The sequence below is a fragment of the Dreissena polymorpha genome, chromosome 10 (assembly GCF_020536995.1).
Source record: "Dreissena polymorpha isolate Duluth1 chromosome 10, UMN_Dpol_1.0, whole genome shotgun sequence".
In the NCBI taxonomy this organism is placed as follows: Eukaryota; Metazoa; Mollusca; class Bivalvia; order Myida; family Dreissenidae; genus Dreissena; species Dreissena polymorpha.
The window spans coordinates 76,794,748-76,921,649 of NC_068364.1; the positions used below are offsets into that span (position 1 = coordinate 76,794,748).

General features: G+C 35.1%; 3 protein-coding genes across 15 annotated transcripts; 1 reads left to right on the forward strand and 2 right to left on the reverse strand.

Moving 5' to 3' along the window:
• Window positions 1–16,643: 16,643 nt before the first annotated feature.
• On the forward strand, window positions 16,644–24,733 carry LOC127849255 (uncharacterized). Its single transcript, XM_052381974.1, has 3 exons — window positions 16,644–16,846; window positions 22,032–23,352; window positions 24,609–24,733. The coding sequence occupies exons 2-3, from the start codon at window positions 22,032–22,034 to the stop codon at window positions 24,731–24,733; spliced, it is 1,446 nt and encodes a 481-aa protein (XP_052237934.1). The 5' UTR covers window positions 16,644–16,846.
• Window positions 24,734–55,353: 30,620 nt separating this feature from the next.
• LOC127846896 (uncharacterized) lies at window positions 55,354–81,092 on the reverse strand. 13 transcript variants are annotated; one of them, XR_008033702.1, is made up of 12 exons: window positions 81,053–81,092; window positions 80,380–80,437; window positions 76,912–77,042; window positions 73,468–75,106; window positions 72,871–72,944; window positions 70,350–70,438; window positions 67,830–67,893; window positions 66,322–66,454; window positions 65,606–65,699; window positions 62,481–62,599; window positions 56,741–56,990; window positions 55,354–56,436 (listed from the first exon to the last, which is right to left on the reverse strand). XR_008033702.1 is itself a non-coding variant. In XM_052378316.1 (7 exons), exons 3-6 carry the CDS (start codon window positions 66,417–66,419, stop codon window positions 56,922–56,924), a joined length of 336 nt encoding a protein of 111 aa, XP_052234276.1. In that variant the 5' UTR covers window positions 66,420–66,454; window positions 66,752–66,805; window positions 67,830–68,059; the 3' UTR covers window positions 55,354–56,436; window positions 56,741–56,921. The 13 variants fall into 13 exon arrangements, 1 of the variants encoding a protein (XP_052234276.1); XR_008033695.1 differs by having other exon boundaries at window positions 76,243–77,042; XR_008033696.1 differs by having other exon boundaries at window positions 73,468–73,668; window positions 74,574–77,042.
• Window positions 81,091–111,279, reverse strand: LOC127849256 (uncharacterized). The gene is made up of 4 exons (XM_052381975.1): window positions 110,482–111,279; window positions 83,359–84,341; window positions 81,147–81,414; window positions 81,091–81,100 (listed from the first exon to the last, which is right to left on the reverse strand). The coding sequence occupies exons 1-4, from the start codon at window positions 110,955–110,957 to the stop codon at window positions 81,091–81,093; spliced, it is 1,737 nt and encodes a 578-aa protein (XP_052237935.1). The 5' UTR covers window positions 110,958–111,279.
• Window positions 111,280–126,902: the final 15,623 nt, after the last annotated feature.

Genomic DNA, 126,902 nt, shown 5'->3' on the forward strand with positions numbered 1-126,902 from the left:
ATTTGTGTTGGGGGACTGAGGGCCTGAGGGAGACCAGAACCAATCTAGACTAAGGGCTATAGCCACATGACCACTATACTCAGGTGACTGCAAAGTCAGTTAGGACTGTGAACAAATACAATTATCAACTACATCTTTAATTGACCAGCTTTAAATTAAAATTTAATTTTGAGACAATCCAGAATAATTCACTGCATGCCACATCCCAGGCTGCATATGTTTTGAACTTTTGAGGTTTGACCTCCGAGCATTTCCTTTTCCTTAAACATAGCCAGCCGCCTTCTTATTACCATTAGGCAAAGCAATTGTTTTTTAAAATTTCTCATTGAAAGGTAGTCATTTGGAAGCAATTCCATATTTTCACAACAATTCATGCATTTTGAACTTTTACTTCAGTATTTAGCATTGACTAAAAATTAGCCATGTGCATGGGACGAACATACTTCAAGAATGCACTTGTCCTGCAGAATGAGTGCCTTACAATTTTCACTTATCCTGCGAACAAATGCACTTGTTCTTCAAATAGGTGTGAAATACACATTGCAAGGGGCTAATATACAGTTTTCTATATCACTGCTGATGTTGTTTACTAACATGCTGTCTCATAAAGGTTTACATATTTCCCAATGATTTCAGTGCATGAATGCACTAAATCAATGACAGATGGACATGGTGATTCTTATATTCAACCTTACCTTCTGAAAGTGGGGGTATCCTTATGGTCTTTAACAATAACAATTACAATTGTCTTAAATCAAATAATTAAATGTGTGAATGTTTGATTTGATCGTCTATCTTCTATCAGTTTGAAATATCATACAACTTTGCATTCCACAATAAAGATTTGCACCACCAAATCTATCAAGATGTTCAAAATCACCGTATAATGAGCATTTGGCTTCTTATCAAATCACAGACAATGTGCTATACATGATATGGCGTGCAATCACACAAGTATTATTCACAACATTTATGTCAGAATATCTAGTTCAATATCTAGAACAAGTCCAATTATGCAGCAGGTCATTAAAAATTATATCAACTTCCAACCCAATCCATTCATTACCTTTATGTGAATAAATGTTTTATCAAACAATGCCAATTAGGATAGGGATAACCCTTGACCAGCCTTTTGAATTGTTGTAACGATAGTATCTCAAAAAAGCGTGTGCTTAATTAAATCTGTTTTATCATAAAGCTTTTGGGTATTTTATGAGGTCATTTTTTACACAATGAAATTCACTGCAGAGGGTATTTATTTTATCTCAAATCTTTCAGTTCCTATTGAGGTCTACATATTTGTTTCTATTAGCGTAATTGGTTGTCATACTTAAGAACTTGCTCATGGCGTACCATTTGTACTGCTTCCATTGTTTCAAAAGAAATGGTCAAAGTGCAACAGTTTTCTGCAACTGTGTGCCAAAGATATATCAAAGAGAAGTATGTTAATAGACCTCTGGGGGTGCTTTTGTTAGCTTACAACTGGTTTCACATTCCACAATAAAATCATTATAACAGTATTGTTAGCTTACAACTGGTTTCACATTCCACAATAAAATCATTATAACAGTTTCATGAAATATGGTCTATTCTTTTTAAACACTTCGTAACTGTATACCATTTATTGATTACTTTTTGTATAGTTCCCTGAAAAATAGCAAGTATTTCATGCCAAATATCTGAGTGTTACCCCTTTTGGTTTTAAAGATATTTTTCAGGTTTTTCTCTATAAGTATTTTGTACATTTTGTTGACTGTACAAAAATATATGAGAGTATTATACTTGGATTGACATCTAGAAACATATACCTTTTGGGGATAAAAACTTCACTGCGACATGGCCTATACAAAATGTTTGACATATAAACTGATAGTTAGTCAAGTCTTCAAGTTCTTTTATGAAATTATTTTAACAGTCCATGTCCCAATTTGTCCCTGTGACCCAACATGAAAACTTATTTACATAGTTATAAAACAGCTCTTTGACTAATAATGTGTCATGCCGACCACTAAATCATATGTCAAAGCATCTCGACATGTTGTGATTTTGGCGGAACATACTGCCACGTCGCCATAAATAGTGATATTAAGTAGATGTCATCATTATTATTGTTTTATATTATTGTCAGTTATACATTTGAAAGTTATTAAAAAGTTCGAACCTGGATTGCCCTTCTCTTCACATTTACAACCAAACTACAATTATAATACGATCGCCGAAAATACATATCAAAGCCCTTTGACCTTAATGTTTATAAACATCCTTAAGTTCCATCCAAGTAACTACAGTACAGCCAACGCGGCACAAACATAATCCGAGGCTACGCCATGGCCAGATTATTAGAACGCGGCGACCGAATCTTGTGTTGACGCGGCGTATCGCCGTGGCACTCGGCATCGATCCGCGCAACGACGCCGAGTCTGTATTAACCTCGCGTACTTTTCGCGGAGTAAATCCGCCGCATACGTCCGCTGCATACGTACGCGGCGGATGGAGTGAAAAGATATCCACCTACATGTACATACATGTATGTGTAGTGTAGAAACCAAGATTTATGCTGGTTTCATAATTATTATTTTCACGTTTTAATAAGCGAGATGACACGTTATGCGCTTTAACAAATTATTGTTGAATTAATTACGCGCAACTGTTAATGTTTCGTTCCATTATCACATTATCATTATTAAATTTGTAATCCGAAACACACTTCCGAATTTTAATGCTAACGCGACCTTTGGCAAATTCTAGCTTCAAATAAACAATGCTAAAATATCCTTTGTTTCATAAAAAGCGCACGAAAATTATGCTGACATGTAGAACGTCGTTTGGAAAGTGTGGGTGTATTTTGTGTTATATAAATACATGAACATCACGTCAGGCCTAAATCGCGTTTTCAGTGGGAAAAAAACGCCCCGATTAGAGGTTATTTCATCATCTCTTTAAATAGTAACAAATGCCAAAATGTATTTGATACTTAAGGAAATATGGAGAATGTTTGTCTATCATAAATATTTACCAGCATTTGCTTTAAAACTGGAATATACGTGATTATCGGGTAATTAGTAGCGATATTAACTGTATAATATGAAAAAAATCAAACGTGTTTATATACGCATATTCAAACAATAGTTATAATAAGCTGATAATTAACAAAACAACAAATACGTCTTCACCGTCTTGATTTTTGATGTGGCTTCAAGCTGCTAATTTTCTCAGCTTAAATATAATAGCAAAATCAACATGCAATTAATTTATAAATCCACCATATGCTGGAGCCTTGACCACTTGTATGTGCGAAAACATAAATACGTGACCTTGTTTATGTGTGAAATACATACACTACAGGCGGGAAACAAACTTAATTGGCCAGACACATTAAATTTGCTTACATGTATATGCTAATAAAATCCGCGCACAATAAATTTATTATGATTTTAATTATTATTATAATTGTTCTTTCAAAATTTGTTAACTACCTGTAACTAATAATTTTAAAAAGATTTTTTATTTCATGATGCACATCGACTCGGCATAATGTCGCGGATCGAAGCATGCCTCGGCGGACAGATGCGAAGCTTCGCTGCGAAATGCGACTTGCCGCCGCATACTGACGCTGCTTCAACGACTGACGCGGCATCGACTCGTTACGGCTTGCCGCTGCGGATCGCGAAATACATTTGTTCCGCGTTGGCTGTACTGTACCATACTCATTTTGCGGTTTTGTTTATAACGTGGGTTCCCAGCTTGGCCCACATCAACCACGTAATATTAGAGTTCCAGTTTATCAATATCTGAGTTTTTTCGTCTGAAGATTGTTCTATTGCACAACTTTTTAATATGCATTTGACCTTTGACCTTTGATTTTCTAATGAAAATTTTCATGCAACAATACTATATCAAAACTATTTTTAATCTTATATAAATGTGTACAATTTACACACTGGTATCCTTTAATTGTCCTTTCCAGGATGGTTTTTAACTTTGACCAATCAGAAACAGTATATTAAAATACCGAAGGTAAACAGCCAATGAGCAGAAGGGTACTGAAACGCAGCATGTAAACTCTTTCTTTAAGTAGATTCATGTTCATGAATGTGAGCTTGAAATGGAGCTAATCCATTAAACAAATTTGCCATGATATCCTAAGAACAACCTCAGAGTATATTTCATGATAATTGGGAAAATAATACATGTATGACTTCTATTTAGTGTTTGTAATGTTTTGCGAAAGCTATACAAGGAAAACTGACCACCCCTCTGGCAGCAATGTTTTCCAATAGACCAGAACCATTTTCAAATTTAACATTTAAACAGAATGATGTTATGAGCAAGATTCAAGAGGCAAACCATGTTAACACAGGAGTGGTCACAAATTAACTTTTCCTTGACCTGATGACAAAGTTTTGTTTACCCCAATACACCCATGTTCAAACATGGCAAAGATATCATTAATATGATTGTTCTGACCAATTATAATTGGACATGAAATGAAGCCTCTAGAGTATCAGCATCAAAATTAAAGACAACAGACAACGCACACCGGATGACAAAATCCCCCTTTTGAGCTACAAAGGACTTAACCATTTCAGTGCGGGAACGGAATTTTGAAGGCCTTTGCAAACAGTTTGGATCCAGATAAGATGCCACAGAACATGGCGTCTCATCAGGATCCAAACTGTTTGCTATTCTGATAGTATTCTTTGAAAAAAATCGAAGAAAATGCTATTTTTAGAAATTCAGCAGACGACATTTTAGCAGAAGACAAATTACCCAGCATGCAAAGGGTTAAGTAAGGTACATCTGTGCTGGAATGAGAGTGCTGATAACATGTTTGTTTTCATCCTTATTTTTGAGAATAGAGCGATGTTGTTAAAATAAAAGCTGAAAATGGAATTTGTGTTTGTTTGCTCACATATAAAATACAAATGAGAATTGAAGTGTCGTCTTTTTTATAACCTCTTACATTCAATAAACTTTTACGAATAAAATCAGAAAACAGATACACATGAAAGTTATCAAGTTACGTCATTCACACTCACAGACTCTGATATAATTGTAAATATGAACCAATTTAGAATAACTCTAGCATATAGTGCTGCAACAATATACTGGTATATCGGTATATATCGCAATACGCAATACGCATATTGTATTGCGAGACAATTTTCGTCATACCGATACGAAAATTTTACAAACATGCACCTACATTTCGTTCAGAAAAGCCATCCAAAATAATGATATCAAGGTAAACAAAACAAAGCGGTAAATTTGTTAAAATAAATTGTTACGTAAAAATGGCATTCTAAAAAGTCTATTTTACAGAGTAGCGTTGTTACATGGGAGCATTCATTCTATGCTTTTAAACGAATTATCGTTGAATTAATTACGCACAACTAAATGTATCGTTAGATTCTGAAATGAGCATTATTAAATTTGTTATCCGAATTTCAGAAACACGCTTCCGAAATGTAATGCTAACGGTACAATAAAAAACAGTGCTTTATTTTTTTTCTCAATAAAAAGAGCGCGAAAATTATACAGACATGTAGAACGTCGATTGCAAAGTGTGGGTGTATTTGTGTTGTATAAAACGGGAACATCACGTCAGGCGATTTACGCGTGTTCAGTGGGAAAAAAAACGCCCGATTGGAAGTTATTTCATCACATCTTTAAACAGTAACAAATGCCAAAATGTATTTGATATTTAAGAAAATTGGTGAATGTTTGTGTTTTGTGTTATTCTTGAGCATTTTTATAGTAAACATTTACCAGAATTTGCTTTAAAACTGGAATATACTGGATTATCGGTTAATTGGCGAGTTATAATTCTGGTACAAGTAAGCCTACCCCCGGGGGTAGGGGGGGGGCACGGGGGATGGTTTGGGTGGAATCTATTGTGGTATGTCAAGTAAGAGTAGTTTTGTCAAAGTATCAATCAAATCTAATCATAAATAAAGAAGTAATGGCAATTTTAGCAAAATTTAATAATTTGACCTTGAAAGTCAAGGTCATTCAAAGGTCATGGTAAAATTCTACTTGCCAGGTACATTAACCTCATGACAGCATGAAAGTATTTGAAGTTTGAAAGCAATAGCCTTGACACTTAAGAAGTCAAGTGGATCGAAACACAAAATTTAACCATATATTCAAAGTTACTAAGTCAAAAAAGGGCCATAATTCCGTAAAAATGACAACCAGAGTTATGCAACTTGTCCTTTTACTGTACCCTTATGCTAGTTTGCGAGTGTTCCAAGTATGAAAGCAATATCTATGATACTTTAGGGGTAAAGTGGACCAAAACACAAAACTTAACCAAATTTTCAATTTTCTAAGTATAAAGGGCCCATAATTCCGTCCAAATGCCAGTCAGAGTTACATAACTTTGCCTGCACAGTCCCCTTATGATAGTTAATAAGTGTTGTAAGTATGAAAGCAATAGCTTTGATACTGTAGGAATAAAGTGGACCTAAACACAAAACTTAACAAAATTTTCAATTTTCTAAGTATAAAAAGGGCACATAATTCTGTCAAAATGCCAGTCAGAGTTACATTACTTTGCCTGCACAGTCCCCTTATAATAGTTAGTAAGTGTTGCAAGTATGAAAGCAATAGCTTTGATACTTAAGGAAATACTTAAGGAAATAAATGGACCTAAACACAAAACTTAACCAAAATTTTCAATTTTCTAAGTATAAAAAGGGCGCATAATTCTGTCAAAATGCACGCCAGAGTTATCTAACTTTGCCTTCCCAGACCCCTCATGATAGTAAGTAAGTGTACCAAGTTTGAATGCAATAGCATTGATACTTTCTGAGAAAAGTGGACCTAAACGCAAAACTCAACCAAAATTTTCAATTTTCTAAGTATAAAAAGGGCACATAATTCTGTCAAAATGCATGCCAGAGTTATCTAACTTTGCCTACCCAATCCCCTTATGATAGTAAGTAAGTATACCAAGTTTGAATGCAATAGCATTGATACTTTCTGAGAAAAGTGGACCTAAACGCAAAACTTAACCGGATGCCAACGCCGACGCCGACGCAGACGCCGACGCCAAGGTGATGACAATAGCTCAATTTTTTTTTCAAAAAATAGATGAGCTAAAAAGGTTATAATACAGATAATTTCTAAGTCCTAGGCCAATAACTTGGCCAAAAATCAATGGACCTGAACACATTTCAAACTTCATCTGAAGGTCATCTAGGTAGACTCGCACACCAAAAATCAGCTCAATATCTTAAAGTGTTGCGTAAAAAAACATCTGGAAAATGGAAGGCCTAATGAACAGACGGGCAAATGGACAGAAAGAGCGACTGATATGCCTCCCTACCGGAGGCATACAAAATGGATTTAAACACAAATGTTAAATTAAATTGACACATTTTCCATAATTTTTGCCATAAATAGTACATTTTTACACATAAACTAGCGCTAAACTTTACACAAGTCATTTGCTGTCATCATCAGATGCTTATTGATAAAATAAGTAACTTTCACATGTTTTACTAAGGATGTTTGCTTTTTAAATTAGAAACAAAAAGGCTGAATTTTAGAAAATATTGTGACGTCAGATGATTGTACACAGTAGATGTCACACGAATGTAATTTAGCGCCTACATTGAAAGAACTTTAGTCAAAATTAAACATTTCTTTATAAATACACGATAAGATTAATGTTTATAGGTAACAGATTTGTAAATCGCATGGACAACATAATAATATAGTCCAATACAATCAAATAGCTTTAAATCCAATTAGATAAACTTTTTTATTCTTGAAATTACACAATATTGTTGTCAAATAAAATACACAAAATAGTATAGCACACAGGGAGTGAATAAATCATTATGTTTAGTTAATTTACTTTCCAGTCAGCCTTCAAAATGAACAATTAAAAAAATGTTTGAAAACTTTCATCTGGGAATTTAGGTTCTCATTTAGGAAAGATGATTATATACTTTTTGACATAGGAAATTTGGTCCAATTTCAGCCCAAAATTTGACAAAATACACTGTTTAAACAAAGCTAGCCAGTCTTATTTTATCTGTTATTTCAATCAAACAAGGAATTCATCAACAAATTGGTTTGCACCTTAAATAAAAGACAACTAAATGGTACAATGGTCAAGGTAAACGCGTTTACCTGATACTGCAAGACTTGTGGTTAACATCTATTCAGGTGAATTATATTAACCTCAATAACAACTACAAAAAACAGGAAGGTTTTAATGTGATTATGACAATGCTTAACATGAAAGAGATCTAAACATGTGATCCTACCAATTCATTGTACCTTAATAGAATCCTACACCAAACATCTTTTGACATAACCTGCTTTTACAGGTATCGATATGACAGCGTTTGTGCAATTCTATAAGAAGCATCAAGATATTCATGCACATTTCCTCAAACAACATTTGTTTGTGATGCTAAAATGGTCAAATGATATGCTTGAAAAAAATCAGAACATTGGCGTTAATGTTTTGATCAACTTGAGTCCCAAACCAATTTAATCCTGATAAAATAGGGTTTGAAAACAACTTTTTGTAATTTATCTTTTTTCTAGTTATTACAATTATTCAAGATTATTTTCTTGTAAGTAAATTCATTTAATTTTATTTTCTTATTCTTCTTAAAATGTACAGTCAAAACTGAGAACAGCGGTCAGTCAAGGGAAATGACCAAAATGACCGTTGTTGACGAGTGATCGCTATTCTTGGATCACCACTTTTTAGATGGTTGATCAGTTGGTAGTAATAAATATGTTGCTACGTCGTTACCCCACCCAGTCGTTCGCACACAGTTTAAAACAAAGGCTCATTGCCGATTACTATGCATAATAACATGAATAATTTTTATTAAATTATCCAGAATAATGTCTTATAAATTTATTAAATTTCATTACTATTTTTAAACTAAATCTATGACTTTGTGCAAGATAGAATTGTTGTTTATTCATGCATCTCGTTCATTCAGTAAATCCGACAGTTTGTATTACATTCATTGGGATGTATTTATAAATAAAGATTGACAAGTGTCATGATGTCACGTCCGAACAATTATAAAAGTGGATTTGCTGTCATAAAACAAAAGTTCGGTGTAACTGTATCATTCTTCTTCAAAGAAAAAAAACTTGTTAAAATATTTAGTTTGTTATAAAAGTTGCGAATTAAATATATTTTCCTGAATTATCACAAATCCTTTTATTGTCTTCTTAAAACAACACTGCCAAGCTTATAGTGTTGTCTTTATCACCTTATCGGCGATAATGATCTATTGACTTTGTCACGCACTAATGCTTTGGTGTTATGAATGCAGCCGATAATTGCTACTAATACACATTTTTATTGTTATTGCACCTGTTTCATTTGTGTTTTTCATTTTCGCGACTCGAAATGACTGCGCGTGACCGTTGTTTTCAGTTAAAAAATGACTTACATAGGGATATATACTGGCCGTTGGCCGCTATGGACAAGTGACCGTTATTATCAAGTGTAATATAGAGTGATTTTTGTCGGGGGGAATCCTGACTGACCATTGTCTGCGATTGACCATTATTCTCAAGTGTATTATAGTGATTTTCGTGGGGGGGGGATCCTGACTGACCATTGTCTGCAATTGACCGTTAATCTCAAGTGACCGTTAAGTCACTTTTGACTAAACTTATGTTTTGAAAAATTATTAATATGTCAGCCTTCAAGACGCTTCTTTATTTATAGAAAACATTATGATCTCTCAGCATGGCTATTTTTAACTTCATCAAAATAGTGTACAAAACGACCCCAGAGATCCAGAATAGGCAGTAACCGTGCAACAAGTGCACACATATTTGGAAAATATGAAAGAATGTAAAAAGGTGGATGTACATTTAAGACAAGCGTTTGAATGTTTGTATATGTTAAATACAGAAACAGAAATAATTATGGTTTGACAAGTATGCCATATTAAAAGACTGCATAATACTGTTAATATTGTGATACTCTAGCCTTATCCTGTGAAACCTCAATGTATATAACTAGACCTATACAGTATAAATTAACCCTCACAATGTATCAAGTGAGTACAAAATAAGTATTGATGCAAAGCATCAAAGGGCGTCAGGAATTTTAGAGTAAAAGGCACTAAATGAAGTTACATGGACCTATTTTTTTCTATTGTAAATATTAATATATTGGTTGATTATTTTAAACATAATAGAAAAAGATACTGGTATAACCATTATCTATGATTTTGTGTTATAACCCCCAAATAACCATTATCTATGATGTTGTGTTATAACCCCCCCAAGTAACCATTATCTATGATTTTGTGTTGTAACCCCCAAATATTTCATAGTTCATTTTTTTTACATTGGTTTCCTTTTTTTTAATGGCATCCGTGTGCAGTTTTCATTAATGGAACAGAACTGTGTAAGTTTTAAAAAAATCTGCTTCATCTTGTAAGCGTAATTTCATATTTTTCTCAACTTCAAGGGGAGATGATTCTGAACTTATTCTTGCGTTTCTCATTTATGATAGTGGTTGAGTACTCATTGATATGAAAACACTGTAAAAGTTTAAATGCGTTTACGAACCCCCCCCCCCTCTCACACATATATTTCATGGGCATAATAAAAACAAACAAGAGGGCCATGATGGCCCTGTATCGCTCCACTGCTGAAAAAAAGGCTAAAAACAAATATTCTCGTCATGTGCAAATACTTAAATATAGGCCCTATTTAAGCACATAATATACACTTTTGTGACCTCCTTTGCTGGGTAAAATTTAACCCCAGGGGCATAATTAGAGCAAACTTTGTAGAGGACTACTATATCTCACTCCATACAAAATGTGGTAGCCCTAGGTCTTAGAGTTAAGGACATTAATATTTTTAAAGTTTTCACAAAATAAGCAAGATATAAGCATATATAATGTACAATCTTGATAATGACTTGATAATTGCTAAGAACAACTTAATATTGACTACAATGAAGAATTGTCTAAAATTACAATTTTAACACAAACTGAACAATAGTTTACACACAGTATCAAATTTATTCTTAATTGGGTAAGGTCTGACACTTTTCCAGTTTGTTTAACTTCTTTCCTGTGGCTTCAATGAAGATGTCAAACAATTCTACATGAAATGACAGGAAACACACATTTGACACCAGACAATGACTGACCAAAAAAGCATTTGAACCTCAGCTGAACACGCAATCTGTGATTGGGCTGCATGCCACTGAGGCGGCGGCTTTTATTGATATCAATGTACGTGTAATCTTACCTGACACGTCTTGGCAATTCTTGACATGACAACTATCCGATGCACAGTCACCTCCACCCAAACAGGAGGGAGGTCAGAAAACTGTTCAGGTCCAATGTATGGCTTGAGTTCTATTTCTGCTGCTCACTAGACAACCACTGTCACTTCAAATGCAACAGGAGGGAGGTCAATACATGTCCGGGGTTTGGCTTGAATTCCGTTTCTGCTGCTCACTAGATAACTATCCCAACCACTGTCACTTCCACAGGAGGGAGCCAGTATAGTGTCAAGTGTTCAGCTTGAGTAACATTCCTGCTGCTCACACTACAACTGTTCCAATATCTGTCACTTCCACCCAGATAGGGGGAAAGTCCGTGAAAGTCCAAGTTGGACTCAAGTTCTATTTCTCTTGCGTAAAATGCTTAAGCCCCTTGCTTGCCAAAGTGTCCTCAGTACATCAACTGTGTATTCAAAACTGAAAAATAATAAGTTCATTAATTATTTCCCAAAAAGGTAAAGACAACGCTGTGAATATATATTATTAATGCCTTAATACCTGTTCAGCTATCACACACCTTATCAAATTATGTATAAAAAACATCTATTTTAAATCAACTAACCAACATTCTACCTGATTTTGTTCGGGAGGGTGCCAGGAGTGCTTTTAACATAGCCACTTATATCATATATTTCATTTTTTTATTAAAGGGATCTTTTCACGCTTTGGTAAAATGACAAAATTGAAAAAAGTTGTTTCAGATTCGCAAATTTTCGTTTTAGTTATGATATTTGTGAGGAAACAGTAAAACTGAACATTTACCATGGTCTAATTTAGCCATTATATGCATCTTTTGACGATTTTAAAACCTAAAAATTATAAAGCGTTGCAACGCGAAACGATTGAATAATTTGGAGAGTTCTGTTTTTGTCGTTAAAGTTTGTGAAACTACGAAGATTGCTTATATAAGGTATAAAATACATTAAGTTTGTGTACTCGGCGGAATAGCTCAGTAGGATAAAGCGTTTTTACTTCAGGACTCTGGCAGGACTCCAGGGGTCATTGGTTCGAAACCTGGTCCGGGCAAAGTTCTTTTCCTTTTTTTAATTTTATTCTTGATTTTTTACTGGAGCTTTTACGATCCAATGTTTACATTTATCGATATAAAGCATTTAATGAATAAGTTAAAAAAATGCCAAAATCTGTGAAAAGGCCCCTTTAAAGGCTTATTATATATTATTGTAAAACTGAAATCAAATCATATTTATCTCAATCACACATGCTATGTCTGTTTTTTTTTCAATGGACATCAAGGATAAAGGATGTAGAAGGAAAGGAAAATGTAAAATTGCGATGTTTTTAGAATGAAAAAAAATGAACATAAATGCTGAATAACTAGAAAGACAGTTGGCAAGAAAAAAATTACGCTGAATAAAAATCAGTGAATTGAGTTGTCAAACATTTACATAGCGTGCTTTGCATAATCACCCTTTATAAGCTATCCAAAGTAAGGCAGCACATCTGATTCGCTGAGTTTTATTAAAATAATATTTTTCAGATTAGGAACATAAATAAAATGCTAAAAGTTAAGAAAGACAGTTGGAAAGAAAGTAAAAAAAAATTGCTGATTAAAAATCAGTGAAATTGAGTTGTTGAACATTTAATTGATGCAAAAAAGTGCAATATAATTTCTACTTTAAAATGATTGATGTGTTATGTTGGATCAAGTTTGGATTTGAATGAGATTGGTTCCAGAAAAATATGTTGTGTTTTGTTTCTTATTGAAACAAAATGCTACCAATGTTGGTCTGTTGAATGCCAGTAATTTATGTTCATACAAGGGAAATAATGCGTGTTGCATTGACACGAGTCTTTCATCACAACAAAGCATGGAAGAAGACACAGGTAGAAATACGATACATAAAAACCAATTCAAATTGAAACGCATATCAGATTGTTTGACTACTATTCATGAATAAGACCTAGTATGCCCATAAAATAAGAAATTCTATTTATTTTAATTGTAGATTAATTTAACTATAAATTAATATTGGCAAAAATACATGGTTAAATTTATAAACTTTTGAACAATTATAATGAGACGCAGGTTTTTTTTTGGCCCGATTTTATAGCCGAAATTCCGCTATGTTCCCAATCTCAAAAAGTATACTTTTTTCCCAAAATGTGGCAAAAAATTCCCAATTTAAAAAAAAAAAAATTTTTTTTTTTTTTTTTTTTTTTTTTAGAAATAAGTCTTATGCGTATTTTATCTCAATTTCAATTCAATTACATCTAAGAAAGTATTATATGATTTTGTTCTTTTAATTTGAATGATTATAAAGAGTTATATCAAATTTAGTATTTCACTAATCAGTGGACTTTTCATGTGGAAAAAAAGGCTAATGAATTTATTTTCTCAATTTCATTAAAATGCCGATAAAATTCCCAATTCCAAAGCCATGGGCTATCTTCCCAAAAAGTGGGAAAAAAAACCCTGAGACAATTAAACATATATAATGCAGATAATTCTTAGCATACACATTTTAATTAAATTGATATAATAAATATTGTTCAGAAATTCAATCAAATAGATATTATAAATTTAACAATCTCTTAATTGCACACTGTTTTGCCATGCAAGGGCTTCTTGTAAATTAGACGTATTTTTTCTGATAATAAGACAGGAATAAATTATATTTCAACACTAATAAAACATATGTTAATTTTATTATAATCATAAGTGGTGTGGATAGTGTTTATTTTCATCAGCGATCGATAGTGTGACTGTCAGAGGTGCATTTAATCAATTATTAAACAAAGCCCTAAAAAGCGGAATACATTACTATTTCTAAATATTGTGGTTAATTGTTTTTTACATTGAATGAATTTTCGTTTCGTTTAGATTGAATGACAATACAAATACAATTAAGAATACAAACGGAAAAAAACTGCATATTAATAATGCAAATTGAACTGTCTTTGCATGTATATTGAAATCTCTTTACTAGTAATAAGGAGTGATAAAAATCTAGCATTTTATCATAAATGCATATATTTAATTTATTGAAAGAAAGTATTTTTACATAGAAAATATTTGAGGTGGTACGCAAACTTTAACATAGGTTTATCAATAATAAGCATATTCTAAGTGGAAAAAGGGCCATAATTCTTACAAAATGCTTGTTACAGTTGTCTACTCTTGTTTAAAGATTGGGGTCATGTTGGTAAAAAAGTATGCAAAACATGAAAGCAATATTTCAAGGGACATAGAAAATATTTGAGGTGGTACGCAATCTTTAACATAGGTTTATCAATAATATTCTAAGTGGAAAAGGGCCATAATTCTTACAAAATACTTGTTAAAGTTGTCTGCTCTTGTTTTTAAGATTGGGGTCATGTTGGTTAAAATAAATGCAAAATATGAAAGCAATATGTCAAGGGACATACAAAATAGTGGAGGTGGTACGCAAACTTGAACATATATTTATCAATAATATGCATATTCTAAGTGGAAAAAGGGCCATAATTCTTATAAAATGCTTGTCACAGTTGTCTGCTCTTGTTTAAAGATTGGTGTCAAGTTGGAAAAGAAGTATTCAAAATATGAAAGCAATATGTCAAGGGACATAAAAAATATTTGAGGTGGTACGCAATCTTTAACATAGAGTTATCAATTATATGCATATTCTAAATGTAAAAAGGGCCATAATTCTTATAAAATGCTTGTTACAGTTGCCGGCTCTTGTTTATAGATTGGGGTCATGTTGGTAAAGAAGTATGCAAAATATCAAAGCAATATGTCAAGGGACATAGAAAATATTTGATGTGGTATGCAATCTTTAACATAGATTTATCAATAATAAATTATATGCATATTATAAGTGGTGGGCCATAATTCTTACAAAATGCTGGATACAGTAGTCTGCTCTTGTTTAAAGATTGGGGTCATGTTGGTAAAGAAGTATGCACAATATATAAGAGCAATATGTCAAGGGAAATAGAAAATATTTGAGGTGGTACGCAATCTTTAACATAGATTTATCAATAATATGCATATTCTAAGTGAAAAAAGGGCCATAATTCTTGTAAAATGCTTGATACAGTTTTTTGCTCTTGCTTAAACATTGGGGGCATGTTGGTAAAGAAGTATGCAAAATATGAAAGCAATATGTCAAGGGACATAGAAAATATTTGAGGTGGAACACAAACTTTAACATAGAGTTATCAATAATATGCATATTCTAAGTGGAAAAAGGACCATAATTCTTACAAAATGCTTGATAGAGTTGTCTGCTCTTGTTTATAGGTTGGGGACATATTGGTTAAGAAGTATGCAAACTAAAAAAGCAATATGCCAAGGGACATAGATAAAATATTTGAAGTGGTATGCAAACTTTAACATTCCAATGCTCACACTTATGCTCACACTAACACTTACGCTGATGACAGGGTAAGAAAGATAGCTCCACTATATCACTATTTCAAATATAATAGTGATATGTCGAGTTCAAAAGTCATTGTGTGAAAAAATGTTAGTTAGAGCCTTTTTGCTTTTATCCCTCGAAGTGTTCTGACTAAGTTTCATTAAGATTGCACTAAAATATGTTGTAACGTAATGTACATATAATATATATAATAATAGAATTTATCTCATAGAACCTTCGGGTAGGGTATACATATAATATATATAATAATAGAAAAAAATCATTTGAAAGAGTGAGTTGTGTAACGTCATAGAACTTTCGGGTAGGGTATACATATAATATATATAATCATAGAATTTATCTCATTGTACATTATTGTGTTGTTATTGTCGTGTTATTGTTGTATAAACAAACTAATTTAGGAAATAGAACCTTCGGGTAGGGTGTAATGAAATTTGAAATTGATTATGTAGATGTGTAATGTAATGGGTTATAATGAATATGTTACTTTATGAAAAGTCAATAGAAATATTTCAGCGAGATGTAACTAACAGAAAACATGGGGGTCGTGACTCGCAAAATGCATATAGGCAATTAGTAAATCCATTAAGCAAGATTCGTGACTCGTAAAATGCATATAAATGGTTGGTAAATACGTTAAGCGAGAGGACTGACGTTCCGATGCGTGTTCCAGGTGTGAATACACCTGTGAACACAAATTGGCTTGTCAAATTACATAGGGGCCCGCGATTACAGGCGGTGTAAAATCTGTAGGGATCATACATCATCTGTCTATATACGTCAAGATACACACATTGACGTCCATTACTTGTTGACAGGCGTGGGTCACGAATTAAGCGAATACACAACGGGATCAGTATAAATAATCCTCAAAATAGGCAGAGGGGGCCTCGCTTTCTCTTAGGAATTATTCACGTTATGTTATTTACTTTGACTTTGAAACTATTATAGTACAATTTTGGTGTTAGGGAATAGAGTAAAATAAAAGAAATATTTTAGACATCAGAGACTTGTTTTATCTTCACTAAAGTACATCCGATTACGTGACACGTGTTTAACTGGTGCGCGGTGACACAGGATCAACCAGAAGTACCACTTCTTTCACGGGCCAGAGGGAAGAAGACGTGCCGGACCTCCACAACGAACGGGCAAATATTCGGTGAGTGACTGACTTATTTTCCTATGGTTAATTATCTAAGATGGCAGATCAAGCAATTCCACAATTCTTTCAAAATTTAAGCGAACAAATTAGAGGAGTAACAAATGCTATCGGAACTCAAAGCGTCTCACAAGTAATTCAAACTTATGACGGAAATCCTAAAGAATACAAAAATTGGATCAAAAACATAGAGAAATATGGGGTACTTTCACGTTTGGCGGGGGATCAATTGAAGTTAGTAGCTTACCAATCTAGTAGGGGACTTGTTAGCGATTACATTCAGAGGTATTTGACTGATTTTCCTGATGAGTCATGGGCAACCTTAAAAAATGAACTTAAGATAAGATTCGCAGAAATCCAGGACCCTCATTATGCTCTCGCTCTCTTAAAAACACTCAAACAAAAACCCGACGAAAATGTCCAATTATTCGCGGAACGACTTCTGTCTTTATCTAGTGAAGCGTATGAAAATGTTGAGGATAACCTCGAGATGATCGAAAGTCAGTTAATTGGAACTTTCATTGACGGCCTGAGACATGATTATTTACGCCTTAAATTAATGCGAGAAAATCCAACTACTTTAGCGTTAGCAGTCAATTCCGCATTAGCCGAACAAAATGTAAGAGCAAGATTCGAATTAAGGTCACATTTGAGTCATAATCAAGTTCAAACACCACTTAATAGACCTGTTCCCATGGAAATCGATCATTTGAGACCATCAAACACTTGCAGGTATTGCAAGAGACAGGGTCATGTTATACAAGACTGTAGACGTAGGAAAAACGAAATAAATGCATACGCGGTAGGTCAAAACAATTACGCACGTAAGAACGAATATGACAAAAATTGGAAAGACAAAATAGACTGTTGGAATTGTGGAAAATTGGGACACTTCAGTAGAGAATGTACTCAAAGAAAACCATACCTTAATCAAAAAAACTAGGAACGTCGTACCAAAAAGGGGTCTATGGTAACGACGGAAACGTAAAGACGTATAATATTGCTTTGTGTGGAAACCCAAATTCTTGCCTCATTTCAATAGGAAATTGTAAATTTAGGAGCTTGATAGATTCTGGTGCAGAACTTTCTGTAATTAGTAAAAGAGCTTATGATCTATTAAAACACAAACCACCACTTAAAATGACAAAAATTAATCTAAAAGCGGTCGATGGTAACTCGCTATACATTCGCGGGAATGTAAAATTAAAATTTAAAATAGGGAGTATATATATTGAACATACATTTTTTGTCGTTGAAAACATTAATAGGAACGTAATACTAGGGAGAGATTTTTTACAAGACAACGGTGTCCGTGTATACTTTGATCTAGGATGTTTAAGAATAAAAGATTGTTATGTACCTCTGGAAGAAGATGTACACCTTTCGGTAATAGCGAGGCTAACTAGGCATACCGTTCTTAAACCACAAACTGCATATAGACTCCTTGCCAGGACGAAAAAAAACAGCTTACGCTCAAATCAAAATTATGACTTTACTGGAATAAGTAATTCTTTCTTTGATAACGAACCCGGTTTAACAATCGTTAACTCAGTAGTCAAGACAACGCGTGATCGTAAATTCCCTATTCTAATTATAAACAATACCCATAAAACGATTAGACTAAGACGTAATTGTCCCATAGGCCAACTTCAATCTATCCAAGATAATGAAATATGTTCTATCGAAAGCGTTATCAAAAACAATACACCCAAATCAGGTTTGTCTAAAGATGAGATTCTATCAGATTTACATGTCGCTGGAGATCAAAAAGAAAATATTCTTCCAATACTCTTAAAACACAGAACTCTCTTCGCAAGACATAATTTAGAACTAACACAAACTACAGCAATGGAATTTAACATCGATACAGGGGACCATCCTCCCATTAAATTAAGACCGTATCGAACACCATTAAACAATAAGGTATTCATAGATAAAGCTATTGACGAAATGTTAGTGGCAAACATAATAAGCCCATCGCGAAGTTCGTGGAGTTTCCCTATTGTTTTAGTAGACAAAAAGAAAAATAACCTTGATTCAAATAAAGATCAAAAAGAAGAGAAAAGATTTTGCGTCGATTTCAGACAGCTTAACAAAATTACAAAACCAATTGCATATCCATTACCATTAATCGATGATATATTGGCGTTATTAGGGAAAAGTAAATATTTCACCAGTTTAGATTTAATATCGGGTTATTGGCAAATACCTATAAAAGAAGAAGACAGAGAAAAAACGGCTTTTGCTTCAGGGTTTAGGGGTCTATTTCACTTTAACGTTATGCCATTCGGTGCGTCTGGGGCGGGATCGATATTTCAAGAATTAGCTAATAAAGTACTTAAGGGTTGTGAAGGATTCGCCGTAGCATATTTGGATGATATTCTAATATTTTCACCTGACTTACAATCTCATTTATCACACGTAGATACAGTACTGCAAAGTCTCAGTAAGCATAACCTAAAGCTTAAACTATCAAAATGTCAATTCTTACAAATGGAGACTAGATACCTAGGCTTCATTATAGATGAAAACGGTATAAGACCAGATCCGTTAAAAGTAGAAGCGATCCGACAATTCCCTAGACCAAAGTGCGTACGCGATGTACGATCTATCTTAGGTGCAGCGGGATTTTATAGGAGATTCTGTCCGTCGTATTCAGAAGTAGTAGAGCCTCTCATTAATCTCACGAGAAAGAATGTCCCATTTACATGGTCAAAACAATGTGAAGATAGTTTCTTACAATTAAAAGACTCGTTCACGCAAATTCCTTACCTTTCCTATCCGGACCCGAATAAAGGTTATATTCTGTATACAGATGCTTCAGATAAATGCATTGGATCTTGTTTAACTCAAAAATGCGGGGATAATGAAACCGGAGATTATGTAGGGGAAAAACCGATATTCTTTCTATCCCACCGATTAAACCCAACGCAATGTAAATATAGTACTATTGAGAAAGAATGTTACAGCATATTTTACAGTCTAAATAAATTACACCATTATTTACACAACGCCGAATTTGTTATCAAAACGGATCATCGCCCGTTAAAATTCCTTCTTGAATCTCCGATGCAAAACAAGAAAGTACAATTATGGGCCTTAAGTATAGCAGGTTACAATTGCAAAATTGAGTATATATCGGGAAAAAAGAACATAATTGCCGACTTTCTAAGCCGACCACCGAATACCAAAATAACGAATGACCGAGACGAACAAACGGAAATAGAATTAGATATTAACGATAAACATTATACGATTAGTTCGGAAATAAATAGACAAAACCAGGCGCGCGAAATTAATGTAATTGACTCTACGCATATCGATCACAGACAAGTAATTGATAATAGCACGATCCCACAAACGGTTATGAATAACGAGACAATCGAACCCGATAAAATAAACGATTGTAACATGGAAATTGAACAAGGAAAAGACCCACACATATCTGAGATTAAAACGAGATTAAAATTAGGGAAACTAAACAAACACGAAGATGGAAAATTCATTATGGTTGATGAGATATTATACTATATATCGAGCGTCGATGAAGAACCTACCTTTAGGCTTTTTGTACCTAAACACCTGACAGGTTTAATTATTAATCAATATCATGACGAAAATGGACACGGTGGTTCTCAAAGACTTTTTCATACCATAAAAGAGAAATATTATTGGCCTAAAATGTTCAAAGAATTGCATGATTACGTGTCGAAATGTATTGTCTGTCAAACTAGAAACTTGAAAACAATTAAAGCTCCCGTATCATCAGAAACCGCAATACCACCATTCCCTTTCTCGGTCGTTTCCATAGATATATGCGGACCATACCCAACAACGCTTTCCGGAAATAGATATATAATATGTTTCGTGGATCAATTTTCAGGATATATAGAGGCTTTTCCGTCGCCGGATAAGTCATCCGATAGCGTAATACACCTGTTAGTAAACGAGATTTATTGTCGTCATTCATGTCCCATAAGGATAATTACCGATAATGGTAAAGAGTTTACTAGTACGGCGTTTACAGAAACATTAAAATCCCTGAATATCCAACATGTCAAAACGTCCACATATCACCCAGAAGCTAACGGTAAAAATGAACGCTCTCACTCGACTATGAACAATATACTATCAAAACGCGTTCAAGAAAACGTACAACAATGGGATTTACATTTAAACATGTCTTTGGCAGCTATGCGATTTTCCCATTCAGAAACATCAAAACATTCGCCTTTCTTTTTAGTATTTAACAGAGACCCCATCCTACCAATAGACAATTTGTTAAAACCTAGGCGTAAATATCACGGCGAAGATTATCATAAAATAATATTAGAAGAACAACACAAATCATTTAAAAAGGTGTGTGCACAAATTCAAAAATCTAAAGATAAACAAGCCGAATATGCGAATAAAAATACAAAAGACATTAAATTCGAGATTAATGACCCCGTTTACTATAAGAACTTACACCGTACAAATAAATTAGACAGTAAATGGAGACCATATTATCGTATTATCGAACAAAAATCACCGTTAACATACATAATAAAGAATCAATTAGACAACTCAACTTTTAAAGTCCATGCTGACCAAATAAGACATGCTAATATAAATGAGTGGCCTATATCAAATACTAATATGGGACGCCCCATAAGGAAAGCAAATTTAGCTTTTGCCGAAACTAGTGAATCTGATAGTGATTTAAGTAAGTCAATACAAGGATTACCTATCATAACTAGGCAAACCCGTCAAATTCGGGACAATTCTGACGAGGAGGAAGACATCCCCTTAGCGGGATTGCAAAAACATTTACGGAAAAAACAATTCAAATACAATGCGTCAAACTCTAGCGAATCTGACACACATCAATACGATAGGGCTGAACAACAATATCCGCCCCCACGTCAATCGGACACCGATTCGACCGATAATAACATGCAAATTGATGAAATAGCTATTAAGCACAAAAAAAGAAAATCCATACGACAACGTCAGAGATCTAATAAATCTATTAAGAAAGTGATTTTCACGTGCCTAGAGGCAATAGCTGATCATATGTAATATTTACCGTAACGACCACACGAGCAACGTTGACGTCTATACGTTTGAATGACCTCAAGTTATGTGAATAGCATTTAGTTAGTAACCAAATCAGATAATATACTTCTTCTTTGTAATATTTCAGATGATGTTGCCATCATTTGTTTTTATATTATCGTTGCGCATGATCGGGGGACTTGAGATTAACGAAAATGTTATATTTCAAAAAGTTAACGAAGTGTCTGTGACCAGAGCTCATTGGCAAATAGCCCTACTTCTCGATACCAACGTCTTCTCTACATTTCTTACCCAACTTGAAACAAGACTAAACGATATCACAAATACCACGAAAGACATGATGTTCCAATTCAAACGAAATGATCTACTTTTAAAAACAGACGCCTTTGAACAATCATTAGCACAACTCCATACGGAAATCGAATACATCCGTTCTGACCATGACAACGTACTTGACAGCTATCTAGATTATAAAACGCTCAGTCATACCCAGAAACGCTCATTGTTACCCCTAGGCGGATTCTTTAAATTTCTTTTCGGCACAGCTGACGATTCTGACATCCGTAATATTCAAACACACGTTAATCAACTTCAAGAAAGCCAGAAGACTATTATCCATGTGTTACAAAATAGTTTATCCATTCTCAATGTTACCCAACAACACATAACTGAGAATCGTCACTCCATTAACACTCTGATATCTACCCTCAGACAACTTGACGACAAAATCATGCACACACATGAACGTTTACAGGCAATGACCCATGCTGTTCAAGATTATACGGTTAATTACAACTCCCTTAAGATCATGATTGATGAATTACGTCAGGCTGTTTTCCACGCATCACTATATCTAGAAACTTTTAAAGGACAACTTAATATGCTCAGCACTGGCAAACTTTTTCCATCTCTTATTTCACCTATTCACCTGAAAGACGTACTATTAGACATTGCGACAAAAGTGCCTAATAATTTACAACTACCAGCTAATCCCAAGACCGACCTATGGCATTATTACCAATCTACCTCAACGACCGTCGTAATGTCACCTACTACTATTATCATTACAATGGACATCCCTCTCCTCGAGATAGGAGCTTCTTTCGAGGTATATGAAGTATTCAATTTCGATATGCCCTACTCACCCATTAACGAAACTATCAATGACAATAAGATCCACTATAACATGTCCGCTAGATACGAACTGGAAACTAAGGGCTTCTTGATTGATCAAGCGCGAAATCACTACTGCCTATTGACAAATAACGAACTGAAAACTTGTCAAGCGCGACGTACATGTGACGTACAATCCCCATTCTACCAAGTAGACATGTCTAAATTATGCGTCATAGCCATTATGATTAACAACACTCAGCACATAAAGGATTATTGCAAGGTGATCATACACCCTAACACCGTCTTACCTGATGCCAAATATTTAGGATCTGGTAATTGGGCTATAGTCTCTAGACAAGACCTACGCCTCGTGACGATATGTCAAGATCATTCCCAAAATAAAATATCCGCTCGCGCTATCGCTCCCATAGACATTGTTAATGTACCCATGAACTGTCGCGCATACAATGAATACTTTACATTAAATGCCTGGTACATTAACTCCAGTCAAACCCGGCTTCAGACCGACAAACTCGACATACCTACCTTTAAGGGTTCTTCCATTTGGAAACCATTCCATACCTCTCTCGTTAATTTCACTAAAACCGAAATGCCTCATGAACTATCAAACATCAAAGAAATACCTATGGAAGCTTTAATAACAAAACTGCAGAGTATCAGACAATTAAATGACATTGACACGACATCAGGTGACTTCCCATTATGGGGTTACATTATCATAGGTGTAGCGACCGCTCTGAGTTCTGGTGCAGCACTCCTTATTTACTGTAAATGTAAACGTATGACCCGATCTAATCGTCCCATAATTACCCAATTCCGATCTGCCAACGATGATATGCACCTGGGAGAAATCAGTCCCCCGGGTTATGTGGGCGTGGCTTCCTGTGATGTGGCGCACGAACCTCTCGTGTCTGAGGTCAAAAAGCCCTCGGCACCCCCACAACGACCGAGAACACTGTCATCCCTATACCCGTCTCTACGAGGGTAACAAATCCTTCCAGACGACGACACCAGGATGATCCTTGGCGATAACAACTTGTCAACAACCAAGTTGTGAACCATAAACAGCACCATGGGCTGTTTACTGGATATTACCTACTATCGTCAATAATGAACAGAACGATATACTTGAAAACTAAAATCTACGAACAATTGTTTAGTGCACTACTACATCGATCGATATATCACCCGTATTCATCTATTGTGACTGTATATATGTGTTGAACACTCGTATAATCTTCAAAGAATGTTTGGAACATGTATTATTCGGATGTTGTCTATAGTTAACCAAGATGCGTTGAACACTCGTATAATCTGCAACGAACGTTTGAAATATGTGTTATTGCCACATTGTATATAATTTACCAAGACTAATGTCAACACCATGAACTGTATCTAACGATGATTTTGATTCCACGAGTTATTCTACCGCAGAGTCAAACCGACAACTACAAGAACTCTACCGGACGCTGCCGCCCAATCTACCAGAAACCCATCATCCGCGGGCGCCAACTCTACAAGACCAACATCGTTCACTGACACCAAACTTCACAAACTTTGTCGTCAGCCGACACCCAGTCTGCAGGAGCTCCATCGTCCAATATCACCCACTTTATCGTCTGCCGACACCCAGTCTGCAGGAGCTCCATCGTCCAATATCACCCAGTCTACAAGACCTACATCAACCGCTGACGCCAACTCTACAAGAACAACATTGTTCGCTGACGCCCAGCTACACTAACTTTATTGTCCACTAAAACAACATACAAGAACTGTGTTGTCCACTGACGAAACGGATATAAACATTTCCTTATTTGTATAACTATATATTTCATTTATTAACCATGTACCTCGTTGACCTCTTTGTACACATTACTTTTTGGATCACTAATTCGATTTTCTTTCAATCATTTTTTAGATTTTACAAAGAATTTAATTTTCAATTGCCAGTTTCCATTACTTTACCCATTGAAGAAACTCAATTAGAAGAAATACATTATTTTATAACTACGTTTGAACAAATGTCCACCCTTGAACAAGAACATAATGTTTCAATTTTTACTTATATGATGAGATCTGGCGAAATTCAAGTGGATACATTGATTTTCTTGATTACGTATTTCAACATACCTCTTCTTCATCAACAGATGCTCGATCATTTAACAAATGAACAACACATTCTCAATTACCAAATTTGCAAAGCAATATTCACGTACTACGGCATTGACTCTTTAGAATCACTACAAACATTCCGTCGATTAAAATATTCAACATCCATCCCAAACAAAATACGCAACATGTCAATCACCACATTCGCTCAAACAGATAACACTCAATTGCATAACCGCATCCAACAATATTTCACTCAAGGCCACCAACGTCAAAGACGTTATCAATTTTTATCAAAACTTTTATGTAAGTTCTGTTCAAAACATAGTATAGCAGCAGTACAAACACCTTGTTGTAAACTTAGATATCATCCAACATGTGGCACATCATACAGAACTTTCAACAACACACGTGTATGTACATTTTGTTTCACACATTTGACATTACCAGATATAGCCCTCATTCATGCATCACATCAGTTACCACACATACAGAGATACAAACAAATACTACTGGAACGCAAAAGACGTAAACTTAGTAATAGACATCACCAAGTTTGGTAAACAAAAAAAAAAAAACAAAAAAAATCATTATTTCATAACAGGAAATATTTTTAGAATCTCGTCGGTTCAGAGTTATACAGTATTTTATCTTCGTACAGATCTCATGATTAAATTGTTGACATCATCGTAATTTTTTCATATCATGAAATAAGAAAAAATTCATTTGAAAGAGTGAGTTGTGTAACGTAATGTACATATAATATATATAATAATAGAATTTATCTCATAGAACCTTCGGGTAGGGTATACATATAATATATAATAATAGAAAAAAATCATTTGAAAGAGTGAGTTGTGTAACGTCATAGAACTTTCGGGTAGGGTATACATATAATATATATAATCATAGAATTTATCTCATTGTACATTATTGTGTTGTTATTGTCGTGTTATTGTTGTATAAACAAACTAATTTAGGAAATAGAACCTTCGGGTAGGGTGTAATGAAATTTGAAATTGATTATGTAGATGTGTAATGTAATGGGTTATAATGAATATGTTACTTTATGAAAAGTCAATAGAAATATTTCAGCGAGATGTAACTAACAGAAAACATGGGGGTCGTGACTCGCAAAATGCATATAGGCAATTAGTAAATCCATTAAGCAAGATTCGTGACTCGTAAAATGCATATAAATGGTTGGTAAATACGTTAAGCGAGAGGACTGACGTTCCGATGCGTGTTCCAGGTGTGAATACACCTGTGAACACAAATTGGCTTGTCAAATTACATAGGGGCCCGCGATTACAGGCGGTGTAAAATCTGTAGGGATCATACATCATCTGTCTATATACGTCAAGATACACACATTGACGTCCATTACTTGTTGACAGGCGTGGGTCACGAATTAAGCGAATACACAACGGGATCAGTATAAATAATCCTCAAAATAGGCAGAGGGGGCCTCGCTTTCTCTTAGGAATTATTCACGTTATGTTATTTACTTTGACTTTGAAACTATTATAGTACAATTTTGGTGTTAGGGAATAGAGTAAAATAAAAGAAATATTTTAGACATCAGAGACTTGTTTTATCTTCACTAAAGTACATCCGATTACGTGACACGTGTTTAACTGGTGCGCGGTGACACAGGATCAACCAGAAGTACCACTTCTTTCACGGGCCAGAGGGAAGAAGACGTGCCGGACCTCCACAACGAACGGGCAAATATTCGGTGAGTGACTGACTTATTTTCCTATGGTTAATTATCTAAGATGGCAGATCAAGCAATTCCACAATTCTTTCAAAATTTAAGCGAACAAATTAGAGGAGTAACAAATGCTATCGGAACTCAAAGCGTCTCACAAGTAATTCAAACTTATGACGGAAATCCTAAAGAATACAAAAATTGGATCAAAAACATAGAGAAATATGGGGTACTTTCACGTTTGGCGGGGGATCAATTGAAGTTAGTAGCTTACCAATCTAGTAGGGGACTTGTTAGCGATTACATTCAGAGGTATTTGACTGATTTTCCTGATGAGTCATGGGCAACCTTAAAAAATGAACTTAAGATAAGATTCGCAGAAATCCAGGACCCTCATTATGCTCTCGCTCTCTTAAAAACACTCAAACAAAAACCCGACGAAAATGTCCAATTATTCGCGGAACGACTTCTGTCTTTATCTAGTGAAGCGTATGAAAATGTTGAGGATAACCTCGAGATGATCGAAAGTCAGTTAATTGGAACTTTCATTGACGGCCTGAGACATGATTATTTACGCCTTAAATTATTGCGAGAAAATCCAACTACTTTAGCGTTAGCAGTCAATTCCGCATTAGCCGAACAAAATGTAAGAGCAAGATTCGAATTAAGGTCACATTTGAGTCATAATCAAGTTCAAACACCACTTAATAGACCTGTTCCCATGGAAATCGATCATTTGAGACCATCAAACACTTGCAGGTATTGCAAGAGACAGGGTCATGTTATACAAGACTGTAGACGTAGGAAAAACGAAATAAATGCATACGCGGTAGGTCAAAACAATTACGCACGTAAGAACGAATATGACAAAAATTGGAAAGACAAAATAGACTGTTGGAATTGTGGAAAATTGGGACACTTCAGTAGAGAATGTACTCAAAGAAAACCATACCTTAATCAAAAAAACTAGGAACGTCGTACCAAAAAGGGGTCTATGGTAACGACGGAAACGTAAAGACGTATAATATTGCTTTGTGTGGAAACCCAAATTCTTGCCTCATTTCAATAGGAAATTGTAAATTTAGGAGCTTGATAGATTCTGGTGCAGAACTTTCTGTAATTAGTAAAAGAGCTTATGATCTATTAAAACACAAACCACCACTTAAAATGACAAAAATTAATCTAAAAGCGGTCGATGGTAACTCGCTATACATTCGCGGGAATGTAAAATTAAAATTTAAAATAGGGAGTATATATATTGAACATACATTTTTTGTCGTTGAAAACATTAATAGGAACGTAATACTAGGGAGAGATTTTTTACAAGACAACGGTGTCCGTGTATACTTTGATCTAGGATGTTTAAGAATAAAAGATTGTTATGTACCTCTGGAAGAAGATGTACACCTTTCGGTAATAGCGAGGCTAACTAGGCATACCGTTCTTAAACCACAAACTGCATATAGACTCCTTGCCAGGACGAAAAAAAACAGCTTACGCTCAAATCAAAATTATGACTTTACTGGAATAAGTAATTCTTTCTTTGATAACGAACCCGGTTTAACAATCGTTAACTCAGTAGTCAAGACAACGCGTGATCGTAAATTCCCTATTCTAATTATAAACAATACCCATAAAACGATTAGACTAAGACGTAATTGTCCCATAGGCCAACTTCAATCTATCCAAGATAATGAAATATGTTCTATCGAAAGCGTTATCAAAAACAATACACCCAAATCAGGTTTGTCTAAAGATGAGATTCTATCAGATTTACATGTCGCTGGAGATCAAAAAGAAAATATTCTTCCAATACTCTTAAAACACAGAACTCTCTTCGCAAGACATAATTTAGAACTAACACAAACTACAGCAATGGAATTTAACATCGATACAGGGGACCATCCTCCCATTAAATTAAGACCGTATCGAACACCATTAAACAATAAGGTATTCATAGATAAAGCTATTGACGAAATGTTAGTGGCAAACATAATAAGCCCATCGCGAAGTTCGTGGAGTTTCCCTATTGTTTTAGTAGACAAAAAGAAAAATAACCTTGATTCAAATAAAGATCAAAAAGAAGAGAAAAGATTTTGCGTCGATTTCAGACAGCTTAACAAAATTACAAAACCAATTGCATATCCATTACCATTAATCGATGATATATTGGCGTTATTAGGGAAAAGTAAATATTTCACCAGTTTAGATTTAATATCGGGTTATTGGCAAATACCTATAAAAGAAGAAGACAGAGAAAAAACGGCTTTTGCTTCAGGGTTTAGGGGTCTATTTCACTTTAACGTTATGCCATTCGGTGCGTCTGGGGCGGGATCGATATTTCAAGAATTAGCTAATAAAGTACTTAAGGGTTGTGAAGGATTCGCCGTAGCATATTTGGATGATATTCTAATATTTTCACCTGACTTACAATCTCATTTATCACACGTAGATACAGTACTGCAAAGTCTCAGTAAGCATAACCTAAAGCTTAAACTATCAAAATGTCAATTCTTACAAATGGAGACTAGATACCTAGGCTTCATTATAGATGAAAACGGTATAAGACCAGATCCGTTAAAAGTAGAAGCGATCCGACAATTCCCTAGACCAAAGTGCGTACGCGATGTACGATCTATCTTAGGTGCAGCGGGATTTTATAGGAGATTCTGTCCGTCGTATTCAGAAGTAGTAGAGCCTCTCATTAATCTCACGAGAAAGAATGTCCCATTTACATGGTCAAAACAATGTGAAGATAGTTTCTTACAATTAAAAGACTCGTTCACGCAAATTCCTTACCTTTCCTATCCGGACCCGAATAAAGGTTATATTCTGTATACAGATGCTTCAGATAAATGCATTGGATCTTGTTTAACTCAAAAATGCGGGGATAATGAAACCGGAGATTATGTAGGGGAAAAACCGATATTCTTTCTATCCCACCGATTAAACCCAACGCAATGTAAATATAGTACTATTGAGAAAGAATGTTACAGCATATTTTACAGTCTAAATAAATTACACCATTATTTACACAACGCCGAATTTGTTATCAAAACGGATCATCGCCCGTTAAAATTCCTTCTTGAATCTCCGATGCAAAACAAGAAAGTACAATTATGGGCCTTAAGTATAGCAGGTTACAATTGCAAAATTGAGTATATATCGGGAAAAAAGAACATAATTGCCGACTTTCTAAGCCGACCACCGAATACCAAAATAACGAATGACCGAGACGAACAAACGGAAATAGAATTAGATATTAACGATAAACATTATACGATTAGTTCGGAAATAAATAGACAAAACCAGGCGCGCGAAATTAATGTAATTGACTCTACGCATATCGATCACAGACAAGTAATTGATAATAGCACGATCCCACAAACGGTTATGAATAACGAGACAATCGAACCCGATAAAATAAACGATTGTAACATGGAAATTGAACAAGGAAAAGACCCACACATATCTGAGATTAAAACGAGATTAAAATTAGGGAAACTAAACAAACACGAAGATGGAAAATTCATTATGGTTGATGAGATATTATACTATATATCGAGCGTCGATGAAGAACCTACCTTTAGGCTGTTTGTACCTAAACACCTGACAGGTTTAATTATTAATCAATATCATGACGAAAATGGACACGGTGGTTCTCAAAGACTTTTTCATACCATAAAAGAGAAATATTATTGGCCTAAAATGTTCAAAGAATTGCATGATTACGTGTCGAAATGTATTGTCTGTCAAACTAGAAACTTGAAAACAATTAAAGCTCCCGTATCATCAGAAACCGCAATACCACCATTCCCTTTCTCGGTCGTTTCCATAGATATATGCGGACCATACCCAACAACGCTTTCCGGAAATAGATATATAATATGTTTCGTGGATCAATTTTCAGGATATATAGAGGCTTTTCCGTCGCCGGATAAGTCATCCGATAGCGTAATACACCTGTTAGTAAACGAGATTTATTGTCGTCATTCATGTCCCATAAGGATAATTACCGATAATGGTAAAGAGTTTACTAGTACGGCGTTTACAGAAACATTAAAATCCCTGAATATCCAACATGTCAAAACGTCCACATATCACCCAGAAGCTAACGGTAAAAATGAACGCTCTCACTCGACTATGAACAATATACTATCAAAACGCGTTCAAGAAAACGTACAACAATGGGATTTACATTTAAACATGTCTTTGGCAGCTATGCGATTTTCCCATTCAGAAACATCAAAACATTCGCCTTTCTTTTTAGTATTTAACAGAGACCCCATCCTACCAATAGACAATTTGTTAAAACCTAGGCGTAAATATCACGGCGAAGATTATCATAAAATAATATTAGAAGAACAACACAAATCATTTAAAAAGGTGTGTGCACAAATTCAAAAATCTAAAGATAAACAAGCCGAATATGCGAATAAAAATACAAAAGACATTAAATTCGAGATTAATGACCCCGTTTACTATAAGAACTTACACCGTACAAATAAATTAGACAGTAAATGGAGACCATATTATCGTATTATCGAACAAAAATCACCGTTAACATACATAATAAAGAATCAATTAGACAACTCAACTTTTAAAGTCCATGCTGACCAAATAAGACATGCTAATATAAATGAGTGGCCTATATCAAATACTAATATGGGACGCCCCATAAGGAAAGCAAATTTAGCTTTTGCCGAAACTAGTGAATCTGATAGTGATTTAAGTAAGTCAATACAAGGATTACCTATCATAACTAGGCAAACCCGTCAAATTCGGGACAATTCTGACGAGGAGGAAGACATCCCCTTAGCGGAATTGCAAAAACATTTACGGAAAAAACAATTCAAATACAATGCGTCAAACTCTAGCGAATCTGACACACATCAATACGATAGGGCTGAACAACAATATCCGCCCCCACGTCAATCGGACACCGATTCGACCGATAATAACATGCAAATTGATGAAATAGCTATTAAGCACAAAAAAAAGAAAATCCATACGACAACGTCAGAGATCTAATAAATCTATTAAGAAAGTGATTTTCACGTGCCTAGAGGCAATAGCTGATCATATGTAATATTTACCGTAACGACCACACGAGCAACGTTGACGTCTATACGTTTGAATGACCTCAAGTTATGTGAATAGCATTTAGTTAGTAACCAAATCAGATAATATACTTCTTCTTTGTAATATTTCAGATGATGTTGCCATCATTTGTTTTATATTATCGTTGCGCATGATCGGGGGACTTGAGATTAACGAAAATGTTATATTTCAAAAAGTTAACGAAGTGTCTGTGACCAGAGCTCATTGGCAAATAGCCCTACTTCTCGATACCAACGTCTTCTCTACATTTCTTACCCAACTTGAAACAAGACTAAACGATATCACAAATACCACGAAAGACATGATGTTCCAATTCAAACGAAATGATCTACTTTAAAAACAGACGCCTTTGAACAATCATTAGCACAACTCCATACGGAAATCGAATACATCCGTTCTGACCATGACAACGTACTTGACAGCTATCTAGATTATAAAACGCTCAGTCATACCCAGAAACGCTCATTGTTACCCCTAGGCGGATTCTTTAAATTTCTTTTCGGCACAGCTGACGATTCTGACATCCGTAATATTCAAACACACGTTAATCAACTTCAAGAAAGCCAGAAGACTATTATCCATGTGTTACAAAATAGTTTATCCATTCTCAATGTTACCCAACAACACATAACTGAGAATCGTCACTCCATTAACACTCTGATATCTACCCTCAGACAACTTGACGACAAAATCATGCACACACATGAACGTTTACAGGCAATGACCCATGCTGTTCAAGATTATACGGTTAATTACAACTCCCTTAAGATCATGATTGATGAATTACGTCAGGCTGTTTTCCACGCATCACTATATCTAGAAACTTTTAAAGGACAACTTAATATGCTCAGCACTGGCAAACTTTTCCATCTCTTATTTCACCTATTCACCTGAAAGACGTACTATTAGACATTGCGACAAAAGTGCCTAATAATTTACAACTCCCAGCTAATCCCAAGACCGACCTATGGCATTATTACCAATCTCCTCAACGCACCGTCGTAATGTCCACCTACACCAGGAATTATCATTACAAGAATCCTCTCAGTCAGAGTTATACAGGATTCTATCTTCGTCGAGGTCAAGATTAAAGTGTTCACATCATCGTAATTATGCCCTACTCAGGACCATAGAAACGAAAACGAATTCATTTGACAATAGAATCCAGTTATGTACGTAATGTTACATATCATAGATACGAACGGAAATAAGAATTATCTTATATGATCAAGCGCGAATCCTCTGCCTATTGACAATATATAAGAACTAGAAAAAATCATTTGTCAGAGCGCGTTGTGTACATGGACATAAGCAATCCCCTTCGGGTACCAGTAGACATGTCATAAATATGGCGTCATAGCCTTATATTAATCCCATGTACACCTAAAGGATTATTGTCAAGGTTATGTGTACACCCAACCACAACTAATCTTACCTGAATAGCAACTTCGGGTATGGTTGTAATGAGTCTGAAATTGATTAGTCGTGATGTGTAATGTAATGGGTCATTAATGAATATATTCGCTTATGAAAGTCAATAGAAATATTTCAGCGAGATGTAACTAACAGAAAACATGGGGGTCGTGACTCGCAAAATGCATATAGGCAATTAGTAAATCCATTAAGCAAGATTCGTGACTCGTAAAATGCATATAAATGGTTGGTAAATACGTTAAGCGAGAGGACTGACGTTCCGATGCGTGTTCCAGGTGTGAATACACCTGTGAACACAAATTGGCTTGTCAAATTACATAGGGGCCCGCGATTACAGGCGGTGTAAAATCTGTAGGGATCATACATCATCTGTCTATATACGTCAAGATACACACATTGACGTCCATTACTTGTTGACAGGCGTGGGTCACGAATTAAGCGAATACACAACGGGATCAGTATAAATAATCCTCAAAATAGGCAGAGGGGGCCTCGCTTTCTCTTAGGAATTATTCACGTTATGTTATTTACTTTGACTTTGAAACTATTATAGTACAATTTTGGTGTTAGGGAATAGAGTAAAATAAAAGAAATATTTTAGACATCAGAGACTTGTTTTATCTTCACTAAAGTACATCCGATTACGTGACAATGTGACTTCTAGAGTGTTAACAAAGCTTCACTATAGCCATTTAAGGAAAATTTCCCTGCACCTTGATACATGTAGCAATGTTTGTCCTCAAACAATAACCAATTTCAAACTCAGCTGAGCTATCATAAGAACAAAGATTGGACCATAAATGTGACTTCTAATGCGTTAACACAGTTTTACTACAGCAATATGAGGAAAACTGCCATGCTCCCATGCATCTATATTTTTCAACAAACCAGAAAACACTGTATTATGTGAATTGGGAATAAGACATCAATTTGGGAATAAATTGTGTTTTATCAAAAGTGCATAATATGCAGTTTTATATGTTGCATTTATCTAGTTTTACAAATTATAATTAAAACATATACTTGCATATATAATAGCATCATTTAAATTGATTTTACTTCAAAACTGGATTTTTTATTAATTTAAACAAAAAATCCTCATGAAATGAAACTGTGTCCATGCCGCGCATGGACACGGTTTCAAAATACACTTTAAATGATACAAATTCAATCACTGTTAATGAAAAAGTCATGGAAAATTTCTTATTAAGCTTAAATTATAGATAATGTATTACAAAAATATATGTAGATCATGAAATGAATAGTTTTGTTTGAGAAAATCACCAAACTGATGTCCATTCCCAGTTTGATGTCTTATTCCCAATTCACATAATACAGTGTTAGAACCATTTTCTTACTCAGCTCAGGTATCATGAGGACAAATGTTCTGCCAAGTTTCATGACGATTTCACTAAACATGTGACTTCAAGAGTGTTAACAACGTTTTAGAATAGCCATATAAGGAAAAATGTCCCACCCTCTGGCAGTCATGTTTTTTTAACATACTGGAACCATTTTCAAACTCATCCAAGATATTATTAGATTATAAGATAACAAATGTTCTGAGTAAGTTTCATTACAATTTGACAATAAATGTGACGTCTAGAGTGTTAAGAAGTATTTACTAATTTATTGGCATATAAGGGAAACTGGCCGGCCCACTGACGGAAGTGTTTTTCAACCAACCAGAACCATTTTTTAACTTGTCCAGGATATCATTAGGACAAATATTCTAAACAATTTTCATGAAGAATGGATCATAAATGTGATACCTTGAGTGTTAACAATGTTTTATTATAGCCATGTACGGAAAAATGCCCGCCCCCTGGTAGCCATGTTTTTCAACAGACCGGAACCATTTTCTATCATATTCAAGTTATTATTGGAACTAATATTCCGACTAAGTTTCATGAAGATTGGACAATGAATGTGACTTCTAGAGTGTTAACAAGGTTTTACTATAGCCATATAAGGAAAAATGCACCGCCCCCAAGTGGCCATGTTTTTCAACAGACCGGAACCATTTTCACACTCGTCTAGGATATCATGGGGACACATGTTCTGACCAAGTTCCGTGAAGATGGGACATTAAATGTGGCAACTATAATGTAAACAAGGTTAATTTTGACTACACCCAACGGACCACGCACGAGGACAAAAGGCGATCACAAAGGCCCACCATGAGCATGTTGTGCCCAGGTGAGCAAAAAACACATTCTGAAAACATATTGTTCATTCAGGGCTATAGATAACAAGCGTATTTGCATTATTACGCAATTAAAATAACCAAAAACGCAATTAAATTCAAAATAAAGCGTACACAAACGCAAATACAAATTTAATAACATAATTTCCGGCAAAAAACTTGCATCACGAAACGCAATTCTTACCAACACCAGGCGTATTTTTTAGACTGGTTATGTTTGGTACAAAAATGTATCGCATAGTTTATAAATATGCTGTCCTATGAAGAAAAGGGGGCAGTCTTTCCAGCGTTTATCAATCTTTGAGGTATTATTGTAATTATTCGTAGACCTGTCCGATTTCTACTCTCATTTTCAAAGTATTCAACTCAAAATGACCCGAAAACGTGGTGCATTGCTTTGAACAGCCATAACTTCATCAATTGTGCATTTCACGAACTCGGTCTTATTCAACGCAAAAATGAATAAACTTTGATCAGAAATTCAGTAATGGTTTGTAATTATGTACAGGTACCTTTTTGAATTCCATTTGTATATATAATATAGTAACCTTAGTAGATTTTTATTATATTATAGGTCAGTCCCTAAATTACCCAGTTGAGTTAAATGTAGTGAAAATGAGGTCACTTTCAACAGCCTTGCTGTTGGGCAAGCTCTTTAGCGACGTGGTTAAAGTGTTGGACTACTACTGTTGACTTCAATCCCCGGCTTCAGCTCAGTGTTTTCACATTAATGGTGACGAGGTAAAAAAAGAACTGTGAATGCAGGACTGGGTCTGAGCTGTTTAATGGTTTCTGGGAGGGCCATGCGGATGCAAGACATGCTGTAGCGGGAGTGTCTGGGCCTTGAAACATTAACAGGTGGAGGAATGCAGTGAAATAATGTCACTTCCAACAGCCTAGCTCTTTAGCCATGTGGTTAAAGTATCTGCCTACCATTGTGGAGGTCGTGGGTTCAACCCCCTGCTTGAGCTCAGTATTTTCACTTTATAAAAAAACGGGGGTGGAAAACCCAACTAAGCTCAAAAGTAGGGGGTGAAATTTTTTGCTAAAACTCTATTGAATTTACAGAAACCCAATTCTTATCAGAAACAGGGGAAGAATTACCCAATATACCCAGAGAGTTATCTATAAGCCCTGTTCATTACTGCCTCAATACTTCAGCCATCAAACACACTTTCAGATTCCCAAATAATCATTTAAAACCCATATTTTAAATCAACTTGCCAGTACTACCTGTGCATACGATATTGTTTTCGGGATAAGTGATTGTTTTCCTTCTTTATTATATACCACAAAACAGCACTTTCCCAATATGGAAAAAACAACACATATTCCATTTGCTCTCCGAAAATGCCCAATTGAAGGTTTCCAAAACAAAAATTAGTTATCAATTTTAAAGTACTAGGAGCAAAAAATCAAATACACCAATTTCAAAACATAAAGACTTCACGACACAAATTTGCCCACTGTTAATGGTTTTTCGTGCAAACTTAACCCAAAATATAACTGGAAATGGCGGAAGGGGGTGGGGGTGATTTTTCATAAACGGTATGACTGCTTTACACAAGGCAAATCAAAGATGAAAGATGTAGAAGTCCAGACTAGTGTACACATGGATTTTTGTATAATGCTTAAGAAAAATGTATTTGTGTGTGTGTCCCTTGGCTATTCAATAGCTATATAGAATTCTTAGATATTGCATTTATCAGCAGCACGACCGACATAGTTTTGGAGGTAATTCCCTTTATTTCTGTTCATACTTGACTGTTTTCCAGAGCATAATTCTAAGAAGTTCATTGTGTGTATAGTGTGCTTTGCAACATGTCTGGCTGATTCGCTGAGTTTTATTAAAACACTATTAAATTGTTCATATTAAAAACATAAATTAAATGCTGAAAGTGTAGACAGACTTATGGGGAGAACAGAAACAAGACAATATTTATAAAAAAGGTAAAATGTACTGTTGAACATTTAATTGATGATCAAAACATGCATTATTATTTATACTGAAACATCTTGAATAAATGGAATTTGATTATTGTGCGTTATGTTGGATATGTTTATTGTTATCTTTAAAGAGGAAGATGCATTTATAACAGAACAACAAGCTTCTTTGCACCTTAATATCTTATTTTAATAAAACACTTCTTACATGTTCCTTGAAAAATATTAGAAAAAGTTGCTTCAAGACAGATTTATAAATTACACAGTTCACTTCTAAATCCTGATTGTTTTTGCGAGTATTAAAACAAATGCAATCTACTCACACAAAACTGGTATTATGGCATTTAAACAAATACATTTTAAATTTAAAGCAGTTTCAAACTTTATTAAGGAGCATTTTAGTAATACTACAGGAACACTATTTCTGCTTCTGACGCTGTTGGATGTTCAGTTATCGTAGTGGGACATTAACATGCCATATATTGTCACACAAAAACAAATAAAAACGAGCATTGTGTAATGCGTTAAATCTATGTTACCAGACCACATCTAGCATTGAAAATTTGGCTATTTCTATAAGGAACACTGATTATGTGTTTTATAGTTCATTTTTTTTAAAGTGTACGAAATAGTCATTGATTATAATTGTTAACAGGCTTTTAATTGCCAATAATCCATGTCAAATGTGTTAACTAGCACACTGGTCGCCGTGGTGTAATGGATAAGGTGTCCGCCTAGCGACCGGGAGGTCACGGGTTCGATCCCCACCGTGGGAGCGTTCTTTAGATCTCCCCCAAAGACACCAAGTACTGGTTCTAGGCCCAGGAAACGGACTCGAGAGCATTTATATAAGCCTTAGGCTTTCGATGCAATCGAGCTAAAATAAATAGGTTTAAACTAACTAGCACACTGTTTTAGTTTAAGAGCTGATAGTTCATGTAAACTGTAATCAATTTGCATGGGCGAACTAATTCCAGTGTAAAGGGAAATTACTACTAGTACATTGTATTAGGCAACATTAGTGGTGTGTTAATTCTAGTGCATTTGTCAGCTAAACTATGCAACTTATTAAGAAATTTCTTAAAGGGACCAGACGAATGTGAAAAATTATGGAATATGGATACATTTGAATTATTTTAGTTTAAGTACGATTTTGAAATGCAGTACAGTCAGTCAACCAGTTTAGAATCACCTAGCTAAAAACATTTATTCTTTTGACCACAATAATTTCTTTCGGGATTTAGTGTCAATGCGAGAAGATGTAAAAATAAAGGGTAAAATTTATTTTGTATGATAACAGGTTAGGCAAAACGGCATATGCAGTATTTGTCAAAAAGAGCAAATTAAAGGGCCGTCCAACAGATTTTGGCATGTATTGAAGCTTGTCATTAAATGCTTTAAATGCTTTATATTGATAAATGTAAACATTTGAACTAAAAATCTCCAGTAAAAAAACAAGAACACAATTTTAAAAAAGAAAAAAAAGTAACACTCAATAGGGCTAGAACCACTGACCCCTGTATTCCTGGAGTAAAAAGACACCCGCCTAGACCACTCGGCCATCCACGCTCATGCTTAGATCAACTGTATTTTTTAGCTTTATAAGCAATCCTCGTAGTTTTCCAAAATATCGTCTTGCGTCGATACGACGCTTAATCTGTTGGACGGCCGCTTTAAAGTTCACCCTTTGGAAAATTATAAAAATTCATTCAACTTACAGAATCAGTATTTCAAAACATTGCCATGACATTTGTTTTCAATCGGCAAAAAGTTTATTTGAAAATAATAAAGCCTTCTATATCCATATGCACATTTCAAAACGTAACTCATTCAATCAGTTGCGGTTAACTTTTTGCTGCATTTATCCCCCCTGTAAGCATAATACAAAAGCTTTCTTGCTAAAACTTTGTCAATTTATTCCTTAACCTAATGTATACCATAGACACTTATCATTTTGTTTTTATTTGGGCATTGTGGAAAATTATATACAAAATAATCGGAACTGCTGATTATCCGGAACTGGTTGACAAACTGTAATTCAAGTAACATGTTTTTCGCCAGTTTGGTTGTTTTCTATTTATTTTCAATTGATGTGTCGATACTGGATCAAAATAGACAAAGCGCATGCATGTGACATCATCACGAAGGTCTCTTTTTAATGTTAACTGTGTAAAACAAAATCATCGATATAACGTCCCTATCGATAGTTTGTCTCCGTACGATATTGAAAGAAAAGGGGAGCAACTCATTCATCTTACTTGACCAAATGTAGTGTCAGTGTACGATTCATTTGTGTAGAATATTGACATTGTAGGAATATGACCATCGTTAATTAACACTTATTTCAGATTAATAGAAGCAATAAACAAATGTTTACCTGTGTCATGTCATTATAAGCTTTGTATTCGTTACTAAAATGTATGTTTTATATTCGTTTACAACATGCGTTGTTTAACTCCGCCATTATAGGTTACATTCAACTAAAACATTACGTATCCCTTCGTAGTAACGGTGTATTTATCGGGTGGGTTGTTCTGGATAAAATTCATAGTTTAGAATCTAGAATGATTTTAGGACAATCACATGTTTTGTGTATAAAATCTTCACATTTTTATTTGTAAAAGTAACTCACACTTGCTCGGCTGATAACGTTTAACAACAAATATTGCAATAATTGTTTTTATATTTTTACTGCAGTGACTCATTTAAAATCTTATATTTTTCGCTGAAACCAAGTATTCTTTAAGTAATAAAAATGTTTACTCAACTAAAAGCATATAAAAAGTAGGCTTACATTATACCAATAACTACCTTGCAGTTTTGGTTGCCACATTGTGCAGTCATCTTGTTAACTGTAAATGACAGAACTATATTTAAGGGAAATGTTAAAACATATAATCCTCTTTTGAAGTCAATTCGTTTACAGTAGAACAATGGAGCAATATTTAAAAGGAAGGGGATTTTACTTTAATTGAGAAATATTAAGCAATTAGTGAAATGTTCATAGATTGTTCTTATTGATGTCCTGTTCTGCATTCATTTCATGAACATATTATGATAGAACAATATTGAATAACTTTGTCAGAAAAGTTTTTTAAAACGCCTTTTTAAAATCCGTTTACAAATATATTCAGACAGCAATACTATAGTTTATGGAATATCATAAAATTAGTATTAAACACAGTTAAACTCAAAAATTAAAACGCCTTCTTTTGGGTTCTAAATTGGGATAATAAATATTTGGATAAATATTTGGATTAAAAGCATTAAAAGCATTTTGCGATACTATAAAATATATGTAATGCAATATATTGGTATACTTTTTAGTCTGATGTTGTGGTTGTTTTTTATTGAAATATGTAAATATGTAAATATAGTACCTTTAAAATCTTACACTTTCTTACATCCATGACCGCCCAATACTGCCATGACCACTCAAGGCCATTGGACCTTCAACCCTCAGGTGAGTACTGGGTCAAGATAAAACATCTTCACATCGCTCGATGCTGTGAATAGTAAGTTAATGTGCATACTTTTTACACAGTGCCTCAATGGTCAGAAGAGATCTACTGAACGCAATTACGTTCTACCGGTGATTTTGTTATGTTACTTACGCATAGTCCAGTGTAAAATGTTGTTATGTCATCAGATTATCAAAATGTTGTTTACGGTAATCGTATGCAGTGGTCGGCTGAAAACAAACACTCAGAGTAAGTATTTTTTTTTTAAATGTTTTGTCCCCAATAGTTGGTTATTACTTGTTATTGAGTCTCTGTATGAATACGCTTTATTATTTAAATAATATGTTACTAGTATCACGTAATGAGAAACATTGCATCTGTTTTTAAATGTAAGCGCCAATTAATTATGGCGAAACGTAATTGCATTATACGCATTTTACTGGAGTGAACTGATGCCACCAAACTTAAAGAGAATATAGAGAATACTAAGTCGGTGCCGAATAAAGCAAAGTTTATTTTGCGAGGCTTAGAAAATCTGAACCACGAGCCTTGGCGAGTGGTTCAGATTTTCGTGCCGAGCAAGATAAACTTTGCTTTATTCGGCACCGACCTAGTATTCGATTTATCCCATCAATGTTCTTAGTCGTAAATTATTTCTTTAAACATAGAATAGGAAAATCGAACTAGACGGAAAATCCCAAAGATATTTTAAGCAAACATTGTTTCATTATTTTAATCGTGTCGAGCCTAATACATTACAAAAAGATCAGTAACCAACCTGTTTTTCGTTTATCATACCTCTACGTCCCCGATTTTTAAGAAATAATGAAAAAAAGACACTAAACAACTGCATCTTTAGCGTGAAACAACATGCATTGTGTCGTATGACGTATTAATAATGACGTCACGAGTACGCGCACTTAATGTTTGTAAATAATGTTTATTTGCTTTTTGAGTTGCATTATGTGTAAAAACTATATTACATCTTGGTATCAAATTGTTTGTTTTGTTAAATCTGATTCGATTTTACTAAAAATGATTACTTTATAGTTGATTCCGAGTAATATGAACATTCTTCGCCGCGCGTGACAGCTATATTTCAGCACTGCTGAAATAAAGGTAAATTTATTCCACAGTGGTTTATTTCGACAATGCACGTCTGATGATGGGATAAAACAGATTACTGTAATATCGTTGTGTAATACATCAGCTGAGGCTTAGAATAAAAGAACGGTGAGTTTCTTATGCTTCACAACGATATGGCGGTAACTTGTTTTTCTGTCTAACATACATCTACGTCAATATTTTAAAAGAAATAATATAATAAAATCGCTATTACGCTTCATTTTTAGCGTGAATAAATATGATGTTTAAAGTTTGACGTTTTAATAATTATGTTATGCGCACTTTCGTTTATTATTTTTAAAGCGTGTTTAAGCTGTTGTGTTGCTTTTTGTGTCTTAAATATATAACATATTTGTATACAATTATTTGTTAAGTTTAATCTGATTCTTGTTTTACCAAAAATGATGAATGTATAGTTGATTCGGAGTAATATGACCTACTTCCAAACATGACGTGATATTAAAGAAATGTATAAGGCAGCGTTATATCAGGCATATATCAATGTAGTGGTATAATACAAACGTGGCTTGACCGGTATTATCAATTTCAGATAAGGAGACAGACGCGGACGCATCAATGTTGCTTCCGGTGATAATCATTCCTGCAGCAGCAGCATCCGTTGTTTTGGTGACGTCACTAGCAATGTGTTTATGTCACCTAAAAGCGAGGCGGAACTTAAAATCTTCGTCAGACGGAAACGTTCGTGACGTCACGCGGTTCATTCACAGACAGATCGTTACCACCGACGCAGTTAAGCCGAGTCTTGTTTGAGCTGAGACCTTCTGTTGTATCAAAGATCTCGTAGGAAATTTTATGTTATGGCGTAATTTTGCAGTTTATAACATAGTCGCTTTAATGTAATCTGTATGTACCTGATATAAAAGGGCTTGTGGAAATGACAAAAAACAACTTTATACAATGTCAACATTAGATTTGCAATAGAAATTGGTACTTTAGACGCGCACTGTTTCGAAAATAAAGATATCGTGCTGTGTATTTTCCCCACGATGGTGAATATTATTGTTTGCCATTCGTGGATATAAGGAGAAGAGTACTGCAATATTCAATATGCAGACGAAATAACACAGCGCTGTACCGATAACTTTTACATTACGCATTTGACATGCTGTCCATGCCAACCTCTATCTTGATTTGTGCGCATTTATTTAACGGAATGTTGCTAACTTATTTGTCATTTGTTACATGAATCTCACTCTAGGAAAATCAGGATTGGGGCATGTGTTTAAAGTGTCGTCCCAGATTATCCTGTACAGTCTGCACAGACTAATCAGGGACGACACTTTGCGCTGTTATGGATTTTTTTAATGAAGTTTTTTCTTAATGCAAATCCAGTTTATTTGGAAAGTTTCGTCCCTGACTGCAAAGGCTAATCTGGGACGAGACTTTACGTACATGCGTTAAGCCCTGTTTTCACAGAACATTGCTTATATAATGATGTATTGATATGCATGTATACATTTTGCATGGCGTGTTTAATTGTTTCTACAATTGATTGTTCAAATTGTTAATTTATGTTAATATACATTTGAACTATGTTCATGTATATACATGTATATGTTACTTTATTACAGTACTTGTCAATTTTTCGTCCATGTAACGTCAAATATTTATTTGAAAATATGTTTACATGTTCATGCATTTTATGGCGATTATTTAGTATGATAAATCCAACAAAAACCCATATTTTTTCTTTCCTTTTTTATCAACGTTTCGGCTTACGCCTTCATCAGGATAATACAAATATTAACAGAAAGCGGATGTTACGTCATTGACTTAACGTACATTAAAATGCGGGAAAATGTACGTCAATAAAATAAACGTTAATTAAATTAAGCTTAACTTTCGGATTCAAGAATACACAATTTCCTATAAAATTATATATAAAAATACTAATAGGAAAAAACAAAAGTAAGCTTAATTAAATTGAAGAGCTAGTCTTTTATGTTAAAAAGAACTTTGTTATTCATACCATTAGGGTGTAATGTTTTAAGTCTATGTATATAGTAAGTTTCTTTACTTTCTTTTTTTATGGCGATTATTTTACACAATAAAATATAAGAAACAACATTAATATAATTATGTATTTGTTAAATTGTATTAGGCATTAGCCACGGTGTTATAGACGTCCTGTCAGATATTTTGATGCGAGTCATCCTCTTTCTTTACATCAGCCGTTCATTTACAGTTGAACGAATCAAATAGGTGCGTGATTTATATTAATAATACAATGTAGCATCTTTGAACTGTTCCTCTTTTGAGTGTGGACTGAAAACAGTAGGATTTAAACAAAATATTTATTGTAAATGTGTATTTGCCGGCAATAAAATTATGTATACAACATAGTAAAAACTATTTACATAATAATTTTGTTTTATGAATGCAACGAATAATTGAGCGGATTTTTCAAATCACAATCACATCATTTCAAAATTGAATTTCTACATAAATAACAATACATAATAGTTTTACTAATGCAAGCAATGAACACGTCAATATGGAAGCCTCGTTCTGGGAAAACTGGTTCTGATTTCATGAGCGTAAAGTCTCGTCCCAGATAAGACAGTGCCTTAACTGGATTTTCGCTAAGAAGATACTTCTTTTAAACGAAAATTACCGTCACAGCGGAAAGTGTCATCTCTGATTATCCAGGGCGGACTGCACGTGCTAATCTGGGACGACACTTAACGCATATGCATTTAGCCCATTTTTCCCAGAACGAGGCGCAATGTAATATAAACACTACCATTTTTTATTTTATCAAAATACTTCTGAGCTCCCCATAATTGGGAGATATATCTCCATCAAACGTCAACGACTTTACGTGATTTAAGTGCGAAAGCGAAGTCTCAGTCACGTTAAAAACTGTGGTTCACACCTAAGGCACGTAAAACATTCTAGAGAAATACTTTATCATTCGAGATCGAACATTGCACCTTCCCCGCTGGAAATGTGCAATGCGGCGACTTCCGGTGAAGAACGAGGCTCGTACGACTTGATTCGAGATCGTTCGAAACTAATTGTTTTAGTCTCGCAACCGTGAGATCACATGGGAAAGCTTTCAATTGAAGTAGCTTTAACTTCCGGGTGAATTCTTCGGCTCGTTTTTCTATGGAGAAGGCAAGCAACTTGTTTAGAAGATGCTCGTTGACGACCAGGCTATTCAGCGGGACGTGTGTAAAACACGGCTCTACGACGGGACCCGTAACCTCCTTGTACTCCACCTGTAAAACACGTACGTGATTTATGAAACGGACAAATGCAGCGGAATAAAACGCTACTGCATGTAAAGTCGCTCTGGGACAACTTGGGCAGGTGTCCCCGTATTCCCAGAGCGAGACTCATATTGTATTTACAAACAGATTTGCGCCGTTGGTTATTAACATGACATGTGCATTACACTGTTGGTGTCTTTATACATATAAGACAGTTAAACTGTGGGTCGTTATAATGGGAATTACATGATATTTAATATAAATATTAAAACACTTAAAATAACAAAACACTTTCAAGAATGTAGCTTGTTCGTGTGTCTTAAAATTGAAATGTGAAGACAGGCCCCCGAAGGTATTCCATAAACATTGAAAAATAGAACATGAAAATATGGTCTATGCACGGAATACCCAGAAATTTACATACAGTGTACATGTTTTAAAACGATATATATGTTGAATGTTATTATATGTATTAATCGGGCAAACACAATGATTATTTATATACATTTGTATTCATTATCCGATTAAAATAATGTGCTATTATGAACACTATATAAGATTTATGATCCAATGTTATAATACCAATGTTTTGTATATTCAAAAATGACATGTTATGTAAATTTCAAACATGGTAAAATAAATGAGAAAACAAGGAGAAACCAAAATGTTTCTGAACACGTTCCTGTCGAGTATAAATGTCTGTATGGCGAACTCGGTCCTATTGAGCACGCGCTCGGTGACCCCCTGCCCCAGCCCATTCCGGTCGTCCCTGAACACGTTCCTGTCGAGCATTACCTCGAGCCAGCCATCGTCAAGGGCGGCAACTCCATGTGGCTGCCTGGAATGCAGAGTTACCCTCTTGCCCTTGTCCTCAAGAATCGCCATCGTTGTCAAGGGATAGTAGTTGGTCTCTATCGGACGCTGTCAGTTATTTCGCCTGCCCATTAACATAAATCCGTTTTGGTCGGTGAAGATGTCTCCGTTATCTACGTCCGTCTGAAGGCGCATTATGATTTCGGTATTCACAAGCGACGGCTCGATGTTCAAGTCGATTTCGTTCTTGATGAACACCGACGTCGCCTTGACGTTGTACTTGGTGAATTTCTGTGAAAATCCGCATTTGTAGGTCAAGCTGAATTCCTTTCCACTGATGACCTAGATCTTTGGCGTTGTATCGTATAGAACTTTGATCTCTGGGCTTGATCCTTGGGCTCGAACAAGTAGGCGCCGCTCTTTCCCGGGTTGTATTTAAATAACCACCGTATATGTTCCAGTCTTCATATCGTTAATGCTCTCTAGATTGCCCAACCTAACGTCAAACTGTACTTTAATGAAATCGTTTTCGATTAATATGTATTTCATGGAGCTTTTGCTGTTTTCGTAAAAAAATAAAACGCTTGACTCGATGGCGTCGTTCTGGCCTGTTGCAGACTTTGAGATTGTAAATGTCCGGACCTCATGCGTTAACAGTTTCACACAAAGCGACACAATACTCAGTCCATTATGTGTGGGAAGGATGGGTTCGGACGCTTGGTAATGCTTTATGTTTCTTTCATCATCCGTTACCACTTCATGACCCTGAGCAATGCATACACTTACAACGCCCTTGCGCGCATGCTCAACCGGATTCGACACTACGATTTTCAAATGTTCAACCTGACATTTGAATTCGTTCAACAAGAGAAGTGATCTTGGACTCTCCTTGTCGAAGCTGTGTTTCAGTGCCGTCGTTGAGCGTACAGATCCCTTCGCGAGCAAGAGACTGAGCGCGAAGGCCAACGCTTCCCGCGCCTTTCGGAACGCGTTGGTAAGCCGCTCCTCGTCGTCTGAGACAACAAACGGAAGTGACGTACCAGTGATCCCGTCGTGATGCTGAAACATACCAACGTCCCGCCTGGCGTTCCGCAGCCTACCCATCACCCCAGGAAACCCGATACCTTGTGAGTCGTGTAATACCATAGGGAACTTTTGTGTGCATTTCGGCATGAACATAAATAGGGTAAGTAAATTGGAAAAATTAAATTTTTAAAAGTCCAATTTGAAACAACTGTGTATTAACATTGATAACAAAGGTATTGGCCGACATGTAGAAAAAATCCTGACAAATTTCTTAAAAAGTGAGCGAAATGTGGCTCCCTGAAGTAGAAGATCGGGCAAAATGGACCATGTTCAGGCATTTAGGGGAGAAAAAACTGTTTTCATTTGCAAGCCACTGCAATAATTAAAGGATTTATACAAACTTTCACATGTCTGCCATAACCTCTCAGCAGGGTTTCTCCAGAAAACTATTTATTGTGGAGAAATTTGCGTTTTTAATGACTATGTTGGGAAAACATGGATACCATCTGATGAAGACCAGGAAACCTTATGTGTGCAGTGACTTTATAATTCTTTTTCAGCCATTTTGTTACAATTTCTTTGCTTTGTAGAGGCATAAAGTAAGTGTATGTGGGCACATATGCATTCAGATGTACTTTTAATGCCTTATATATTATCAATAGTGCCTTTTCAACATTCTCGAGTTTTATTTCTTTTTACCAACACTATTTTGGAAAATATAAAGAAAGACTTGACTGCTTTGTCGCATTTATTAATTGGTTAGGTACATTAAAATGATGTGTTAATAAGTGTATATGGGGTTTATAATTGTATAATATTTATGTGGCGTGTTCTGAGACTTTTGGTGCTTATTCGACAAGTGTCATAATGAGAAAAACTCATTTGAAATGACGTCGCTAAACTTGCGCTTAATTTTGTTTAGATTGCCTTAAGTTTTCTGTGATTTTTACTGTTAAGAGTATTTAAGTAACATAAAATTCGTCACAGACTGTCCTTGGAAAGAATTGTCTATCAAACAAATATTTGATTTTGACCTTTTAATTTCAATGAGCTGACTTGTTACTCCACTTTTATCGAATTTGGCTATTGCTATATATAGCCGCAAACAAGACTTCAACACATGGGGTATATACCGATTTTATACATTTAACCACACAAAGTACAGTTGATTAAAAAAATAACACTAACCTTGTTCACAGGCAAGTTTAATCATTGTTATGAATTCGAGAAGGATATTTGCTGGAAAACTTTACAGATAAGTTATTAAATTATTGAACTTTTAGTCATTTGTTAAAACATTATGTTTTTGTTATTTTAAGTGTTTCAATTTTAACGTAATTCCCTATGTGTTCGATAACTGGATTGTCCACCATATTGTCAATAATAACCGCAAGGGGAGTTAGACAGTATAGATAGATAGATATCTGACCTTCTTGAGAAGAAGTTTGATAAGTTATAAAAACCACACCACCAGAAAACACTAAGCATGTCTGCTAAATGCATGTGAAATATTAAGAGGATGAAATGGAAAACTGTGCAAAAGCAACTATTCCTGTCTGTCCCACTTGCAGATGTAATAATGAAAGTTGCCAACCAAAAATGGGACTAATAAAAGCTCATATTACAGCTAGTTGCTGTAACAAATTTACAATCACAAGCAGTCTTTGATTTTGTGCAATGACAATGATAGATTTTAGAGTAACAATAGCTCTCATGTTGATATAATATGTTTGAATGTTGAAGACATTTTACCTATACTCACTTTATTACAGTATGCATTTTTAATAATTTTTATTCCATTCCACAATAACGGCTTGTGGGGGGGGGGGGGGCAAGACTAGCATTGTGATACAATGTAATTTTAGCACAAACTGGCAAATGAGTTAGTTATTAAGATAAAACTATCATCTTTACATGTCTAAAGTGGACATTGAATAACCACATTATATATAAGACAAAGGATTCAAGTTTCTGAAATGATATTGGATGAAAGCCAAATAATATCATTGAATGTATTAAAAAGCATTAAAAGTACATTTGTATGCATATGTGCCTACATACACTTACTATAGGCCACTACAAAGCAAAGAAATTGCATTAAAATGGCTGAAAATTAGGTTTTTGTCACAAAAAAGAATTATGAAGTCACTGCACACATAAGGTTTCCTGGTCTTCACCAGATGGTATCCATGTTTTCCCAACATGGTCATTAAAAACGCAAATTTCTCCACAATAAATAGTTTTCTGGAGAAACCCTGCCGAGAGGTTATGGCAGACATGTGAAAGTTTGCATAAATCCTGCAGTGGCTTGCAAATTAAAGCAGTTTTTTCTCCCCTAAATGCCTGAACATGGCCCATTTTGCCCGATCTTCTACTTCAGGGAGCCACATTTCGCTCATTTTTTAAGAAAATTTGTAAGGATTTTTTCTACATGTCGACAAATACCTTTGTTATCAATATTAATACACAGTTGTTTCAAATTGGACTTTTAAAAAATTTAATTTTTCCAATTTACTTACCCTATTTATGTTCATGCCGAAATGCACACCACAGTCCGCTATGGTATTACACGACTCGCAAGGTATCGGGTTTCCTGGGGTGCCCATGTTACCTTTGTAGGATTTGGAGAATTCAGCGCAGACTGTTTTGGGTGTCCTGTATTGGTGAAACGCTGAAACGCTGAACACGTCGGCTGTGCGGATTAGCAGCTCAATTTCGCGCGTGAATCGTTTCAGCCAATTCCGCGTTGTAAAATATCCCGACCACGTGTCGTTTTTAAAATCTGAGTAAGGAAAAAAGGCACCGCTTAAAACTGGAAATGCTTTTTCCTGTCCGTTTATTTTTCGTAATTTAGACTCGACCTTAGGAATGTAATCGTAGAAATCCCTGATTGATTTTGCGTTTATATATTGCATAAGTTTGCCGTAATTAGAAACGTCTCACAACGTCTCATGATGGGTGAATCTCGAGCAGCTATTCCTCATCCGAAGCGTCAAGATTTACAACAGGAATGTAGGACGTAAGTGTGAACCTTTAATTTGGTGAAACTCATAATTAATGGGTTTGTCGTGCGTTGTCATTTCTTGTGTGGAAAATCGTTATGAAAATATATTGTAAAATGTAAAACCGTTCAATCGTTTATATAAAAAGATTGTCAAAATAAAATGTTTCGTATCAGAAGCTTTTTATGTGTTGTAAGTCAATATGATTGGTCAAACAATGTCGTGTTTGTTAATGCATATTTACACAACTCTCTTCGGCGTATGGAATAAAGACATGTCTAGTAATAGAAAATTAACAAGAACCCTAACCATATGAGTCGCGTTCTGAGAAAAGCGGGCATAAAACATGTGCGTTAAGTGTCGTCCCAGATTAGCCTGTGCAGTCCGCACAGCTAATCAGTGACGACACTTTCCGCTTTTATGTCATCTTTCGTTTAAATGAAGTCTTTTCTTAGCAAAAATCCAATTTAGGCGGAAAGTGTCGTTTAAATGAAGTCTTTTCTTAGCAAAAATCCAATTTAGGCGGAAATTGTCGTCCCTTATTAGCCTGTGCGGACTGCACAGGCTAATTTAGAACGACACTTAACGCACATGCATTAAGCACAGTTTTCTCAGAACGCGGCTCTTCTATGCGTCGTGTAGGACATTCGTCACTTGTCTAAAATAAAAGAAAAGCGGATGGTTACAATAATTTTTGTCACAAGTAAGCATCTGCATATAGAGTGATAATTCCTATACTCAGGACTTGTCCATCGTTGCGCGTGTCAATAAAATATCAAAATAATACTAAATAAAATGCATTGAATCAAAAATTGTCCATATCCAGTTCAATTCCCGTTCTTGGCAGCATGTGTGTTTGGTTGGTTGTCACCATACCGCACAAGTGGGGTTTCCTACTGCCCCCCCCCCCCTAAAAAACCCCAAAGAAACAACAACAAAAAAACACCACAAAACCACACCAGAAATTAAAAAATAATAATCCTGACTTAAAAATAAAGGTAGAAAATAGACGTTCTATGTTTTTAAAGTTAAAACAAAAGTTTAAGTACTGTTTTATTATTTTACTTCGTGAGAACACATCATGTGTCCTCACATGGTTATTATGTATTTCTTCGTGATCAAAACATATGGTTTGTTGATTAAAGCCACACACTTTGCCTCTGACCATTTTGAAATACTTGTTAATCAATACATATAGATGCAATTTGAAAATGTGCAAAATTGTCATTAAATCTAAAGCCTAGTTAGCAAGTTATTAATAATTGTTCAAACGGTACCGCTTTTAAAACCGAAAGTAGGATTTCTAGACGTATACGTCCATTTCGACAAACGCGATTATTTTTAAGTTTTAAAACGCAAAAAAGACGGATTTCTACCTTGTAAACACCAGATTTATTGTAAATGGCATAGATAAAATTAAATATATAGCCTATTTAGCCAGTAATTTATTATTTTTCAAACGGTTCCGCTTTTAAAACAAACCGAAAGTAGGACTTCTAGACGTTAACGTCTATTTCGACAAATGCGATTATTTTTAAGTTTTAAAACGCAACAAAATATGGATTTATACCTTGTAATCATCGGATATATTCTAATTGACATAGATAAAATAAAATATATAGCCTAGTTAGTAAGTAATTTATTACTTTCAAACGGTACCGCTTTTAAAACCGTAAGTAGGATTTCAAGACGTATACGCCCATTTCGACAAACGCGATTATTTTTAAGTTTTAAAGCGCAAAAAAAGACCGATTTCTACCTTGTAACCACCAGATATATTCTAATTGGCATAGATAAAATATGTTTCTTATTTATACTTACATTTAATATGCCAAATAAGTTGTTAGGCTTTGAGACGCAGTTTTTCCCCATATTCAAATAAAACTATATCATCCGCGTCATGCGAAAATCGGTCTTATGGCATATGCGGCCAGAGTAGCTCAAGTCAAGCCTGCGCACTTTCCCATCAATGGCTACGCTTTCCGCTTTAAAAAAGGCACGCAAGGTTTGGTAATATCTCCAGAGTAGTTTATTCAGTATTCATATTCTTACAAGACTGTGCGATTGCGCAGGCCTGGCTGAAGCTACATTGGGATCATATTGCATAAGATCGATTTTTGCATGACCCGTGTACAAATCTCATTGCGTCTTATAAATAGAACATCTAAGCACAATACTTGCCGATAGAATAGTGAATTCACCTTGTGTTGTTTATAGCAAACTGGTAAATGTCTGTAGACTATTTTGACTTGCATACGTCACACGTGTAGTTAGATAATTAAACGATTTTCCTTCTACATGTATCATGGGCACTCTACTATTAGGTAGTTCTGTCTCACAATACACGACAAATGTCATTTACCATAGGTTTTCATCAATCCCTTTCCCTAAAATTCGTGTTATTTGATATATTGAAAACAATACTGTGTTATCAACAGAGAGTAGTCTGCATTTGCTAATTTTGCTTTGACCAAAAGCATGTAGATATTCTGTCGACATGACTTCGTCAGCATCAAATTGCATCACAGCAGTTATCAAATTTAAGGCTTTACCAGCATGATTTTGTAAAATTATCATGTGTGACGACGTCTCAATAACGCCTCTGTCACCATGATGAAACGTGTGCATACGTCTGAGTGATGTCTCTTTGAGCGATTTCCTTATAAACGTTACATCAAGTATTGACTGAATGCAAAGACGATGGTGTGCTCAAGTCTTAATCCCGTCATTGTTACCATTTTCACCCAAGAGACCCCTGCAACCTTAATACTTTACCTGAGGAATCCAAAATCAAACGATACTAAACCTCCAAGAACGCCAATCACAATGTGAAATTTGAAAGCTCTTAACGGAATAGTTCTTAAGATATTGACCAATGTCGACCAAAGAATGACGGCGAACTAATAGACGGAGAGGCCAAAATCAATATGTGTGCCATAGTTTCAATAGGGGAGCCAATATAGTACTAATACAACGGTTCATAGTATTTTTATTTGAACTCTCAACACTTTTTCACAGTACAATACTTTTCCCATTTAAATGAGATAACTTGTTGTTATCTATTTTAAATAGTGTGTAGGAACAGACTTGGATCAGCAAAAACACATCACTAACATAAACATGTATATCTCTTTAAGTCACATAAACTATATTATTTCCATAACAAATTCAATGTTTAAGCAATAACTTGTACACTAAATAAATGCAACATTTTGCACATAGAGACCCTCATAACCATACTATTTCTTAAAGATAATTCAGATCCAAATTATTTTAAAAAGATAGTTCATGCATATCGCATGCATGACATATTTTGCGTGGAGTTCTGTCTTCCATTGTTTAACAGCAATCTTTTTCCCAGCTACTCTGCAGTTAAATGTTTACTGCCTTCTTTCAAGATGTCAACATTAAGTTTCTAACCTTCAAGCAAACAATGTTTTCCCTACCGCACATTCAAAGAAATATTCACGAATAAAGTCATGGGAAGTGCCCATATAAAAATCAATAAATAGTGCCTGAGTGCTGATTTATTAAGAGAGCAAAGCATTGCACAAATGAAATATTTAGTATAATGCGACCTCTACGGAATAAACATTGGTTATTAATGATGGAGAAAAACAACATGAGTTGTGTAATGTGCTTTGTCTAAACCATACACCGACAATGCATGTTGGCGAGAATATAGACACTTCAATTCAATTAGCTAGACAATATTATGTATGAAACTTAAATTAACAGATAACCTGGTTATAGTTAAGATAAATATCGTAACATTATTAAAATGCTATTTGCAGTAATTTAAGGACTATGAAGAGATAAGTAAGACATAGGCACACACAAATATGCAATACATAAGAGTCTTTAATCAATATGACGTACACAAACAATTTAAAAAAGGCATCTAAGCAGTGTATATACACCCTATATTTACGAATGCACAATGCTTATTTGGAATGGATGACAATATTAACACATTATTGTAAAAATTGCATCTTAAAGTATTAATTAAGTTCAATACTAATATGATTGTATGGTAACAATTGTTTGTTATGCATTCAAAGTAACGCAAAATGATATTTTATTTTTTATGTAATCAATATGATTTATTTGATACATTTCACACAATCAACAAACATCAAGCTATTTTCAGCTGTTAAGCAACAGAACAACTATGTTTCATGCATTCAATTACAGTTCATTATAAACAATCACATGTTTAGGGAAATATGGTCTGATGATCGAGTGAAACAAACTGTTACACGACTAGTTAACTGCCGCTATCATCAGCCATAAGTCAATTATTATCATGTATAATATAAATACAAGTACAATATAATTGCTACAATATACACATGTCTTTAACAGACATTTTGAGCAGAACATTTCCTTCATCGTCGCAATTGCAAAACTGTAAGCATTGTATGGAAAACTAAATTTTATGATTTCAAATAAATGCTATTATATTTTTATTACACATGTTTTTTAACAATGAGTATCATATTGTACCATAACTATTAATTCATTGAACAGACGTATATTAGTTTAGTAAGTATTCCACAAAACCCCAATACAAACTGATGGCTGAGTATTAAGTGTGTCATATTTTTAATAGCTGTATGAATGCACTTGTTATGTTGAGAGATGAACAAAATCATTATCTAACAAGGGATACAACTTTTTTTTCAAGCAAAAACATCCCTTTATCTTGCGTACAAATATTCATCACTCTCGCTTGATTTGCAATTGACTGATTTCCAAGTTGAATATATGAATTTTTCTTAAAATAATGCAAAATAAAGTTTAACAATCTTTCAATAGTTGCTTGACTTTATTTAGTGAAAGGCATTACATATACTAGTAACAAGTTGTTCCTATTGTCTAAATGATATTTGCCTCTTCAGAATTTGTTGTTCTGTATCATTAAGAAAGTTTTAAATGAGCATTCCCACAAGCAATGTTTTTTTTTTAAATATCTGTCACCTAAAAGATATACATGATGAAAATTGTTAGTACAAATAAATGTTAACAGCGAAAATCAAAATGGCAACAATAAACGCATGATTTACATTGCAAATACAATCATTTTGCAATCGCTCCATATACAAGTGACAAATGTATCATTGATCACGAATTATTGGTCAAGTTAATCTGTTCCTCTAAATGCCTATACACAAACATATAAAGCATAATAAACTTTACAAAAACAAAAAAATAATTATCATAACTTTGGCCATTATTCCTACACCTCATATTTTCGTTTTTAAGTACTAAGTTTCAAAACAAATAAAGCATTTTAAGCAACACAGAGGTCATTCTTAAATCATATTTATGCAAATTAATAAATAACTGGTCTTTACTACAGAATAGACAATTTAAGGAAGATAAAATGATTTTGTCTAAAATTAATCAATATTTTCAAGAAATAGTAAGACAATAAACAATATTCTTGATAAAAACCTGACACCAATGGGCACACTTAAGAGTATCAAAGCCATAGCATAAACGTTCTCCATCTGGCTAAACAATTCTTGTAACTACCACCTCTATATTACAGGTTAAGCCACACAAAAACTGAAGCATGTCTCATTACATGAAAATAATACATTTCTTTAAATTTTGTCAAAGTTACCAGCATCATTTAAACAGCTTTGACAAATGTTAAAATCAACATTCATAGACATATATTTACTTACATTATATTTTCCTTAACATTTTCAAAATAAAATGTCAAAAAACAGACACAGTAATTGGATGGACTTGTAAATTTTGCGCTTAAAATACTATTTTACATTATTTCTTTGATCAAGTAATCTTAATCTTATTATATTTAAATATAGTTATTTAAAGCCTTCAACATAAAATGACTGACAGCATCATAGTTCCAATAAAACATGAACTATTGTTTTTCTTTGAACACAACTTGGATGGTCACATAAAAACATTGCTGGCCACAAGACTTTCTGGCTTTCCATTTTTTGTTGTGATTTGTCATTATGCGATTTCTGTCTGAATCAAGTCACTAATTTTCCAATTTCAAAGATGAGACATGTTCACACCAGACATGGGGTATGTAGAGACCTTCAATTGTACATGTTCACACCAGACATGGAGTATGTAGAGACCTTCAGTTGTACATGTTCACACCAGACATGGAGTATGTAGAGACCTTCAATTGTACATGTTCACACCAGACATGGAGTATGTAGAGACCTTCAATTGTACATGTTCACACCAGACATGGAGTATGTAGAGGTCTTCAATTGTACATGTTCCCACCAGACATGGGGTATGTAGAGACCTTCAATTGTACATGTACACACCAGACATGGAGTATGTGGAGACCTTCAATTGTACATGTTCACACCAGACATGGGGTATGTAGAGACCTTCAATTGTACATGTTCACACCAGACATGGAGTATGTTGACCTTCAATTGTACATGTTCACACCAGACATGGAGTATGTTGACCTTCAATTGTACATGTTCACACCAGACATGGAGTATGTTGAGACCTTCAATTGTACATGTTCACACCAGACATGACGTATGTAGAGGTCTTCAATTGTACATGTTCACACCAGACATGGGGTATGTAGAGACATTCAATTGTACATGTTCACACCAGACACGGGGTATGTAGAGACTAGCACATCTTAAACAGCATTTATATCTCTGAGCTTCTTCGGTATGGGGTTAATATGATAACAACAGTAGCAACAGGCTGTCCTTCTGATTTGCTGGTTTGATTTCGTCAAGGGACGTCTGAAAAAAGAAAGATTCATAACAGTTAATGTCAGTTGTTCATTGTATGTGTGTTACCGATGATAAACAAGAACAAGAATAGCACTTTTATACATTGAGTTACATTTAAAGTTAATCATAACCACTTTATTACCAACTAACTATAAATCTCACCATCAATCAGGGAATATGGGTTGATATTCGACAAATATACATTTCTTCCATTGGAAAAATATTACCTTATCATTTATAACAATAAGAAAGGGCCAACTAGCCAATAGCAAATAAAACGTGTTGGAGAAGAGTTTTACTGAGATGCATGTGTGAGGTAGGCAAATGGCAACCGATGCAACCACATTTTACTTTTGACTGAAAACTTCACTACTATGAAATAAATGAACCAATACTAAAGCTTTGTCACGGACGTGACGAATACCCCCACATGCCGCATTTACACAGGTTATTTTGCATGTTGTCTTCACAAAAAAAGCGCACACCATGCTCAATGTTTAAAACGCACTAAGTGACCCCTTGATCAGTTTTCGACCCGGCAAGGCCCATGTTCGAACTTGAACTAAACATCATATAGCTACAACTTCTGACAAAGTTTGGTGAAGCTCTGATGAAAACTACTTGAACAACTAAAAACTAATAATAATGCCGTAATACAAGATCAAAACGAAATATTAAAACACTGCCAAATTTTATGAAAATCTTTATAAAAAAGACAACAATATAGATATAAACAATCATGAACGTTTCTATACCAATATCTGCAATAAAATAAACCCAGAACAAACGCAAAATGAACAAAAATACCTATCAGAGTATGAATGCGCTAAAGCACTGCTAGACATGAAAAACAATAAAAGTCCAGGATCAGATGGCATATCTGCAGAATTTTACAAATATTTTGGAATTATATTAAGCAATATGTCGTTAATTCTCTTAACTATTCTTTAGACACCAATAATCTAACAGAATTGCAAAAACAAAGCATAATTACTTTACTACCTAAGACCGGAAATGACACCCTTTTGATCGATAACTGGAGGCCCATCTCGCTTCTTAACGTTGATTACAACATAGCTACAAAATCCATTGCCAATCGTATAAAACCTCATTTAAACAAGGGCTGTTTGTAAAACATGCATGTCCCCCCCCCCCATATGGGCTGTCCGTTGTAGTGGCAGCCATTGTGTGAATACGATTTTTGTCACTGTGACCTTGACCTTTGATCTAGTGACCTGAAAATCAATAGGGGTCATCTGCGGGTCACGATCAATGTACCTATGAAGTGTCATGATCCTAGGCAAAAGCGTTCTTGAGTTATCATCCGAAAATCATTTTACTATTTTGGGTCACCGTGACCTTGACCTTTGACCTTGTGACCTCAAAATCAATAGGGGTAATCTGCTAGTCATGATCAATCTACCTATGAAGTTTCATGATCCTAAGCATATGCGTTCTTGAGTTATCATCCGAAAACCATTTTACTATTTCGGGTCACTGTGACCTTGACCTTTGACCTAGTGACCTCAAAATCAATAGGGGTCATCTGCGAGTTATGATCAAGCTACCCATTTAGTTTCATGATCCTAGGCATATCCGCTCTTGAGTTATCATCCGGAAACCATTTTACTATTTCGGGTCACCGTGACCTTGACCTTTGACCTAGTGACCTCAAAATCAATAGGGGTCATCTGAAAGTCATTATCAATCTAACCATGAAGTTTCATGATCCTAGGCGTATGCGTTCTTAAGTTATCATTCAAAAACCATTTTACTATTTCTGGTCACTGTGACCTTGACCTTTGACCTAGTGACCTCAAAATCAATAGGGGTCATCTGCGAGTCATGATCAATGTACCTATGAAGTTTCATGATCCTAGGCCCAAGTGTTCTTGAGTTATCGTCTGACAACCACCTGGTGGACGGACCGACCGACAAACCGACCAACAGACCGACATAAGAAAGCAATATACCCCCTCTTCTTCGAAGGGGGGCATAATAATATAACCAGTGTAAATCAAACAGGATTTATCAAAGGAAGATATAATGGCAAAAACGTAAGACTTTTGCATGAAATTATTGAACTATTGGATGAAAGTAACGAAAACAGTATCCTATTTTTTCAGATTTTAATAAAGCCTTCGACAGTATGGATCATGGATTTATGTTTAAATGCCTCGCCATTTCGGATTTAGTGAGTATACCTTACAGTGGGTAATTTTATAAAGATGCAATATCACGCGTTACAAATAATGGTCATTTTTCAGATTTTTACGAAATACTAAAATTTACGAAATAACAGAAAATACAAAAGCTTGCAAAATGGTATATAAAGCACTTATACTAAAACAAAAACCAGAAGTATTCAAACAATTTGTTAAATGGAAAGAAAATCTGAATAAAACATTAACCAAAGAACAATCTTCAACCAACCAATCAAATTAACTATTGGCACCAAACTTAGAAACTTCCAATATAAATACCTCATGCACATTTTACCAAACAATTCTTTCCTCCATAAATGCAATCTCGTTCCATCAACATTATGTGATTTTTATAATATGCACACAGAAACGAATATTTACATATTCTGGGATTGTCATCCTATTCAAAAGTTTTGGATGGATATAAAAAACTTTATTTACGACAAGTTAGAAAGGTTAGAAAACTTGGAGCTAAATTATGCAACTATATCATTTTGTAATTTGACCCTAGCTAATGCAAACAATTCACATGTCATTAACTTCATAATATTGTTGGCTAAATATTTTATCTTTAAATGCAAACAGGAGAAAACAACACCACTAGTAGAAAATTTTATACCATTTTTTCATACTAAAATTTAACTCGAGGAATTAATCCCAACAACACAAAACAAACTACATATATTTAATACTCGCTGGGCACTTGTTATGCCCAATGTATACACCTACCCTAAAAACATCTTTACACATACTCACTTACATAAGAACACCTACCTTAAAGCAACAAACACTCCTTTTTTTCTTTCTTTTTTGTATATTTGTATTATAACCTTTATTGACCTGTGTACACCATTTTTGCAAATTTTTAAATATTGTTTGAAACTATTTCAAACATATTCATTTCACACCAACTATTGTCTTCATAGATGCTATGTATCACAAGTAATATAAAAAACTTTGTGAAACATTTTGCTCAATGTATGTATTTCTAGTAATATATAATAGGCAAAATACACATGCTTTATCTACAACAATCATAGTCTTCAAAAATGCTATGTACCATTATATAGTAATACATTGTGAAACAAACATACTTATTGTGTGTATATTTGACATATTATGTATTATGTTATATGCTAGATGTATTATGTTTGCGAAGGAAATAAACAAGAGCTGTCAGAGAACAGCGCGCTCGACTATTTAAGTGCTTGACAGTATAACGTAAGCCATCATGGGGAAATTGTTCATATTCAATAATTTATAAGACGATCTTTCAAAAATAAAAAAAAAGGAAAAAAATTTTTTTTCGGTGGGGTAGGGGGGTTGAGAGTAAGGGTATCACGTTTAAATGGTTGCGTTTCGTGTTTTGGTCAAAAACGTTTACAAAAACTGTAAACGTTTAAACGACAGTCAATATCAATATAAATCAGTTTAGTTCATTACGTTACGACGTTGCAAAGCTTGTTAACAGCTGCTGAAAAAGACTCGTATTAAAAACTATTTGTATCACGTGCACCACATGCCCCTTATTCACAATACCATAAACATAACAATACACTATGTACGGACTAGACGTCTTGAATATTTAACGCGCGTCATCACAAAATTCCAGCCTTTTGTTGCATGAGCATGACCCGAATCGTCTTGACCATTCGACGCGCGTCGGCACAAAGTGCACAAGGAAATTTTTCCGACATTTCTTCATCGGCATTCATTTCAAGAGATATGGCGAACAATCTCCGTCTAGGAATATTTTTACCTTAATTGAATTATGCATCTTTTGATGTACATCGTGTTAAGTAAAACATTGACAATTTTAAAACCGGTTTACTCTTATTTAAGGAATGTTGGTTCGATATTAATTCGTCTTTGTTACAAAATATTACGGCATGTAAGTAGACAAAGTGTAACCCAATGGTTCGACAACGACGAGAACAGTTGGTTTTAATATGACGTCATTGCGCGAATGGGATATGCACTAAATAAGACTTCCGGAAATAATTGCTACTTTCAGTTTTGAGATGCAAAGGCACTGATGCTTTTAAAACGGACATAGGGATACCGTTTAAACAGTAACGTTTCGTTTATTTAATTTCGTTTAAACGTTTAGAAAAATCTGTAAACGTGATACCCTTAGTTGAGAGTGGGGTATAATGTGGGGGTGGGGTCATTTATAAGATGATCTTTCAAAAGTAAAAAAAAGGAAAATCAAATTTTTTTATTTTTTTTGGGGGGTGGGGGTGGGGGCAGGGATTCTGGGTTGGGGCGTGGAGTTTTATTCGCGTGGAATCCATTGTGGTATTCAGGTAAGTGTTGTTTTGTCAAAGTATTAATAAAATATGATCATAAATAAAGTAGCTATGGCAATTTAAGCAAAATGTTCAGTTATCTAAGTATAAAAGGGGCCATAATTCTGTCAAAATGCTTGATACAGTTGTCTGCTCTTGTTAATAGGTTGGGGTCATGTTGGTAAACAAGTATGCAAAATATGAAAGCAATATGTCAAGGGACACAGGAAATAGTTGGGGTAGTATGCAAACTTTAACATAGATTTATCAATAATGCATATTCTAAGTATAAAAGGGGACATAATTCTGTCGAAATGCTTGATACAGTTGTCTGCTCTTGTTTATAGGTTGGGGTCATGTTGGTTAACAAGTATGCAAATTATGATAGCAATATGTCAAGGGACAATTAAAATAATTGGGGTAGTACGAAAACATTAACATTTGCACGCCAACGGAAACGCCGGGTTGAGTAGGATAGCTCCACTATATATATTTCATATATAATAATCGAGCTAAAAATGGAATAAAAAAAAGAAAACTACTTGAATAAGAGAGCGGACACCATGCTAAATTTTTAAAACATACTAGACACCATGCTCAATTTTTAAAACGCTCTAAGTGACCCCATGACCTAGTTTTGACCTGGCATGACCCATATTCGAACTTGACCTAGACATCATCTGACCAAGTTTGGTGAAGATCGGATGAAAATAACTTGAATTAGAAAGCAGACACTTAATACAGACCGACCGACAGACCGACCGACCGACAGACTAGCTTATCCTATATACCCCCTAAACTTCGTTTGTTTGGGTATAATAAACAAGAAGGCAAGTTCACATGATTGTATATATGTCTGATTTTATCACATTAGGAACAATACTTTTTTAGATCACACACGACCAAAAAAACACACAGCTGGATTGACGGATGTATTGACACACAAGGTTAAATCTACATGCACCCACCAATCTCTGAAAGTGAGGCCATGAAAAAGGAAAACTAACCCAAGGTCTGCTCTGCATGATGTTCATAGACTGAGGGTTGTGGAGCATGGGGATCTCAGAATCTGGAGATGACTGCAAATACTCCTGGGACATACTCATTGCTCTGCCACCCAGGTTTTCTGGAATAAAAGTAAATCATGTATCAAACAAAACAAATTCACGGCAATACTAGCGTTTTCAAGGACAAACCCAACTGATTTCAACCCGACAAAACGCTTGTCAGTGCCTTGACCTATCATATCAACAAGGTAATGTCAAAAGATTTAACTAAAGCCCACCTTGTACCCACGATGTTCTAGAGTTGTAAAGCATGTTGAAACTGTGAATGCATTCAATGCATTGAAGCTAAAATCAATAGAGAGAGAGAACATTAGTTCATTTTGGTTTATCACCAAACTTTATTTAAAGAATGTTTAAATAAAAACAAGAGCTCCGCGGTCTCAGACAGATGCCTCCTAAAACAGAGGCTTGACACCCATCACTCAATCCTTTGATGACATATCAAATTGATACCAATTTAACACTTAATGTCACAGTGACCTTGACCTTTGAACTAGTGACCCAAATTTCAATAGACATCATCTACTGTCTAAGTATGATGTACATGTGAGGTCTCAAGTCAATTGGTAAATTTGTTATTAATTGGAAACAATTCTCGCACTTATTGTGACAGTGACTTTGACCTTTAACCTAGTGACCCCAATTTCAATAAGGCACATCTGCCGTCCATGGACAATGTACATCTGAAGTATCGAGCCAATAGGTCAATTTGTTGACGATTGATTTATCAGAAAGGATTTTCACATGTATTGTGACATTGATCTTTGACCTATCGACCCCATTTTCGATAGGGGTCATCTACTGTCCAAGGCAAATGCATATGTGAAGTATCAAGCCTATTGGTCAATTTGCTGACGAGTTATTGATCAGATGATTTTCACAATTATTGTGACAGTGAACTTTGAACAAGTGACCCCAATTTCAATAGAGGTCATTTACTGTCCAAGACCAATGCACATGTGAAGTATGAAGCCAATAGATCAATTCGTTGACGAGTTAGTTATAGGAAATCAACTGGTCTACCAACACACGAACGACAGACCGGCAAACATCCCGAAAAATAATATACCCCCTCTTCTTTGAAGGGGCATAAAATACACATGGCGGGTTAACAAGAAATGGTTTAAATATACTTGTTCTAGAAAAAGTGTTATACATTTATGAAGATTTACCAAATGCAACACTTTTTTATGTTTTAGTACAATAACAAAAACTAAAGTGAGAACAGTTAAAAAGTAATTTACTTGTGTTTTATTTTGAAATCACTTGAATTTACAGGGTTTACATTTACGCACTGTTATTTTTTAAAGACAAAATTAACATTGAATACATTGATATAGCGACTCATCTGAGAATATGCCAAAGACAAGTGCAAGTATGACAGCTTGTTTATTGCAATAGACATGTGCACAGGTCGGTAATGGATTAGTCTCTTTATAGGCAGGACTCTATTTCGAAATAGGGGTCAGATGCAAAGTCGTATACACACTTTTTTTAATTGCATCCTTACAAACTGACAAAAAGTATGGTGGAAAAAACGTGTCAGAATAAGTGCACTGTTGTATATTAATTTAATATTTTAAATTGATTTACGACAAACACAATGTCCTATTGATATTCAACACACATTTGCATTTTTTAGAAAAACAAGAGCTTGTCACAATAGTGCCAAATCCCTGCCGAAATGTGTTTGCGTGTATGACAACATTTGTTTTAGAGAGTAGAAAAATATTTGTAAAACATGGCACCTGTGCCATCAATTTATATTTCAAGGATCAATTAGTTATATAGTGTTTGAGATATGCTGTAGAGAATAAAATAGAAGGAAATAAAAGAAAGTGAGGTAATTAAAGAAGAGGACTATAAAAAGTTACTGTTCTTTGTCACTGTATTTTTCCTTAAACTCATCTATTTATTTTACAGTGAATTCTTCGTTGTTCAAATTAAAATATTATTGTAAATAAGATAAAGGGAGATATTAAAAATTAAAAAGCTAAAATATGTACTATAACATTTAATTAAATGTAATTAAATAATATAAATAAATAAAATATAATATAAATTATTTTATTTTTTTTTAAATAAATGAGATAATTTAAAAACTACGGCCAAAAGAGTTATGGTTCATGTTCACTGCACTTCTCCTAATTTACATCTGTTTATATTTCTAGTTTCAAGTAAATCCCTTCAGTAGATTTAGAGTTATGCTCCCCACAAAAATTTACTTTTAAATAAAATAAAGGGAGGTAATTCAAAAACTAAGGTAGATAAATTATGGTTCTTAGTAAGTACACTTCTCCTACTTGCCATCTGTTTATTTTTTAAAGTTTCAAGTTAATCCCTTCAGTAGATTCAGAGTTATGCTCCGGACAAAAAATTACTTTGAAATTAAATACAGGGGGATAATTCCAATAAAAGTAGATAGAGTTATGGTTCTTAGTCACTGCACTTCTGCTACTTGCCATCTGTTTATATTTCAAGTTTTACGTAAATCCCTTCAGGAAATTAAGAGTTATGCTCCGGACAAAAAATTACTTTAATATTAAATAAAGGAAGATAGTTCAAAATCTTAGGTAGATATAGTTCTGGTTCTTAGTCACTGCACTTTCCCTTCTTGCCATCTGTTTATATTTCAAGTTTAAAGTAAATCCCTTCAGTAGATTTAGAGTTATGCTCCGGACAAAAATTTACTTTAAAATTATATAAAAGGGGAGATAATTAAAAAACCTAGGTAGACAGAGTTATGGTTCTTGGTCACTGCAATTGTCCTAGTTGCCATCGGAGTTATGCTCTGGACAAAGTTTCGGACGGAAGGACGGATGCACAGACACACAGACGGACGGACAGACGAACGGATACTAATACTATATCCCCTCCGAATTTTTTTTCGGCGGGGATAAAAAATAATTTACTGGCTGACTGATGTTGAACACAAATATTGTTATAATTGTTCTCATATTTTTACTTCAGTGAATAATATTAAATCTATATTTAAACTACATACATATTTATTCTTACCTATCTAAATCATTTAATAATTAGGTTTAAAATAAACCCATACATACCAGATAAGGTAAGCCGCTGGAAACTCTCGTATTGTGTATTGGCCTCCACTGCTGAAGTGAGGACACTCATTTCGTCATTGCAGTCTCGGATGTCCTATTGTGAAGTCATCTTGTTTATTGAAAATTATAAACACTATTTTAAGGGAAATGTTTAAAGATATAGTCCTGTCCTGTTTTTTTTCTTTCTGTAGAAATTCCGTGAGTGATTGAGCAATATTTAAATGAAAATGTTAATACAGATAGATGGTTCTGTTGATGCCCTGTTGTTGATGTCATTTTGACAAATACAAACATGTAAAAAATACAAATCTAAAGGTAAATGTTAATAAATTTACTTAGTGATGCCCTGTTCTGCAGTCATTTTGTTTACAAATACAGATGGAAAAATATAAAATAGCTTGATCATCGAGTTTTCAATATCATTTTTCAAACATTATTAAAACCACATCAACACAGTTTATGGAATAACCTACAGTAATAAATATACAAAATTAAAAAAAAAAATCATAAAAGCTGCCTTCTTTTAGGTTCTAAACTGAGATTATTAATATTATTATGTATCAAAAGAAGTAAAAGCAATTTACAATAACATACTGCAAAATATTGGTATACACTGTGTAGTTATATGTAGCCACTTTTAAATGTGCTTTAGTTATGTCATTCGGGTCAGTCAAAGTACTCATACAATCTGTGAACATGTACCTTTAAAATCTTACATGTTCTTACTGCAGTGACTATCTAAGCCCAAGTGACCTTATACCTGACCATTAGGTGAGTACAAGGGCAAGGTCACAGTCCCGTTGGAGGTTTTCATCGCAAGGCACCGGGTGGTTTTGGGTGACCCTCAACCTGGTAAGTAAAAGAATGGCAGAGTGATTAAATCAAACAATAAATCAAAGCATAGTCAACATATTACAAGGCCGTTACTCCTCCCATTGGCCATTCCGTATTACATGGTGTAATGTAAACAAACACTCCTTATTAAATTAAAATGCTTATTATCTAAATAAATTTATATTCATACACATCATATTTATTGATTTCCACTGATGTATATTGCTTAACTTACGTTTTTGTCATTGTATTTGTATAATATTATTGTTCATTGATTCTCATTTATTTAATAAATCCGCCATTTCACATTACGTTCATTGGTATATATTTTACTTTAACGGTCGTCACTTGTCAGTAACGTCATGCCTGAAAAAGTATAAATAGCGGATTCGAAAGTAAACAAGTTTCAGTTTGGAATACAGATTTAAACGAAAAACATCCGGTTAGATAGATTATTTACACAAGAAAAAGATTATGATACAGAATAAGATGCAGGTACGAATATTTTATTATTGATTGTATATGATATTTTTTGGATATATGCTTTTGTTGTAATAAAAATAATAATGAAACTGAAATTGAAAGTAAAATTAGAAATTTTGAATGAACCCTTTGTTTTATTTTGTTATACGGCATAACAATATCAATATGCTTAAATATAGTTGGAAATGAATTTTTGATAATGACTAAAAATTATAAAGAAATTCATACTTTAATTTGTGCACGAATAATTGTATTAGCTACCTTTCATATGCGTCAGTGTTGTTCATGTATTGTTTCATATACAATTAAGATCATACACAGGAATCAGCAAATATCTTCTTTTACTCCATTTGTTTTATTAAAACAATCCATGTTGAGTGAACTTTGCAACAGACCGTGGCAAATAGGTAGCTCAAACGTGGAAGACAAATTACTTGACTGCTGCTGTTATTGCTGCTTTGCTGATGTGGCTTGGTCGAAAGGATATTGCTAGACACTGACCAAGATCCGGAGTATTGGTCATTTTCTAAATGATTGTTCCTTCATCGAACACTATTGATTACAAGTTATGCAAATGCTTTATTCTTTTTTTTTAAACAAAAATATTCACACAACTTTACACAACTGTGGGCACAATGTTAGTTATTAACCCTGAATAGAATATAAGTTACACAGCCTCTGAATTCCCATGTGTGGTGAGATACAGTGATATTAATTTGATCTTGTGCAAAAGTGACTTGGCCAATGATAGTTTAGGGCTTTGTCACAAGATGACCATCTACCAATCAAAGCAAGACTTCATGGGGATCAAACAACTTTAGTATCAATTTAATCCCGTGAGAAATGTAGATGTTGTTTGATAAAATCTTTTTACATTATATGCAGACAAAACGCTCATTTTACTGACCAACTACATGTAACGGTGGATGATTTCATCGCTTGGCACTGAACATTGCAGGGTGACCCTTGACCTGGTTAGGAAAAGAGAGGCAAAGTGATAAAAATCAAACAATAAATTAAAGCAAAGTAAACAAGAGCACCGCCTTGCTGGTGCAGACCGCTCTTCTATTTTTTTTTAAAGGTGAAGGGACGCTCAATTTCAATCACAAAGGAGGGAGGGGTGGAGTGAAGAGGGGTGTGGTCATTTATTACATTATCTTCCAAAAATGCGAAAAAACACGCAAAAAAAATGTTTTTTTTTCGGGGGGGGGGGGTTTGGGGGAGGGGATTCTTGGGTGTGATGGTTGGACGGTATTTCAAAAATAAAATAATAAAAATAAATATTTGTGTTTTTTAACCATTCCAAAGAAAAATAATTTGGGGGGGGGGGGGGTATAGTGTGAGGGTGTGGTGGTCATTTGTGAGATGATTAAAAAAAAAAATTGGGGGGGGGATTCAGGGGGGGGGGAGGGGGGGAGGGCGTGGGGGATGGTTTGGCTGAAGTCTATTGTGGTATGTCAGGTAAGAGTTGTTTTGTCAAAGTATCAATCAAATCTAATCATAAATAAAGAAGTTATGGCAATTTTAGCAAAATTTAATAATTTCACCTTGAGAGTCAAGGTAATTCAAAGGTCAAGGTAAAATTCAACTTGCCAGGTACAGTAACCTCATGATAGCATGAAAGTATTTGAAGTTTGAAAGCAATAGCCTTGATACTTTAGAAGTAAAGTGGATCGAAACACAAAATTTAACCATATATTCAAAGTTACTAAGTCAAAAAAGGGTCATAATTCCATAAAAATGACAACCAGAGTTATGCAACTTGTCTTTTTACTGTCCCCTTATGATAGTTTGCGAGTGTTCCAAGCATAAAAGCAATATCTATGATACTTTAGGGGTAAAGTGGACCAAAACACAAAACTTAACCAAATTTCTAAGTATAAAGGGCCCTTAATTCTGTCCAAATGCCAGTCAGAATTACATAACTTTGCATGTACAGTCCCCTTATGATAGTTAATAAGTGTTGCAAGTATGAAAGCAATAGCTTTGATACTGTAGAATAAAGTGGACCTTAACACAAAACTTAAAATTTTTCAATTTTCTAAGTATAAAAAGGGCACATAATTCTGTCAAAATGCCAGTCAGAGTTACATAACTTTGCCTGCACAGTCCCCTTATGATAGTTAGTACGTGTTGCAAGTATGAAAGCAATGGCTTTGATACCTCAGGAATAAAATGGACCTAAACACAAAACTTAACCAAAATTTTCAATTTTCCAAGTATAAAAAGGGCACATAATTCTGTCAAAATGCACACCAGAGTTATCTAACTTTGCCTGCCCAGTCCCCTCATGATAGTAAGTAAGTGTACCAAGTTTGAATGCAATAGCATTGATACTTTGTGAGAAAAGTGGACCTAAACGCAAAACTTAACCGGACGCCAACGCCAAGGTGATGACAATAGCTCATAATTTTTTTTCAAAAAATAGATGAGCTAAAAATATCGATATGCTTAAATATGTTTTGAAACTAATGTTTGCGAATAAATTAAATTATAAAGAAATTCATACTTTAGTTTGTGCATTAATACTTTTATTAGATGTCATGCATATGCATCAGTGTTGTTGATGAAAGTGCATTATAAAAGTACAATCTTACACAAGAATCAGTAATTATGCTCTATAACTCCATTATGTTTTATTAAAACAATCCATATTGTGACAACGTTGCTGAAAACTGCTACAACTAGGTAGCTCAAACATGTAAGACAGCTTACTAGACTGCTACTGTTGTTTTTGCTGCTGCCTCGACGTGGCTTGGTACTGCCAAACACTTAACAAGATACGCTAAAAGACATATACTTGGCAATTTGTCAAAATGCATTATAATATTTCAAAATGGCTCCTTCATGAACATGATTGATTACAAGGGATGCAAGTGACTATGCTTTATTTGTTTTTAGAAACTACTATTCAATCAACTTTGCGCAACTGTGGACACAATGTTAGTTATAACCCAGAATTGCATATAGGTTACAGCGCAACTGTGGGCAAAATTTTAGTTAAAACCCTGTTTAGAATATAAGTTTCATATCTTCTGATTTCCCATGTATGGTGAGATACTGAAAGTAAAATAATACTGGGTAAAAGTGTGACTTGGCCAATGAAACGATGGGGCTTTGCATGCAACAAAATCACCACTTATCACTTACTGTTCAACTGTTTCACACAATTTAAGTTCCAATTTAATCCTTAGAGAAATTTAGATTTGATACAAATCTTTTCATAATATATGCAAAAAATGCCGCCTTGACTAAACAACTTACAGAACATTGACTCCAATATACCCTCTCCAAAACGTGGTTTGTGGAGTCTTATTATCATTAATTCACATCAATTGCTGTGAGATTGAGATGTTCAGAAATAAGTTAGGCCATGGGTGCATCATGAACCTGCGTCCAAGGCTGAGGCTGGAGACCTGAGTAGTACCTGTTTGACATTCCACCTGGAATCTCATTTCACTGAAGGGTCACGTATGGCGCAGTCGCACTCAGCGAGGTTTTCAGGAAGGGTGTCCTCTGAAATCAAATATCAACGAAGTGAATATCTAGTTGCATCAGCAGAAGGTCATTCTTATATTTACTGCAAGGTCCAACCTTGACAACAAGTCACCATTTGACATTAAATTAGACACAGTATAAACTTCAGCTGCTGGAGTAGTATTGAATTATTATTATAAACAATTAGTAGGTCCTTTATTTAAGGCAAGTGACCGATTGCCCAAACAGTACAAAACAGCACAATACAAAACAACATAAACCCAAATAAGAATAAAGCTGGGGTCACCGCCTTGGAACGGTCAATGCAAAGCATTGGGGGTTTAAACGGGTTTTGGAGCGCTCAACCTCACACTTGGCCCAGCAATATTCATAATACATCCAAGTGTAAATAAAATTTAACTTCATAGCATTGTTACTCAAATTAAAAAATAATAAAAGGGAATTAAAACGCATTCAATTTAATTACCATTTAATTACTCAATGGTATTGAAGATACCAGAGCAACAGAGTTACAACTTTTTGAGGAACGATGGAATGAAACTAGGAACAAGTGTCAACTACATTCCTTCTTTATAGAAAAAGATTTAAAAATATAGCATCCACACAGGCCATAAACTATTCAAGACAATATAACACTGTTTTGCAATGTGACAGTAAACTTAAAACTGTATAAACTGTCAGGAAAATAACGCCGATTGCATAAATACTGATGGCATTTATGCTCAGACAAGTCGCATTTTTTCAGGCAATTCATAGACAAACAAGATGCGTTTGTGAAACACAATGTCCTTCTATATGATGTTTGACCTTGTAGGATGACCTTGACCTTGTGAAGGATGACCTTGACCTTTCACCACTCAAAATGTGCAGCTCCATGAGATACACATGCATGTCAAATATCAAGTTGCTATCTTCAATATTGCAAAAGTATTCATAAAATAAGCGATTTGGGCCACATATATTTGACCTCTGACCTTGAAGGATGACTCTGACCTTGAAGGATGACCTTGACCTTGACTGTTCACCACTCAAAATGTGCAGCTCCATGAGATACGCATGCATGCCAAATATCAAGTTGCTATCTTCAATATTGCAAAAGTATTCATAAAATGAGCGATTTTGGCCACATATATTTGACCTCTGACCTTGAAGGATGACCTTGACCTTTCACCACTCAAAATGTGCAGCTTCATGAGATACACATGCATGCCAAATATGAAGTTGCTATCTTCAATATAGCAAAAGTCATTGCAAAATGTTAAAGTTGGCGCAAACAGACAGACCAACAGACCAACAGACAGACCAACAGACAGGGCAAAAACAATATGTCCCCCACTACTATAGTGGGGGACATAAAAAAAATTAAGAACGAGAATGCCAACAAAATACACCCAGTTAGAAGACTGGTTTACATTGATTGTGAGTACATTGGCACACATGTTTACTGGTCATTTTTTCTTCATTAAACAAGTACAGAGAATCTGGCTTCTTACTAAACTTGTACACAATATTCTGCCCACAAACATAATTGACAACTTTCATGAAGATTCAACTTAAATTGCCTTGAAATAGTGACCAGATGTAATAGTGGGTGCCAACTGCCCAACAGCCAACATGCAGCTGCTGCTGGTTGTTCTATTATACATGAACCTTGCAGGAATAACCAGGCTAATCAGGGACAACACTTTCCGCTTTTATAGAATTTTTGTTTTAAAGAAATATGTTCTTAGCAAAATCCAGTTTAGGCGGTAAGTGGTGTCCCTGATTGGAGTCAAACTCTTTACGCATTCAACCTGTTTCCCAGTGCAAGGCTCATATATGATTTTAAAGCTTCTATTACTCTTATAATTACAACACAAAGTGAACATAATCTGTTATATCTAATCAACGTGTTGTTGTTTCTGTTTTAATTTTTGATGAATGGCTTGGTGTAAACATTGAACTCACTTTGCCATAGACAAAAGTAACCCAACAATGCTGAGATTGGCATAAAAAAGACATAATTTTGTAACTCGTGAATGAAATTAAAAACAAATGATGAATTTGCCTTGTTTTCAATTATAGAACATTTAAATTGCTTTAGAGCAAAATCGTTACATATAAGGGTGTTTTATTTTCAGCTACTTAAAATACATACGGAATTGATTATGCTCTAAATCAATCTAAATGTTCCATAATTGAAAACAATTTAAATGGTAGCTATAGATGTTCAATTTAAAATACAAATTTGAGGGTCAAGCTTGAACCTTATGCATTTTCTTCACATGTCTATATACAATACAATAGTTTGTGGCTGAACCCTTAAACTTATATAAGATAAACTGGTCAATAAATTGAAGAGCAGAAACCCCAGTTTGCATAGGGTTTAACCTTATTTGTTAAAACTTGATTCCATCTAAAGTATTAGGCAATGCCACAGTGACCCCTTTTGCAATGGGAAGAGGACTTACCTATTGAGACGTACTGGTTGTGTTGTAGTTCGGGAACACCGTTCTCTGGGCCTGAACTTGTGAGTATAAGGCCTCTATGAACAGATAAAAGGACCTTAGTGCATCCTAGAAATGTGTCCCTGTAAACCAAATAATTCAATGCATTCTGAAATGTCATCAATTACATTGGATGTAAATCAAGTTTGTTTGAGTAAAAAACTATTTTAATTGAAATTTGAAGTTGACAAGAGATGTGTTCGTCAGAAACACAATGCTCCTTATTGCGCTGCTTTGAAATAAAATTTCAATATATCATTTGGCAGGTTAAGAAATTATCTCCCTTTTAAAGCTTATTTCTTCCCTTGGATTGTATTTTTTTACTTTTGACCTTAGAGGATGACCTTGACCTTTCACCACTCAAAATGTGCAACTTCATGAGATACACATGCATGTCAAATATCAAGTTGCTAGCTTCAATATTGCAAAAGTTATGGCCAATGTTAAAGTTTTCAGACGGACGGACAGACTGACTGACGGACAGTTCAACTGCTATATGCCACCCTACCAGGGGGAATACAAACTGAACATTATACATAGTCAATGACAGTACCAATGTACCTTATGGATGAGGTAATCTTGGCCCCACAGCAGGAGAGTTTGGAGCCCAAGAATAAGACTAGCTTCACCATGCAGATAGGACATGTTGAGCATTTGCCCCAAGGTCCTGGGCCAGGAAGTGTTGCTGGGCATCTGGGACCCAGCTGACCAGGGATCCTGTTTTTCAGCAGGGTACTGATCTATGATTGCTAGGAACTAGCTCTTAAAACAAAATTTGGCAATTTAAATAAATATTGAAAATAAATGAAGATAATAATTTTATAATGTGCTGAAGGCATTAAATAATTGTTTTACTTAAATTTAATAGAATTTAATAATTAAAGTGGATTTTTTTTATTGCAAGGAGAAACTGTTGTTCAAGGGCTAAATTTCAGCAGTAAAATAGACACAACTATGCCCTGACCTTTGATTAAAACTGATATCAGATTAACTTTTATTTGCTTTTTATTTACCAAGTTTGATAAATTCAAAATCAGAGAATTCACATTTTATGCTAGGAACTTTTCCTCAATCAGGCAGAAAAAGGACTGACGTTAAGTGAACTATATGAGCCTAATTCTCAGATAAATAGGACTTGATGTATGTGCAGTCTGCACAGGCTAATCTGGGATGACACTTTAATAGGACTTGATGTATGTGCAGTCTGCACAGGCTAATCTGGGATGACACTTTAATAGGACTTAATGTATGTGCAGTCTGCACAGGCTAATCTGGGATGACACTTTAATAGGACTTAATGTATGTGCAGTCTGCACAGGCTAATCTGGGATGACACTTTAATAGGACTTTATTTATGTGCAGTCTGCACAGGCTAATCTGGGATGACACTTTAATAGGACTTGATGTATGTGCAGTCTGCACAGGCTTATCTGGGATGACACTTTAATAGGGCTTAATGTATGTGCAGTCTGCACAGGCTAATCTGGGATGACACTTTAATAGGACTTAATGTATGTGCAGTCTGCACAGGCTAATCTGGGATGACACTTTAATAGGACTTGATGTATGTGCAGTCTGCACAGGCTTATCTGGGATGACACTTTAATAGGGCTTAATGTATGTGCAATCTGCACAGGATATTCTGGGATGACACTTTAAGCACATACATGAAGCCCCATATCCCAGAGCACCGCTCAGATACTACTTGTTGTTCTTGTTGCTGCTACTGCTCTGACCAGGCCATAGACAGAGATGGAGCGAGTCCCGACGCAAAAGTTGCCACCTCAAACCCGGGAATTCTCAACAACAACTGTTGTTAAATGGTGTAAATCGCATACTGGCATAAGGTTTACATTATTCAAGAGCAACTTATCGAGGTCAGTCGCAATAAGGGACAAGTCATGCAACACCTGCTTTATCTGTTGGATCAGATAGTTTCTGTGTAAGCGACTCGTCTGGAACAATTTGTCGATTCCCAGCATTGAATTGTTGCTAAGCAACATCGATGCTGAAATGGAAGTCGAACTCGCCAAGGCTCCGCTGAAAGAAGTGTTGATGTGGCCAACATGGGAGAAGATGTTTGGGGACTTGCTACTCTGACGCAAGACGTTTTTGTGCTGAATTACATAAGCGAAGGGGTCAGGATTGTCATAGACTTTCACTTCAACGATGTTTTTATCTTGGCGGCTTATAGTGTTTGCTGAAAAGAAAATAGAAATTTTTTCATAGCAATGTGTAATACTTTTTTTAACAAGAGATGTGTTTGTTAGAAACACAATGCCCCTACTGCGCCGATTTGATTATATATTTTTGTTTTTGATTACACCCCTTTACAAATATTACTTCCCATGTAAAAATGATCTGTACCTGCCAAATGATAAATATAAATTCTCTTTCCCTTTTAAGCGTGTTACTTCCATTGGATTTGTTTGTTTTTACCTTTTATGTTCAGGATGACTTTGACCTTTCACCACTTAAATTTTGCAACTCCATGAAATACACATGCATGCCAAATATCAAATTTTGATTTTTAATATTGCAAAAGTAATGGCCTATGTTAAAGTTTTCAGACGGACGGACTGACAGACAGTTCAACTGCTATTTTGCAACCCTACCGGGGGCATAAAAATAAATTTAAAAAAACAGGCATGACTTCAGTAATTTTAAGTGCGAGACTCTCCCCCTTAATAGTTTTGACTAAAACAACTTTCATTGCAAAACTTTACAACTTTAAATGTGAGAATTACCGTAGGTTTCCATGTATAGTGCGCAGTGTTTTGCCTCCAAAATTTCTAATCCGGTTTCTAATTTAAATAAAAATCATAATCAGTTATACGTGAACACAAATACTTAACAATTTATAATTTTTGATTTGTATTTTGATTGTACTAAGTTTCAACTTATACAGCTTAATTAGGCAAGTAACTCATTGTTGCAACCTATCAAACACTTTTTTTGGCAAATAATGCATTGTAAATTTTAACCAGTAAATATTTATAAAACAAGGGCTGTTTGTAAAACATGCATTTCCCCCAAATGGGCTCTCCGTTGGAGTGACAGCCATTGTGTGAATATGTTTTTTGTCACTGTGCCCTTGACCTTTGACCTAGTGACCTGAAAATCAAAAGGGGTCATCTGCCAGTCATGAATAGTGTACCTATGAAGTTTCATGATCCTAGGCATAAGCGTTCTTGAGTTATCATCCGGAAACCATTTAACTATTTCGGGTCACTGTGACCTTGACCTTTGATATAGTGACTTTGATATAGTTTTTGAGGAATGGGGCTGAATTTAAGCCCAATCTTTGACAAAGTTACTAACACTGTAAGGTCTCACCTGAAGCTCAGAAGCTGAGCTGATATGCTGGCCTCGCGGATATTGTTAAGGGCCGAGTTTGAGTTCTGATTAACTTCGGGCTGAGAGTCGAAGGGTGTACTGGAGCATACAACAAAACTGGTGTCATGTTTTTAAGCCTTCTTTAGTCTCAATTCAATGCAATGCCCTTTGGGCTCGGAGTGCAAAACCGGACGTGTTTACTTTTAGCAACTTGTTTTCAATAATGGGGGGAATTTGGTCTGTGGTGCACCACATGAATATATTGTGCGCTGAGGACAGTCTGTAACGCTACTACTGTCCTAACTATCTACAGCAGATATACTTCTGAATGAATCATTTCAATTGTTCCTTTTTTTCTCTCGTTCCTTGCTGAATATATAGCTGTCTTATAAAGAATTAAACAAATTATTCAACGTTTAATTCTTCATGAGATTCTTCGTGATGTACACAGCAGGAACTAACTGTTAGCGTTAACTGTTAGCGTTACCATAAGTACTGCTATAACGTCTCGCTTCTGTAACACTCATCCCACTCTGGCACTAGAGCTAAACAAAACTACTCGGGCTTGCTTGGGGAAATCTCGACACGGATATTTCGGTTGTTCATAACAGCGCGTGAAAACTTGACGTGCTGAGGATTTATTGCACAGACTTGTGTAACGATGCTGACCCTTTGAGGCCGGAGGTCCAGTGGGAGGAGCTAGGGATCAGGGGAGGGTAGAGGATGGTTCTGTATTGGGGCTCCTGCAGGCCAGACTGGTGCTGTTGCTTGGCCAACTCGATATTAATGCTGGTGCTCTCCTGAAAACAACAACACTAGATTGGGGGATATGAACTTGTAACACATTTTTATAATACATTGCATAATACACTACATATATGCCTCTTGATTGGATGTGAAGGTTTTCAACAGCAAAACATAATTATCTGAATTTCTAATTTGGCATTTCATTGGTGCCTTGTCCTAAATAGCAATTAATGAAAATTAATGCAATTAAACCATTTTGTATTAAAACATTAAAAGTGTTGGCTAATGCTTTAATAACCTGTAAATTCATAATAATTATTCTTACTTAACTTTCAGTGTAATTTTATAAGCCATATTGCCGCTCATCAATATTAGAAGCTTTCATCCCAGATTAGCATGTGAAATCCACATAAGCAAATCAGGGAGGACACTTTCTGACGATACTGGATTTTCACAAAAGAAGATACTTATTTTCAACAAAACATACCTTTAAAGAGGTAATTGTTGTCCCTTAGTAGCCTGTGCGGACTGCACAGGCTAATCTGGGACTACAATCTAAGCACATGCATTAAGCCCTTTTTTTCACAGCGTGGCTCATTGATGTTTTTAGCCAGTTTTTCCTGCATAACAACAAAAACAAAAGGAAAATCATCTTGATGCAATCCGCTAAAGAACTTCCAAGATTTGGCTCCGTACGAATGGATGGACGAAAAGACGGACGGACGGACAACGCCAAAACAATATCCCTCCACCTATGGCGGGGGATAATAATAAATGGGAGGCAACAACTTCATATTTATGTATTCCAAAAGTAACAAAAACACACACACCATTTTTACCATGCCTTTACAGGTCTTTGGTGTTAAACTCTGTTTAAATTCACACTAGACAACAATTCCAAAGTAAACCATCATGTCATAAAAGTTGTAAGACATATTACAAATTAATAAATATGAAACAATTTAATGGCAACAACTCACTGCTGGTACATATTGACAGTTCTCTCCCTTGTTAGTGTAAGCTAAATTTATTAAAGGCCACAATATACTTAATGATTTCCCTATATAATTCAATGTAAACGCGACAACTTAAAGAGAAAATAAATGCAACATTTTGAACATAGAGACCACCATTACGACACTTTTTCTGAAAGTTCATTCTAAGCTAAATCGATTTAAGCAATAAAAAAGATATGTCATGTTAAACCAAACATTTACTTTCCTCAAATCAAACTCTACTTCTTTTGCGCCTTAAATTTTGCGGCCATTTTCTAGTGCAATGTAACTGTTTTCAGGTCAAACTTGTACTTTAGTCTCTAACTTTATCATATGTCAGGGATTAAATACTGAGCACCTTTTCTTTCCCTTCCAATATATCCAAGAGATAAAGTCAGAACACCAGTCTAAAGTGTAAAACATGGCTTCGAGTAAAATATGATTTTTTTAGTCAGTACAGCCCTACATGAAACGATTATTTAGTATAATGTAACCTATAAGACAACCTGAACTGTTTAAAACGCAAAAAATATGCACTTCCTTATCATTTTTCATCTATCCTCAATGTGCATGCCAAACTTCAGATTGATCCTTTGCGTAAAAATGTTTGAACAATGAAAATTATTATAATAATGCCTGATAAGACATATGGCTTCCATTGTCGGTGCTTAAATTTATAAAGGGCTTTCAAGAGCAAATAATATTAACTTATATAACAGAATACAGTAAATATACTGTAAACTTCTTTTATGCTATATCGAAGAATAAATATAATATTATTAAAACGTGTTTGGGCTTCTTTCAGTGCGAATTTGTGAATTTAGATGTGCTCAATACGAGATTCTGTACTTATTATTATCCCCTGCCATAGGCGGAGGTATACTGTTTTGCGTTGTCTGTCAGTCCTTCCGTCCGTCCGTCTTTCCGTCCGTCCGCCCGTCTGTCCGGAGCCATATCTTGTAAGTGCTTTGGCGGATTTCATTGAAACTTGGTATGAGTATGCATATGGATAAGAGGATGATCCACGCCAAATGGCATTGTACACCATCAGTTAATAATAGAGTTATGGCCCTTTGTATCTTGAAAATGCTTTTTGTGTGTCCGGAGCCATATTTTTGAAGTGCTTTGGCCGATTTTATTGAAATATGAAATGAGAATATATACGGAGTTTTGGCCCTTTGTATCTTGAAACATTGTTGTTTTGAGTGTCAAATATAATACTTTTGTGTCCAGAAGCATATTGGCGTGTGCTATCAATTCAACGAATTTGCTTGTTTTAATTAATTTCCCATACAAATTGTCCAATTTAATTATTTTTCTTTACACTTTTCAATACTCGTTAATCCCATGAAACAAAACGCATTTATTCCATGAAACTAACAAGAACGCATAATATCCTGTGAAAAAATGGTGGTTTTATGTAAATCATGCTCCTTTGTGATGGGGCCTGTTTTGACTAAAAAAAACACACTGTATACTCAATGAAAACTTAACACCTCCTCGCAATAAGACTCTATACGGCATTAGATGGAATAGATTCCAATCAAATAGGCTTAATTAAATATCTTACAGCTTTACAAAAACTCAAGGTTGCATGGGGATGACAGAAATTATTGCGGTGTTGTGTTTCTGAGGTGTCTGTATTGGTAAGTTATAAAGCATCGAGCTGGAAAAGGGTTTGAGTTATTGATCATCAAGTAAAATAAGTTGTACTGAAAACACGATATACACAAGAATAGACGCCATTTTACCTTCTGTGAAATCATATCATATCATTCTCGTACACTTCACTTATTTATACACTGCAAAAACACTATTATTCGCGGGACATTATTTTTTATTGATTTTAAGGGTTAAACGATCCACAAATTAAATACAAACACACTGGAAAATAACTTACACAAATTCCATATTTATTGTTTCCAAACTGAGAAAGTCATGCATTAACTACCACGTCCATGAAAGTCTTTTTTTAACCACGAAATAACATGCGGACGAATATATATGATTTTACAATAAACAAACAATTTAAAAGGATATTTTACCTTATGTAAATTCATACCATTCTTTGCCACCTCATCTTAATAAACAGGAAATACACAAGCAGTACTTTTCCTTGAGTATTCATGGGTCTGTTTAACGGACTCATACCCATAGCGTGTTATATGCTGTTCCTTATGAAAATTATATCTAAATTATGTTTCAATTAGATCTAACAAAGTTTATAACTATTATAATAGGATTTTATTCCTATAATTTGAAGTATAATTAAAACTTATATTAAATGTGTTTTTCCCAAATCAATGGACTTTTAGCACAAAACAAATTCAAAATCCCAAAATTGCATTTTTTCCCAAAGTGGCCAAGAAAAGGCCTGACAAAGCGTCTCTTTTACCTTCTGCGTCATGCTTGTCCCCCACATCCTCAGCATCGTTGTCCCGACCCAGCAGCAACTAAAGCAGCAGAATAGCTTGATGTATTTCTTGTATGTATATTTAGGACTCACACACACTGATATAAATTTAATAACAATCAATAAGACATGTTCAACATCATAAAATATGGCAAATTAATAAATCTCACATCAAGTGTAACCTTTCTGTAAACGTTGCGTAAAATATCAATATATACTCCTCCAAAGATAACTTAAACAATTTCATATTTTATTAAAAAAGTATTCATCCATATACATTTCTTACATGGCATGGTGTTTATAGAAATGAAAGTCTAAAAATAGCCTCAGTTGCTATGTACATGTGCATATATGTAGAAATATTAAATTTTCAGTTGAAATGCTTTGTTTTTTCATGCAAAGTTTACAAGAACTAAATGTTAGGACCATAATGACACAAACGTTATGACAACATAACATAATATGCATTACATCTTATGTTCCAACAAAAACCCTGACATTGTATAATCAGATAACAATATGTGCACATAAATTATTTGTATCTTTAACTACACAAACAATGTTGTATTGTAACATCACACACTACTATGTTCGTATGCTAAACAACACATTGTCATTGAAATACTAATCACTAATTACAACAACTAATACATACATGTACACACTATTCCACTCTGAACACCAGGATGTTGTTCATGTACATCTGTCCCACAATGATGGATGATGAGGTGCTGCTGTAGCAGACTGACTCTGGGTGCCACACTCCATCCTCCTCAGTAGCGAGATTAGCCAGCTTACTCTCTCCCTCCCAGCCCACCTGTCGTACAGTGTCGGGCCGCCATCCACAGACCAGCACCTGGCCTGCAGGGGTCACATGTAGACCAGTTGGGACACGTAGTGCTGGGTCTGTGTATGTAGCCAGGAGTGTGCCATCCCTGGCCAGGGTGAGAAGCTTGTTCTGCCAGTTGCTGGTGATGTACAGCCTGTCTCCTGTGGGACTCACAGCACACTTGTCTACTGCAAAACAGAGTAACATCAAGATATTGAATTACTGTAAATATTAAATAATCTTATTAAACATACTGCAGTGATATTGTATTACGCATATGTTGCTATAAAGAGGCCTTTACACATCTAAAATATATGCATACATTTCAATGATTCAATAGTTAAGCGTGACAATAAACTTCAGTAGCAGAGCTATTGTGTAAACGTTTGACATGTTGAAATGCGACTGGTGAGTAAGATATGAATTGAAGCAAAATTAAACAGTCTATTCGATTGAAAAAATTACACATACAGAAACAATTGCTCAGTTTAATCAACATGTTTATACCATGTTACTATGTGCAGCATGAATAGATTTTCCACACATGTATACATGTGATAACTATGTACTGAAATTAGTGAAATTGACCAAAGCAGACATAATTCATGTGCTGTGTTACAACGTTATTTGTGTTTTTCAAGTGTTTATAAAAGGAAAAATAATATTCAAAACAACAGTTATTGACACTTTTCTAGCTAGTTAGATACAAAACCAATTTCAACAGCAAAATGTTTAAATGAACATACTACTATAATTACAATGAAATTTAATACATACATTTGAACACTTCATAAAAGAATACAACCACAAGAGTACCTATGCTATAAGGCGTTATGAAATTATTCAATTTAACAAACATATTGTACATGTACAATCATTTAAAAACCACAAAATTAAGACAGGGTCAGAAAGTGTCTCTTTCCCAGGAACTCAGTTTCTATTTATAAACATGTCATGTAGTGACAGTCAAAATACTTCATTACTCAAGTTTATAAATCAATATTAATTTCTGAATCTAATTGTTTTGGCTACAATGCACTGTAGCATTCAAAGGGCACATATGAATTAGAGAACAAATATTTTATAATACATCAGCGGGTTTTCTGCTATGACATCTGAATTTTATTTTATTTTCATCTCACAAAGTATATAACTATAATTTATATGATTTAAAAAAAAAACAAGATCAAACCTTATGGGTCAATATTTGTTGATTAAAAAAATAAATCCCAATTTGGTTCATTAAGTCGATAAAACTTTCCAAATTTGTCATTGTATGGATTTAAAACAAGAGCACAGCATAACAGGTGCCAACGCTCGGCTGCGAAAGCTTGTCAGATTTTTTTTAGAGGTCACAGTGACCTTGACCTTTGACCTAGTGACCCAACATTTGGTGTGGCGTGTAGAACTCATCAAGGTTCATCTACATATGAAGTTTCAAAGTTGTAGGTAACAGCACTTTGATTTAAGAGCCTATATTAAAGTTTATATTAAAGGTCACAGTGAGCTTTGACTTAGTGACCCAAAAATGGTTGTGGCGCGTAGAATTCATCAAGGTGCATGTACATTTGAAGTGTCAAAGTTGTAGGTGGAAGCACTTTCATTTTAGAGCCAATGTTAAGGTTTAAGCACGACGCCTACAAAGAATGTTAAGGTTTATGTTAAAGTTTTATATTATAGGTCACAGTGACCTTGACCTTTGACCTAGTGACCCAAAAATGGGAGTGGCGTGTAGAACTCATCAAGGTGCATCTACATATGAAGTTTGAAAGTTGTAGGTGGAAGCACTTTGATTTTAGAGCCTATGTTAAAGTTTTATATAAGAGGTCATAGTGACCTTGACCTTTGACCTAGTGACCCCAAAATGGGCGTGGCGTGTAGAACTCATCAAGGTGCATCTACATATGAAGTTTCAAAGTTGTAGGTGGAAGCACTTTGATTTTAGAGCCAATGTTAAGGTTTTAGCCAACGCCTACAACAGACGACGAGCTGGCTATGACAATACCTCGGGTATTCTCTGAAAACAGCCGAGCTAATAACAAAATTCGACTAGACTCCTTTTCCCATAATGGCTAGAAAAATCCCTGTACATATAACAAATGTTATCAGGATGGATTCACCATGATTCTTACCTGTATATTCAAATGACCTATAGAGACTGCAGACCTGTTTGCCATTCAGTGTGTATTTGTACAGTTCTTCACTAGAGATGACAAAAAGGACTCCTTGGTGATGGTCAATACCTCTACATTCATGTTGTAACTGAAACTTCCTGCCAGGAACAAGCTTTCCCTGGTTGACAGTGATAAACTGGACCTCATGTATCTTGCTATCATGGTCATTCACAGCCACTGCAACCTCACTGGGTGTGATCAAACAAATGTCATCTGGCTGAGCATTCACATCCCAGTGACTCACCACCTGGTACTGCTGGTTCAGCAGCTTGACTCTGTTATTGCCCCAGTCTGCAACCAGCACCTGCCCATCAGTCAGAACACATATGCCTGTGATACTACATTGATATGAATCTCTTGGTATTCTCACATTGTGCTTAGTAATACTCTGGACATTAAACGCCTTGCCTGACTTTCCCAGCAGAGTCAATGCCTGCTGTATTATATGCTTACATTTTATGCTGGCTATAAGGCAGAGCTGCTTATGATCTCCAATTTTCTGAACAATTTCATGGAATTGTGACAAGTCATTGTGAAGACTGGTGCATTTATGAATAGAACTTGTAACTGACCCTTTAATGCTTATAACTTCATCTTTCATCTCGTTAAGTTCCTTCGCAGTAATATTATCAAATTCATTCACGATAGAGAGAACACTCCTACACATCTCTTCTTTTAAATATTGCTCATTTCCGCCTGATGTACCCACAGAACTATTATCCCATTCATCTATATAAGTATTTAAATTGCCACGCATTTGCTCTATCATAACTGCACTATGTTCCTTGTATGTTTTCTGCAATGACTGAATGCTGGCCTTCTGACTGATCTGCAGGGTTTTAATTTCCCCCAGGACAGTTTCCAGCTCCACTGACATCCCCTCCAGGCCAGTGGGCTGCGAGTTGGTCAGCTCCGAAATCTGGGTCACTTTACTGCACTGGCTGAAATAAACATGTACCAGCAAGGAATAGTCAGTGATATTATGTAATGCTTCAAACAAGTATAAAGTGTCAAATAAAAACGAGCATGGACAATAAATTAACGCTTCTTGGGCTGAATATGGGGGTATATAGATTTGCACTTTACCATCCATCTGTGTGACTTTTCTGTCATATATAACTCAACATGTATCCCTGCAACTTTACAAGTACAGTAACCAGGCATGTGAGCTAATGCGCACCTCTATATGTTGTTTCTGTTGTTTTCATCATAATTGTAGTAATGGGTCATATTTATACATAAATGACATTTTAGAATATGTGTAGAGTGTAAAATAAACAGCATTGCTAGAAGAGGACTAACACTTTACAAAAATATTTATCATTGTGTAATTTTACCCACATGCATAGTTTGATATGTCTTTTTTCAACATACCCAGAGTTATGGCCCCTGTTTAGCAAAGAAATCACATTTAAAATTGTGTTGTGAGTAACTCAAAGAGTACAGCTGATAGAGGGATGAACTATTCTTAAAGTATAACCCACCATGTAAAAGTATGCACCTTGATATTTTTTTTTAAGTTTTTTTTTTACATAAGAAGAGTTATGTGACAATCCCTTTAACCAAATGATAATATTTTTTCAATTGTGAGAAGCGTTACTCAAATAGAAGGATACTTCTACAGTAACATAGTAATTGTCAGGTTAACTTGTGCAACTCCATATGTTTGTTCATAATTTAAAGACATTTGTGCAGTTGTGGGACGAATTGGATTGTAGAGGTATCCATGTACTAAGAATACATTTCTAGTAGTTAATATTGTTTTCAGTTTTAGTATCCAAACTCAGTATGTCCAGTCTAGCCTGTGATGAGCGACTTATGACATGCAACCTGGTCTACTATCTCCCAATATTTGTTGTTATTTAACCTCTTGTGATTATTTTGCTTTTGTTGTTGTCATGTGATCTATTTGTGGAAAAGTAAAGACGCCATTGTTAAATGTTTGAATGGTCAGGTTAGCATGTGCAACTCCATATGTTTGTTCAAAATGTTCCTTATTATTCTTGAATTATCATCCAGAAACCATTTTACTATTTCGAGTCACTGTGACCTTGACCTTTGACCTAGTGACCTGAAAATCAATAGGGGTCATCTGCCAGTCATGATCGATAAACCTATGAAGTTTCATGATCCTAGGCCTAAGCGTTCTTGAGTTATCATCCGGAAACCATTTTACTATTTCGGGTCACCGTGACCTTTGACCTTGTGATCTGAAAATCAATAGGGGTCATCTGCCAGTCATGATCAAACTACCTATCAAGTTTTATGATCCTAGGCATAAACGTTCTTGAGTTATCATCCAGAAACCATTTTACTATTTCGGGTCACCATGACCTTGACCTTTGACCTAGTGACCTGAAAATCAATAGGGGTCATGTGCAAGTCATGGTCAATCTACCTATCAAGTTTCATGATCCTAGGCATAAGCGTTCTTGAGTTATCATCAGGAAACCATTTTACTATTTCGGGTCACCGTGACCATGACCTTTGACCTAGTGACCTGAAAATCAATAGGGGTCATCTGCCAGTCATGATCAATGTACCTATGAAGTTTCATGATCCTAGGCCTAAGCGTTCTTGAGTTATCATCCGGAAACCATTTTACTATTTTGGGTCACTGTGACCTTGACCTTTGACATAGTGACCTGAAAATCAATAGGGGTCATCTGCGAGTCATGATCAATCTACCTATCAAGTTTCATGATCCTAGGGCATAAGCGTTCTTGAATTATCATCCGGAAACCATTTTACTATTTCAGGTCACAGTGACCTTGACCTTTGACCTAGTGACCTCAAAATCAATAGGGGTCATCTGCGAGTCATGATCAATGTACCTATGAAGTTTCATGATCCTAGGCCTAAGTGTTCTTGAGTAATCATCCGGAAACCACCTGGTGGACGGAGCGACCGACCGACCGACCGACTGACCGACATGTGCAAAGCAATATACCCCCTCTTCTTCGAAGGGGGGCATAAAAAGTAGCTTAATAATAAGCTTAGTAATATTTGAGAGCGTCAACAAGTTGGACTTAGCGGCTAAAATTATAAATAAGATTCAAATTAACAACGGATTATCATATGGTTATTATGGAATAATTTAATGTGTGTGTCAATTAACACAAAATACTACGTTTCAAATAAAAAACAACAAACATTTATTAGAAATTTGCACAGTGATTGTGCGTCACGGAAACCAGTGTTGGAAGGTTCACAAAGTTAAAGCATTTAAGATGAGTATCGTTTGAAAATGGAAAGAGACAAACATGATTTGATTTATATGTTAGTGGATCTGTGTATTCTCAGATTCATATGCATATTCTGCTTTATTATGTTTGTCACGCTGTTCAGTTTACTGTAATAGCATTGAAATGAGGATGTAATGTGCAAGATATTGAAAGGTAAACACATTAAATATATTATTTTAACTCCATGTAATACATCATTAACACAGCAAAAACACTAAAGTGTGTTTGTTAATATTTTTTAATGTTTTCACCATATGATATTTAATTTAAAAAATTATTTGTTAATGTTTTCACCATATGACATTTAATTAAAAAAATTCTGAATTAAATTAATACTCTTGAAGAGGTTATGATTAAATGGTGTATATAAGAATCTATAGATTATTGCAAGTTTAATATGCATGTGGAAGGATATTAACTATATGCTGTCTTCATTCTAAGAAGACATTAAAGCAGCACTTAATAATATAAAAATGCTGTCAAACATGCACTATTTCATGGTTTATCGCACTAATTTTCCCAATCCAAATGGCACAAGCTATAACAAAAAACAAGATGTGTTTGTGAAACACAATATCCCCCTATATGATGTTTGACATTGTAGGATGACCTTGACCTTGTGAAGGATGACCTTGACCTTTCACCACTCAAAATGTGCAGCTCCATGAGATACACATGCATGCCAAATATCAAGTTGCTATCTTCAATATTGCAAAAGTATGAATAAAATAAGCGATTTGGGCCACATATATTTGACCTCTGACCTTGAAGGATGACCTTGACCTTGACCTTTCACCACTCAAAATGAGCAGCTCCATGAGATGCACATGCATGCCAAATATCAAGTTGCTATCTTCAATATTGCAAAAGTATTCATAAAATGAGCGATTTTGGCCACATATAATTGACCTCTGACCTTGAAGGATGACCTTGACCTTTCACCACTCAAAATGTGCAGCTCCATGAGATACACATGCATGCCAACTATCAAGTTGCTATCTTCAATATTGCAAAAGTATTCATAAAATGAGCGATTTTGGCCACATATATTTGACCTCTGACCTTGAAGGATGACCTTGACCTTGACCTTTCACCACTCAAAATGTGCAGCTTCATGAGATACACATGCATGCCAAATATGAAGTTGCTATCTTCAATATAGCAAAAGTTATTGCAAAATGTTAAAGTTGGCGCAAACAGACAGACAGACCAACAGACCAACAGACAGGGCAAAAACAATATGTCCCCCACTACTATAGTGGGGGACATAAAAAGCAAAAAATCACTGTGCGTCCATTAAAAATTAGTTGTACCAGATTTCTATGTATTATTGTTTCAATACAGACGAAGAACTAATTCTTTACAGATTTTACGAATTATTTAAGCAATTTTGTTCTGGGCAAACAAAATCTGGGTAGAATTAAATCTGGGGAGTCTTGAACTAAAATGGGAGAATGGAATTCTGTGCCGAGTAAAATCTGTACAAAACTTCTGTTCAGAAAAAGTAGCGAAATGTAAAATAAAATATATAGACTGTAAATATAAACATTTTTAGCTGATCTATTTTTTTAAATATGAGCTATTGTCATCACCTGAGCCTCGACGTCTGCATCCACTTTTCTCATAAAGTATCAAAGCTATTGCATTCAAACATGGCACACTAACTTACTATCATGAGGGGACTGGGCAGGCAAAGTTAGATAACTCTGGCAGGGCTCGAATTTAACTTTTTCTTCTACTTGCAAAACATTGCGAGCAGCTTTAATACTAACTCGCAAAATAAAAACATTCTCGCAAATTTTGCTGGAAACAATTTTATTTCCGTTGTTTTTTTTCTAACTCCATAGTTAACTTTGCTTTATCTTTTGTGTTGTTATTTCAGTATTGTTGCATTTTTTTAATAAGCTCATTTTGTCCATTTAATTATGTTCAAGTTGGGAGTAATGGATACTTCTATAATGTTATGGCTGGTCACACAGTGACCTCTGATAAATACCAGGTGCAGGCCATCTCTCCCATGAGTACCTCTGCACATCTGCTAATTGCCATAAATCTCTAAATTTCTGCAATTTCCAAAAATTTGCATATTTGCGAAAATTTGCATTTTGGCGAAAATTTGCATATTGGCAAAAATTTGCATATTAGCGAAAATTTGCATACAGCCTTATTTGAATAGTATATAAAGAAGGTTTTGGAGATTAAAAAGGAGTTCAGGAGGGAAACGGGTGGATGCTTTAAATATATATTGTTGAAAACTTGTGTCTTGAAATCAATACTTAAATGTTTTAAATATACTTTTTGTTACTAATCATAAAAGTGTATTTCTAGTGTGCTTTCTTGAATAATGTGTGATTGTGAAATAAAATTAGTAGAAGACATTTGAGTTTGGATTTAATAATTGTTCACAAATTCAACGTGGACTGGTGGCAGCAATTAAATTTACCGCTGTTTGCCCAAACTAATCCATGTTGTTTTGGGCCATGCGATAAAACTGACCGTGGGGAGAAAACGGTTACAGTATGTGGGCAAAAAGAAACTAGTTATTTTTCACTTCAAAGCCATGCCTGTTCAAGTTTAATGAACACGTGTAAATTAGTAGACTGTTTAACGTTCTTTGTACCAATACCATCCGCGTATCTGTACTATAAGTAAACTAGTCTACATACAAGGTGCACACTTCTGCATTCGGGTATTGGGACATTCTATAAATTGACCTACGGTTTAGGGTTCACGACGTCGAGCGCATTTAGCAATATTACTTATAGTTTTTCCACTATTTCTTTACTTGCCAAAAAATACTAGTGGCTAAAAACTTAACTCACAATCTGTATTTTGCACTCGCATTTTGCGAGTGTGCGAGTGTTAATTTCGAGCCCTGTCTGGCTGGCATTTTGACAGAATTATGTGCCCTTTGTATTCTTAGAATATTGCAAATGTTGTTACGTTTTGTGTTTAGGTCCACTTTTCTCATAAAGTATCAAAGCTTTTGCATTCAAACATGGCACACTTACAATCATGAGGGGACTGTGCAGGCAAAGTTACATAACATTTGCTGGCATTTTGACAGAATTATGTGCCCTTTTTATTCTTAGAATATTGCAAATTTTGTTAAGTTTTGTGTTTTGGTCCATTTTATTCCTAAAGTATAAAAGCTATTGCTTTCATACTTGCAACACTTATTCACTATCATAAGGGGACTGTGCAGGCAAAGTTATGTAAAATAAAATAATTAATTCTTCAACATCCTGTTAAGAAATAAATCCCTACAGTCTTCGAAATTAGCTTTGAAAAGTTACATGCCAGTCGGGCAAGTCACTTAAGAATTTTTACATGCCCAACATATTTTTTACATGCTCAAACTTTTTTAACCAAAATTATAACAAATCACAACATTTTAACACTTACATGCTACAAATAGTAAAGCAGAACATTTGTTTCAATAGTAGTGAATACAATTACATCTAATCAGTCACTAGAATTAAGACGGTCATTTGCTACACCAGTGCTCTTGAAAAGAGCGTTCTCTGGTGTCCTCGTACCATTTCTTGGCTTCCTTTTTCTCTCAATCATTGTCAATTTTCTATTTTGGAAGTGCTTTATCCGGCTTAGCCCCATCAACATACCTAAGATACTGCATAGCCTCTATGTCGACAATGACATTTGTTTACATTGACAAAAACGGAAGCGTATTACTTGATTGAAATGATCGATTCAAAAAGCATCTTCTCGATTAATGTCTAGAGAAACCATCCATAAGAAACGAATGTGACCGAACTGCATAGGTCAAAAACAATAACGATGATGTGTGCAAGCAGGTGCTTGTTGTTAAACCAATCAAATTTCATTGTTTTACAACTTACGGCAAGGTGTTTGTTCGCAAAATTGAAAAATAGATCTGCAAATATCAAGAACCGCTTACGATTTTTTTTTATTAACTGTCAATTGGCTTCAATAATTTACATGCCCGGCGGGCCACAAACGTGAATTTTTGTATGTGCCCGGCAGTAATTTTACTCGCCACAAACGATCGGGCGTGTGCTAATTTCGAAGACTGTCCCTATATACAACACACATTATTGCATCAGGGCTTTTTTCCAGATTCACTCCCTGGTGAAAAATGAGTCGCAAACTTTTGAAAATGGTGAAAAACGAGTCGCAAACTTGTACAAATTGTGAAAATTAGTTGGTAAAGAAATAGTATAAGCATGTTTAATACTTTCATCATATTGAAATGTCTTTAAATAATGCATTAAAATAATATTTTCATTGTCTTTTAATTGACACTTTTTTTCAACAACCTGTACGAAATTTCTATGCAAATTCTGTATAGAGTCTGTACAAAATCTGCCCAGAATCAAGACAGAATTCCTTTTTTCTGTACAAAGAGGACACAGACCCAGAATATACCTTGAAATCTGTACAGTTTTTCTAAGCAGAATTACAATGAAGCAGAATTTTATCTGTAAAGATTATTACACCAGACAGAATTTTAACACTTATAATTTTTACAAGACAGATTTTTAGCACTTTGCATTTTAGCAAGGCAGAATTTCTGTACTTGGTAGAAAAATGAGGCAGAATGTTGGACTTAGAAAAAATTCAGATTCAACATTTCAAAATGGGACTTGTATAATTTAAGAAACAGGCTTCTGATTTCAGTTTCTTATTGTTTATTGCAGGAAACATTTCTCTATTCACTGAAAACTAACAGTAATGTTCAATTCATACGATAGTTAAAATGACCACAAAATACAGCATATTATTAATTAGCAAAAAAAACAACAGCAGTATTGTTCATACCATAAGGAACATGGAAAGTTACAATTTAATCCAACAGGCTTAAAGAAAAATCTACAATGGAGTGAAATAAGGTTTAATTTTTGTACAAAATTTTTATTCTTTGCTTATTGCTGGATAAATTGTCCCAAAATACTGAAAATTGCTAGAACATATTGTCTGCTATTTCTCAGCAGTGACATTTTAAATGATATCCAAGATAGAGAGAGATCCAATTACCCAAGTTTACCCAAATGCCAGTGGCAGGTGTGATAAATTTACTCCTATTTCAGCACATTAACTTTACTTAGCTCTTGTTTTATGAAAATATTCATTTGAATGCGAGTGCTTTAACATAACAAAATTTGTGACAAAAAATAAAAATACCATTATAAATATGAACAATTAAGACATAACCTTATTAAAGTGTTGTAATATATATGGTTTAAAGATGTTTGGTTTAGTCTACTTTGAAAAGGTGGTTTAGTCTACTTTGAAAAGAATAGTACACTTGTAAGTGTGCGACAAAATCTCAGAGACTTGACATTCGAAGTTTTCAAGCGAAAAGCAAAATGTTCCATGAAATGGGGCGCAGAAGACTATGAGGAAAGAATTATCATTACCAGAGGTATGTTAAACTTTGCTTTTTCTTTAATCAAAATATGTATTTAATCTGTTGACAGTATTTGGCTTTGTTTGTAAATTTGTTTAAAATTGAAACTTTGGTTGTGCATATTCAACTTATAATGCATAAATCATAACTTCCTATTTTGTGTAACAATGACCTTGACCTTGAAGCGCCTGGTCCCCGAATGAATTCCTATGCTAGGTCTGTATGTAAGCAATGAATCTACATACAAAAGATATATGCAGTATCGCCATCCAAACTCAAGTTATTGAGCAGAACTTTTTTTTAGTTCACCTTAGCACGAAATGCTCATGGTGAGCTATATGATGTCAGTCTATGTATGTATATATAAGATCTTTTAAGGAGGCTTTTAGATCACCTGAGCACAAGGTTGTTCTTATTGTAAACTTTTGTGATTGCCTTTTATCCATTGTGCCTCAAACATTTACCATGTAAACACTGTTGTGGAAATATTTAATGTAAAATCTTTATGAAACTTGTTTTGAACATATTTTTCAAATAATAGCACTTTTGCTCATCTTAAAAAAACAACATTTGTTTGAATGGTAATACGCCAAGTAGGGAAATGGTTCCTATACATACAAAAACATAGACACCAAGGTAATTTTTCGATCTTGTTTTGCTATAATGAAATCTTCTGAACACAAGTGACAAACTGCACAAATCAGTTGAGTTACTTTGGGTCTTAGGTACTGGTAAGCTCACTATTTTCCTTTGACCCTCATGTTATTTGCATTAGCAGGCAAGTTAATAAAGATTAATGATTATAATTTTCCAGATGGTTCGACTGATTGAACATAATCCAACCACAATAAAAAGATTTGGATTGCGCAAGTTTTGCAGTGCTGCCTTTTACTTGATGGTGAAACTAGTTCCGGGTATGTAAGGTATTAAAGTAAAAGTTTTATTGTATCATCATAAAGCATACATAACTTTGACAAATGCTTCAATTCAACCTTTGATTAGCAATGTTCACAGATTTTGATTTAGATCAACGTCTGTCTTAAAATATATTTTTTAGTTAAGTGGAATGAAGTGCTTTCAATTTTTTTTAAACAGCAATAAATCCGAGTCAGGTTCTGGCGGGGAACAAGCATGACATAAAGCCTGTGCTTGATGCCGTCATCATTACTGCCTGCAAAGGTACATTTTGTCTTGTTTTTTTTTGCTAGGTATTTAACATAATGAAACAGTGGTAGGAATTTTATTTAAATTTATGACCAGGTTTTCAAAGAAAAGTAAAAATGAGATTATTAAATGCGGGTTGGGCGTATCTTGTCAATAACTTAAGTTTGCCTAAACTCTTAAACTCTATTGATGACCTTGCATTGAGGCCAAGATAGGGATTGCATACAGAGCCCAAATGTGTCACTAAAAATAAAAAAGGTTAACTTGAGCTTGGATGGAGGTATTGGACACAAATTGTGTGTTAGCTTTATCCTTTTTACAGCCATTCTCACCCTTCCTCTGAGTTGTCTGTTACTCAACTTACTGACATTTGTTTCACTATTTGGTATAAGCACTTGGTCCTGGTAAACCAGCTATTCCAGGATACTGTGAGTTGGTTAACTTACCGCAATGATATGACAGCATATTGTTGATATGCTGTTGACAACAGCCAATAATCCAACAAAATCAAACAATCATGCAAACGTAGAAAATTTAGTTGTTTTCAGTTAAAGTCGGATCAAGGTCAAAATAACATTTACTAAATACCGAAAAACTATTGGGATCACATTTTAACTTTGGGTCTAATTAATACTAGAATCAAACAATAGTTTGAAATTCAATGGGATGTTTGTGCTATAAGTGAATTTTGTTGGGCTGGCACTTGATGTTTGATGTCTTTATTACAGGTATGGCATTACTGTTGTAAATCACAGAAGTTTTGAAACTGAGAAGTTAGAATAAATTGGTTTCACAATGTATCCGTTTTTTAGCTTGGCTGTTTTCGGAGAAAACCCGAGGAATTGTCATAGCTAGGTCGTCGTCCGGCGTCAGCCGTCGGACATCTTAAACCTTGACATTTTGCTCTAAAATCAAAGTGCTTCCACCTACAACTTTGAAACTTCATATGTAGATGCACCTTGATGAGCACCCATTTTTGGGTCACTAGGTCAATGGTCAAGGTCACTGTGGCCTCTAAAAAAAAAAATAATCTGACAAGCTTTTATTTATTCAAAACTGCACCCGCAGCCGAGCGTTGGCACCTGTTATGCGGTGCTCTTGTGTATAAACATTTATTTTTTTCCGATAGGTTATGTCTGGATGCGGTGTAAAGACCACAGCAAAACAGTTCCAGATGACACCTCCATCAACAAGGCCATGACACTCCAAAAATTAGTAGACTACTCCAGGAAATAAATGAAATCATCTTGTTTAAATTGAGACTAAAAATAGGGGGTGTTAGATTTTTTAATTTTTACCCTGTCATAATGTGATCAATTCAACAACAACAAAAATATTGGTACTGTCAGTATATTTCATGGTGTACATTTTATTGTTTATTAGCCGGATTTTTTTCGAAAAAATCTCGGCTTATAGATTGATGTTGTCGGGCGGGGCGGGCGAGGGGGCGGGCGGGCGGGCGGGGTGGCGGCGTGCTCGAAAATGTTAAAGTTCTTATTTCATGGTATAACTTTGGTATGCTTGGACCTAGAGTCTTCAAACTTGACATGAAGGTTGGCCAGGATTAACAGATGACCACTGGTCATTTCAAGGTCATTCATTTGAAGGTCAAGGTCACTGTGACCTTCAATATAAAAAATGTTAAAGTTCTTATAACTTTGGTATGCTTGGACCTAGAGTCTTGAAACTTGACATGAAGGTTGGCCATAACTAGTTAGTAACCACTGGTCATTTCAAGGTCATTCATTTGAAGGTCAAGGTCACTGTGACCTTGAATGTAAAAATGTTAAAGTTCTTATTTCATGGTATAACTTTGGTATGCTTGGACCTAGAGTCTTCAAACTTGACATGAAGGTTGGCCAGGATTAACAGATGACCACTGGTCATTTCAAGGTCATTCATTTGAAGGTGAAGGTCACTGTGACCTTCAATATAAAAATGTGAAAGTTGTTATAACTTTGGTATGCTTGGACCTAGAGTCTTGAAACTTGACATGAAGGTTGGCCAGAACTAGTAAGTAACCACTGGACATTTCAAGGTCATTCATTTGAAGGTCAAGGTCACTGTGACCTTGAATGTAAAAATGTTAAAGTTGTTATAACTTTGGTATGCTTGGACCTAGAGTCTTGAAACTTGACATGAAGGTTGGCCAGAACTAGTAAGTAACCACTGGACATTTCAAGGTCATTCATTTGAAGGTCAAGGTCACTGTGACCTTGAATGTAAAAATGTTAAAGTTCTTATTTCATGTTATAACTTTGGTATGCTTGTACCTAGAGTCTTCAAACTTGAAATAAAGATTGGCCAGTACTAGAAGATGACCACTGGTCATTTCAATGTCATTCATTTGAAGGTCAAGGTCACTGTGACCTTAAATGTTAAAATGTTAAAATTGTTATAACTTTGGTATGCTTGGACATAGAGTCTTCAAACTTGACATGAAGGTTTGCAAGCACACTTAGATGACCACTGGTCATTTCAAGGTCATTCATTCTAAGGTCAAGGTCACTGTGACCTTGAATGTAAAAATGTTAAAGTTCTTATAATTTTGGTAGGTAAAAATGTTAAAGTTCTTATTCCATGTTATAACTTTTCTTACATTTGATAATGAAATTGATGGAAACTTCAAACAATATCTTACTAATTTGCTAATAAAAAAATTGAGATCAAACTTTCCTAATTGTCAATTCAAGTTCATATTTGTGACCTTAAATGTTATTGTTGTTCATGTATATGCATGCATTCAAAACATAACACAAGGTTTGCTCATGCCTTGAAAAGTACTTACATTTCATTTTGACCTTTGAACAATATTTCAGTAATTTAAGTATTGCATTGACAAAAACACGAAAGGTACTTTCCTGTCATTTAAATCAAAAATCCGGCTTCAATGCGGTCATCTCCGACCGCGGAACTCTTGTACTTTATAATCTCATTAAAAAAAAATGTTATTTATTGATGTTCTGTTTATTTTGCTTGTTCTTCCTGCATACATTTTTTGTACAGAAAATTTTCTGTACAGAATTTAATATTAAACAGATTTTATTCTGCACAGAATTCTATTCTCACATTTTGGTTCTCCCCAGATTTAATTCTGCCAGATTTTTTTCTGCCTCAAACAAATTCTTGTTTTATTGCTCAATCAAGCAGCGATAATCCAATATCCTGTGTATTACAAAAACACAAACTTTTGATGAACACGTGTCGTCTGTCAAAACAATAATTGTATACGTCAGTTAACATGTCGAAGTAATTCTCGTATATGATCTCAGAAACGGGACTTGCTTTAAACATTAACCATTACGATATTAATTTTTATAAGATTTGCTAAAAACAAATGAGAACCAAACAAACATACACAAACAACACAAAATATTTATAATTATGACAAATTAAATGGAAAAAAAACGTTGGTTTATTTTCGAAAAATCACTTTCACTTTCTCCCAATTTCCAGAAAATGATTTGTACATGTTGCATAAAATCTAAATATAGATGACGCTGTTAATTGGTCGTTGTAAAAGAATATGAACTGTACACGGCACTTTGCGTGCAATCAGATACAGTACAATAATTGTTGCAATATTGAAGGAACTAAATTATGAAAATGATACAGTGTTTATTACTTTTATTTTATTCAGGAAAATGTCAAAATCATTTGCGAGATACCCCGATACTAAATGGAAATTTACTACGAAGCTTTTACAATGTTGTCGGCGCTACGCAGTTTTTGTGTATAAATAAATACACCCACGCCAATTTTCGCGCGCTTTTTGTCAAGACCAACACTGGACACGAAAATATCATGGGCATATACATGTATTTATTTACTGCTACAATTTGTAAAAGGACATGAACTGCACACAATGCGCACACACCACATTAAGTTATTTACGCGTGTTGGACTATCCTTGTCCCGATTGGACACCTATTTCATCAAATCTTTAAATAGAAACATATGCCAAAATTCATTGATACTTTAGATAAATGTTGGATGTCTGTGTTAATGAGTTTTCTTGAGCACTTTTGTCGTCAATATTAATCAGAATTTGCATTTGAAAATGGACATTGGGAATATACGGGATTATCGGGTAATGGATAGACACGGAAAATTTCGCATGTATGCGGTAATCGATAGAGACGGTAATAAACGCATGTATCGGGGAATCGATAGACTCGGGCTTATACGCATCTATCAGGGAAAGGATTAACCAATATTTACACTTGTTAACTTATAAGGTATAGAAATCGAGAATAACAAGTCGGGATCGCTCTCGGTTATACTACATCAATCATGCATGTCATGTACTTTTATCAAAATTTCAAATGACTTTCCTATTATATAAACCATGTCTGTTTTAATAGTGTATTGTAAAAACACTAACCCTTCTGTAGAAATTGTCTGTTTCTTTATTGTAATCCTGAATTGCAATAAATCGGGATTATTTGATGTATTTTAAATCTTTTTAACATAGAAATGCGAGTTACGCGAAGCCATTTTGTTTGTTTAATGGTGAGGTTGATCAGCCGCGAATACATCGGTTGCACCAAATTCAAAATTTTAATCTATTCACGTTAGTAATCGATTAAAACAAGCAATGACAGTTTAACAATAAGTAAACATAATTTGCGAATTCGGAATAAAAAACAGTGAAATCAAATGTATTTATAGATTGTGAAATGGCCGTTTGTGACAATTTTGAGCTCAAAATGTCCATTTGTAGAGTTTGAAACGGCCATTTTTGTAAAAAATCTCGGCTGTGTTAGATTTGTGAATTGTCTGTGTCAAAATGTCCTTCCACGGCCAGTCTCAAAGAAGGAAAAAAGCCCTGGTTGCGTCACTGTTATATGACATAACAAGAGGGCCATGGGCCCTAAGGCGCTCACCTGAGACCCAAAGGAACTAAACTATTCTGGGAAGGTGGAGTTCAAAATAACAAGGGCTGTTTGTAAAACATGCATGCCCCCCTATATGGGCTATAAGTTGTAGTAGCAGCCATTGTGTGAATACGTTTTTTGTCACTGTGAATGGTGGTGGTGGTGGTGGTAGTGGTGGTGGTAGTGGTGGTGGTGGTGGTGGCAGAAGAAATAGTAGTAGTAGTAGTAGTAGTAGTAGTAGTAGTAGTAGTAGTAGTAGTAGTAGTAGTAGTAGTAGTAGTAGTAGTAGTAATAGAGTAGTAGTAGTAGTAGGTGGTGGTGGTGGTAGCAAAAGAAATAGTAGTAGTAGTAGAAGTCGTAGTAGTAGTAGTAGTAGTAGTAGTAGTAGTAGTAGTAGTAGTAGTAGTAGTAGTAGAAGTAGTAGTAGTAGTAGTAGTAGTAGTAGTAGTAGTAGTAGTAGTAGTAGTAGTAGTAGAGCAGTAGTAGAAGTAGTAGTAGTAGTAGCAGTAGTAGTAGTAGTAGTAGTAGTAGTAGTAGTAGTAGTAGTAGAGCAGTAGTAGTAGTAGTAGTAGCAGTAGTAGTAGTAGTAGTAGTAGTAGTAGTAGTAGTATTAGCAGTAGAAGTAGTAGAAGTAGTAGTAGTAGTAGTAGTAGTAGTAGTAGTAGTAGTAGTAGTAGTAGTAGTAGTAGTAGAAGTAGTAGTAGAAGTAGTAGTAGAAGTAGTAGTAGTAGTAGAAGCAGCAGCAGCAGCAGCAGCTGCAGCAGCAGCAGTAGTAGCAGTAGTAGTAGTAGTAGTAGTAGTAGTAGTAGTAGTAGTAGTAATAGAGTAGTAGTAGTAGTAGGTGGTGGTGGTGGTAGCAAAAGAAATAGTAGTAGTAGTAGAAGTCGTAGTAGTAGTAGTAGTAGTAGTAGTAGTAGTAGTAGTAGTAGTAGTAGTAGTAGAAGTAGTAGTAGTAGTAGTAGTAGTAGTAGTAGTAGTAGTAGTAGTAGTAGTAGTAGTAGTAGAGCAGTAGTAGAAGTAGTAGTAGTAGTAGCAGTAGTAGTAGTAGTAGTAGTAGTAGTAGTAGTAGTAGAGCAGTAGTAGTAGTAGTAGTAGCAGTAGTAGTAGTAGTAGTAGTAGTAGTAGTAGTAGTATTAGCAGTAGAAGTAGTAGAAGTAGTAGTAGTAGTAGTAGTAGTAGTAGTAGTAGTAGTAGTAGTAGTAGTAGTAGTAGTAGTAGTAGTAGAAGTAGTAGTAGAAGTAGTAGTAGAAGTAGTAGTAGTAGTAGAAGCAGCAGCAGCAGCAGCAGCTGCAGCAGCAGCAGTAGTAGCAGTAGTAGTAGTAGTAGTAGTAGTAGTAGTAGTAGTAGTAGTAGTAGTAGTAGTAGTAGTAGTAGTATGCATTACAAAAATGCAGTTAGCCTTACATTTGGTAATATTTAAATATATTACAAGGGAGGCAAATCTGTAACAATAAATTTAAACTTATTGCCTTTGTTTCCCCTGTAGTGTATTACCTCCCCTGTCCTGCTTATATTTATATTAATTAACAAAATTAAACATTAACACAATATTTAACATACAAAATATACAAAAAATCTCATAGTCTGATAATATTTTTACTGATTCACTGTATTTTACTAAAAGGATGATGTTTCATTGGACTGATAATTATAGATTTAGAATTACAGACCAGTTGCTTCAGTAATATTGTTCAGAGTTGGCCGCGTATGCATTCTTAAATTATCATTCAAATGAAAGTTTTCACAAAATAGGCAAAAACGAATAAACATGCAAAGTTCAACGAGCTCCTGCGGCCATGTTTTTTGACGAATCAAATTTCTATGAACAACTTTTTCAGGGGAGCCTTCAAAGGTCATCCCTGTGAAATTTTTTTAAAATCTGATGAGCGGTTTCTGACAAGAAGATTTTTTAAGGTTTTTACCATATATGGTCATGGCGGCCATCTTGGTTATGTGATCAATTTTTTTTTAACAATTCTTTTGTCCCATGACTTAGGGATGCTCCACATGAAATTTAGTTGAAATTGGCTCAATGGTTTAGTAGAAGAAGATGTTTACAAATTGTTTACAGACAGACCGAGGGACGGACGGACGGACGGACGGACAGACGGACGCCGGACGCTGAGTGATCACAATAGCTCACCCCGAGCTAGCGCTCAGGTGAGCTAAAAAGCACAGTAAATAAAGTAAGTTTATGTTTCAATAAATTACAGTGATTATATTGAGATTAAAATTCCTTTTAGAGCTTTTCTTTTCCCTTGATTTGACTCAGGTGAGGCACCATCACTCTGTGACGGCACTATTGAGGTCATAATTATAATAATGTAAACTGTAATGGGACTATTGGATCACGTGGGTATTCAACATATTATATTTCAAATAGTGGCAAAGAAGATACCAAAATTGAAAATTAGATCATGTTAATTAAACAGATTGGTAAGCATGACTAAATGCAGTGAGTTTGAATGCATATTTATTAATGGACTGAAATGTATGTACAATGTTAAAAGCATGTTGTAAGTGAAGGACACCAATTGTCTTTTTATCACAAATTTAAGTTAATTTTGCTTCAACAAACAACTTTTTGTAATTGCTATAATTTAAATTAAAATGATATTTTTACAATTAAAACATCATACCATTTTGAATATAAAATCCATTGGAACAATTGTACGTAATGGGACATCCTAAAAGTAAATCACCTATCATCAGTATATGAACAGTATTCAGATTTGATTGTCTTATTTTTGAAGCATTTACCAGACTGTTGAAATCTGATATAAACAATAAAACAACAAGAAATGTGTTCGTCAGAAACACAATGCTCCCTTCTGCGCCGCTTTGAAATAAAATTTCTATTTATCATTTGGCAGGTATAGAAATCATCTCCCTTTAAAGCTTATTACTTCCCTTGGATTTTGGTTTTTGACCTTTAACATTGAAGGATGACCTTGACCTTTCACCACTCAAAATGTACAGCTTCATGATATACACATGCATGCCAAATATCAAGTTGCTATCTTCAATATTGCAAAAGTTAGGACCAATGTTAGTTTTCGGACCGACAACTGACAGACAGACGGACTGACAGTTAAACTGCTATATGTCACCCTACCGCATGGGGGGGGGGGATGGCACTGTAGACAGTCAAAAATGACCAAGTAAGACATCGCTGACTACCAAGGCCTGTGGTGTTTCACAAATTAGTACAGGAAAGAAATGATAGTTATATATATAATTTAAAACAAACTTTGACAAATCAATCATTTAAGTTATAAATAAACAAAATACAAAATATGTACAGTAACTGTAAAGAGAGCTTAAATTCTTAGTAAGGAAATACATAATATGAGATTTATAATTATATAAATTCTTTCCCTTGAAAATAATTGTCTTTAACAAATCTCTGTTTTTAGTAGCAAATATTTATAAGCCACTACCGTGACTGTAAATTCACAGACAGGGCCCTCACACTACTTTGGGGGAAGGGGTCCGCAGCCCTCGGGAGGGGGAATTTTCGCGGCGTTTCCCTTTTTGGGGGATTTTTTTACTTACTCTCTCATTATTTCATTTGTACATGTTTGCACTATATCCATTGCATTTTTCATAATTTAGTATGTTTGAAAAGATTAAATTGAAATAGAAATGAGATATAATAATCATGAGACACATCTTTCTACTAAAAAAAAAAAAAAAAAAAAAAAATTTTTTTTTTTTTTTTTTTTAGGGGGAATTTTTCCCCCCAAAAGGGGAAAAAAGTATACTTTTCAGGTGGGGGACTGCCACCGAAATTCGGCGGCAGATTTGATAGATTGAGGGCCCTAACAGATAACCTTTAAGTACCTAAAATACTTGTATGCCATAAAGTGTCATTGTGTGCTTGGCTTGACCATAAAATGTCATTTTGATTTTGCTTCAGTTGTATGTTTCATATTATTATATATATATAATAATTATCTCCCTTTAAAGCTTATTACTTCCCTTGGATTTGTATTTTTGGCCTTAGACCTTGAAGGATGACCATGACCTTTTACCACGATGTGTTTGTCAGAAACACAATGCCCCCTACTGCGCCGCTTTGATTTATTTGAAAAAATATATAATTTGGCAGCAGGGGTTGACAAATGTTATTTCCGCAACTTGCCCTGCAGGGCGAGTAGTTAAGAATTTTTACTTGCCCTGCTGAAATATGTACTTGCCCTGCAATTTTTTTTAAATGCAATAAATCAGTAACTTATATGTTTTTATTGTGATTTTCTTTTGGTTATCATATAGAACTGTAAACTCATGAACTTCAATAAAGTTTATAATCTGTTTTAACACACTTTTAACTTTTTTGTTTTTCATTTTGTCCTCATGGTCACATTTATTATGATTACACTTAAGGATCATTGGAGAGTCTGAAAGGCATTTTGTAAAACTCAAACAAGCCTGTGTGTGTACACAAGGCAGTTTTCTCTTTGTCATTTTCGTCCATTAAAACTTGCCATCAGCAACTCTCTAAATCTAAAGATGTGAAGAATTTAGACGATTTTTTAGCAGTATCAAAAGACCGTATTGTATACCGTACTGTATAGGATACATTCACGGAACATACCGGTTTCGGCGCGTAACTGGAACAGGACTATTTATAGCGCAGTGTGCAATACTCAACATCCGGTAAATTGGTGGTTTATTTTTAATTAAACGTTGTTTTGTTTGGAAAAGATGCGTTAAAACTTGAAATTTGAATCTTTTCCGCCAGAAATGCCACTTGCCCTGCAGGACGAGCGTTGCCGGAATATTCACTCGCCCAGAGCCGATTTTAACTCGTAATTATGAGCAGGCGAGTGGATTTGTAAAGCCCTGTGGCAGGTCATATAATTATTTCCCAGCAAGCTTATAACTTCCCTTGGATTTGTATTTTCAACCATAGACCTTGAAGGATTATCTTGACCTTGAAATTTTACCACACAAAAAGTGCAGCTCCATGAGATACACATGTATGCTAAAAATCAAGTTGCTATCTTCAATATTGCAAAAGTAATGGCCAATGTTAGTTTTTTTTCGGACTGACGGACAGACTGACATACTGACGGACAGTTCAACGGCTATATGCCACCCTACCGGGGGCATAAAAAAGGCAGCCCAAGAGACAGCAATATCCTCCACAAAGATTGTTATGACCTTGAAGTAGTGACCTTTGTTTTGAGAAAGTGTTACTAACGCATGCCTTTTGTACATTGTCCGAATAACCTAATTCTTGTTGCAAAACTTGATAAAAATCCTTCAATGGGTAAAGTAGTTATAGAATGAACATGTAAAAAATACTATAACTTTGTATCTTAAAGTACAACCTTGACCTTCAGCCAGTGGGACGCTATCATCTCTTCTGCACATTGTCTCTATGGCCTAAACATTTTAGTCAAGTTATTTGAACATCTTACCATGGATATTATAGGAGATACAGACCAGGCTCAAAAATAGAAGCTAAAACTGTTGACCTTGCAGTATAACCTTTACCTTATACAGGCGTGACTGACTTATTTCGTATTCACATCATCTTAATGACCTAAACAGTGTAGCCAAGTCAATAAAAATCCTTCCATGGGTATAGGAGATATTGACCAGACATGAAAATAGAAGCTCAAACTTTTGACATTATTGTAAAACCTTAATGATTGAAGCCAATAACTAATGCCTTCTGCACATCATATAAAAGACATAAACATTTAAGCCAATAACCTTAATGAAAATATACCAGAAGTATAGGAGATACTGAGCAGAAAAGAAATGTAGGCGCACACCTTTAACTTTAAAGTACGACCCTGACATTGAGTCAGCATCAATGACTCATGGCTTCTGCACATCATTTGAGGAAAGTTTTACACAACTATAACAGACAGACTGATGGAGTGACTTATTGCAGAGGGACAACGGGCATTCCTGTAATAAAGATCCTGGTAGGGGACTAACACAACTTAGGTGTTTACTTTCAGGTAAAAGCCTTTCACTTTAGATATATTAAGATAAACAAGACTATTGTCAAGCAATAGGGTGCCCTACCGTTAAAACTCCACCATTGTCATAATTATTTTACAGCCCACTCTCGTTATCTCGAAGTCGGCGGAAACAAGAAAAAATATTGAGATAACGAGAGTTCGAGATATCCGATTAGGCGTTTTAAAAGAAAAAATGAGACGAAAATTTATCTTGTTTTTAACACCTTAATACCTGCTAAGTGGTCTAACTAAAGCCGTCACCGTGTGGCATAATACTCTCTACCTAATATATACGCGTTTTTACGATTACGATTAATTTTGCTATGTAAATGCTTAAAATGACGTTTTAAGTATTACAGTATTGCATGAACACATGCGGTTATAATTTTTCTAAACTGTCGAGTAAACATCCGGTAATGTTGCTTTTTAAAGTTATGATGCAACTGACGTCCAATCTAGACGAGGGTTTTCCATCTGAACATGCGTAAATCACGTTTCGGAATACTGAACTGTACATGCACATTTTGTAGTTTGAAATGCTAAGTTCAATCGATTATTAGTACAGGATCAATTAAAAATGAAAAGCCATTTTGAGTCTTGTCTTTATTATCTTTATTACTCAACATACCCAGATGTACATACAGGCTGTGTATTAATTGCAGTTAACTGGTGTTAAAGTGACAGTTAAAGTGACAGGCCTTCCTCAAGTGTTAAGGGCTATCGACATTACACACGTGTGATCATTGATGCAATTAACGGATCAATTTCCTACCGCACAGTATCGTGAGCAGCCGGGCGAAGCGGGGCGGTGAAGAATCAAAGAAATTTTTTCTCACCTTTTGCCGACACTGGAACAGTTATTCGAACTTCGAGATAAACCACAGTAAATACATGTAAAATCGGGACTCGGGACAAAATTTTATATCGAGATATCGAATTATTCGACATAACAAAACTCGACATATGCGATGTTTATTTATATAGATAAAGAAGGAAAAAAGTTGGGACATTGAACTCACTTCGACATATCGAGAATATCGAGATATATATATATATATATATATATATATATATATGTTGCCATAGCAACCATAATCTTTGACGTAAGAACAAAATTAAATGATGTGCATAATCTCCATATTGCCATCTATCCCTGTTGCAAGTTTCATGAAAAAATATTAAGAACTTTTAAAGTTATCGCAGGATCCAGAAAAGTGTGACAGACTGTCTGACTGACTGGCACACAGAGCGCAAACCATAAGTCCCCTCCGGTTTCACCGGTAGGGGACAATAAAAGATGGTTAGAAATTATGTTAAACACCTATTATATGTACATGACAACATATTATATTTTAGCTTGATTGCTGAAAACGCCCAAGTTTAAGACATCCTAGATGTCTGTGTTATCCAAGTAGATAATAGAAAGGCTTCCAGAGTAAAGGTCGCACACACGACTGCCTAATAACTAGGTACCACATGCAATATTATCAGGACCTTATTGCTATTTTCCACATAATATGATAATGTAACCAGCAAATGCGTTGAATTGATATCCCCTGCCAATATGTTTCTGGACACAAAAGTGTTTTATTTGACACTAAAAAAAGCATTTTTTCAAGATACAAAGGGTCATAACTCCGTTATTAACAGATGGTGTACAATGCCTATGCGTGCATCATCTTCTTATCCATATTTATACCCATACCAAGTTTCAATGAAATCTGCCAAAGCACTTCCAAGATATGGCTCTGGACACACAAAAAAAGCAATTTTTTTCAAGATAAAAAGGGCCATAACTCCGTTATTAACAGATGGTGTACAATGCAATTTGGCGTACATCATTCTGTTATCTATATATATACTCATACCAAGTTTGAATGAAATCCGCAAAAGCACTTCAAAGATATGGCTCCAGACGGACGGAAAGACGGACGGACGGACAACGCCAAAACAATAGCCCTCCGCCTATGGCGGCGGATAATAAATGTAAACTGAGGAGCTGCGCCATGAGCGCATGATACGCCCGTCGTTCGCCAATGAAGTAGTAAGGTAATAAATAACCCTTTGAATCATTTTTTTACTTCAGTTTATTTGTATTTGAATACATGGTTTATTTTATAAGTACATGAGCATGGAGCGCCGTCTCCTTGACATTCATACCATATCTTTTTTTGAGTATATGTATGCATTTCTTTAGAGGATATGGAGTTGAAGTAAACCTGTTATAGATATTTTGACCAATAATAAAAGAGAAATGTAGATGGGTAAGTGGTAGTGTACAATCGGAATAGAAAAAAGCTCACCTTGTTCAATTTTTCAGGGATACTAAAAAAAAAAAAAAAAAAAATCCATCGAAGGATATTTGAGCTACAGTAGGACATTCAATGAAATCACGAAATTTTGACGAACAAAGTCCCATAACTCTGGAACGACAATTCAGAATTCCGTCAAAAATGAAAGGGGATCAGGGTTTATCAATATTAAGATTGTGTTAAAATTTGAAGAAAATCTGTCAAAGGATATTTGACGTAGCGTACGACATTAACAGACGGACGGACGGACGGACAGACGGACGGACGGACAGACGGACGGACGGACAGACGCGGGGTATACCATAATACGTCCCGCCAAAACAATAGCCCTCCGCCTATGGCGGCGGATAATAAATGTAAAAAAGCTATAGAAACATGTGCACTTGCTTAAAGAAGAGCACTCACTGTGTTCTGAAAATAACACCAGAATGACACACATTCACTGTCAGTAATATATGCTGTTCCGTAACAACCATGCCTAGTTTTGCATAGTGAACATCTGCGTTTGAAGAGCGAGAACTTGAGTAACGCTGGTGTGATAGACACAATGTGTCATTTGTGACTTTTACCAAGGACTTAAAAGACATGGTTGAAGGCAATTAATGGGTTTAATCACAATTGTAGGAGCACTTTTAAGATCCCTACAAAGTAGGGGGAGTGAGAGGGTGTATAATGTGGGGCGTGGTTATTTATTAGATGTTTAAAAAAAAAAAAAAAAAAAAAAGGGGGGGGTGGGCGGGTGGGGGGGGGGTTGGGGGGTTAGGGGGAGTGAGAGGGGGGTTAAATATGGGGTGTGGTATTTTATTAGATGTTTAAAAGTAAAAAAAAAACTTTTTTTTTTGGGGGGGGGAGGGGGTGGGTGTGGGGGGTGGGGGGGGTAGGGTGGGTGGGGGGTGAGAGGGGTAATAATGTGGGGTGGGTAATTTATTAGATGTTTAAAAAATAATTGGGGGGGGTAGGGGGGAGTGAGAGGGGGGTTATAATGTGGGGTGTGGCAATTTATTAGATGTTTAAAAAAAATGGGGGGGGGGGTGGGGGGGGTAGGGGGGAGTGAGAGGGGGTATAATGTGGGGTGGGGTAATTTATTAGATGTTAAAAAAAATGGTGGGGGTTGGTATGGTTGGGGGTGGGGGGGTATGGGGAGTGAGAGGGGGGTATAATGTGGGGTGTGGTAATTTATAAGATGTTTAAAAAAATTGGGGGTGGGGGGAAAGGGGCGGTGGGGGGGTAGGGTTTTTGGGGGAGAGAGGGGGGTAATAATGTGGGGTGTGGTTATTTATTAGATGTTTAAAAAAATAAATTTGGGGGGTAGGGGGAGTGGGTGTGAGAGGGGGATAAATGTGGGGTGTGGTAATTTATAAGATGTTAAAAAAAAAAATTGGGGGGCGGGTGGGGTGGTGGGGGGGTGGGGGTAGCGGGGAGTGAGAGGGGGGTATAATGCGGGGTGTGGAAATTTATTACATTTAAAAAAAAATGTGGGGGGGGGGGATGGGGGGGGGGGGGGGGGGGGGGGGGGGGGGTGGGGGGTGAGAGGGGGTAATAATGTGGGGTGGGGTAATTTATTAGATGTTTTAAAAAACAAGGGCTGTTTGTAAAACATGCATGCCCCCCATATGGGCTGTCCGTTGTAGTGGCAGCCATTGTGTAAATACAATTTTTGTAACTGTGACCTTGACCTTTGACCTAGTGACCTGAAAATCAATAGGGGTCATCTGCGAGTCACGATCAATGTACCTATGAAGTGTCATGATCCTAGGCAAAAGCGTTCTTGAGTTATCATCCGAAAATCATTTTACTATTTCGGGTCACCTAGACCTTGACCTTTGACCTAGTGACCTCAAAATCAATAGGGGTCATCTGAAAGTCATGATCAATGTACCTATGAAGTTTCATGATCCTAGCCCCAAGCATTCTTGAGTTATCATTCAGAAACCACCTGGTGGACGGACCGACGGACCGACCGACCGACCGACATGTGCAAAGCAATATACTCCTCTTCTTCGAAGGGGGGCATGAAAATGGGGGGGGGGGGATGGGGGGGGGGAAAGTAGGGGGGTATAATGTGGGGTGTGGTAATTTATTAGATGTTAAAAAAAATTGGGGGGGGGGGTAGAGGGGAGTGAGAGGGGGGTATAATGTGGGGTGGGGTTATTTATTAGATGTTTAAAAAAAAATGGGGGGGGGTGGGGGGGTGGGGGGTAGGGGGTGGGGGGGTAGGGGGTATCATGTGGGGTGTGGTAATTTATTAGATGTTAAAAAAAATTGGGGAGGGGGTAGAGGGGAGTGAGAGGGGGGTATAATGTGGGGTGGGGTTATTTATTAGATGTTTAAAAAAAAATGGGGGGGTGGGGGGTGGGGGGGTAGGGGGTCAGGGGGTAGGGGGCGTGGGGGGTAGGGGGGGTGGGGGGTAGGGGGTGAGAGGGGGGTTTAATGTGGGGTGGGGTTATTAATTAGATGATGTTTAAAAAAAAATTGGGGGGTAGGGGGTGATATCCTCTATTCATTAAACATGAAATTTTCACTTATTGCATTTGTTTCTCCTGTATATAAGAAAGATATAATAGTGTATTACCTCCCCTGTCCTGCTTTATATTTATATTAATCAACAAAATTAAGCATTAACACAATATTTAATACACAAAATATACAAAAAATCATATTCTGATAATATTTTTACTGATCCACTTTATTTTACTCAAAGGATGATGTTTCATTGGACTGATAATTATAGATTTAGGATTACAGACCAGTTGCTTCAGTTATATTGTTCAGAGTTCGCCCTGTTGGCCGTGTATGCATTTTTGAGTTTTCATCCAAAAACTATTTTACTATTTCGGGTGGGGGGGTGGGGGGTAGGTGGGGTGGGGGGTGAGAGGGGGTAATAATGTGGGGTGTGGTTATTTATTAGATGTTTAAAAAAAAGTTTCATGATCCTAGGCCCAATTAAGCGTTCTTGAGTTATCATCTGACAACCACCTGGTGGACGGACCAACAGACAATCACCTGGTGGACAGACCGTCAGAAAGACTGACATGAGCAAAGCAATATACCCCCTCTTCTTTGAAGGGGGGCATAAAAACAATTAGGATGTATGACATACACTGCTGTATATTTATCACTCGTAATCACTTATTAAGAGATTTCAATATATATACATAGACAGATTAATTTTCACCACACACGTTGTTTTTCCCTCTTGTATAATAATAATTCTTCATTAAAGTCATTCACTGTAAAATCAAATGTATTCAGAATTATTATAGCATTTAATAGTGGTATTTACTTCGCTTTTAAAAATGATTTGCAGTGGGGGTTTTCATTCAAAATAGGGTCTGGTACTATTCCCATTTCCAATGGAAAAAAGTGTATATTTTTCCCACATAGAGCCAAAAATTCCAAATGGAAGGTTGTTTATTCAAATCTCAATATTTCGTTCAACTCCCGTCCATATTAGTTTATCCTTAGTAAATATAATACTGAAAACACTTGTATTCTCAATTTTAAAGCATATTTTAAGCAAAACAACAACACTAATTTCACAATTTTAGTAAAAACATCGCACATTTTCCCAATCCAAAGGGACCTTGCCCCATTCCCGAAATGGAAAAAAACAAAACACTGCAGTTTGCCTTATGGTTGATTCAACACACCTCTTACCAACCAAAGGATCATTCCTGTGACAGGGCACGACTTAATTATTTCTGTTTATTATTTGAACATAATAGTGAGCGGCTTTTATTCCTATTATAACAAAAATAATCTTTCTTGCAAAGATGTGCTGGCTATAAAATGGCAATTTGATTTTTTTATCTAATACATGATACCAGCAAAAGATATTAATCCCAACTGTAATCATATTTGTATTAATACATATAATTCTATTCATTCATCAAAAAAACACTCAAGTCACAACTTATTATTTCAAAAGCAAAATCCGGCCAATATTGAAATTACATGTGCTCAAGTATTTATAAAAAATCGCTTTCACCATTTTTTGGAAGTACATGATGTATAAGTTGAGCTTAAAGTTATGTTATTTTGCAAACAATTAATGCATAAATCATGCATCTTGATTATTACAGTAATGACTAAAGAAATAAATGTGTCAGATACCTGTGAATTTTTACAACACAATCAGAGCAGCACAGCTGACTGTGGTCATGGCAAAACTGTGACAGTTTTTTATCCACATGCACGTCACACTTCCAAAGAAAATCCTCCAACTCCTTTGAAAGAAAATTCCCCTCCTCCTTCGAAAGAAAATCATCCTCTTTATTTGAAAGAAAATCTCCCTCCTCCTTTGAAAGAAAATCATCCTCTGTATTTGAAAGAAAATCTCCTCCCTTATGTAAAAGAGAAGCATCCTCCTTTGAAACTGGCCATTTCTTAATATCTCCCCTTCCACATGTTCGATGTTTCATAAACAATTTTTTATGAGGTTTGATACATTTTTTACAAAAAAACCTTGAGCATTCCTCACAATAAATAACCGCCAAATTCTGAAGATTATGTTCCTCACAAGATGTGCAACAAAAGTGTCCAACCGTCGACGAACGTTCAGCAAAAGTAGAAGAATTACCTACGCCCATTTTATTATTCTGTGTTTCAAGTAAAACCTATTTGTTTAAATAGTTTAAGTATTTTTCTTTTAAACAAGTCCTCAAAATACTGGCATTTAGCTACCTTTAAAAGTTGTTCAGCTCAAGAAGTTTACATGAAAACTAAAACACAGGTGCATTCAAATACAAATAAAGTTCAAGCTCAATATCCTTCAAGGTTTACATTCACTTAACGAACAGTAACTATGTAAAACACCGCATGACTTTGACAGTAAGAGTAAACCAAATTGTTAGACCACACTTAATTATGCAAGTAAATTGAACGCTGTGTAGAAGTAAATTGGAAGTATATCTCACTGGTTTAAGTAAACCATGTATTTAATTGTTCAATCAGTCAGTATTACAAATGTAATTGATGAAAATAGTTTTTATAGTGGTCTAATGAGTAAAATATATCATTTTATAAAATATTCATACATGCAATCAAATTGTCTCATTGATTGATTAAAAAATTTCCCATTACATTTTGTTCTTTAAGAATTTTTCACATTTTCCCTCATCTCAAAATAAAATAAGAAATCAATGTCACTGAATTAGATTATATGAGTAAACAGGGCCTGATAAATTTAACACTACAATGAGTTTTCAATACATTATTCGAGCTCATTGTTTAGTTTGCCCTAGTGTTAAACATCTAACAAAAATGTTCATAGCTATGATTTCAAGTGTTATTTTGACATAGTGATCTAGCTTAAATGTCTCAAATATTTTCAAGCTTATTTTAAGAGTACCTGGCTCAAGTCATGTTTTTCATTGATTCATAAAGTACCGTATTTTACCACGTAAATCGCCCCCATGTAGAGCGCGCATGCAATTTTTTTCAAGACAAAATGGAGAAAAAAGATTTCAAGACCAAAAAATCTGAAATACTTAAAATGGCCACCATTTATATATTGCACAATCATTTGATCCAAGTTTTTCAAGCGCTGTTTTTGTTTTGAAGAAGCGAACATTTAAACGATCAGGAGCATGGGTTGCATAGCACTATATTTGAAACTACTTTTAAGATTATTCTCTCGAGAAAAGTGGGGCTGTTGTCATCATCGTGATGGTATGAAAATAGTCTATACTCGTTTTCCGTCGATGTCTGATGCATCGAAACCTATAACACATATCTCTCGATGAAAGCTGTCAATACCGAAGTGCAAAAAGATCCCTTTCACACCTACCTTAATCAGCGAAACACAACTCCTTCACACAGAACTTTATCTGCTTTCATTTTATGTCGACAACAGCCCAAAAAACTGCAGTCAATGAAGAAGTGTGAAAGCACAAGCAAAGACAATTTTTCAAATTTTAAGTTTTGTCCAAACTATTACTACCCCGTTCATACCTACCCTAACCCGCTATTTGTTTTATATAAACCTTCAGTCTATAACATTTTAGGGTGTAGTTTTCTGCAATAACAAAAAATGGCGACTATTATGAAGATGTGCGATTACAAATGGATTTTTCAAAATTTAGCAACCAGGAAAGCGTTGTATCAATGTGTAACACGCACCAATTTTTATTTGAAATTTGGAGGCAAAAAACTTTACGCTATACGTGGTAAAATTTGGTAATATTTTTAAGTCAAAGTAATGTACTGAAATTGTACAAAAAAGTATAATGGTGTTTATTTTATATAGAAGTTTCATTTTAAAATGATTAAAATGATTTTAAAAGATTAAAATTATTTAACAGTGAATAGTTTGCACATTTTGTTGTAATATGAAAAATATAAACATTAAGCTCATCCAGTTGGAACAGGCTTCAGAATATTTTTAGAAATGAGGCCCTATAGTGCTAAACCCTTCATTGCCCAATTTTAATTGAATTATTACTTTCTTTGGCTGGGCACTTTTGATTTCAAAAAAATAAAATCATATATCATATGAGCAACATTATTCTGACAGGTTAACTCATCGTTAATGATCTATAGTCAATACTTTTGACTAACACTAAAATGTTGTCTATGTTATGTCTATTGTTTGGTTTGACACATTAGTAATACATTGAATTTAGGTATCTTGTGAAAAATATGAGCCATATACTGTTTCCAAGTTTAAACCCTTTGTCAATAACTATTGTTCCATGTCACGTGCCTGCAGGTTTACCTACAAATCATAAATACTTACAATGTTAAAGGGATTTTTTCATGTTTTGGTAAATTGACAAAATTGAAAAAACGTTGTTTCAGATTCGCAAAGTTTCGTTTTAGTTATGATATTTGTGAGAAAACAGTAATACTGAACATTTACCATGGTCTAATATAGCCATTTTATTATGCCACGACAGCGCATTTACATTGGAGACGCTGACATGATATTTTAAAGTGTTATCGGATACCCATCCGATAACAGTTTTAAGCTCGGCCCATCAATATCCGTTTTAAAACTCCGCCCATATTTGGTTTACTCAATGATTTTTTTTAGCGTTCCATGTTTTAGCCCCGCCCATTCTGAGAACTACTTTTTTGTAGGCGTGGTATGTCGCTTCTTTGATTTAAATGGAAACAAACAGCGATTCATATTTTATTCAGAATTTAAAACATTAATAAACAATAAGTTGTTTTTTTTTAAACAAAACTAACACTTTATTAAGTATATATCTATAGGGAAATATAAATTACATGAGCATTAATCGATGGAAAAAAATTAAACAAATACAAATGTGCACCGCTAGCCTACCATTCATTGGCTGCAGATGAACACAATTTAAAACAGTAATGATAAACATTTAAATTGTAACACAAATATACTTAACACGTTTTAAATAAAATATGACAGATTTGATCAGTTAAAGAAGAATTTATGACAAATATTCACCAAACATCTCGTCCAAGATTATATAAAAAAAAATTAACTAATTCTTTACAAATGCTTTCCTTTTTTGTGTCATTCTTAAAAAAAGCAAGGCAAACAGGTGAATAGCATACACAATGAATTAACATTGACAAAGTAAAATAATTAATACTTGATTGAGATGCTTTGCTTATGCCTGCCATGCCTAATAATACATGACAATTTCAATTTTTAAGTGTCTGAAATCAAACTTTCACAAAAAATGATTCTATCTCCACAATCAAACAGGAAATTTGTGTGGTCAACCTGAAAATAAAATAAAGATTCCTTTAGAAAAAAAAAACATCATCAAACATTCATTGCATAACTGCTTTAACCCTTTCAGTGCTGGAACCGAATTTTGAAGGCCTTTGCAAACAGTTTGGATCCAGATGAGACGCCACAAAACGTGCCGTCTCATCTGGATCCAAACTGTTTGCTATTCTGATAGTAATGTTTGAAAAAAATGAAGAAAATGCTTATTTTACAAATCCAGCAGACAACATTTTAGCAGACGACAAATTTCCCAGCATGCAAAGGGTTAAAAATAAAAATCCAGATATATAATTTGTATTAAAATTGAAACTTTATAAATATAGTGACATATAGATTTATAACATGTTCAGATAAAACAATAACATAAATACTCTCAAAAATAATTTGTCGACAAAAAAGTATTACCTTTCCGACAAATTAATTAGATGGGTTGATGTGAAGCTGTGCCGGGATGCAGTTGGGGGGGGGGGGGGGGGAATATCTCGAGTTGGTTGAGAGGCAGAGAAAGACTTGGACAAGTGCATCTGACGAGGGTAGAACTGTGTCGCCAAGAATTTTGGTAGATATCATCACCCATGGAATGTGTGGTCGCAACTTTCTGCCATTAAAAGAAAAACATTTCATATTATAATAAAATAAAACAAATCCAACAGATGATTAACATTTCAAAATAGAGTGTTTTAATAACATTTTTATGGCACAACTTGAACAAATTACAACTTTAATAGACACAATATTATTAATACAAAATGACAAAAATAATTAAGAATTTCTTTTAACTTGAAATATTTTTATTATGAACTCGGGGCTTTTTTTGCTTATTAAGGGAATAGGTGTTTGTTTTCCTAATTTGAGAAATTTGCAACTCAAATTTTCACAATTTAAAGAAGTTTGGGACTCAAATTTTCACAATTTAAAAAAAGTTTGCAACTCATTTTTTTCACAATGTTGATCTTTGGGCGACACAATTATGAATAGTTTTCGACACATGTTTCCAAAAAAGTTGCACAGCGCGCAACTCATTTGTTCACAGTTTTCAACAGTGAATTTTTTTATGAACAGTGCGTGACTCAATTTGTTCACAATTTTGAACACTGTGCAACTCATTTTTTTAAATTGTGAACAGTGCGCGACTCATTTTTCCACCATGTTGAATAAACAGTGCGCGACTCCTTTTGTTTCCAAATTTTGAACAGTGCGCGACTCATTTTTACAAATATTGAACAATGCGCAACTCATGTGTTTTCACAATTTAAAGAGTTTGTGACTTATTTTTTTGTAATTTTGAATGAACAGTGCCCCACAAAATTGTCCCCCATTTTTGAACAGTGCGCAAATGATTGTTCCAAATTTTGTACAGCGTGTGACATGATTTTTGCACAATTTTGAACAGTGTGCAACTCATTTTTCCACAATTTTGAATGAACAGTGCATGACTTATTTTTTTGCAAAAATTTCAACAGTGAGCAACTCATTTTACAAATTTTGTACAGCGCGTGACTCATTTTTTCAAAATTTTATTTATGAAAAGTGTGCGACTCATTTTTCCACAATTTTGAAATCATAATGAACAGTGGGCAACTAATGTTTCCCACAATTTTGAACAGTGCGCGACTCATTTTTTCAAATTTTGGTACAGTGTGTGTCTCATTTTTTCACAATTTCGAACAGTGCGCAACTCATTTTTCCACAATTTTGAATAAACAGTTCGCGACAGTAGAACAACTGGCACTGATCATTGGTTCATCAGCATGAGAATGGGTGTAAAAAAATGGCACAAATAATGAAACATGTGTGTTTAAGCATGCATACATAAAAATGAAACTTACCAACCACTCGGCCAGGAAACATAGGTGCAGAAGCTGCGGGATTCAGCATGCTCTCCCACTGATATTATGCAGATCAGTGGTCAAACTGGCAGTCAACTTATGTTGGGATTTCCCAATTGTGAACCTCAGCAATTTCCAAACACAATCATGTTCATTTATTGTCACTCAAACAGCAATTAATCCATCATGTCACCCTGACAGTCTCAAAACACAATGCAAAACCAAAGCATTTTCGTTTCGTCTAACACACAGCTGGTAACGTCGCTGAATATTACACAAAAGCAGCTTCATTATGAAGTTCCAGCAACTCGAAATACACGTTCCCCACCCACTTTGACTACGCACGTGAAGGCCTGTTTTTTGGATAAAACTGTGAACATCTCACAACTAAACGTATATAACAGGGATGGACAAGTTGAAAAATAAATCACTCTTATCACTTCCAAATTGCGCACTGCGTTAAAATCCCGTTCCATTTGATTATTGTATTTATTGTTTGAAATTTTCACTCTACACATTCGCTTTGAAAATAGCGGTTGGTGTGTACTCTTGGAAGTACATGTCGAATGTGTTATTGTAAAAAATATTGGTATTGTGTTTTTAGTGCAGAAATTGTTCTTTTATGTTTCGATTTCTCGCTTCAGTTTTTGGATTATGTGCGTTTAATTTTGATTGATTGTTGCTTACTTTCGAACTATTTTTTATGTGTAAATATATATGCATAGACGCTAGCGATTGTAATCAGGTTGCTACTAACTTGCATATTTATCAATGAATTTAGGAGTTGTTTGTTTTTGTTTGTTTTGTGAATATTTTCTTATTTACTTTAAAATGTGGCATAATGAATAGAATATATGGTTGGTGACTTTTGATATCATGTGATATAAGACTTGTCCGATATGGCGTGTGAAAAGGCTCGGCAAGCCTCGCCTTTTCCTACGCCATATCAGACTCGTCTTATATCACATGATATCAAAAGTCACCAACCATATATTCTCCATATATGCATCTTTTGACGAATTAAAAACCTGAAAATTATAAAGCGTTGCAACGCAAAACGATTGAATAATTTGGAGAAATCAGTTGTTGTCGTTTAATTTTGTGAATCTACAAAGATTGCTTATATAAAGTATAATATACACCTCTTATCTACACTTGACAAGATGGCTGAGCCGTCTATTTGGTTTTTACTACAGGACTCCAGGGGTCATTAGTTCGAGCCCTTTTACGGGCTACTTTTTTTCCTTATTTTAAATTTTATTCTAGATTTTTTACTGGAGCTTTTTAGATCCAATGTTTACATTTAGCAATATAAAGCATTTAATGACAAACTTCAAAACATGCCAAAATCTGTGAAAAGGCCCCTTTAATGCATTTCATGAAATGCAATTTAATCAATTTGAAAAGAAATGATTCAAACAATATTTAAACTTATAAATGGATAAGAATACAAAATCAACTCCAGATTGCATACTGCACTTTTCTTAATATAGGTCATCACTACCGGTACATTACTCATGTGTTTTCAGTGTCGTCACATGATCTTTCTTATTCGATGCTATTCCCCTTGTAAAAGTGCATGCTTTAATCTAACTGTGATTTCTTTACAGTGAATCTAGACTGACATTTTTTATCAAAGGATCTCAATTTTTACTATACAATTTTCTTATGGTTTGAAATGACTGACAGAGGGATGGACAGACTGATAAGCGGACTGATAAACTGACGCACGGACTATGTAAAAACTATATCACTCCACCTTTAGCATTTAAACAAGTAAAGCCTGTTAGTTGAGTAGGAAAGCCAATTTGTAAAATCAGAAATACAAACAAAAAACAGCAACATATATTGTGCTTTTGAATGTAAAATGCATGTTTTTGACAGTGTTTAGCCTAAGTTCATGTCAAACAGTTTAGAAAGGCTGTTTTTTTGTAACACATTGTGAATATATTTGAATTGTAAAATGCTTGCATCAAAATTGTGAGATGGCTGACCCAGGCCACAATCAAAGAAGTAAAAAAAGCCCTACAACATTTTCACGGTTTTGATTGCAGAATAACTCCATGATTTATTGCAGTGTAACCACATGATTTATCGCAAAACACCCTTTAATTTTATACTCTGTCTTCAGTAAATAGGTTGTGGTGGTGGTAGAATAATAATTAATTAAAGCAAAGATAAAAAAAATAATGTAAATTGCAGTTGAATTTAAAACTTGTTAAAATTTACTTAAGACCACAATTTAGACCATAACGTTTGCTCAAGACATTTTTATAAGGCAAAAGGGAAATTATTGCTTGTATCAAGATATGAAAACCATTGAAATAAATGATAACAATTTTATATGCAGTAATATGCACATACTATACTGTCATAGATGGTCTAGGAGAAAACATAGCACATTGATATATTTTATGGGTTTTTTTATATCCGACATTTAAATTATTTGCAATTTAGTATCTGGTGGAGCTTGTTTAAAATTGCATAATAAGAGTACGAATTGAATCTTCTAAAAACAAACCTCTTTAACCAATTATGAGTAATAATAAAAATATGTTTTCAAGTAATAGTAACATTGATTAAAGCATTGTTTAGTTGTGTGTGTCTTTCAGTTTCAGTTTAAAATTTGTCATTATTAATAGACTTGCCAGCCTAAAATCTTGCTTGTTACCAAGAACACTGATTGTTATAAACTAGTGGTTGAAGTGTGCATTCTCGACTCTGTATTGAACCACTAAAGAACAATGTACAATACATCCTTCTCTAATCTGAATGTTTAAACATCAAAAGTGCTTTTAGAAGAAGCCATAACACAATTTCCAACTAAAGGCTTTTTTCAATCATAGATTGAACAATAACAAGCACTAATGTTGGTAAATAAATGTTGGTCTTCAGACTGAAATCTGCAAACAAAATTAAAAATGCCTACACACAAAACAAGAGAAACAAAAATATCAGTGAAACTGATGGATGCTCGCCGATGATGCGCTTTGTCAATCTTTGTGTTAATAACCACCTAAAAAATCTATTATTGGCCTCGGTGACCTTGACCTTGACCACAGTGACCTCAAACCTCACCAAAAGGTAGAGGTCCATGCAAGGTACAAACATGTACGTACATGCCAAATATGAAAAAGATCGGTAAAGTATTAAAGGTGCTATGAGAAACTGTAACAAAAGTGTGAAGGACAAATCTATTATTAGCATCAGTGACCTTGATCTTGACCCCAGTGACCTCAAACCCCAACAAAATGTAGAGGTCCATGCAAGGTACCTACATGCCAAATATGAAAGAGATCGGTAAAGAATTGAAGGTGCTATGAGAAACTGTAACAAAAGTGTGACGGAAGGAAGGAAGTAAGGAACTACAAACTGGCAACTATATGATCCCCGAAGTATTTCGGGAAGCGTAAAAATGTGGGAAAAAAAGTTATTAAGAAAAAGAATCCATATTGTGATTATACAATACTCTTGATATTTATGTGTTGCTTCCAGCCCAATACTAAACAGAACTAGATATGTCACCGACACTGATCCCCCATGACACATGTTTGGACATCGGCAGATTTAATCTTTGTTTGTACCGGGGTGATAGTTGGGTTTTCTAAACTCGTGCTTTTCCGGGATAGATCTATTGATTAAACATGGAATGCCTCCCTTTTTGATCACTTACACATGATCTTTTTTAGGGTGTTAAATTTGCAAAGCATTTAAAGAAAGTCGAGTTAAAAACATATTTTTTTATAATTATACTTTCTGGATTATAAACTAGAAAAGCCGCAAAAACACTGATGCCCCCATAGTGCATATTTGGACACCAACCATTTCCACTATTATATTCTACAAATGGCAAAAAACACAAAGTTCAATAACTGAGGAAAAAATGGGTGGCTCTCAAATTCCATTATTTAGGATCATTTACACATATTTGTTATCAAACTATGGAAGTTGGGGCAATATTCACATCGCAGTAAAAGGGGAAATAATAACAAACTTTTTGGAAATATGTCTTCTTTAGTGGAAAAACAGACAAAGGGTCATAATTCTAGCAACACTCCACGCATCAAAATTCCTTTATTTAAGATCATTAACACAGTAGACCTCTCATCAGTGCTTAATCGGCTCAGAAAGGAAGTTGTTCACACCCGTAGATTACCATTCCTTCAGACTGCGCTCTTCCTCCTCCACTTCTGCCTTTAGTAAGCACAGACTGTTGGTGCTGTTTGGAGATGTCCTTTAAAGCTAATTGACAACTGACCTCACACAAGTGACAACAGAGGACACGCCGCTGGGTCAGATACTACCATAGCTCACCGAATTTTGTGCTGAAGTGAGTTAAAAAAGAACAAACACATTCGTTGAATTGATATCCCCCGCAAAATTAATTGTGTTGTACGTTGGTGCAAATCCTTTCATATAAAGGTATACTCATACAAAATAAATAAGTTAAGAGTCATTGTTTTATGAATTATCCTCATTGATATATTTACACCAATGAAATTTCATGTTGAAATCTTGTTTTGTATCTGGGATATAGAATTGGAAAGATACATCATTCAACAAGATGCGTTTGTGAAACACAATGTCCCCCTATATGACGTTTGACGTTTGTAGGATGACCTTGACCTTGACCCTTCACCACTCAAAATGTGCAGCTCCATGAGATACACATGCATTTCAAATATAAAATTGCTAGCTTCAATATTGCAGAAGTGACATTACATGAGCAAATTTGACCCATATATTTGACCTTGAAGGATGACCTTGACCTTGACCTTTCACCTCTCAAAATGTGCAGCTCCATGAGATACACATGCATGCCAAATATCAAGTTACTATCTTCAATATTGAAAAAGTATTCATAAAATAAGCAATTTGGGCCACATATATTTGACCTCTGACCTTGAAGAATGACCTTGACCTTTCACCACTCAAAATGTGCAGCTCCATGAGATACACATGCATGCCAAATATCAAGTTGCTATCTTCAATATTGCAAAAGTACTCATAAAATGAGCGATTTTGGTAACATATATTTGACCTCTGACCTTGAAGGATAACCTTGACCTTTCAACACTCAAAATGTGCAGCTCCATGAGATACACATGCATGCCAAATATCAAGTTGCTATCTTGAATATTGAAATACTGCAAAAGCGTACATTAAATTAGCGATTTTGACCCATATATTTGACCTTTGACCGTGAAGGATGACCTTGACCTTGAGCTTTCACCACTCAAAATGTGCAGCTCCATGAGATACATATGCATGCCAAATATCAAGTTGCTATCTTCAATATTGCAAAAGTTATTGCAAATGCTAAAGTTGGCGCAAACAGACAGACAGACAGACAGACCAACCAACCAACAGACAGGGCAAAAACAATATGTCCCCCACTACTATAGTGGGGGACATAAAAACAACAAATGGCACTCCTAGTTAAGAAAGTGGAGGGTTATCGTTTTGTGTATTTCACTACTTCCAATTGATTTTTACACATTAATGAAGTTTCATGTTGAAATGTTGTATCGCATATGAGATATACCGGTAACCCTGAACAGTTTAATTGTACAAAAACAACAAAGGCAGATATCTCTTATTTAAGATAGTACAGGGCCATGTTTTTAGTCATGGCACTTCTCCTAATTAATATCAATACATCCATGAAGTTTTATGTTGAAATCTTGCATGGTATCTTAGATATTGACCACAAATGTAACATGGTACGATAAAGAAACAAAGGGCAATCACCCCTATTAAAGAATGTTGGAGTTATGGTTATTGTGCATACATGTATCACTTCTTCTCATTGATGTCTACACACCCACAAAGTTCCACATTTATATCTTAATTATATAGTTTCTGATATAGCTCTTACACATTTGTTGACAGAAAGCTGGACGAACTGAATGACTGACAGCAGGGGTTTTTCAGCACTGTCTGCGCCTCCGGAAAACGGAGGCACTCCCAAAGCAAACAGACCCAATCTCAAACCAAAATTATAAAAAAAAATCCCAATTTCAAAACAACAAAAAAAAACAACATTTTTTTATATTTTCTTTAAGAATGAAGTGTCTTATAACTTGTGTGACTAACCAGTGTTTGTTTTGGTAAAAAATATCTGCTATAAGGTTTTGACTGTTCAGTTCTTATCTCAGAGTGTAACTGTAACTGAAAAACAAAACTGCAGTACTTGAATAAAAGTTGAACATGCCCAATATTGCATCTGTTTATATAAAGAAGACAAAATAACAAATAAAAACAAATTTATTTGTTAAACAACTGAAATATGTTAGCATAATAAATTTTTTCCTAAATGAGCCTAAGCAAAAATTCCCAAAATTTGGTCAGATCACTCCTTTTCCCAAAATAGTAGGGCTGCAACGAATCCAAAAAATTTGTTCGGATCCAAATCCGAATCCGAATATGGTTTCTTGCAGCTTTTCGGATCCGGATCCCTCAGATAAGAGAACATTAGAATTTTCTGTAAACATTAAAGAAATCAATGTTTTAGAAGTATTAGTTGACTAAAAAACATTAAACATTTATTAACGAAAACAATAACAACTTTCTTGTTTAACATTGCAGCAATGTCAAAATAAAACAAAACCTAACACTTATTCACTTAATAGTTTGCTCGTTAACATACACTTTTAACTGTTCATACAGTTTGACGTTTGTTTTCACAAAATTAAGATATCAACATTATCCCGGTCCAGGCAAGCCCTTTGAGCACTGACGAGGTCTCCTGCTGTGGAGAAGATTCTCTCACTAGTCACTGAGGTTCCTTGTATCACATGATAACATTTCAACTTAGTATATGACGAAAAAAGCTTTCAAGACAATACATTATGCAGGAACACAATTTGACAGGTCACGAAATTATGCAACATTTACCTGAATAACATACCAGCCACAATGGATCCACTACCGTTGTTTTTAATACAACTCAGAAAGACAATAAGGATTGAAAACTTACTTATTGCCATAAGGAATTGCATTTGTAATGTGTAAATCCTCCATGATATAGAATTAGTTTTGCTTATGTAATGTCCAATGACACTCTTTTACAATAAAAGCCGAAGGATATCTAATGATCCGCTATTTGACTGTCACATGTCAGTGTATATCGAATATTATACGTAGCTTTTATCCTACAAACAGAACCAGTCTGTATGAAAAACAATACTAGTGAAAACAGCGCTAGGTCACATACAACTATGAAAATAAATATTCCGAACTGAAATTTCTAGTGGTGAATCCGTACCCGCGAATCTGAAGTTGGATCCGATATCATCGGATATTTCGGGTACCCGTTGCAGCCCTACAAAAAAGGCAGAAAACCCCTGGACAGACCGATGTAGGGACGAAAAACGCCATTTATGTATCCCTCTGCCTTGGTGGAGGATAAATTGGACCATGATTCTGCCAAAATGTGTTTTTCAGTTAAAAAATCCGAACGATCGTCTACATATTAAAGACATTGGACTGTGAAAGCTTGATCCACCCAGTAGTTATAAAACAGAAGTATACAACATAAGCTTCGAGACAGACGTTGTAAAGGACAAACTTACGGACGGACAGTTGGATGAACAAGTGCACTGCTAAATGCCTCCCACTTTATGGGCCCATCAAACAGAAGTATACAACATAAGCTTTGAGACAGACGTTGTTAAGGACAAACTGACGGACGGACAATGGATGGACAAGTGCATTGCTAAATGCCTCCAACTATATGGGCCCATCAAACAGAAGTATACAACATAAGCTTCAAGACAGACGTTGTTAAGGACAAACTGACGGATGGACAGATGGATGGACAAGTGCATTGCTAAATGCCTCCCACTATATGGGCCCATCAAACAGAAGTATACAACATAAGCTTTGAGACAGAATTTGTAAAGGACAAACTGACGGACGGACACTTGGATGGACAAGTGCATTTCTAAATGCCTCCCACTATATGGGCCCATCAAATAGAAGTACACAACATAAGCTTTGAGACAGAATTTGTTAAGGACAAACTTACGGACGGACAGTTGGATGGACAAGTGCACTGCTAAATGCCTTTTACAGTTTAAAACAGTTTTTAATTTGTTTTGTTGACATTGAAGGATGACCTTGACCTTAAACTGTCACCACTCAAAATGTGCAGCTTTATGAGATACACATGCATGCCATATATCAAGTTGCTATCTTTAATATTAAAAAGTTATGGCCAATGTTAAAGTTTTCGGACGGACAGATGCCATATATTTAACATTTGACCTTGAAGGATGACCTTCACCTTCACCTTTCACAACTCAAAATGTTCAGCTCCATGAGATACACATGCATGCCAAATATCAAAGTGCTATCTTTAATATTTAAAAACATATGGCCAATGTTAAAGTTTTCGGACGAACAAACACCATATATTTGACATTTGACCTTGATCTTTCACCACTCAAAATGTGCAGCTCTATGAGATACACATGCATGCCAAATATCAAGTTGCTATCTTAAAAAGCGAAAAAGTTATGGCCAATGTTGTTTTTTTTTCGGACGGACAGACAGACTGACTGACATACTGACGGACATTTCAACTGCTATATGCCACCCTACTGGGGGCATAACAATTATTTTTGGGGTGGGAGTGGGGGTATAGTGTGAGGGTGTAGTGGTCATTTATTAGATGATCTTTAATAATAATAATAAAATAATGGGGGGAGGATTGAGGGGGGATTCGGGGGGGGGGGGGGGGGGGGGGGGGGGTATGGTGAGGGGCGTAGGGGATGGTTTGGACGGAGTCAATTGTGGTATGTCAGGTTAGAAATGTTTTGCCAAAGTATCAATCGAATCTAATCATAAATAAAGAAGTTATGGCAATTTAAGCAAAATTTAATAATTTGACCTCGAGAGTCAAGGTCATTCAAAGGTCAAGGTAAAATTCAACTTGCCAGGTACAGTACACTCATGATAGCATGAAAGTATTTAAAGTTTAAAAACAATAGCTTTCATACTTCAGAAGTAAAGTGGATCTAAACACAAAATGTAGCCATACATTCAAACTTACTAAGTCAAAAAAGGGCAATAATTCCGTCAAAATGACAACCAGAGTTATGCAACTTGTCCTTTACTGTCTCCTTACATTGCCAGTGTTCCAAGTATGATACTTTAGGGGTAAAGTGGACCAAAACACAAAACTAAACCAAATTTTAAGTATAAAGGGCCCATAATTCCGTGAAAATGCCAGTCAGAGTTACATAACTTTGCCTGCACAGTCCCCTTACGATAGTTAGTAAGTGTTGCAAGTATGAAAGCAATAGCTTCGATACTTAAGAAATAAAGACGACCTAAACACAAAACTTAACCAAATTTTCAATGTTCTTAGTATAAAAAGGGCACATAATTCTGTCAATATGCCAGTCAGAGTTACATAATTTTGCCTGCACAGTCCCCTTATGAAAGTTAGTAAGTGTTGCAAGTATGAAAGCAATAGCTTTGTAACTTAAGGAATAAAATGGACCTAAACACAAAACTTAACATAAAAAGGGCACATAATTATGTCAAAATGCAAGCCAGAGTTATCTAACTTTGCCTGTCCAGTCCCCTCATGATAGTTAGTAAGTGCACCAAGTTTGAATGCAATAGCATTGATACTTTATGAGAAAAGTGTATCTAAACGCAAAACTAAACCGGACGCCAATGCCAAGGTGATGACAATAGCTCATAATTTTTTTTCAAAAAAATAGATGAGCTAATAAGCCAAAGACCTAGGGCGAAACTGGGTGAGAGCTAAACAACCTGAAACCCATGTGACAAGAAACTAATCGAATCATACTCATTTTTGTTTAATGATCAAGTACGTTTAAATATATAAAGTGTAGATTTTAAATACACTGCAACTCCAATATATCGCGGTTGAAGGGGTCCAAATATCGCGACCGTGATATATCCGGCGCGCGATATAAACTGTCAGTTTATGTATGCATGTATATGTATACATTAGCATCATTATGCAATCTCAAAACACGCTATTTACCAACCTTATTTAAGTTTTTGTTATATCCATATGTCATTAATTGGTATAACACAAAACATTATTCCATGTGAGTATTTTCAAATGCGTATAATTAAATTTTTAATCCGAAAAACATTGCCGAGTTTTATTGTTCAAGAAAGCATGCACAAATTAGACGCATGTACAAAATGACGTCATTTATTTCTCATGAAAAGCATGCACAGCATGGGGTTTAATAGTACTCAGCATTGTGACTAACTGATCTATATTGTATACTGTATCTAACGCACACAGATTGTTGAGATAGGTCAGTATTGACTTGTGACATTTACTGTTATAATTGTGTACACCTTCATGTGTGCACTGGTGCGTTTCGGCACTTTAAAGCAAATTCAATAGAAAATTGTAACACCCGAAATGACCTGTCATGTTTGACAAATGGGTCTTACCCGTCTGTAGATCTGCCATAGTCATCAGCACTTTTCTATGGAATTCCATAGAAAATATTATGGAATTCTACGGAAATCGATGGAAATCCATGGAATTCCATCCACTTGCCAATTTTCCATCTGAAGCTGTTATGGAATTCCACGGAATCTTGACTAAAATTCCATGCATTTCCACGGAATGTATGGAAAACACCATGGAAAGTTGGACTTAGCCATTTTTTTCAACGGAAATCGTTATGGAAAATAACTTATACATTTTCTTGGATGGAAATCAATGGAAAATAACTTAGAAAATTTTCGCTGGTTGTCTGAAATGTATTTGTAGTTTAATACATGTATGAATTTATTTGCATCATGTATTTTGTATTTAAAAGAAAATGCAATAAAGATAATTATAAATTTGTTCTAGAAATTGGAACAGTTCTGGAACTGTTCCATATTTGTGTTCTAAAACGTATGTTCTGGAATTGTTCCAAAACAGTTTTTTTAGAATAAATCCAGAATATTTGTGGAAAATGGCTTAGGACTGAAACTGT

Excerpts from the sequence above, each read along its gene's own strand:
- LOC127849255 (XM_052381974.1), top strand. The coding sequence starts at position 22,032 with ATGATGTTGCCATCATTTGTTTTTATATTATCGTTGCGCATGATCGGG. Across the intron at positions 23,353-24,608 it reads TGCCAAATATTTAGGATCTG|CCGACACCCAGTCTGCAGGA; the intron begins GTAATTGGGCTA and ends CTTTGTCGTCAG.
- LOC127846896 (XM_052378316.1), bottom strand. The coding sequence starts at position 66,419 with ATGAAAACCTCCAACGGGACTGTGACCTTGCCCTTGTACTCACCTAAT. Across the intron at positions 65,700-66,365 it reads TGTACTCACCTAATGGTCAG|GACATCCGAGACTGCAATGA; the intron begins GTATAAGGTCAC and ends ACTTCACAATAG. Across the intron at positions 56,991-62,480 it reads TCATGCAGAGCAGACCTTGG|ACGTCCCTTGACGAAATCAA; the intron begins GTTAGTTTTCCT and ends TTCTTTTTTCAG.
- LOC127849256 (XM_052381975.1), bottom strand. The coding sequence starts at position 110,957 with ATGGGCGTAGGTAATTCTTCTACTTTTGCTGAACGTTCGTCGACGGTT. Across the intron at positions 84,342-110,481 it reads TGTGTTGTAAAAATTCACAG|CCAGTGCAGTAAAGTGACCC; the intron begins GTATCTGACACA and ends TGTTTATTTCAG. Across the intron at positions 81,415-83,358 it reads TAGGTCATTTGAATATACAG|TAGACAAGTGTGCTGTGAGT; the intron begins GTAAGAATCATG and ends TCTGTTTTGCAG.